Here is a 144,179-nt window from a genome sequence, read left to right on the forward strand (position 1 = left end):
GATTAGCCCTCTACACAATAGCAGCAGAAACTCACCACATGTGACCTGGGAAGCACATGTGACCATCAGCCAGCAAGGCCCCCACCCCCTGGGAGTCTGACAACCAATCAGGATACTCTTTCGGGGCCCCAAGAAATGCAGAGCCAGAGAGAGCATAAAAACCCGAGGATTTACTGTATCTGCCCTTTTTTCTGTTCAGGAACTCAAGCCATGTGATCCTGTCCACCATTAAACCATCTTTCCAAGCAGTCTCCATGTTTCCAGTGTCTGTTTTCCCCACTTGGAGCAGAACCCAGAAGTATGTTTCTTCCAACAATTGGCGACCCAGATGGGACTCCAAGCTAACCTAACCAATGGACCAGGCCCAGGTAAGCCTCCCTTGCTAGCAGCAGACCCATTGAGTCTGTGGGTATGTTTTCCTGGACCTTGGCCATTTGGAACTAGGTTTTAAAGGGGTTTTGAGTTTGAGCTCAAAGGCTGCTTGGAAAGAAGGTGAGTACCTCTAAATTTTAATTTTAAAGTATGGAAAATCATGGGAAATTTGTGTATGCCTGCATGTGTGTGAGTGAAGGCCCTTCTCCCAATCACAGTTGGATCTTGCTTCCTCTGTGCATTTCCTAGCCGCAGAAAGACTAACAGTCTGGAGAGCATGGGGGTTTTGCCAGAGCACAGGACCTTCTGTTAGGGAAGGAGGAAGTATGTGTGTGGGATTCCACCTGGAAAACAGTCTGATTTCACCTCTGAGTGATCTCTAGCCGCACCTCTGCCTACTGCTAGCTCCACCGAGCCATGACCGGTAGGATAGAGAAAGCAAGGGGGGGTTGCCAAATGTGGAACTTTGTGTTTAAAAGGAATGGAAGCCGAGCGAAAGCCAAGCATGTGAAGGGGGGAAATAAATTGTGAAAGGGAAACCCGGTTTTGTCCAGCCCAGACACGGGGCGAGCGTGTGTGTGTGAGAGGAGGTGCCAGTACCACCTGCTGGGGTCAGCAGGTCCTCCCGGATCCCCTTTTTGGATCCGAAAAACTACGGCGATTCCCTAAGAGGAAGGGGCCCATACTTCGTAAGGGAATCGAAGTCCTTCCCAGAGCTTTTTCTCTGAAAACTGATGGCGTGCCACCCGGCTAAGTCGAAGTGATCCTTCTGGAGAAAAGGAAAGGGTCATGGGTAGCGATAGTTCGCGGGTGGCGGGGACCCCTGTGGAAGAAGTGCTCGCGGCCTGGGACGCCAGGCGGGTGCCCATATTGAGGGGCATGGATAAAAGGAAATTAGGAAAATTGTGTCAAAAATGGGCTTTGCTAAGAGATAACACCGGGAAGACAAATTTGGCTAAATAAAGGTACTTAAAAGAAAAGGGAAATATATAAATAGGAATGTTGGGTTTTTGTTTGTTTGTTTTGTTTGTTTGTTTTGTTTGTTTGTTTGTCTCTCTGTCTTCTATGCAACCACGTGGTATGTTTAAGATTTGTGCCTTCCCTAATTTAACTGAGATTTATGCGGGAATGATCAGTGTGTGTGAAATCTCAGAGTTCTGTTTTCTTCTCTTTGTCTTCCTTCTTTTTATGTGTGTGTGTCTAAGTCTTTGGGCGCCCTCGAGGTAATTGTAACTGTAAAATGTATCTGATCTCTAGAGACAAGAATTTTAAATTGTTAGAAAAGAAAAAAAAAAAGGTTGAAGCAATGAAAATGGGGGAGAGAGAGAAAAAAGAAAGAAAGAGCCTTTGCCCTGTGTTTGTCTGGCCAACAAACACAGATTAAAGAGAGCATTTCATTTCATTTCTGTTTTTTTTTCTCCTTCCCTCTCTGTATCTTAAAGTAACAACTCAAGTTTATGAGGAAACGTTTTAAGTTTGTTTACAAGTAAAAAAATCAGTCTTGCATTTACTGTATGTGTTTAAATGGGTTTACCTGTTCATCTCTTTCCTGAAGCATGTGAATCCAGTTTTTTCTTATTTGTTGTGTCTCCATTTTGTTGAAACTGCATTATCTGTTTAGTAACTGCAATACTGTTGTATTGTTTCTTTTCAAACTCTGCCTGCAAGCCATCTAACCCCCCCCCATCTCTAATCCTGTTACAATGCCTTTCCTGTGAAGATTACCCACAAAAAGGGGGAGGAGACCCTGTTCTAATGTCTTTCAGCCCTGCACAAAGGACTCTGCAACCTGTGGAAGCAGAGCACATGGATCCAGATGCTGCCTCCAGAGGAGACCTTCCATCTGATTGAACCAGGAATTGGATTTGAATCCAGCCTCCACTGAAAGTCAGCACAGCAACCAGAGTGGAGCAGACCTTCCCAAACCTGACTGACCAGCCTTACCACCAAGCATGCTACCCAGCAAACATTAAAGAAAAGACCCTGAGATGTATAAGTAAAGACCAAAAGACTCTTTTCAATTCCCAGAAGACAGCTGGAAAGACTATGGGGAGGGTGGAAATTCATTGTAAGGTTTTCTTTCTTGTCTCATTTATATTGTAATCAGTTTATTATAAGAATTGTATTTGGGAGTGATTGCCACAGCAAGTTATGTACACTCTAGATTTCTGTCTGGTGGAGAGGAGAAATATGTCCAAAATGTTTGTATTGTCTGTATTGTAAAAGTAGCTGCATACACATGCACACACAGAGAGACACACTATTCAGAATTAGATTGAAACTATTCCCTTCCCTTACCTCCACACAAAGCTTCTCCTAGGTTGATTTTTGCTCTGTAGCACTAAAAGCCCAAGTAGTCATATCTCCCTGCTAATTCCATGGGGAAGGGGGCAACCCCCCCTCAGGCAATTCCCTCACTTGAAGAGATAGCAGAAAAGTGATCTCCAAAACCCAAGCCCTGACTGTGACTCACAAATGATGCTGCCCAGTTGCCCAGTAAAGGAAGATATATTGCACTGGTGGTCTCATGAGTAGAAATCCCAGGGCTCATTATGTGTAACACCAAAAAAAAAAAAAGAAAAGAAAAAGGAATGGATATTGTACACTGGCTAACCGCAATTTGGACTCACAAATCCTGGATGCACCACAGTAAGAGCTAGGGCAGGTTCAGTAACCAACCCTTGGAAATGGGCAGCCTGCAATTTAAAGGAAAATCATGGCTGTGAAAAATTTTGGGACATGTGTTTGCTTGAAACCTGACTGGAAGCTCACGGAAAGTAATATCTGAAGTCTGAAATTAATTGGCATGGAAAATTGGATACTGTAAAATTCTTACCAGAAATTTTTTCCTGGCTGCTAGACCTTCATGGTTGAAAGCTTTTGGAAGCCACTGAAGGAATCCTTTTCTGTTGCCTCTATCAATGCCTCCCCTTTACATTAGAAAATTAAAAGCACCCATTAAGCCTCCCTGATATGATCAATTTTAATCTTTTGCCAAGAACTTGTTTCAAAACTCACGTTTTGAAAAAAAAAAGAGTAGGGATTGTAGGAAGTTAGCACCCACCCCTTTCCTGGAAGAGTGAAATATTTTAGAAAATATGAAAAAGGCAGAATATTATATTTTCCTGGATGAGAAATATGAGAAGCATATTTTACAGACAAAGCAGCTCCCACCTTCCTGCCCCCCACCCTTTGTCAATGGGCCATTAAGGCCTGGGCCAGTCTATTCTACATAACAAAGATCTGCCTCCTTCAGGCAGAGCCATAGTAGGAATTGCCAAAGATGGGATTAGCCCTCTACACAATAGCAGCAGAAACTCACCACATGTGACCTGGGAAGCACATGTGACCATCAGCCAGCAAGGCCCCCACCCCCTGGGAGTCTGACAACCAATCAGGATACTCTTTCGGGGCCCCAAGAAATGCAGAGCCAGAGAGAGCATAAAAACCCGAGGATTTACTGTATCTGCCCTTTTTTCTGTTCAGGAACTCAAGCCATGTGATCCTGTCCACCATTAAACCATCTTTCCAAGCAGTCTCCATGTTTCCAGTGTCTGTTTTCCCCACTTGGAGCAGAACCCAGAAGTATGTTTCTTCCAACAGTGAGATAGAATCAAGATCACAAGAAGTGTTACTACCGCTTTATAATGCTTTGGTAACACCACACTTGGAATACTGCATCCAGTTTTGGTTACCACAATATAAAAAAGATGCAAACTTGGCCACCCATAGCCAGCCCCCATTTATCTAATGCCATCTACTCTAAGATGCAAAAAAAAAAACAAAAAAAAAAAAAACCCACCTACAGAAAAAATGTAATAAATCATTTTTTCCTTGCTGGCAGTGTGAGATGCCCAGAACAGAAATATATTAATGCAGGAAGAGTATCAGTTTGCCCAAATGTGTCTACATTTACTTCAGATATTACCCACTGTAGCTGGTATAACTATCTTTAAACTTTTGCGTTTTCCTTTAATAAGGTAAAATCTAAACATCCAGTTTATAGGCATCGTATATGATGATCATTGTGAACACATTGGGAAATTATACATGAGATACTGAGAAGAAGTTCACCTCCTTCTAATGAAACTTTGGTTGCTGAAGTGTCTTAAGCTGGGCAGGAACCGATGAGATAATTAGTCATGTCCGTAGCCATGAAGGGTTTTAGTAAAATATAAATGTAACAATAAAGGAACACCTATTCTGTGTTTCTGCTTGGGTTCTTTCTGGAAAATTAGAATTTTATCTATAAATTGAGTTATACACCTACACTTTGCGGGAATTGGTATCGATTTAGATTTATTTATAATTTCACACTTAAAGACTTGGGGAAAGTAGGTAAGGACTGGAGTGGATTGTAAGGCAAACACATCTCTATATGTGCGCATGTGTGAGTGTTGATTATTGTGCTGGGAAATATTCTGTTCTGTAAACAGAATAAATAAAGGAGGATTTTTAAAAAATATTTTAGTAAAACCTGTGTCATAACAGATTCATCTTATTCCCAGGGAATCTGAGAAAGTCTATAATAATTTGTAAACATTTTAATTTACTCTGGGTAAATTTACTCTGGGTAAATGTTTACCTTCATTCTGAGTCTCCATGAAGCTCCACTTGTGATCCATTTTGTCAAACGTCTGACATCATTTCAGTAATTACATCACAAAGAACAGAATTTTAAGGGTCACATAAATACGGTGGCAATGCAGAGTATGAGGTTGAGTGATGGGTAAATCTGGCCTCAAAACAGAGAGGTCCTGGAAGTCACCCAGTTCTTTTAAAAAAATATCTAAACAAAATTTTCAAACGCCTTCTATTTCTGAAGAAAGTCTTAGCTTTCCATATAATATTTTTCCATAAATATTTTCCATATAAAACAATATCTTAAAAGATCTCTAATAGTTTCCAGTTATCCAACTAAGCTAAATCCTTGTCAATGGGGCTCCTAACATATTCATTCTACCATAGGTAGAATACAACCGCACATGTAGATTATGCCTATGGAGACCTCTTCCATGCATAGTAAGGAATGAGCAAATCTTACCACAGTATTTTGATTTGTTCAGTTTTTTATTTTTGATATAAAGTTTGTTCTTGCCTCCTCTTTAGCTAGAACTATTCATTCATTCAATCAATTGCTTGTTGATTGTTTGTGATCAGTAGACATCCTTTTGCCATGACTGTCTCTCAGTAGTTGCTTCTACAAGTTCTTGTATGCCCAATGCTTGTGTAATCAATGATAATATCCAGCCACCTTATCTTATGTCAGCCTCTTTTTCAATTGCCTTTGAATTTTCGAAGCATCAGGGTTTTCCCCAGTGATTCCAGTGGCTCTTGCCTTTGCATTAAATGCCCAAAATGTTTAAGCTTTAGCTTCATTGTTAGTGGTTCTGGTGAGCTGTCCATTCTTCTTGAGATTTTTTTCAACTGGATTTTAGCAATATTGACTGACTTTGTTTAATGGGCCACCAGATTCCAGGGATTTAGCACTTTAGTTCTGGATGGGGCAATTTAGGGGTCCTTCTGGATTTGTGTGACCTCTGTTTGAAGAATAGAATAGAAGAATAGAATAGAATAACAGAGTTGGAAGGGACCTTGGAGGTCTCCTAGTCCAACCCCCTGCTTAGGCAGGAAATCCTACACCACTTCAGACAAATGGTTATCCAATCTTTTCTTTAAAACGTCCAGGTGGTAATAGGTGGAAGCCATGGCCAGAAAGGCCTTTGTACCACTTAGTGTTATGTGCTAGTTGCATCTATCCTCTGGTCCCAGTTACTCATGCCTTGGTCACCTCCCAAATGGATTAATGCAATATGTGTCATGGTTCCGACGGCTGCCCTAATTAAAGCATAAGCCTCGAGCCAAGCTTCAACAGAAATCCAGTTATTTATTAGGAGCTTCATGTTGGCAAGTTCCCAAGTGAAGTCAGCTCTAACCCCACATAATTTATGACCCAGTCATGACCCTGTTTCCCCCTCCCCCCAGGATGTGTCATCAATCATATTCGCCAACAGAGCAATTTCGTGGGTTGTAGAGACCACTCCCCTCCGGCCACTGTGGGTAACCCTAGGAGACAACCTTGAGAGAGATAAGTCTGGAATGTGCATCTGTCTTTGGTTGTTGTGCTGTTTCATCGGTTCTCTATCCCCCTTGCCTATAGCAACCCGAGAGCAGGCCAGGGATGCTTTGTGAATTGACATTATGCTTTACACGAGACTTCCTTTGAAGAACATCCAGAAGCTACCACTGATACAGAATGTAGCAGTATGAGCAGGCATTTGTACTTCTTGATCTTATAATTTCTGAGCCTAGGAAGTTTTTTATCACTTCACCTTCTTTTCCACCTATTTGCATTGAACTGTTGACGTATAATCTTAGTTTTAAGGAGGGAGACAATGAGCAGCACATTGGCATTTTTATTCTCTTTTTTCAACCACAACAAAAGATTATTTTCTCTTCCCTGCTTCTAGCAACCAAATTGATAGGTCAGCATATTTGAAGTAGTTGATTATTCTCCCAGAAATTTTAATTCCAATTTATGTTTCTCCAAGCTCAGCAGTATTTGTCATATATTCTGCATTTATCTTCACTTTTCAGAATTTCTGGCTCTAGGTGAACAATCAAACTTTTGTATAAATTATCAGTATGAGGCTTTCTTTTCTATAATTCTTGTTTCTGTAGTTTTCCTCAATAATTTTTCCCTTTCTCTTTGATAGTTATCTTTCTTGTTTTTCATTACTTATCTAGAAATTACATCTTGTCTCTTTTTTAGAATTCAATACTGGATTTGGCAAATGTTTTTCTCTGTTGCCTTTGGCTTCCTTCTGTTCTTCAATCCTTCTGGATGTGTCAGCAAGGCCATTTTTGCTTTTAGTGTTTCAGGACATTTTTAGCTGCTTTATCTTCAACTACATCACACATTTCAATCCTTTAGGCACACTATTGATCAAATCTAATCCTTTAAATCTATATTTTACCTCATAATCATATGAAATTTAGCTGAAGGCGCATATTTTTAGTCTGATGGGTTTACATCTGCTTTCTTTATTTTAAGTTGTAATTCATCTGTCATCATCGGGTGAGGTATTATCACTATCCTGGTAGTACCTAATTACACACCCCTGTCCCTGGTGAATTAAGAGATGCCATAAGCATCTTATCCTGATGTTTAGAGGCTGTGAACAACAGACTTTAGCTTAATCTTGGCAAGATGGAGTGGTTTTGAGTTTGAGGAACTGCCGATTCTGGGATTAATGCCATTCCTGGTGCTGGATGGGGTTGCATTGTTCCATAGAGAACTGTGTGAAATCTGGGTTTCTCTTGGACTCATGGCTCCTGCCTGAAGAGCAGGTGACAATTGTGGTTAGGAGGGCCTTTGCACAGCTTTGTGTTGTGTACCAGTTGTGGTCATTCCTGGATCAGCAGGCTCTGCTCACAGTCACTTATGCCCTAGTTAGCTCCAGATTGGCCTACTGCAATGCACTCTATATAGGTTTGCCCTTGAAGAGCATCTGGAAGCTTCAGCTGGTGCAGAATGTGGTCACCTGGTAATATCATGCTACCTCTAGCATGACAAGTGTCTCATCTCTGCTCTGTAAGCTACATTGACTGACAATTTGCTTCCAATTCAAGGTGCTAGTTTTTAGCCTTTAAAGCCCTACATGGCCTAGGACCAAGTTATCTAAAAGATCTCCTTTCCCCAATTACATCTGCCCATCCATCAATTAGCTAAATTTGCTTTCTAAGACTGTCTGATCCACTTGATGACTGGCACAGTTCGCTTGACAACCATGGCAAGAAGGGTCATGAGATTGGGCATGACTCGCTTGACAACCGATTTACTTGGCAGTGGACATTCTGCTCACGGTTGTGGTCATCAGTCGAGGACTATCTACATAGTTGCCCAACTAACACAAAATGACTCCTAGCGTCCTACACCATTAAAAACGCAGTTTAAAAATTCCCAATTTAACTCTGCCCCACTTTTACTACCACGCTCTGTTTGCATTTTTAAAAAATTCTGGGAATTGAGTTATGTCAGTTAACTTCCCCAGTTATCACTAGATGCTTTTCAAGAGGGATTTGCAAGTGAAATACTTTGGGCCCTCAAGGGGAAAATCCCACACAAATATTTAGCATCTGTTTATCCTGGTGTGAATGGCAGCTACATTAAACCTAAGATATTTTGCTGAATCATTCCTAGTTCTTCCTCTTTCTTCCTCCTCGTCTTGTCTTTCCTTGGAATGCCATTCCCTTTCAGGCAGGGATCTGCCTCTTTTTTATTGTGAAACTATTTTGCTATGTACACACAGAGAGGCGCTGACTGAATAACTTCTAACAAACCCCAACAACTGAATGTCAAATCATTTTAGGAGCAGTGGGAAAATGCTGAGATTTTGATCCCAAAGAACCGTTTCTCATCCTCTCCATGATCCTTCTTGGTCACAGCCTTTTGGGCCTTGCTTACACACCATATAAAACGTGCTGCCCTATGGCTGATCCATAGTCTGGCTGAATTGCCTAACTCTTTCTTCAGCATCTCTCCAGGAACAGAGTAGGGGGAGAATCCAAACAGATTTGAGATCTTTGAGGCTGCCCATGGATGGGGTCATAAGAACAGTAGAAGAGAAGTTCAGGATTGAATGTGGGTTCTTGGTGCTCTCTGAGATGGGTTGCTTTCTTAGAGACATTTCATGACCCAACTAGGTAACATCATCAGTGCTAGAAGGAAGATGGGAAGGAGGAGGAGTGGGAGGAGGACTGTGAGATCCTTAGTGCTCTGTGAGTGTGGTTGTTTTCTTGCAGACATTTCATTACCATACAAGGTAACATTGACAGTGGGGGGGAGGAGGAGGGACTGTGGTATCCTTGGTGCTCTCTGAGGTTATTTTTTTTTTCTTGCAGGCATTTCCATGTTACCAACTAGGTAACATTATCAGTACTAGAAGGGGTTTGTGGAGAGGAGGAGGAGGAAGAGGAGGAGGACTGAGGAGTTCTTGGTGCTCTCTAAGCTTGATGGTTTTCTTGCAGATGTTTCATTACCCAAATAGACAACATCATCAGTGTTAGAAGGGAGGAGGGCTTGCAGAGAGGAGGAGGAACAGAAGGGGAGGAGGAAGAGGAGGATTGTGGGGTCCTTGGTGCTCTCTGAGCTTGCTTGTTTTCTTGCAGATATTTCATTACAGGCAGTCCTTTACTTGTGACCACAATTGAGTTCAACATTTCTTTTGCTAAGCAAGACAGTTGGGTGAGTTTTGCTCCATTTTACAACCTTTCTTGCCGGAGTTGTTCAGTGAATCACTGCAGTTGTTGGGTTGGTAGCATGGTTGTTGAATGGATCTGGCTTCCCCATTGACTTTGCTTCTCAGAGGGTCTCAAAGGCTGATCACATGAGCTGACATTGCAATTATAAATACATGCCAATTGTCAAGCATCTGAATGTTGATCATGTGACCACAGGGATGCTGCAATACACATAAATGTGATAAACAATCACATTTTCAGCGCTGTTGTAGCTTCAAATGGTCCCTAACCGAAGGACTATTTGGCAGGTCCCAGGAGGTGGGCATTCCCTGCTGTAGCTCGTGCTATATGGGATTTTCTCTTTCCCTCACCCCTGGAGTGAGGCTCATTCCACCCGTTTCTGTTCTGGAAGTCTCTCAAGAACCGGCTTTGTCATCAGGTCTGTGACTCCCAGGCGGGTGGTGACATGTAAGATGGCTCCACTATTGCAGTTAACATTCACCCTCACCTGTGGTTTATTTTCTTTATTTTAACCATTGTTTTTCTTTTAATATAAAATATAAAATTAATATAAAATATTTTAATATATTTATTGCTCTACTTTATTGTTGTATGCTGCCCAGAGTGACTTTTTCTGAGATGGGTGGCCATATAAATTTGGTAAATGAATAAATGTTAGATGAAACAAATCTGACTTGCAGTCAGCATCAGGGACCTGGTTTTGCTGACTAAATAAAACTTCTTCACCTTTGCTTACAGAATTTACAGTGACTTTGATTTCAGTACTGTCAAATTGTAATGTATTTTAGATTGTTGGAGAAGAGTTTTTGATATAAAAGCTTCTTTTTCTCAGAAAACTATTAGGTCTGTCTACTCCTTCATTTTATACATTGTGATCATTTCCCCCCATTATTGCCGGTACTATTTTACTTCCAACTTTAGTGTTCCAGTTTCCTATAATCAGCATGACATTATTTTAAAGTGTTGGTCTAAAAGGTATTGCAAATTGTTGCGGAACTGTTCAGTTTCCCCAGAGTCCGTGATCAGAGCATAGAATTGGATCACCAAAGTATTGATTATCTTGTCTTGGAGTTGAATTGAAATAATTGAGCACTGATTTTGACACCCTTTTATTAATAAGGATAGTTACCCCATTTCTTCCACAATTGTATTGGCTGTAGTAGATCTCATACTGTGAAGTGACCTAGTTCAGGGATTTCCAGAATGTCAGCATTCAATCTTGACATTTTTGCTCTGTCACCAACTTTGCTCATGTTGGTTTATGTTCACATTCTGTGAATCAATGGAGTATATATACTTCCTGCCTCAAACTTTCCTTTTGCCTCTGGCCGTATTGGCAGCTGGACATTCTTTCAGTTTAAACCCACCACATCATAAGCAGCAATGCTACTCATACTTGCTCTTTACCTTCTCCGATTGTTAGCAATTTTTCCTAATGTCGTGGAGGGTAGGATCAATCTACAGGGTCATACTGATGTTATCCTTGTTAAGAAAGTTCATTTTGTTTTCTTGGCAAACTACTGGGTTGGATTACCATTGCCTTCTCCTGAGGATTATATTTCGTCAACTATAATGTCCCTGTCAAGACTGACTTCTGATTTCCAATGGTATAGATCACAGCTTCAGTGTGCTGTACCCAAGGTAACAATCCATGAAGGGATCTGGAACAGAGCAATGTTACTATTCTACTCCTGCATGAAACATTCCTTTGTGATATTTTCTGTTTAGTCAATTAATTCATCTGACAAGTTTTTAATATTATGATTTGTTACAGTCAGCCTGAAGTCACAAACTATCTGAAGTCAGCCAGATGTTTAGACTGGAGTTGGCATTTTTATTCACCTTTTGAGTCCTTCCCAAGGTCTTGGCATAAGCAGATATTGTTGTTTGATAGTGTCAAAGGTACAGTTGTAGGATGGAAGCTTTTCCAAATAAAGCTGCCTTTTGCAGTTGACTCAAATTGTCCAGTTCAACTTCTGTCCAGTTAATAATGCCAGCAGTATATCTTACCACAGTTATGGCCCATGTATTGATGGCTTTGACATATTTCGACAGTTCAGTTTTATCTTTATCAATTTTCTCACTCCTTGGATATATTCTTTACTAATCACATTTCTAATCTGTCCATGCTTGATGTAAAATGACAGATATTACTGCTTGTGATTTTATGCAGCTTTATTACTACCGTAGCACATTTATCTAAATCTAATTATATTGCTATATCTGTGCAAAAAATTCTTACAGGGTTTGTCACTGACTGAATTTTGATTTCTCATTTTCCATAAAGTTTCCAATAATCAATATAAAGCAAATATGAGATTTTATTAGCTTTTTTTGCTGTTTGATAATCAAGATTTGTTTACTTCGAAATCACTGAAAGTGGGATCATGGCAATGACAAATAATAAGAGTGATCATGAGGCATCCTGCAAGATGCTTTTCCCATTATGAGTATTATTTTTAATTTGTTATAGATGTTCATTTCAGGAGATTCTCAGGTGAAAATGAAGGTTCAGCCCTAGATGACTTGTCTTCAGATGTAGGAATTTTTAATTCCCAAAACGGTCATATTTGCAAACTGATTTATATTTATATAACATGCCATATATTTGTATTTACAAGGAAAGGGGAAATTAAATCCAATTGTTTTTGTCATCTGATCCCACCAGAGAAAATTCTCTTTGAGGTCTACTAGATAATACCTGATTTATTATAAAATGTTATATAATACTCAAGGAATATAACTGATATGGAAATAGCTCTATCATTAAGAAAAATATCTCCTCCTTTTTTTCTGGGTTTTTACCATAATTCGTAATGATACTTTCTAATATATCAGAGAGCACGTAATTATTATAAAACGGTGGATGGCCCAATAAAGGCCTTTTCTTTTTGGGCTTTCTGGTTTGAATATTTTTCTTATGGCCCCTTATAAAGCTAGAATTTCTAATTTGTTAAACTCAGAACATTGTTTCATAATATAAAACATGTTTAATTCTTTGGTAGAATAAAAAGTGATATATAAACATTTAAATAAGCAAATAAATGTTGTAATCTATAATGCAATCACACTGTATGTATATGTATGCTTTCTATTTATTTTATTTATTTATTAAACTTGTACAGCTTCCCATCTCAAACACATGACTCTGGGTGGCTAACAAAAAATAAAAATAAGATTTAAAAAATTAAAGAAATGAATAACAAATATAGGATTCGGGGACTGGAGACTAAAATATATAAAGAAAGGTTGCTGGAATTGGGTATGTCAGGTTTAATGAAAAGGTGACATGATAGCAGTGTTTCAATATCTCAGGGGTTGTCACAAAGAAGAGGGAGTCAAGCTATTCTCCAAAGCACCTGAAGGCAAGACAAGAAGCAATGGATGGAAACTAACCAAGGAGAGAAGCAATCTAGAACTAAGAAGAAATTTCCTGACAGAACAATTAACCAGTAGAACAACTTGCCTCCAGAAGTTGTGAATGCTCCAACACTGGAAGTTTTAAAGAAAAGATTGGACAACCATTTGTCTGAAATGATGTAAGGTTTCCTGCCTGAGCAGGGGGTTGGACTAGAAGTCCTCCAAGGTCCCTCCCAACTCTTGTTATTCTATTCTAACCTAAGCAAGATACAGACTAAATTGCACAACTGAGGTCCCAGACTCAGCAACAAAGCCAAGTTTTAAGGTCTTCCAGAAAACCAGGAGGTTGTGGGGTGAGCCAAATTTCTGAAGAATGGTGGTCCAGAGGCAAATATTACAACAGCAAAGGCTGTCCTGTGGAGAGCCACCAGACAACACTCCCCAGTAGACAGGAGGTGGACCATGTACCTCTATGCATGTCTTCATGCATATATAAATATAATATTTATATTATAAATATTATTTATATTAATATTTATATTTATATATGGAAGAGGCCTCATCCTGCAGTCGATAGACACTGGCTAAGATGAAGGTGGTGGTGATGATGATGATGATGCATGTATCTCCATTATATATTATTTAAACCAATCCACCCCCTTTTATAGCAGCAAGATATTTATATCAATTAACTGTCCCCCAAATTCGAAGGGCATTAACCTTAGTGCGCTGCAATGCACTTCCCACAGTAGTTTTGGAGGGCTGATACAAAAAATACCATATGAGCTGCCCGTGTGGGCAAGGGGCCATTGAAACTACAGCTCACATCCTCTATACTGCATCTTCTATTAGGTCTCACAGACTCAATTTATAACACCTCACCTAATAAAATGTCCAGGAAATACTGATCTTTTTTATGTGCAACTACTGCTATCAGATTAGTATGGAGTAGTTTCTCTGAATGTGGCCAAATTTTGCTATGCTGCATGTAAAATTAGGCAGACTTTAACTGCCCACTGTTAATCTACCACCAATTGCAATATATTATTGTGTCTTTTATTTTTATTATTTACTATAATTATTGCTTTTAATGGTTTAACTTGCTGGCCTGTGACTGTAATAAAAGTTGATTGATTGAATTTCCATTTATTTATTTATTTAAAAGCAAAAGCTTGGGTTGATAACATCACCTATTTTCTGTCTCTATTTATAGTCCCTTATTTCATTGTCCATGATTACATTACAAAATATTATTTTACAAACCATTAAGTTTCATTCAAGCACTTTAAAGCATAGAACTGTTGATTAAATTTTATTATGAACACAATGAAGCTCTGAATCACTGACATAGTCCCCCTGGGATACTGTAAGAAGGACATCATAGTAGTAGTGATGATCTGCTTTAGCAGCTCAGGCTTAACTCATTGTTATTTGCTTATTATGGTTTACATTTTGATCCTTAATGAAATTTGTGATATATCATCTCTTTACAGACCAGTAGAAAAGCTCTATGTGGTCCTCAACCAGAGGTGCTCCAGATGTGCTCCATGGTATCATATTGACTGGGAATTATAATTCCAAAATATTGAGAGGACTAAATTGGGAAAGGCTATGATATATATATTGATGTACCGGTATATACTAGAGCAGTGGTCCCCAACCTTTTTATCGCCGCGGACCAATCAGCCTTTGATAATTTTACCGTGGCCCGCTGAGCGCGCGCAGGGGTGGGGGCTTTGGGCCACACGTGCGTACCTGCGCGGGGCTCTCTTCCCTGGAGCCTTTGCGCACGGCCCAGGAGCTTTTGCGCACGGCCCAGGAGCTTTTGCGCACGGCCCAGGAGCTTTTGCGCACGGCCCAGGAGCCTTTGCGCTGCAGCGTTCATGTCCCCCGGCCGCTGCGCGGCCCGGTGCCAGGTACTCCACGGCCCGGCACCGGTCCGCGGACCGGGGGTTGGGGACCACTGTACTAGAGTGTATCAACATCTATAGATGGACCTTTATCTGCTTGTTGTTCTTTTTTCCAAGAGCAAGCAACCTAAGTTTGAATATACTTAGAAAGGTGTACTTTGTGAAAAGATAAAGATACATACCTCCTGAACTAATATTTGCATATGTGTTTCTTTAGACATTTTCTCTCAAAGTTTAAAAAAAAAAGGATAATGTAAAATTGAGATCTTCTGAATCAATCCCTGAAATCAATCATCCTGGGCTGATAGAATAGTGACCTGGCTTTTCTTTATATAATTAATGTTTTCTTTTTGTAATAACTTCATATATTAATCAGATCTGTTGTTTCTTGTCAGGAGCTACGGTGGCGCAGTGGTTAGAATACAGTATTGCAGGCTGTCTCTGCCTACTGCCAGTTCGATCCTGATCAGCTCAAGATTGACTCAGCCTTCCATCCTTCCAAAGTCGGACCCAGATTGTTGGGCAATAGGCTGACTCTTTAAACCGCTTAGAGAGGGCTGTAAAGCATTGTAGAGCGGTATATAAGTTTAAGTGCTATTGCTATTTTGTACCAAAGCTGTGCACTATTTCAGGCCTGATCTGCTGAGAGTGATTTTTCTTCTTATATAAAAGTAATGCCCTCCTGGGGTGCCATATCTTCCTGATATTCCCAATTAAAGATCTGAAAACCCTGCTGCCTGTGCAAATATTACATCTGTGGATGACATATTGTGAAAACCAGCTGTTGACTATTATAACCCTATTGTGAGTATAGCAGGTAGAATCAGAAGAGATTCTTACCCAAGCATCACTGGCCTCTAAGTTAAGTGCCCATATTTGGTTATTGAAAGATGGCACTAAGAAATGCAGTTTCTGCAAATTACAGCCTTGTTTTTAATTGTTTTAAAAACCCATAGGATAATTCATAGGGTAAAAATTAAATTACACAAGAACTTGTTATATTCCTACTCATCTCTCTCTGCTTCTCTAAAGAGACACTATGTCAGAATGTATTTTTTGTTCCTTGCAAAGGTTCAGATGTAGAGCTCTTGTTAACTTAAACAAATGTGTTCGCTCATTCACATTCTTGGTTTTCCAAACAATGAAGATATATAACTTGCCAAAGATAAATCATAAAAGATTGCATTCTTAGGAGTTCATTACAGAAGGCAATTTACAACTTCAAGCTTATTGAAAACTCATAGGCATTTTTTTACTCTAGTACTGCATAAAATATTTCTTTCTCCATATATGGTGGTAATAATATAATTAAATTTGTAGATTATGATCTACAAATGATTAATACAAAATTCAAGGAACAAGGAAGTATTCAAAGTTCTCCTGAATAGAGACAGATAAGTGAAATGTAATTTGAATGTGATATAATAATTGAAATATTTAAGGGACTTTTCTCCCTCTTCCCATAACTTTCTAAATTCATTATGTGGTTGGGGCTGGAGTAGTCAGCTCCAATGTAGCTAGATAATTAACATCCACTCAGAATGTTCTCAGCATTGAGACAGAGGAGACAGAGAAAAAGAAATTAAGCAGAATCAAAAGTATCCAAAGCATAGAATAAGCACTCCATCTCTAAAATATAATCTCTTGATATATTCTACTATTTATTTGTTTTTGTTTTTCTCCTATTACATTTGGAAGCCCATGATATGGATCAACATATATATGACAATGAACTAGAGGAGACATTTTCACCTCGCCATGACAGCAAAAGTGGATGAAGAAAACCAATGTAGTATTTATTATTAAGAATTTTCCCCCCATATTTCAAGATTTGGGAACCAACACTATTATTCTGGGAAGAATTTGAGGAGGTTACTAATCCAAGATGAGAGAACTAGAATTTCCCAACATAAAACAATACAAAACATTGGCTTAATACTTCAGAATGCTAGAAGAAATAATACAAACATATGCATTTTGTTATTTAAAAAACCAGTTTATTGTTTTCATACAAAATTACACAAACTAATAAACCCTGGCAAGATAGAGAGAATAATTTCTAGTTTTAATAATACAAATATAATAAAAATTTAAAATAATGAACAATATTTATCAGGTTATCATTCCTCCCCAGCCTAATCATTTCTAATATAAAATACATATTGGTCACCACACCTACTGCTAATAATAGCTTATGTATGCTTATATTAATATTTCAAAAGTCAGTAGTCATATTTTACACTTACTAATCATTTTCAATGAATCAGACAATTAATGATTATAAAAATCCAATAGCACTAGTAAAAATGATAATATTGTTATTATGACCCACATAAAATAATGTAAAGACATATGTGTCAAATAGGATAAAAATCAATGAAAGTCAATATTTTTCAAATGGGGATTTTGCACTGAAGTGTCTCCTGGTTTTTGGGCTGGGCTGTGACTGAGGAGAACACTATGTTATGAAAGATAAAGTTAAACCTAAGTGTGTCTATCTTCCTTTTTATTCACAAAATTATCCTGAAAAAATAGTGAATGCTGGTTCAGGGATCCCATTCTCTGATGAAATGGATAGAGTTATCCTATAATAACTCTATGGACATCATGGAAATTATGTCTCTGAAGGATCACACCAGTGATTTGAAAAAACATTTTTTTTTTCAAAAACTTTGAAAACAAAAACCAAAATAAATTTCTTTTAGGAATACATTTAAATACTATATTAACTTGGATATTAACCTTAATGTCCCCCATCATGCTAGAATTCTTGAATAATCTCTATGGTTTAGATTCCCAAAATTACACGTGACAAATTGGGGACGATGGTAGATTATAGAAGACAGAAGAATTTGTTAATTGTATATTATGCCGTGCTTCCTCAAATATAGCATAACAACTGTGCTGATTATAGTTTCTATATCTCAACCAAGAATCCCTCTATCTGTCTATCATCTGTATAAAAAAAAACTAACACATTTTTATTTCATTCATATGAGCAATAGCATCTAATTTATACAGCCAAATGAAATATGAATCTTGTTTTGCACAGCACTTTTGAGAATTTTGAAAAGAACAACTGAGAGAAGAATTAATAAATATGTTTTTAATGCATTGTGTCACACTTAATTGCAGACATCTGGCAAATGGAAGATGTATTAAGGAGCTGCACAAAGATGCCTAAAGAATTTGAATAAGAACTGATTGCTCTGAAGACGCAGACTCATTTAAGGATTGGGACTTAGTTATTTGTTGGGTTTTGAACTCTCTTCCAAAATGATTTTTTTTTTTTAAAAAAAAAGGGTTCAAAATGCATATTTTGAGAAAACATGCATTTAAATATCATATTAGTACACATTTTAAAAGAAGACGACATTAGTGCATGAAATGGATGAGTGAAAATAAGCAAAAGTGACAGCACGTGAAAAGGTACAGATTTCTCCCTACCAAACTAGGTTGCAGTGCTACTAGACAGTAGCTTTCATATTATCAGGTACTCAAAGCATATAGTTAGACTTTTGCTTCTGCTTGCTTGATCCTTACAGCTCCCTTCTATCACAGCTACTACGAACAGACAGCCTTTCATCCTGATTTTAACTGAGCTTAGCTGAAAATAATGATTGCTGCTGCCTCTAGCGAATGAGTTAGTAATACATTTAAAGATGATGTGACTTGCTTCCCATATAAAGTATTTGTGTTTTCTATGTGTTTCCCTCTTAATGTTGTTTAATATTATTCTAAATATACCTTCTGGTTTATACAGTTTTTTGGCACTGGCCTAGAAATTGTGATGAAGAACAGTATTTGATTCTTGCATTTTTTAAAATCTAGGAGCTGCCGAGGCAGTTTATAAATAAAAAATAGAATACAAGTGAGAGAATGGCATAATATGCAACATTATATATTAGGTTCCAAGCAGGGTCCAGCTTTTTACTCTTTGAAGGAAAATGTAAGATGAAAAACGAAGCCAGAGATAATCCTTCCTCAAGGGCTTTTTCAGAACCAGGGCACTGTAGCTGAAATGCTAGGATTTCTACTCAGGAGCTTCATATCTCAAGGTAAGGGGCTAAAGAGCAGAACCTTAGCTGTTGAACATAACCCATGACAAAAAATGTTTTAGATGAAGTCTTGAACTGAGTTCAAGTCTCCACTCAAGTGCAACATGCATTGGGTGACCCTGAGCTAGTCAGCAGCATAGGACATTGGATCACTATGGAGCTGAAGAGGACAGAAGAAGAGTTTTACTATCCAGAAAAAAAAGATTGGGTGAGATGGTGTGAGTGGGAGAGAGAATGACACCAATTTAGGTAAACTCTTAACTGCAAACTAGGAAATAATTTAAATTAGGAAATGGACAAAATAGGGCATATACAGTATATTAAGCTCATATTCTAATCTACATATGGATATGTACAGATTTACAGGTGCTCAGAGTTGACTTAGCTGAAGTTTTAAGGATAGGAAAAGGATGTCTTCTCTGACCATTTAAAAAGCAAATGACTGGGCTGGGAGGAACCCACAAAGTAATGGGGTGCAGTTAATTATGTTTGTCAAGTGATGCTAGGAAAACATCGTTTTTGCTACTTACCTTATTATGGTTCCTAGTAAAAAGGGAAAAAATGATAGAAAACTCAGTACATTTAATTGCTCATGGCTATTCTATAAGCACTGATAGAGATTATTCCCACGTAAATGTTTAGGCTGCAAAGCAATTCTTTCAGGGACCTTACGCTATACCAATCACAACAGCTATCAAAATTGAAGCTGCAAAACAGGCCCATTCAAGTCAAGCTGTTTAAGAGTCCAAATTGTAGACCTTAACCTGATTGTGAGCAAATTACTTGGAGGGCCTCTTTTACCCATATCAATAAGGTCCTTTTCACTTGTTTGTCTTTAAGGAATAGTTAGGGATGAAAGAGAAAGGTTTTTTTTTCCGCAAAGCATCACTGCATCTTTCTGCAGGCCTTCAGAAAAAAACTGTGAAGATCAATTTTTTTTCTCAATTTTGTTTTGAGTTATATTTTACTAGATAATTTCTGTCTGCATTTTAGCAATTCCTTGAGCTGAGATTTTTTTACTTGTTATTTCTTGCTTTTATTATTTTATCAGATTTTACTTCCCCTTACAGTCATTTTATTCATAAACATGGCCTAAAATAGTTGAAATAAATTACATTAAAATGATAAAAATATATACCAGTTTAAGCCCTATTGAATAAAGTGGAATTTTTCCACCTGAGAAGGCATGAGAACCCTGTGATTACAGTATACTAAGGTCCCAGGTATTTATTGCTAATTGAAAATATGTCATAACAAAGAACTGTCTGTCCCATATTCATGCATACATAATTGTTTCCTCCTCATTTTTATTTCCAGAGGGCTCTAATATTTCAACTCACTACCCTAAGGAAGAAAGACTGATTTATGGTGAAATATAGCAAACCGCTATTAAGTCCTAAATCTATAAAAAGAGAAGTTAAACATGGATGTTAAAATTATTTTATCACATCCTGTCTATTGCCATAATTATGTCATATAAATTATATTATAAGCTATGCAGAGATCTGGAATCGAAGGGAAATGTGATTTAGAGCATAACTAGGATGCATGAAACCTCTGTCAAGGACACCTTAAAGCAACTTTGATTTTTTTCCTGGGCTTGCTCAGCTACCCTCTGCAATTCCCTCCCAATCTTGAGCATCCTGACTGTTCTTTATTAAGATCACTTGACCAGAATTCTGTAGATCCAGAAAGTAGAGAAATAACGAATGTATAAAATTTTTCTTTTACTGCATTTTTTATTGCAATATTTGGCTCCTAAGGTTTTAGTTATTACAGGACATGGTCTGTGTGCTGAAATCCGTTAGTAATAATATTCAGCACTGTTGTGCTATCCAGCACTCTGTGTGATAATACACATGTAAATGGTGGTATTTGCCAGCTGCTATGGTTGGAGGCACAATAGGATCTTGTTCAAGGAATGCCCTTCCAGAATTGTTCCTCTAGTGGCAATTCTGTCACACCATGCTAATGATGATAGAATGACCCACAGAGATTCAATAGATTCAAATGTGTTGCTCTTCAGGAATCCAGACTGTCAAAAATTATGGTGGATTGCATTGTTTTGAGTTATGGTCTTTGCAACTAAAACCAGGCACCAAGAACGTAACCAGTGGTTAAAAATGTGTTGAGAAAATAGTTTGAAAACAATAATATTCAAGGTTGTGTCATGAATATGTAAGTGTGGGTTAACCAAAAATATATGGGGGTCTTTAGTTGCTTGGATCCAGACAAAGTTAATCACATTTTAAACTCACTGAAATCAATAGAACTTAAATTAATACTGACTACCTATCCCACTTTGAACTAGCCTGAATCTAGCCTTCTATTCATGAGGGTGGATAGTAGTACAGTTGGTTCCTAAGCCGCACTCTGCTTTCTCACCCGTGCTCTCATTAGACTGAAGTCTACCTTTGAGCTGTCCCCACATTTATTCAAATAACTATGATAAATTCAATTTCCACAGTTCAAACAACTATCGTACAACTGCATATTATCAGGAGAGATACCTGTAGACCTCCTATTGAGTTTGATCAAGATTGGCAAGAAACCAGGAGAAGCCTGAACCAATTTTTCAGATTGTATAAAGAAAAATCCTTTTCTCATTCTACAGTATTTCAATTATCAAGACTTGATAATTATCAAGAGAAAGGCAGAGGGAGTGGGGGGCACTTGGGAATCACGGCAGAGGCTGGTAGTAGCTGCTTACTTAATGAACCCTTCTGGAGACCACTAGCGTTGTTTCTTTTGAATAATGTTTCATATTCCTCCGCTCCTGTATTAGCTGGCATTCAGAAGAACATTTTGCTGCCCTACATGCCCAGACTGAGGAACCCTTTCTAGATCTGGAGTTGGGCATGATCTCTTCAGCCACACAAGCCTCATTTTTCTGTTCTGAAATCAAAAACATAGCTAAACAGTCCAGACTAAAGAAGGCTCATGATCCAAATTATATGATTTATGAAACTGTAACACTAAATTCTCACAGTGGACTCACTGGAGAAGAACCTAATGCTGGGAAAGATTGAGGGCAAAAGAAGAAGGGGACAACAGAGAATGAGGTGGCTGGATGGAGTCACTGAAGCAGTAGGGGTGAGCTTAAATGGACTCCAGAGGAGGTAAAGGACAGGAAGGCCTGGAGGAACATTGCCCATGGGATCGTGATGGGTCAGACACGACTTCTCAACTAACAACAAACAGTAAATTGAACCGGTGGGCACTTGTATTACCATCCTCATTTATAGCCATCAATAATTCTACATCAAACTACCAAAGGATTGGGACTTGGCTCTCATAACTCCCATAGCAAAAGGGATGACACTGCCAAGTTCTGCTCTCTCAGTCCATTCAGCCAAGTCAATAAAATGTATATTAAAAATCTGGAAGTTGAATTGCTAGATTGCATTGAATCTGAGTATATCTTGAGAGACAAACAGGAGAAAGTTGAAGCATGCACAATTACATTATAGAACATTGTTCTATAATGCTGCAACATCTATTTAAAAATATTCCTTTAGACATGTTTATTCCTATTCGCAGTTTTCACCGACTTTTCATTTGCATTAAATTAAATTTCTAGGACAAACTTCTATGGTGCAACATAATTGATAAGCTTCTGCTTCTTCTACAAATATTTAAATACATGAAAATATGAGTAAAAGTAGATATAATGCTCAAGGACATCTAACCAAAGAAATACTAATGTTACGGTCTACATGTTTGCTTCAGAATTATTTAATTTAAATATAAATTTACATTCACTAGGCCAGCATAAACAGCTTAAATTTCCACCCCCTAAACTAATCCAACAGCATATCAATTCATTCTTATAGTTGACAATGTAGTTCCTTTGTGCTTGACTTCTATTGGCCTTAAGAAGAGCTTTGCATGCTGTTTTATTTCACTGCAGTATCAAGGACATAGTCATAGATATTCTAAGATTCTCATATTTTCCAAACTTCTCAAGCTATAGAACTGGCAAATATTTAGGAAAGGTTCTGGAATCCAAAACGCCCACTGGGAATATGTGCTCCAAAGGGCACAGAGCTCAGCCTCAACTATACAAAGGTAATTCCTTCTGCTTTGAAATTATATTATTTGCAGCTAAGACTCATGCCCAGTTATTGTACAGGCAGAATTAGGATATTCATATCCTGAGATGGCAATATTAGAGAAAATCCAATCTAAATTCCTGAAAATATTTTCCTGCTCTCTCATTGAGTCCTAGCTATGGTGCTTCAGTGACAAGCAGGGATCACAAAGGTCAAATCTGGATTATTTCCGGTTGACATTATTACACAACACAGATGGATTGGCCCCATAGAAGATAATTTTGATTCCTCTTGGAAAAAAGCCATTTCTAGGAAATTACATTTTTATGGCTTTTCCTGGGATACTCTTTTGTCATTGGAGTTAGAACAGGCCAGTGTAAATTTGAAACAAAGCATTCTAGATGTAGAACACCAGTTGGATTACGGGTGTATTAAATAAATAAATAAATAAATAAATAAATAAATAAATAAATAAATAAATAAATAAATAAATAAATAAAGTTATTTCTATACCGCCCTTCTCCCGAAGGACTCAGGGCGGTGTACAGCCTATTAAAAACACAAAGACAAACATCAGTTAAAAATAATTAAAATTATTACATAATTTCGGCTCAGATTTAAAACCCCAAAAATTTAAAACACCCAATTTAAAAATAATTACATTGATAGCCCGGCTTGGCGGAACAGCAGGGTCTTGAGGGCACAGCGAAATACATGAAAGTCGGAGATCTTACGCATTTCCAGGGGCAGTTCATTCCACAGGGCAGGGGCTTCCACAGAGAAGGCCCTCCCCCTGGGTGTCGCCAGCTGACATAACTTGGCTGATGGAACCCTGAGGAGACCCTCTCTGTGGGAGCGAACTGGCCAGTGGGAGGTTGTTGGTGGCAGAAGTCGGTCTCGAAGGTACCCGGGTCCTATACCATGGAGCACTTTAAAGGTGGTAACCAACACCTTGAATCACACCCAGAAGACCACTGGGAGCCAGTGCAGCTCGCGCAGGAGGGGGGTCACGTGGGCACAATGGGTTGCGCCCATAACCACTTGCGCAGCCGCATTCTGGACCAACTCATTAACAAATTCCCAAATTTTAGATCAACCAGTTTCCAAACAGGATCACTGTTTTAAAAGTTAGAGGACCCTTATCCTTTGACCATTTTGATGCTTTCCCACAGTTGGAGGAGAAGTGTAGGAAAGTCCTCCATGCTAAATGACATTGTCTCTTCAATGAAGTCGTAGAAACTACAGTACAGCTCAGTTCTAGAGTGACTCTTGTTTGCAGCTGATTACCCTTCTTTCTACATTCTGAGGGCAGTCCGATTTGCTTTATTTTTATTTATTTATTTTATTTTTATTTACTTGAATCCCAGCTTTATTATTTTCACAAACAACCCAAGGCAGCAAACATATCCAATGCATCTTCTTCCTCTTGTTTTCCCTACAACAACAACAACCCTGTGAGGTGGGTTGGGGTAACTGGTGCAAAGTCATCTAGCTTTCATGGCTAAAATGGGACTAGAACTCACAGTCTCCTGCTTTCTAGCCTGATGTTTTAACCACTAGATCAAACCGGCTCTCTTTTTTATTATATTTTATTTTACATTACTTATTAGACAAAAGGACAATTTTGGGCACATAACTATTTCTAAACTTGTTAAATATGTAAAATCTGCCCTGGCCTGAGTAAATGCTATTTCCACTTTGCTATTGTTTCTTTTTACTTTATGACCATAATAAAATGTATTCACCACCCAAATACAGTCCTGTGTTTTGCGTAGGCCAGCATGGACAGAGCCACATGAGTTTTCCAGTGTCTCGGTACTCAGATATGTGTAACATCTTAATGTCCAGAAAGCCTTAACCAGAAATTATCCTTCAAGTAACACTATCTCCTTATATACACTTTCATAATCCTTGAGAGTTTTATTTTTTTCCAGGATAAAGAATTACTAAAAATAAAAATATTTTGGCTTGAATTTAGGTTGAGGATAGCTGCTGTAAAATATGGAAGTATATCTTGTTTGGATTTGAAGTGAAGACTCCAATTCCTGAATATGCATCTGTGTATGGTAGTCATCATATCTTGTGTTAATTCTTTACTGCAATCTGTTATATGCAGGCTGAGAATGATAGGAGACCACTCAATATTTAGAAATATTTAGAGACCACCAGATTATGAAAGCAGTAGTTGTGGATAGTGCCTCTGTGCCAGACATCTTTATTATACAGATCATGCCTGAAATGAATACAGGTATTCTCCCTTGAGGGTGGAGACAGCAGCCAGACGTGGGTTGTGCTCATTGGTCAGAGGTTGGACTGAGCCTGCAAAATCTTCTTAAATCCTTCCCCTGTTGCTAAGGCACCCAGTTTTTTGCTCAGTCATCAGACTGGACAGTTGTGTGGAAAGTATTCTCTTTCTCCTTATTGAGTTAGGGTATATTTCAATCTGATTGATTCTCTGTGTTTTGACTTTGGCTTCCCTTCTGACTATTCTCTAGACTGTTAAAAATTTTTCAGTGATCCTGAATTCCAGCACCTCTTGTGAGCGTCTGAATTATTTCCTTCTCTCAGCTGAGATCAACATCCACTAAGAGGGTTAGTAAAAATTCTGGTGGAGCTTTCAGCTCCCCTTTTGGGGTGTAAGGGCTTCTGCTTACCCTATTATCATTAATTAACTGCATTTATCTAGCCTTTATTGTCTGTGGAGCCTCGCGCCCCCTCCTTCCCTTTGGCTTTGACAGTCCTTTGTCTGCTCTAATTATTGTGGAGATTGTTTCTCGCTCCCCTAATTTAGCCGCTTGTCGGCTCTCACTATTCCTCCTCGCTGTCTGAATTTCGAAGCCCCTGCATACCACGGGGTCTTCTGAGGGCTCTAGAGTTGCGGCGGCTGCCTAATTAGCTCAGCTGTTTGGCGCGGCTATTTGAAGCGGAGCGGCGCGCTCCCCGCCTTTGCCGCTTGTCGGCTTTAGTTCAAAGGGGCTGTTTTTTTCCTACCTCCTTAGCTGCCCCTCTGCCGTTTTGGGCTTGTCTTCGCAGGCGTCTCTTCCAGCAACTTGGAGCAGGGCAAATTGCCCTCTGAAGAGCCTCGCGCTCTAACTGTCGTTCTCCGGGCGCCATTTTGTGGCAGGAGAACTTGAGCCTTTACTGGTTTTTTTGGCTGGGCCGCCATTTTGAGAGGAGGGTGGAGTTTGCAGGCCTCCTCAGCCTCTCCTTAGCAATAGCACCCTCTGGGCTTTGGGCCTTCCTTTGGACTTTTGGGCTAGATCTGTGGACATTACTGCCCTTTCGAGTCCTTATTGCTAACCTGGTAATTTGCCTGTGCACAGTGGGATTTTAATTCCCCCTAATTGGCTTATCTAGTAGTTGGTTATTTCTTTCCTTAGTCATGCCTAAGGCCCAATCCAAATCCAGACATGGCCGCAGGGCCACAATCCGCGAACAATCGGAGGCCTCCTTGCGTGAAAGTCAGGTTCAGGCACCAGACAACGGGGTGCGAGCCCCTACTTCCACTAGGCGACCCTCGCTGCCTTCCAAGGGCTTTAAGGCCCATGGGAAAACTCCCATTGAGGTGTCAAAAAGGCAAGGTATTAATGAAGCCCCATTAGGTGGGTCAGCCAGAGGGCTTTCTGAAGACTTGAGACGAGAAATTTCGTTGACTCCGGATCAAAGATCCTTGCAGGACTTTCCAATGTCCGTAGATTCAGCAGAAGTTTGGGGATCAGCCCCCTTGGCGGGGGTCCATTCTGAGGTGGGGTCTAGCGCCCCCTTTTCCCCAATGACCCACCCTCCTGTTACTTCTGCTCCGGTCCGAGCCTCTGCGGAGGCCGGCCCGGCTCCAGGTCCACCTCCGGTGAATTGGCAGCCGGAAGACATCCAACGAATGATTTCCGTGGCTGTACACCAGTCTTTGTCCACCCATTTCAATCCGACTCTGGGACCTGCTCCCACTCGTCCGGTCCCTTTAGAACAGGCGGAATCTATGACTGTATTTGATATGGAGGATGCCATTTCTCTGGCGGGCTCTGACTCTCCATCTGTTTCCGGGGTCAGTGATCACTCTAAAGAGGTGAACATGGAACCCCAGGAGCCAGAACTCTCGGAGGATGAGGGATTGCCCCCTGATCAGCCAGCATTCACGGGCCTTTTTCCCCAGTCTCTTTTTAAATCATTGCTGTTTAAGGCGGTAAATACAGCTCAACTGGGTCCCTCTTCGATTCCAGACCCTCCTCCACCTGCTGGTTCTTTGAATCCCCTGTTTGCCGAGCAACCTAGGGCAGTGACAGCCATTCCTACGCCCCCGCTTTTCCTGGAGGTCATCCAGAAGCAGTGGTCTGCGCCCTCCTCGGTCCCAGTGCTAACTTCAACGGACAAAAGGAACTTCATTGTTTCTTCGGACCTGGAATCGTTGCTTCAGGTTCCCTCAGTTGACGCTCCTGTTGCAGCTTTGCTATCTTCTTCTGCCATTCCTGGTAATCCAGAGGAAGGCCTTCGCCCTGAGGAGCGTAGAGCAGAACAGGTCCTTCAGAGGGCCCACCTAGGTGCGGCTTGGGCCATTAAATCTGCATCCACCGCATCATTTTTTAATCGGACAACTATCCTGTGGCTTAAACAATTACAGGAAAAGATGTCCTCTGAGGACCCCAGATTGAAACAGGACTTGAATAAAATCATTGCTGCGGTACAGTTTTCTGCAGATGCCACCTTGCACGCCACTCGATTTGCAGCAAAGTCTCTGGCCTCTTCCATTGCGGCCCGCCGTTTAGTGTGGCTTCGCCATTGGCAAGCTGATGTGAGGCATAAATGGCGCCTGACTTCAGTGCCTTTTTCAGGATCAAAACTGTTTGGCGAGCACCTGGACAAGTTTCTCGTAGAGACCAAAGATAAAAGAAAAGTCTTGCCAGCTGTGTTCCGAAGGGGGGAACCTCGGGTTTTTCCTTACCCTCCTCGTCCTCAATTCCGTCCGTCGGAGGGGGGAATGGGTCCCCACAGAAACACGGGTAATTTCTATCCGGGGTCTTTAAATTTTAGGCAGAGGAATTTTCAGGAGAGACCAGCTAGGGGGAAGAACTTTGGTCCCCGGCGGCCCTTTCGAGGGGGAGGGGGTCGTTCCATCCGTCGCCGGCGTTAGTAGTACAGGGGATCCTCCCATTGGCGGACGATTGGGCCTTTTCGCCAAGGTTTGGGAGGGTACTACTTCAGATTGCTGGGTCCTGGCCTCCATTTCATCTGGACTGGCCATTGAATTTATTTCCATCCCTCCTATGTCTTTCGTCCAATGTCCTCTTTCTCACTTGGTCGATCGTCGAGCCCGCATGGACTCGGCTGTCAATCATTTATTGGCCATTAAGGCTATTCAGCGAGTGCCTCACGACCAGGTGGGACAGGGGTTCTATTCTAGGGTCTTTTTAGTCCCTAAGTCATCGGGGGGGTGGAGACCTATTCTGGACCTTAAACGTTTGAACCGTTTTGTGGTCTATAGAAGGTTCAAAATGCAATCTTTGTCTTCCATTCTGGCCGGCGTACGGAGGGGCGATCTCCTCTGTTCAATAGACCTCACGGAGGCTTACCTCCATATCCCCATTCGCCCTTCTCATAGGCGTTTCCTTCGCTTTTACTATGCTGGGGTTCACTACCAGTACAGGGCATTACCCTTCGGGCTTTCCTCCGCACCCCGTAGTTTCACCAAAATTTTGGCGGCCTTAGCGGCCCATCTCAGGCTTCAAGCCGTTCGTCTCCAGTGCTATCTGGACGATATCCTTATTATGTCATCTTCTCCTCAGCGAGCCATGTCGGATCTTCATCTTACGATTCAGACACTGGCATCACATGGCTTCTCAGTTAACTTAGAGAAGAGCCACCTAACACCCTCTACTAGGATCCTCCATTTGGGGGCTATTATTGATTCATCACAAGGTAGAGTTTTCCTTTCTCCAGACAGACAGGTGGCCTTGAAATCCATGGTAGCTAAGCTCCTGGGGGGGAAGAGGGTTTCCCCTCTGTTTCTTTCCAGACTACTAGGGAAGATGGTCTCGGCCATCTCCATTGTTCCATGGGCCAGATTACATCTTAGAGACCTTCAATGGTTCCTTTTACCTTTTCAGAAAGCGGGCAAGGGATCCTCCTTGATCAAAGTGACAGTTCCACCGGGAGTGCGGTCATCCCTTCGCTGGTGGACATCTCCTGCGCTCTCCAAGGGCTGTCTGTTCCTAGAACCCCAGCGGGTAACGGTGACCTCCGACGCCAGCAAATCCGGCTGGGGGGCTCACTGCGGGACTCACTTCGCACAAGGGACCTGGTCCCCTGTGGAAAGGGCCCGCAGCATCAATTGGTTAGAACTGAGGGCAATTTACCTGGCTCTTCGGGCCTTTCAACATCTGCTGTCCGGCGAACACGTGCTGATTTTGACCGACAACACCTCGGCCAAGGCGCACGTCAATCGCCAGGGCGGTACCAGGTCAATCTTGTTGATGCGGGAAGCAAAGAGACTAGGTCTTTGGGCAGAGAGGCATCTGGCCTCCTTGAAAGCGGACCATATATCAGGGGTCTCCAACGTGACAGCGGACTGGCTGAGTCGCCAGCACTTGGACCACGGAGAATGGAGCCTTCACCCGCTCCTATTCCGGAGGATAGCAGCTCTTTTTGGGAGCCCGCAGATAGACCTCTTTGCTTCACCTCAGAACAACCAGTTGCCTCGTTTCTTCTCCCGCTTCCCTTCCCATCAAGCGGAAGCTGTGGATGCCTTGCGCTCCCCTTGGCCGCAAGGTCTACTGTACGCCTTCCCTCCAATTCCCCTCATACCAAGGGTGATTCGGAAACTAATGCTGGAGCAGGCGGAGATCATTCTGGTGGCCCCTCATTGGCCGAGGAGGCCATGGTTTGCAGACCTCATGCATCTGTCAGTGTCTCCTCCTTGGAAGATTCCGTGTTCCCCGGATTGTCTCAGCCAAGGCACGATTGTACATCCGGAGCCTCAGTGGCTTCAGCTGACCGCTTGGCGGTTGAGTGGGCAGCTATGCAGCGGGACCACATCCCCTCTGACGTGATCCATACCATCCAGGCCTCCAGGCGAGCATCGACAGAACGGATTTATTCAGCTACTTGGAGAGCTTTTTCCTCGTGGTGTTCATCCCAGGGTTTTTCTCCACTTCAAGCTTCCGTCTTGCAAGTTCTTCGATTCCTTCAGTCGGGATTGGACAAAGGTCTGTCTCCTAATACCCTTAGGAGACAGGTTGCTGCAATCTCTTCCATCCTAACGTATAATTCCATACATTCATTGTCTCAACGACCTCTGATTAGGCGTTTCCTCCGAGGTGCAACTAATCTCTGCCCACCTGTTCTACATCGGTACCCCTCGTGGGATCTTCCTCTCGTGCTGGACTCCCTTATGGGGTCACCATACGAGCCTCTTGATTCGGTCAGCTTGCGTTTACTGTCTGGCAAGGTGGCCTTTTTGGTTGCTATTACGTCGGCGCGTCGAATTTCAGAACTAGCAGCATTGTCCATTAGAAATGATTTGTGTGTTTTTCATGAAGATCGAGTGGTCCTTAGATTGGACCCGACATTTGTGACTAAGATTAACTCTCCATTTCATCGTTTGCAGGAACTAGTCTTACCAGATTTCTATCCTTCTCCTTCCGGTCCGGTGGAGAGCCGTTTACACATGTTGGATGTCCGCCGGGCTCTGATCCTCTATCTCCGGAGGACAGCTGATATTCGGCGGACAGAGTCGCTGTTTGTTTCCTTTCTGCCATCTTCCTTAGGTCAAAGAGTAACTTCCTCCACGGTGGGGCGGTGGATCCGTTCGACGATTACAACAGCGTACGAACTCCGGTCGTTACCTCCTCCTGCTTCTGTCACAGCCCATTCTACCAGAAGTGCTGCGACCACGGCGGCTTGGACCTCGAAGGCTTCCTTGGATGAGATCTGCAGGGCGGCAACTTGGACGTCTCCTTCGCCCTTTATTAGACATTACTAGTTAGATAAGTTTGCCTCGGCGGAGGCGGATTTTGGGAGGCGTGTGTTTCAAGGTGTTGTTACTCGGGAAGGGTGTTCTGCCCAGACTGTTCCCGCCCGTGAATTGGGACAGTGATCTTTGGTATGTCCCACGTCTGGCTGCTGTCTCCACCCTCAAGGGAGAAGGGGCGTTGGTCCTACCTGATACGCCCCTTCTCGTTGAGTGGAGACAGCAGCCAGCCCCACCCTAGTCCTTTCAGTCTGGTCATTCATGTTATTGTCTTCTTGCATGGTTGTTTGCTGTTGTTTATGGTTTCTTTTTCTTTCCACACACCGAGTCTGTTTCCTTCTCCTTCGACAAAAAACTGGGTGCCTTAGCAACAGGGGAAGGATTTAAGAAGATTTTGCAGGCTCAGTCCAACCTCTGACCAATGAGCACAACCCACGTCTGGCTGCTGTCTCCACTCAACGAGAAGGGGCGTATCAGGTAGGACCAACGCCCCGTCCTAGAATTACCAACATTCTTGGGACTGGAAAAATTGTTGTTAAGTGGTGCAGTCATTAAGCAAGGCATCATATGACCGGACCCAATTTTACAATCTTTTTTGCTGCGATCAATAAGCAAGAGAACACATGATTGTGATTTGCAACCTTCCCTGTTGGCTTCCCCCTTGACTTTGCTTGCCAGAAGCCAGCTGAGAAAGGCGCAAATCCACAGTCATGTGAACCCAGGATACTGCATCTGTTTTAAAGGCAAGTTGGTTGCCATGTGCACGGATTGTAGTCAGGTAACCATGGGTATGCTGCAACAGTTGTAAGTGTGAGGGCTCGTTGTAAGTCACTTTTTTAAAGCACTGTCAGAACTTCAAACTATTGCTAAACAAATGGCTATAAGTTGAGGATTTATAACCTATATTGTAATCACCAACATATAAAATATTTTTGCTTGTACAATTGCACAAAAAACTGCAACATTTATTAAGAAGTAATTGATGGCATTTTAAAAAATATAATTGAGTTGATGATATAGATTTGATGATATATTAATTTTGAAGTTCTGTTGCAAAATTTAGTTTCTTTTAATAAAACTCAATTGAGTTCACATACATAATATTCTTAAGCATTCATATCAACAATATTGATTGTAACAGCTCTTCTAGCGGGTCATTTCCAATGATTTGATCATCTCATCACATGAGATGATCATGTGGTAATAGACAAAGAGATGAAATTCACTCTATTTAACTACCGTATTCTTTGGAGTATAAGGTGCACCTTTTCCCCCCTAAAAGGGGGTGAAAATTTAGGTGCATCTTATACACTGAATGTCGCCCCGCCCACCCACTGGCCCCCACCCTTTGGCCTCTGCCTTGCAGCAGTTACCTCCTTGCAAGCAAATAGCAAGAAAAAACAGCTCCTTTCAGCTTCAGCACAGGCTAATTAACACAAGTTGATTGGATCGGCCTCCTGACTCAGCTGATTTGCTCTCAGCTGTGTTGCGCAGGGCTCTGCTGCTTGCTGCAAAGAGGTAAATTGTTGGAGATTTTTTTCCCCTTGTGCTAATCAAGCTATGCTGAAAACGAAAATGAAAGTAAAGCAGGCTGTTTGCTGTTTGCTGTTTGCTGCAAGGAGGCAAAATTGCTCAGAGGCAGAGGGAGATTTCTTTTTCTTCTTTTCCTCACCAAAAAAGGTAGGTGTGTCTTATACTCCGGTGCGTCTTATACTCCGAAAAATATGGTAGGTTTTTTTCTAAGATGTCTACTAAAAGCACATATTCTGAAGGAATAAACACGATGTCCAATCCCTGCCCTATAAGTGTAATGCATCACTTGGTAGAAAACAGTGTATGGTGCTAGCATCCACTTTATTCGCTATGCACTTGGAATATATTTGCAAATGTAATTATCTCTGCATAGTCTGTTGTATGGCTACAACAAATTTATAGTATTTTGAAAATAATGTAAGTTTAGAAGAAGCCTGTTACTTCTTCATTTACTGACGTTCAATAACAGTGCGGTTTTCATGTCAGTTTTATGATAGAAACTATTAATGCCTATGATTTTCCAAACGTGAACTATTGCAGGTTCTGTGGCAACAGTGCATATTTGCGCAAAATGATTCATAGATAAATACAACTAGAGCTACTGAAGACTGCGAGTCAATTAGTGTATACAAAACTAAGGCTGGGTAGACCACCAGACAGATCCTGTAAACATCTTAGGGTCCATATAAATGTAGAAGGAATCAACTATTTTTTAGATTCTTTTTCACACAGAGGGTGAAAAGAAATACATGTTTTGTTAATACACTCAGTTTCTTTTATGTATTTGCTAAAGTAGAATACTAAATCACATTCAAGTAGAACTTTCATATTGTCACCTCAAAAACGCATCTCCAGGTTTTTGGTATATTTAGTCATTATTTTTAAATCTTGGTTAAAATTAGCTTAATTTATATTGGTTTCACAACAGAGCTAATTTTAAACAGACTGAATGATAAGATTGAGAAATGAGAAATCACCTTAATATCTTTAGGAAGTGCCTTGAGTTCTTGGGTTTCAAACAAAGATGGAACATTTCTTCTCTCTCTTTTCCATGTCCCCTTACAGGAAAGACTTACCATATTTTTCAGTGTATAAGATGCACTTCCCCCCCTCCAAAAGTGGGTGGAAATGTCTGTGCATCTTATAGAGTGAATGTTGTCAAAGCCCCACCTACCTGCCAGCCCCTACCCTTTGGCCTCTGTCTCCCATCAATTCGCCTCCTTGCAGCAAATAGCAAGGTCAGCTTCAGCACAGCCTGATTTAGCAGAAGCAGCTGATTGGCAGTTGGATCGGCCTCCCAGAATACCACTTATCAGCTGTTCCAGGCTGCAGAGATTGCCACCGCCATTGCTGCTGCCACCTATTACTGCCTCAGCGCATCCTGTTTTTGGCCTCCCTGCGCCCCATTTTCGGCCTCCCTGCATCTTGTTTTTGGCCCGTTCCAGGCGGCAATCCCGCCTGGATTGGAACAGAACTAAAATGGGATGCATGGAGGCCAAAAACGGGGTGCGCAGAGGCGGTGATAGGTGGCAGCAGTGATGGGTGGTGGCGGGTAGTGATGGGTGGCGGTGATCCCCACAGCCTAGAATAGCTGATAGGCAGTATTCCGGGAAGCAGATCCAACTGTCAATCAGCTGCTCATCCTAAATCAGGCTGTGCTGAAGCTGACCAGGCTGTTTGCTGTAAGGAGGCAAATTGCTGGGAGGCAGAGCCAGATTTTTTTTTCTTGTTTTCCTCCCCAAAAGCTAGGTGTGTCTTATAGTCCAGAGCATCTTATTCTTATAGTCTGAAAAATACGGTAATTTGTTCTGAAACACTAGCCCATTATTGAAACTCTGTCCCCCTTAAGTTTCTTAAATTTCTAGTTGCCTGATGTATATTTGTAAATAGCATTCATGTACATAACTTAGCTGACATAGCTGAACATGAATATACTGAGAAACACCTATTATTGCATGCACTCAAGAGGTCTATTTCATTTGCTCAGACATGTTTGATGGCCCAGTCAATAATTGTGGTTCATTCCAAGTATCTCTGACCTCAAGGCCAGACTAGGTGTAGCAGCAAACATATCACTTTAAATTGTACAAACATTGGCAAATGATATGAATGTTTAAGAAAAAAGTCAAAATCAGGACAGTAAGATACAAAGAAAGGAAATTAACCCTTTCCTTCCCTGTTACTGCTTCAATACAATTTTTCTTCAAGTTCCAAAATGCTAATTTTATTGAGAAAGCAAATTCAGGGAATTCTTTAATGAATATATGGTGTTTTAAGTTTGGGTACATCACAGAAACCTTATTTTTTTTATACCCTGAACTTAGCATGACAAAACATTAACAATAGTTCTACTGAAGATCTGAAGGTTTAATGTTTCTCCTAACATGACTATAAGGTCAGATGGAACACTGATTTAGCAATTTATAATACTTGAAATACTACAAAAAATTTTCAGATACAAATCAACCGAACCCTCCACTAAATTAAATTTTCAATTTGAATATGAATATATTCATATATATATTGTGTCTGGGGATTGTCATGTGTGTTGGGCTTGATCTCTGGGTGTTATGTGAATTTCGTTGTATGGGTATACTGTGTATATACGTACAATGACAATAAACTTTATAAATAAAAAAAATATCATTGCAGATGAGTGTCAACATAGTCTTGTCCTTGTAATACAGTTTTATAAGAATCTTATGATGCGCAGTAGTTATACTTGGACTTAAAGGACACATTATGGAATGAAAAACAGACATGAGCAGTTTGACATAAGTCTATGAACATCATTTTTGGAAATCGTAGCTGACCATTCTCCTATAGTATGTATCCCATAAACCATGACATTTATACCCCTACAGCATATATTAAACTATAGTTTGGAGGAAAAACAAAACCATTGATAATATTAAAAAGTCTGTTGGCAATATAAAACAAGGCATCACTTTAAAAAATACTATGATAATTGTTTATTAGCAAATGCAAAAACATGCAAAAAGCATTGTTACAGTTATTATGTGACTATAAATGGCTCAAAATACATAACTTACAGTCATCTGCAATCTATGCACATGCAACATTGAACAACTGACATCTATTCTACCACATGTACATTTGTCTAGCTTTTAGACAGTCACATATTTTAAGCCATTGAATGGGAAAACACAATAGGGTTTTTGTGGATGCATGGATTCATATTTAAGAATGCATGACTGAGCCAACTGAAAAGTTCCATCCAGCAGAGTTGTACAGTATCATAATATATGTAAGCAATATATAAGAGACTTTGTTGTGAGGCCTACATTGTTGGAAATGGAAGCTCTTGAAATGTGTTGCTTTGTTTGCACACACACCCATTCAAGTCTTTCATATCTATCCTGTCTACAGCATTTATGTGGCCAGTCATTCATTCATAATGTTCTTCCTCTTTTTGGCCCTCTTCTAAGTGGAAGATAGATGGACCACTTGAGTTTCCAGTTTCTGAAGCTACTTTCCTAATTTTACAGCGACCTCAATGTATCTTTTGCGTTCACTTGTATTAGCAATGTGGGATAATTGCCAAGGGACTTGATGCATATTGGAAATTGTTCTGCCATATCCCTGATCCATGTTCCCGGCAGATGGAGCCCTTCTAGACACACATCGCACACCTTTGCTTTAATTCCTCATCCTAGGGAATCACAAACTTCTTCAACTCTTTCCTTCAGCTGCATGCACCTGCTCTTCCCCAATGCTAAATAAGTGTAGATTAGTTTTTATTGTTGTTCATTTCAGCTGACATCCTTCCCATTCAGGGGTAGAGTATTATCAATCTTTCATCTTGTTAAAATTAGTATTAATCTCCAAACCACATTTCTCTTCGAAATATCTGAAACTACACAGGACGGTGATGTCACATTCAAAGGTCATTCAATGTAAGGAATCAGATCAAGTGACCTGTGTTTTTCATATTCTTGATGAATTTTTCAGTGCATCTCTAAAAATGAAGTCTGCTGCTCAAATGTGAGTATAATTCTGCCATACACTTTGAGAATTTTAAATGTGGAAGGTGTATCTGCCTTTTAGCCTCCTAGTTGTGGGCAATCAACAATGTATATTGGAAGTAGAGGCATACTTGCAAGGAAACAGTTCTTACAGAAAGGATTTTAAGTCATCACAAATAAATCAGCAAACAATTGCTAGTTGAATGGCAATATATCATATTAAGAATGCCTGCAACAGAATCTCCTCTTATTGTAATATCAATTATTCTTGTTTGAAATCTTCTAACCAAGCTCATTGTGTGATGGAAGAAATATATGACCTGAAAGAGCAATTTCAATTTCTTGCATGGGTGAGGGTTTCATGCTTTGTTTTGTTGATGTGCATGCCATTTCTGAATTTAATATAATCTGCCATTTTTCATGAAATCTAAGAATCTTAATGATGCCATTGGATCTTCTTCCTTTTCTCATGCTCCTTCAGCAACTATGACTTGTCAAAACATTTTTTGGACAGCTGCACTCCTTTTAATCCAATTTCATATCAGGAAGAACGGCACTGAAAAGTCCTTGACTTTACTATATATGGTAACATCAAAACATCTTCCTTTAATCTTTCAGTAACAGTTTGGGTTGTTTTTAATTGCTGCATTTTCCTCATGCACCACCAACATATCAATATCGCATGTTGATGAAAAATTGAAGAATGTTCTGCACTGTTTGAAGGAAATATTCCAACTGTTTTCTAGCAGCAAGAATTTCTGTATCAATTGAAGATCAGGAAATGTATTTTAACGGGCATGTCTTTGTGATTTCTTTTCACAGTTATTCAAGCATTCTTGGAAGTCATGTTTTAGTTCACAGACTATAAAACGATTACATCAAACTGTGGCTAATACTGTGTAGAACTGCTTTCCTTCATTGAATACCTAATTGTATGGAGAACATGTTTGTCCCTGACCAAAATGTAGCCATTTGTTTGGTTTCTCCAGCTAGGATTAGCATTCTAACAGGTACTGTAATCTATAGATCCACTGTTAAATATGACAAAAGCTTCTTAATTCCCCCCCATAGGAATGTCTTTTTATACAGTGCAGCAGAACCTTGATTGCTTTAAAAGTTACTTGTCACAAGACTTAAGCCATCTCATTTTTCTGGATGATTTAAAATAACATTTTTAAAAGGCAAAAATCACACAACAGAAAGAAATACAGACTAGGGTACGACAAAAGAGATCAGGCATAAAATTATATACGGAACATAAGATGCAGTACAACATATATTATTGGAACACTAGTATGTAGATTGACTGTCCAAAGTCTAATTCATGATGATACAATCAGCAATTCAGCCTCTTGTCCCTTGATGCAATGCAGATTCTGTACAGTTAACTTTGAGGCAAAGCAAATCTTCCTCTGTTTAATGTATGCTGATCAATTAGAACAGGTTTTAGGCTAACCAAATATCTTGAGTATATGTCATGTTGATTCTCATGCTCAACTATGGGCCTGATTTGAAGAATCATATATCTTACAAGAATTCCATCTTGGAAAGCCAAAGGCTTAATGATGTGATTGTATATGAGTTACACATATTTGTAATCCTATAGAGTGCATCATAAACTCATTTGTGAATTTGCTGGGGAAAAATACTAGTAATTCTTTATTTTATATTTATTTTCTAAGTATTGTTTAATTTCAAGATGTAAACAGATAAACCTTTGGGAATGTTATCATTTGTTTCATGATACAGTTAGTCCTCAACTTATGACCACAATGGAGCCCAACATTTTTGTTGTTAAGTGAGAAATTTGTTAAGTGAGTTTTGCTCCATTTTACAACTTTTCTTGCCACATTTATTAAATGAATCCCTGCAGTTGTTAAATTAGTAACACGGTTGTTAAGTGAATCTGGCTTCCCCATTGACTTTGCTTGTCAGAAGTTCACAAAAGGGATCACATGATTCTTGTGACACTGCAATGGTCATCAATATGAGTCAGTTATCAAGCATCCAAATGTAAATCATGTGACCATGGGGATGCTACAACAGTCTTAAGTGTGAAAAATGGTCATAAGTCCCTTTTTACAGTGCCATTGTAACTTTGAACGGTCACTAAATGAACTGTTGTAAGTCAAGGACTACCTGTATACAAAAACCTATATTGTAGCATGACCCACATTTTATGGATGTGGTATGTGTTCATGAGGGTGATGTAATAAAAGGGTGTCTGGCAGCCATTTTGAAAAATGTCTTCTAGAAGAATGCCAATCTGCTCATACTATCTTTTTTTACATTCCAACTATATCTTCTATATGACCAAATACAAATTGTCATCAGTAATGGAATATTATAAGGACAAAATTCTTATGGCAGGTAATGCATTCATGGGGATTTAAATCCAGGTACATGTTTAGTTCCCCCAAACACATTAAAGAGAAGAACAATTACTTTGTAACACAGCATATACTTTCTATATAGAATATATCAGATTAAAATCTTTAATATTTCTAGGTTTGTCTTAAAGATGTCTGCTTGGATTGGCACAGCTACAAAAATATGAAATAATTCAAATGGTTTGACCTTGATTCACTATGGCATTACATGTTATTGGAGAATATGGCTTTAGGTTAAATAATTAGCAAATCAGAATCTCTTTACAGCATTAATACCTTGAAACAGTTCACTAAGTACAAGAAAGAAACACGAAGCATGGAAGAAGGGCCAGCATTGAGCTCTGTGGAAGTCTCTTCCCACCTGACTTCGGAATGGGCGAATGGACATTACAGAGGGGGTTGTCATTTTCAGTGGGAGGATTATGAGCACCTCCCATATTCACTTTATCCACCCTTTCCTTTGTATGGTATTGCTTACAGTTTACTCATCTCTAGTCATTTACATGCCACTTGGGGAAGGTGAGAAGAACTAAGGTGAGGAGGAAGGTGAGGCGGCAAAGAGTTTTCTCTCTCTGTTTCCATCTAACGATTGTCCAGATATTTGCAGCCCAGATATAGTAGCCATAGCTCTGTATAAATCCATAAATCTTCAATGCACAGCCAAGTGGTACAGTATAGACGATTAGAGTCTGTTAAATGAATCGGCTTCTTTTGAAAAGAATTAGTAATTTTAATCCCTCCCCACATTCCCCTTGACATTGGTTGTCAACAATGATAATAATATACAAAATATATTTTTCAGGAAGACATTGCTCATTTATGCAAGGCAACAATGCATGAAGCAAGCCCTTTCCAAAATGCATTTGGGAGAGAAATACGTGGCTTAATTCAGGGTAAAATTTCACCCAATCTATGTTTTTTGGTTCATTCTTTTTCCATTCCTTCTCTTGCACTTGTAGTTCTAAGCAGAGACTTTACTCGTAGAACAGGTAGTATCATTTTGCTATGGTTTAATTCTAAAGTCATGCAGTAAGAGACACATTTACTGCTTTCATCTATAATTCTCAACAGCCACAAAGCTTTGTTTTATCACAGCTATTCTATCAGATATTTAATAGCAATGCTTTATAAAGAACAATTTCTCAAGCAGCCTCATCTCTTGCGTTTGCTCTCTCTCACTAAAACATGTATGTTTTCTCTATTTCTTACGGCAAAAGACGTAGTCAACTTATCCGTTTGCCAAAGGAGATTTGAAATACTTATCATCTGGAACATATTTCAAAGGAAAATCTTGCATTACATCACATTGAGCTGCCTCAATGGTGCTTACATTGCTATGTATTCCAACGTGATCCAGGCACAAAATGATTCCCATGCATCTATGGAATGCGATCTATCATTATAGCTGACACGTTGGCCTGATTAGTATGCTGTGCCTAATGTTGGTACAGAGTATGTGTAGGAAGCAAAAGGACAGCACTGCAGTAATTATAGGTAGCACTGCAGTGTTTCAGCCCTGGGATGCTTGACAGAATTCAAGGAGAGTCTGCTGTGACTCTCATTACTTGTAGTTCTGAGGGGCACTCTATTCATAAAGGAGAGCATAGTCAAATGCCACCTTTCTAGAAGCTAACTTTCTTTATATAATTTCTTTCGCATACTGTACAGAATTTATATTTTAGGAGGGGATATATTGGCTATCAGAAGTAATAAAACAATTTTCATCTGTGACTTGCAGACAGATAAAGATATATATAAAATAAGGAAGTACTTGGCTTCAGATGGAATGAATATCTACTTCCAATTGCATAGGTTTTATTTGGGCCAACTTTTAAAATATATGATTGCTATTATGGCCATACCTATGTTTTCCTGTAACTGTTTCTTTTCTTCCTGTTTTGAAACTATGTGGCCTTCTAAAATCAGTAACTTAGGACAATCTTAATAATTTCATTTGTAAGAAACCTTTTTTTTTTTTTTTTTTTTGCTAAAACTGCCAATAAGCATTCCCCTCAGTGAAGTCATAGGATTAAAAGGAGAAACTTTTTGGAGGAATTTTTACCCCCTCTCTCATTTCTTTTCTTTTTTTTTTTTAATGGTTATTACTTTAACAACACATTCACCTCCATGGATCATATATGCTCCTTCCTTGGGCTTCCTTTGTCTTGCTTCGCAGGGGCCAGCACAAGCAGTGGAGATCTTTACTTTCCTTGTAGCTCCGTGTAACATTTTTTCAGTACTAAAAAACCCACATATTTTTATTTGACTTTCAGACTGCTGTCACATGGTCAGGATTTTCTTGAATTTCAATACATTCAATTTCTTCTCGCTCCTTTCGTTTGGCTCGTTTCTTTTTCTTGTGGTGTTTTTTGGACGGTGGGAAGAATGTTAGGAAGACAGGTAAAATAACAAAACAGTGCAGAAGTATGCAACTGCCAGTGAGCAGCAAGCATTTGAACAGTGTGAAGGTCAAGTTTGAAGGCACAAAAAGGAGGGGGACCAACCCAATAAGAAAAGATGTAACATTTTGCAAAATTGCTGTTCCATGTTCTTGGAGTGAACTTTTTATACACTGAGTTCTGGTATGCTCAGTTGCTAGTACAAATGTGTAAAGCAGGGGTGCACAGTGATCTATGGAAAAATTCAAAGTATAAATAAGGCACAATATAGAAATGCAATCCATGTCTACATTCCATAAAGTCATTAAGCCCAGGACACCCAATTCTATTGAGGTGACAGTGAGAATTAACCAAAAATTCCCCAGAGGGTGAATAACAAGGAAGAATGTAAGTAACAAGACCAGCAAGATGCCAAAACTTGAGATCAAGACAGGCATAATTACTGAGAGACTGTACTGGTCCATGAAGACAAAAGTAGGGTTAAAGACAATGAACTTGATGCTTTGTTTCAGGGACAATGGTCTGAGTTTCTCCAATAATTCTATAATATCGCTTTGTGTTTTTTCACTAGTCCTAGCTACAAGATACATACGGGAAGCAATAATGTTATTTCCATTCGCAGACTTGGAGAAAATGATATCATTTTTAAAGTGTTGAAACTCAGACTTTCTTAAAAAGGAGTTTTGGAGGATGCTAAGGAAGTCACTTTTATTGGTTGCAGTGATATTCCCAGCTCTCAGATACTGGTAATATTGTTGAAGCCAGGAGAGTGTGTTGAAGCCTTCAGTCAGTTTCTTTAGGTCATCTTGGACAGTGCCATTCCAGTACTCAAGAGGTTCATAGATATAAAATCCTATCACTGGGCTATAATTGCTGAAGTATTTCTGTTGAATAACAGCATAGGACACACTTGGAGAATCACTAGAAAGCAAATTGATAATATTGACCCCATCACTGATTTGCAGGCAGCCCATAAAGGAGAAAGAAGCATAAATGAGATACAGTATCACTACAAATGGCTTAACATAGATATTAGTAATCCATTCATTGTAATGCTCCCTTACAAAATGCTGGATAAAGTGATTCTGGTACGGGTCAGTTTCATGATGAGAAGGCTGCTGGTGCCCATCACTCATCATGGTTTGGAACCAAACGGGTTTCCTTTCCAGATATTCTGCAGAGGGGATTTTACAGCAGAAGATACTGTGGTAACGATTCTGCTCCAGCTGCCCAGCAAACACCAGGCAGGAGCCAAAGAAAGAGAAGATGTAGAAGTAGTTCAACAGGATGGAGATGCACATGTTCTGGCAGAAGACTTTCACAGCCTCAATGTTGGTGAAAGGACTGGCACCCATGCCAAAGGCTATGAAGTACAAGGAGCTTGTCATGGTGTAGGAAACCATTACATCCGAATAGGCGTCTGCAACCCTGTCTTTAAATGGTAAATTTTCTCTGGTTCGACGCCATCCCGACAGAAGCTCAAATACTCCTTTGGTTCCATGACCTAAACAAGGACAATGAGGAAATATGTTAATTTATTTTCACTGAATATCACATTTTCTTTTTTAATTCTATTTAACAGAGTAACTGAGTTGGAAGGGACCTCGGAGGTCTTCTAATCCAACCCCTTGTACCATTTCAAATATATAAATATTCAATTTATAATGTAACTTTTAACTTTTTATTAATCTTTAAAGTTGTTAAGTTTAACAATTTATAACTGATTACTGTATAGAGTAAATTAAACATGCAGTCTAGATAGCAATTAGTTATATTTAATCCACTGTTAATCCCCTCCCCCATACACACATCTCATTTTATTGTCAAAAGTTTGGTCAACAGAAACTAAAAATCAATACTTTAGCTGCCAACGTAAGACAATATTGATGTCCTTATCCTCTTATTAGCGCTTTGTGGTCCAGTCCTTTAAGCAGGATTCCACAAAGGTCCATGGTCCCTGTTGCTTCCTCCCATCAGATGAAAATCTCTATCTTCTCTTTGAGGCAAATGAATGAGGTGATAAACTAGGGGTGTGGAACTGTAGCCTTTCTGATAGTGCCAAATCTCAGCTCCCAGAAGCCTTCACTTCCAGTCAGCCAAACTGGCTGGGGCTGGCAAGAGCTAGTATTCAGCAACTTCCCAAGAGCTCCCAGTCCCTTGGAATACAAAAGTCTATGGTTTGTAAAGTTGTTTGTGAAATTGATGGAGTTTAAAGAATTTGGACATGCAGGAATCTACTTGTCAGAGTTCTGGCACCTCTAATAGTCATGCCAGGAAGGATTTTATGCAATTGTTCTTCATGAGGCTGGGTCTGTTGAAAATAGATCATCACTATATCTTCCCACCTGAGCAAACAGTGGGAGGAACAAGGCAAAAAGGATAACAAACTTTGTATGGCTTGTCCTCTTTTTCTGTCTATGTTAGGAAAACACAACTTGTTAGCAACAGGAGGAGATGTAAATCAGTGAATGCAAAAAATATAAGAAACTTTAATTCTCCTTCAGTATCTTATGTATGAAGCTTGACCAATCATGCAAGCACTCTAACTAATATTTCTTAGCATAACAGTGTTGTACAATTATTTTCAATGAACCACAAGCATATGTACTTGTGCAGTGATGGCTAATCTTTTCGGCACCAAGTGCCGAAACTGGAGTGAGGGTGCACACACGCGCTGGAGTGCTGGAACCTGGAAGAGAGCAGCTGGCCAGTGCGCATGCGCACGGCAGCCAGCTGCTCTCTTCCGGGTTCCGTCATGCGCATGTGTGCCAGAAACCAGAAGAGAGCAGCTGGCCAGTGTGCATGTGTGCAACGGAACCCAGAAGAGCAGCTGGCGACAGCGCACATGCCCACAGAGAGGGTTCTGCGTGCCATAGGTTCTCCACCATGGCACTAGTGTAAGGAAGGGCACTGCTCATTTTAAATCAACAGTAGCTTTCCCATTGATTTCAATGGAAGCTAAACAAAATAGGTAGCACTACAACATAGTTCTGTCTTCCTAGTTGTTAGTTTGTTGTTTGTTAAATGGAGTATTAGTTGTTCTTTGGGAAGTAGATTAATTAAGTTTAGAATTTTTAAAACCAGGTTATTAGGCACAGCTGGATGGGGCAAAGAAAACCAGCTGGAAAGTAAAATGAGCTTATTTTGATTGTCCAAGAAAAAAATAAAAATAAATTATTTAAATAAGTGCAAGGTTAATTAGTCAGAAAAGCAACAGATTTCTTGGTTTAGAAAACATAATTCCAATTAAGTATCATTCATCACAAACTTGTTAAAAGGCTTGGGCAAGGTTAGTAAAACTCAGTATGCTGAAACTTCATTGCTGCATTGCAACACTTCAAAAATTAAACTGAAGATACTGAAGATTAAGCACAACAGCCAACTTTCATTCAAGGATTCTCAAACTTAAGTATAAAAACAGATGCCTAACTTCCTGAAGATATTATTGTGGACATGATGAAAGTGTCTTAGGATTGTTTCTCTCATACACTAGTTGTAATATAAACATCACAGTACATACATAATTCATTTAAATATACACATATCAGACATGAAATAGTAAATGCTACCATGGAATAAATTTCTACAAATGCTACATCAGGACTATACAGCAATAGCTTCCTTAATAGAAACAGACAAAATATTTCATTAATTAATTAATTATATTTATATACCGCCCTTCTCCCGAAGGACTCAGGGCAGTGAACAGCCAAAAGCAAATACATGAATATAAAAATTAAAAAACAATTTAAAACCAGATTAAATACTTTGGCCCATAATTTAAAACATCCCATTAAAATCCAATTTAAAATTTAAAACCGTTTCATCTTTGAAATCCAATCCTAACAAAGAAATTTGGATTGATGTTTTAGCCTATCCATAAAAAAATAACTAACGGTGGGTAAGATAGGACTAATATGCAGAAATGTTAAGAAGAGTGTATATTTTGTCAGAATGACTTTACTTAGTAAAAATGTTAACATTAATACTCAGCAACTAACTCAGCTGCAATTTATATCACAGTGGGTTTCTTGTATGTCATTATTCCCATTATTATCCCTGAATCATGCTGACAGGCTACTCTATCAGTAGCCCAACATTTTAGAATATTCTTTAATCAAGTTGAAAAAAAGCAAGGATGTTTGCCCCCCCCCCCCCATTCCCTATATATTGTTGATAGGAAAACAGCAGGGGTACTTAAAAGTAAAAAGAAGAAATGCCCATTCTTTCTCTAAAAGGGGGTGGGGTGGGAATCACTCATCCCTGGCCCTGACATCCAGACCACAGTGTTTCATAAGGGTAGATCAAGTAGACTGCCTGGCTTCTTTGGAGATGTCCTGAAGAGGAAGGTCTCTAAATCAGGCAGTGGCTTTAATAGAGTGCCCTTTAATGTAAATTGGAACTGAGAAGGTAGCGAGCTTAACTGGTAACACCAAAAACATTCACAGACCAATGGGAGAAACAGAGCCCACATTGTTTCCCACAGTGACAAACGTATAACTGATCCGACCTGAGAAAAGGCATATTCCTTTTATAAGTCAACAGTGCAGAATGGATTTCAGTAGCAGGTTAGGTTAGAAAGAAATACTGCCAGAACAATGGCTTGAGGTCTACTGAAGATAGAAACAAACTAGGGAACAAGGGACGTATTATTTTTAAACCAGAACTGATAAAGTGGATCCATCAATGAATACAATGATTATGGGCTGCTTAGTGGACAGATGTAGCTGACACAAAGTACAAAGTCTTTCAAATGAGAAGATCAAGAGTAAAATTAGCCATACTGTAGATTCAAACAGTTTAGCACATAGCTGGGAAAGCACTCCCAAAAGGCTCCAAGGAGGAACCAAACTGCAGAGGACAATATATGATTTTTTAGAGTTAGGCTATACCACTTTGTAAAACTACCCCTCCCACTCAATACAAACATGTCATCCTAATTTAACTCCTACATCACTTTAGCTTTTCTATGCATTTAATCAAGTGAAATGTAATTCACTAAAGCTAATGCTTTTTAATATATTTGTTAGCAAGAAAAAATGCTTACACCGTCTATATCACTCTGGTGAGCCAAGAGTACCTGAAACACCATGTAGAATCTAGTCTATAGTCTTAGACTATTAGATTCTTTAGTATCAGATGGCTGAAGGAAGCTAAATATCTCCTGGAATAGTTTTGCATGCTCTACAATCTGTTTTTTCATGGAGAATCTGAATAATGCAATCAAATATATGGCGATTATATAACAGAATATTTTGATTTTCTAGTAATGAATCTTCCAGATGAAACAGGACACGTACTTGCCACCTAAATCTTTCCATGGACCTCCCTGCCATAAACGTCAACCCAGATTAATAGCCCAATTTAAGAGCTAGATCTCATTCCTACTATAAGCCTTTCACTGCTTTTTGGAAGTACTTTTGACTCTAATTTTGACTCTAAGAGAGATTTTCCCACCCATCTCCTCCCGCTTATGACTGAAACATATAACCTTGTTGCTGGTATCCTTACGATTTATATTGACTGTTTCCTAATATGATTCAATTGCTTATTTGTACCTTATGATTCTTGGTGAATGTATCTTTTCTTTTATGTACACCGGGAGCATATACACTAAAGACAAATTCCTTATGTGTCCAATCACACTTGGCCAATAAAGAATTCTATTCTATTCTATTCTATTCTATTCTATTCTATTCTATTCTATTCTATTCTATTCTATTCTATTCTATTCTATTCTATTCTATTCTATTCTATTCTTCAATAACCAGCTTTTCTGACTCTATCATGGGTCAAATTACCATGGGTCAATCTCCACATGGAAACTTCTTATCTAGGATTACTAAATTTTTAAAGTCCTCAACTTACAACCACAATTGGGACCAAATTTCTTTTGCTATGTCAGGTGGTTGTTAAGTGAGTTGCATCAAATTTTATGAACTTTCTTGCTATGGTTGTCAAGCAATCACTGCTGTTTTTGAGTTAAATGAGGTCATTAGGTGAATCTAGCTTCCCTCATTGACTTTGCTTGAAAGCCAGCTGGAAAGGTTGCAAATGACCCTGAAACACTGCAACTTAAATACATGCTGATTACCAAGCATTAAATTTTAATCATGTGACTGGGGATACTGCAACGGTCATAAGGACCAGTTGTAAGGCACTTTTTTCAGTGCCATTGCAATTTCAAACAGTAACTAAATGAAAGGTAACTAAAGTCAAGGACTACCTGTCCTGGAATAGGATACTTTGCTCTCCCTTTTATTTGTTATGAAATCAATCACCTATTCATGACTTCTGGAAGAGAGAATTCCTCAGCATAAGATGTAAAAAGTAGATGTGCTGCAGTCAGCTTTCCTACTACCAGAACAGAGAGTTCTATAGAGAATCCATTCTTATGACATTTACAGTCCTATCAATCTCCAGCCAACTCTGTCTTCACTTTCTACAGTACAGATGTGGGTAGAGAGCAGGAGCTGATGATATATAAAGCCAAGGACTTCAGTTCCAAAATAGGAACTGGTTATATTTGGAAATCAGGCCAAAGATTCTGGTGTAAGGACAGGCATCATCTCACACTGGACTTACCGTGCTTCCTGAGAGCCAACCAAGCATTTGGATTTGAGTCAAGTTTGAAATGGATTAGTATCAAAGCTTTACATAAACGTGAAGTGAGAAATCTCAGATCTCTGGTAGTCATGTAAGGACCTGGTTTTAAGAGAGCATAAAGATGAAAGGAGAAGCAATTCCACTAAATCTGTGGCATGAAATTCTGGCAATGGGTTAGCATCTTGACCTTCTCTGAAGCAAGATCTTTCTCCCAGAACTATGCCATGATATTTTATTACAACAAAAGGCTCCAAGAGAAACAAGAAGAGAAAAATATATCAAGTTACTAACTTAATTATAGAAAAAAAAGTAGATATAATAATAGTGAGGAAACCAAAAATGGATAACCACAAATAATACTTTTTGTGAAATTATTATCATGGCAGAGAAAAAGCAACTGAAAGATTGTTTATAAACTGCTACAAAATTCTAGAATACTGGTATTCTACAGAGACTGTATAAAACCATTTAAAATTTGGTTTAATAAAGTATAAATGCATTTCTCGTGTGCAAGGCTTCATTGTTGCCATTCATAATGTTTTCCATTGTTTTATAGCTTAATTTAAAATGGGTATTAGCTATAATTTTTTAAACTAATAAACATCAAGTAATATGAGAATTATATACTGTTCCATCCTATGTGTTATAAAGTGCTGAATTGAGTAACAGATTAACAGCAATAGCTTTAGTTAGACTTACATCCTTGTTTTACATGAAAAGATATCAATATTTCAATTTTATCTTTTGATTAACACCACTCCATCTTATTCAAGGTTATCAGTGTTTGCCTAAGAGAAAGATCTTCATTTTTAGTTCAAAATCGGTTTGTAGACTCTCTATTCATGAAGTCCTCTTTAATTAGGTTGTATATTTGAAATAAATATGTAGCAAAATGAAGGAAATAAAAAGGTACTTTAATTTCATCACCAACAAAATTATTCAGGCTTGTTTAGTAATATGCACTGCTGAACACTTTCTTTGGAAAAACTAATTTTATGGAAAGACTTCACAAATGTATCATGTTTTCCCAAAAATAAGACCTTGTCTTATATTTTTTTGAACCCTGAGATAAGCGCTTGGCCTTATTGCCATGCGCTCAAAAGCCCGATTGGGCTTATTATCAGGGGATGTCTTATTTTGGGGAAAACAGGGTAGGTTTAACAAAAACCAAGTGAAGCTATAATAATATTTCTGAAAACAATTTCTTAATGCAATGTAACTTCTTCTCAATCTGTTTGGCAACTTCCTAGTCCTGCAAAGAAGGATGAATTTGTCAGTTTCATTAAAAAAAACTTTTCTCATTTATTCTAATATCATTCTAAGTATCATCAGAAAAATGAACTGATTTGTCTACCTTCTGCACTAGCAAAGTCAACAGCTACCTCAGCAGAAAGACTAGTGTGGCTGCCATGAGCTTCTACAGAGGATGAGACTGTCATAAAAAAAGAAATGGAAAATCCAATTCATCATCACCAACATGGTTGAATACAAAGAAACTCCATCAGATTTTTTAAAATATAAAGCTCAAGCCTGGATGAATATGTCTGTCAGTATCTCTTATTCCCACTTTAAAAAAGATCACTGGTTATTTCTATTTTGAAGATATTTATGAATTTCAGTAAAGTTTATCAAAAACAAAGGGAATAAAAATTTCACCTATCCCCTATACTTTTCCTGGAAATTGCAGCAAAACTGTCATAGGAAATGCACCATGAATCCATTCCCACGGATTTCCAAACTGTATATTATCTATGTCGTATTTATTTATTTACAGGACTTTTAAGGCTGCCTGTCCCAGTGGCTCTAGGCAGCTCACAACAATCCATAAAAATATAATTAAAAACAAAAGTAACCTTCCCCCCAGGTGCCAGATCAATTGTCCTCACATTTCCATTCCCCCCCCCATCCCTGCCTGATGCTTGGGGGGAAAACCAGGTGTTCACAGCCCTCTGGATGAGGCTGCTGGGGACAAGAACAAGTGAATACTGAAATATTTTAAAAAGCCTGTGGAAAGGGCATTGTTTGCAATACAGTAACAGGGTATGATATGTATGCTGGAATAGTAGAGGTATTGTTCCAATTTGGAATTATGTACACATTTTTATTTGGGCATTTTACAATTAGATTTCAAGCTATTTTTTTCTCATTTAATTAACTCACATAGTCTACTAGTAGTATACAAAATGAATAAATAGAAATAGGAAGTTAATAGCCTAGCACAGAGGTCCAGAGTTGACTGAGTCTTCACTGTTAAAATGCTGCTTACTTTATTCTTAGTTGATTACAGGGAAGTATAATTTAGGATAAAGCTCTTCGTTAATTTGGTCTAGATCAATTTTCTGAGTGAAATGGTAGACTATGCATAAATTCCTATTTTGAAGTTATCATGCCCTACTCTATTCTGTCAGCCTCACTCTGTGTGTGTGGGGAGGGGGGAGGGGGAGACCCTTCCAAAATTATGATCTCCTCAACACAAATACATATTGTAAATTATAGACAGATCAAATGATAGGATTCTTGCTTGATAGGTCTGTTGATCTCTTGGCTGTTCAATATTTCAGTTTAAAGAGAAAAAGAATAGATGTCCATTCTCTTATGCAGAGAAAGCCAAAGGGGCCATGAAGAATAGTATCCAGAGGAGGATGGGTCACTGGTATCTATGAGAGGGCTCAAAAAAGGCAAGGCAGTATCACAGCAGCAAAATTGAAATAGAGTTTTGACTATGCTACTGCAATCACCATCTTGTCTTTTCTGACACCCCCACCAGGACCTCTCATGGACACTGGTGGAGGGAGTGTTTTGCACAGACTGATTGGCCTAATGGAGTTGGGAAGATCACCATTTCTAATTGTGTCATCTCCAGGCTTGTCCTGGGTACTCTAGATTGTCTACATGGGAAGTTTTCTGTTAGGAGAAGAAAAACACTACTTTCAAACTGGAACAACTGAGGACTATCTAAGGGATGAGGACACGTCCCACAAAAATGCTTAGCGTATTGCCTTTATGTTTGCAATAAGCAGGACACAAAGCCAAGCCCTTAGTATCACCTTGAGGTGGCTCAGATTCAGATGAGGCTCTGCCAAACCTTCTAAGCCTTCTGTTGTTTGCAGCTTTTTTTCCCCCTGAATCATCATTTTTCCAGCACAGCTAACCATATTGCTTCTTGTACCATCCAAATGTACAAGTTAAGCAAATGTTTGCTTAAGAAGCAAATTAAGTCATGACCTAATTTATTTTGACCTATTCATTTTGGACAGCCTAATCTTAACCTGATTTACTTGATTAGACATGACTCAGATCAACCCAAATGGCTCAACCTGATTTATTTGTGTGACCTGATTTACTTCACTGGGATCTGTCCAATATAGGTTTCATCTTTCGCTGAAGGATCTTAAGTTCCAATTATTGCATAATTGAATATTTATAGAGAATTATCATCATCACCAGCCGTTTAAACATTGCTACTTCAACTATGACAAAATGTGTACCATCCATTAAATACCTCTCAGATTGCTATATAAGATATAAAAAACCCATGATGCATTAGAAATCACAGGTAGTCCTGGACTTATGGCCATTCATTTAATGACCAAAGTTATGACAGCATTGGAAAAAATTATGGTTGATTCTTGACCATTGTAGCATCTCTGGTCACACGATCAAAATTTGGATGCTTCGAAGTTGGCATGTATTATGTGATAGTTATTTGCAATCTTTGCAAGGGGCTTCTGACAAGCAAAGTCAATGGAGGAAGCTGGATTCACTTAATGACTGCAGCAAAAAGGTCATAAAATCAGATCCAATTGATTTAATTACTGCATTGGTTAACAGTGGAAACTCTGATCCAGGTTGTAGTCATAAGTCAAGGACTAACTGTAGGTTAAAACTTTAAAGCATCGAAAGTATAATTCTGTAGTAAATGATTCAGCTGAATGTAAGTGTTAAGAATGTTTTGAATTTTAAATAAGTAGGCCCAAATACCAGGAGTGATATCTATTCATCCCCAAAGGCTAAGACTTGAGGATGAATCGTAGCAATACTCTTTGGCAGACTACTTCTTACATACGCCATGATGGATTGAGGTTGTATCTACATACAAATGGCATGCAGAAAACTCTATGTCAGCAGAAAGCAAATCATTAATCAGGTGGGTCAGAGTAAAGTGGCTTATTATAAGTATGCGGAAACCCTGAGCACACCAGGCCACTTCCTACCAGGATCAAATATATGCTGCATACCTTCTACCAGCTCCAAAGGACTTGGTACAGTACGAGTGGAAAAGACTTCTTTGCAGGTGATCAGAAATTAAGCCTTTCGGTGTTGGGACTAGGAAAAAAAGCTTAACATTTTAGTTTCGACAGTTTGGAGATCAGTATTTCTTCCTTTTCCAGAACTGTGAGGAATAAAGCTCTCCCTTTCTCAGAGTAAAGACAGACAGACCTTATTTCAAACATGTAGCAAATCAGACATTTTGCTATTTCAATATTATGGGTTGAAAATATAACACTGAAAGTGGGAAATTATCTGCATAGGTCAGCAGAGATGTTGAATCTAAGCAGTGTGTGTGTGTGTGTGTGTGTGTGTGTGTGTGTGTGCATGTAGGTGTCTATCAAAATGTGCTAGCAGTGTTTGTGCCTCCTTTGGATTGCAGCTCTTCCTATTGCTCACTCATAATTTCTTATATCCCAGTTTTTGGTCCAAAATTGCTTCCTTCCTTCACCTAAAGCATGTGGATTTAGTTAAAAAGCAAATGTCAGATGTGCTAAATAACCCAGGTAGGCAAGCACTTTGGGTCTAAGAGAACAGCTACTGTGTAGGAGAATGGAAATCAGGGATGATAGAGAGGGAGATAGAGCTGGATTCTTTCACTAATCTTGTAAGTGGTGTTTCTCATTAAAAGTACAGCAATAGCCTGCAATTGTTTCAACAGTTTACCAGGCTTCTGGAGATAAGACATTAAAACCTTGAAAAGAAAGAACCAGAAGATAGATCTGGACCTTCCAACAGATCTCAAACCGAACCACAGGAGACTGGAAAATTCATAGTTTGCAGTAGCTTAACAAAAGGAAAAAGTAAATTCCCATCTCATCTTAATTTTGACTGCTGAAATGAAGAAACCTTAAAACATGTAGAACTTTAAAGGATCTTGAACTCTTCCACTTCTTTCTCCAAATAAATTCTTAGATTCAAGGTTCTTTAATTGCTGGTCTGTCTTATGCACCATTGTTGGATTTCAATATTCTAGTAAACGCAAAGACTGTACATGTCTGATCTTGCAGTTTTGGTTCTGGAATTCTGATACAACACACTGCTTTAAGGGGAAAAGGGAGGGAGTTGGGAATATGTTCCCTTGTCCATCCTCTAAACTGGGAACTTTACTTTGGAAGCTACATGTCTACTTACAGAGCCCAAATGAAGCCAACAGAAATATTTATAGGCTATAATCCCCATTTCAGGAAAACTTTGTAAGGCCTTGCTGTTCAAAGTTGGCTAGATCTTGCCCAAATAATGAGATGCTTTGAAATGCATCCCTTTCTTAATGATACTCTGTGCTAAAATACATCGCAGTCTCATTTATTGAAATTGGATCTTTAAAAATGTTTTGGTTCCTGCTGTATTTATCTTTAAGATGCAGTGAAGCAGAATTGATGTTTTCAGTTACAAATTGATGTCATAGCAAAATGACTAATTTAAAAGGTTAGCTTTTAGCACAGGAACATTAAATGAGATGCAGTAAAATCACATCCAGCAAAAGTACACATCCTTAGTGAAAAAAATCTCTGGGGAAATCTGGAAATCTGCCATAGAACATTGGAATGGTTTTAGTTTAGCTAACCAAGCAGACATTAAGAATCAGAGCAAACTCAAGCAAATAGTATATTTAGGAGAAATGCAACTGATAAACCCATTGGACTTTAAAAATTCCACATTATTTAGTGGTATCGTAAAGTTTGAGGCTATAGTATTACATACTCAAAGAGAAAGTGAATTTTTGACCTGGATTCTGCTCCTTACTCCTTAAATCCCATAGTAACCACCTCTGAATCCAGTTTTGGTATCCATCCCCTCAGACTTGGTATGAACTGTATGCCTTTAAGAAAAATATTTCAGATAATTTGCAACTTTATTAGAAGACTGGCTCAGAAGTGATGTAATTAAAAAGTTGCTCTGTGAGGGAAACCATTTACTAAGATCATCATTATTTGCTAGTTGATGGTGTGCAATTTCAATTCCTAAACTAGGACATCTTGTTTGTAAGATGAAATAACTTCATAAAAAATTATCCATTGTTTAGTTTTAAAAAAATAAAAGTATTGTTCTTCCATTTTGAAAAAAATGCTCATAGTTTTCTGCAGCTTTTTAATATATTGCATGTTTCTATTTTGAATGCTCAGTTTGCACTGAGAAAATACTGCAGCTGATATATGTTCATAAAAGCTGAACTGCCCACGATTTTTTCATGATAGGAAAATCTGTTCTGGATCAATCATAGGAAACCCACATAAATACTCATAGAGGCATTGTGAAATGTCTGCATACTGTGTATTTGTGCACAGATATAGATAAAACCTAAAGCAACCTTCAACTTCTTCTATGTCACAAGTGTGTTTTTACATCTGCTGCAGTCATGGGAACAGCTGGCCTTTGCAGGTGCCATGACTATTGCCAGTTGGGAAATGTTTTTCAAAACTGAATAATTAAAATTTCTATATGAGAATCATCCTGGCAATGAATCACACTAAACTGGATGTTTCTCAACATGAAATCATACACAGGGATGGGATGGTAATGATGCTCAAAAAAACATGTTGCTAAGGATGTGCTTGGTTATATAATTAAAAAAAAAAAGAATAATATATGTTAGAAATAATGAATATGCTACAACAATACATGCACTTTCTTAAGATGCATCTGATACACATGCTGGATAACTGGCATCAGATGTATTACATAATGAAATAAAACATTATATATATTTTAAAACTTACGTGAATAAATATTAAATAAAATAAATTAGGAGTAGATATAAAATCAAATCAAGGAACAGAATCAGTATATTCCATTTAGACAAACAGAGCCTGTGGAACAATGGGAAGATTTATGTAATACTGAAAAAAAGATGTGAAAAAATATTCCCAAAATTCAAAGAGGGAAACCTCCAAGTTGCTTTCAGAAAAAGGTATCTCAATAGCAAGAGACAGATGGAGGATGAAAGGCTTGGGCAAGAAAAAGATGTATGGCAACTTAATTTAGATCTTCAGGGCCAAACAAGAAAGGATGAGGAAAGAGATCTCAATCAACTGTGTCAACAAGAATGGAAATAATAGGGAAACATGTTTTAAGAAGTTCAGTGAAAACATAGGGGACTGCTCAAGACTGATCATAAAAAGGATCCAAAAGAGGCAAATGATATGTAAGAAAAATAAACTGTGCAAAGGCTTGCAGGGTAGCAGATACATATCTAGGAAGGAAATATGGTCAGGAACTGACTTGATTGATAAGGTACAAGAGACAAAACACCAGCTGTTCAATAGGAAGGCTCAAGTCAGGTGCAGATGAAATAACCACTGAATTGTTCAAAGGTTCAAAGACAAAGCTCTTAAAGTGTTTTTTATTAACAAATATGGAACAAGACTGTGTGGTTTCAAGACTGGAAAAGATCAGTTAATGAAGCTGTATTAGAAAAAGAGAGATGAAAAGGAAAGTGCAAACTACTAAACCAATTGTTCTAATTCCTAGCATAAGCCGTAAGTTTAAGATCAAGTCTTTCAAAAAAGAATAAATCCAAACTTGATAAGATACGTATCACTAAAGCCCAATACATTTCGGAAAAAAGAAGGGGGCATAAAATAGGATAGCTAATGTGTGTCTATCTATGTGTGTGTGTGTGTTTATATTAAATTTATATAGCCACCCATCTCACTACTGTGACTCTGGGAAACTTACAAAGTTAGAAATCCTCAAAAACAATACACCACCCACAAACAAAATCATTTGAATCATTAAAAACAATTAAACAATTAAAAACCTGCAGAAGTACCATTCATTTTACTAAAAGCACAACCATTTAGTAGGGTCTACCAACAATACCAGATCCCCTGACCACAGGGCAAAGCCAAGTCTTCAGGCTCTTCTAGAAGGCCAACAAGGTCATTTATTTATTTATTATTTATTTATTTACTTTGTCGCATTTCTATGCCGCCCAACTCCCAAGGGACTCTGGGGGGCTTACAACAAAGAATAAAACAATGCAAACAATCCCATAAAAATGTTAAAAAGAAAAACATTAAAACATTAAAAACTTTAAAAACGTTAAAACACATGCACTCCTATTCGTGGCCGGGTCTTGCAAGATCATTATAATGAGATCAACGGCCCCAGGCCTGCCGGAAGAGCCAGGTCTTCACTGCTTTGCGGAAGGCCAATAGGGTGGGGGCGGTCCGAATCTCAGGAGGTAATTGGTTCCAGAGAGCCAGGGCAGCCACAGAGAAGGCCATCCCCCACGGGCCCGCCAGCCAACATTGTTTAGCTGACGGGACCCAGAGGAGACTGACTCTGTGGGATCTTACCAGTCACTGGGAGCTATGTGGTAGAAGGCGGTCTCAAAGATAGCCTGGCCCTGAGCCATATAGGGCTTTAAAGGTAATGACCAATACCTTGAATGGCACCCGGAGACCAATAGGGAGCCAGTGCAGCTCGTGGAGAATTGGTGTAATGTGGGTGTATCTAGGCGCACCCACTATAACTCGCGCGGCTGCATTCTGGACCAACTGTAGCCTCCGAACACTTTTCAAGGGTAGCCCCATTTTAACATTCTTAAAATGAATGTAATTTCCAATGTACCTAACAGTTTGTGTGGAATCCCTATATGCATTGTGTGTGTGTGTGTGTGTGTGTGTGTGTGTGCATGCATGTGTGTGTCCATGCATGTGTGTGTTGACTTGCAGGTCAAACCAGTTAAAGAGCCTGTAGTACAGTGGACTAAAGCACTGTTATTAACAGATTAACATCTGCTGCTTGCAATTACTGCAAATTCAAATCTCACCGGGCTCAAGGTTGACTCAGCCTTCCATCCTTTCAAAGGTAGGTGAAATGAGGACCCAGATTGTGGGGGCAATAAAATGACTTTGTATATAAATATACAAAAGTATGAAGGCTATTGCTTAACACATTGTAAGCCGCCCTGAGTCTCCAGAGAAGGGCGGCATATAAATTAAAGCAAAAAAAAAAAAAAAACCAGATAGGAAACACAGAATCAAAGGACCAGAAGGCATTTTGGAGGTTTTCTAGTCCTATCCCCTGCCCAAAGCCAGATGAGCTAATTCTATTTTATTGTAAAAATACACTGACAAAATTTTGCAAGTCTGACCAAACATTTCTCCAACTGTCTCTTTTGCAACCCAAGAAACTAGGGAGGATCTCTTCTGAGCCTCCTGTTCCAACCCCTATACAACTGTGGGTTGTGCTATCTCTTATTTGACTATTCCCTTGGTAGCATCTCTTAGTCCAGTCTTCTAAGGTCCAAATATAATAGATGTGATGGATTGTGAGAGAATAAATTTGGAAGACAAGATGAAGAGCCGCAGCCTAGACAATGGTCTAAGAACAAAATCTGAGCCCAAACCAGAAAAATACATTGAGAAAGTATCTCAGAACTGACCCTCCCTGGTTCTCCAGAACATAAAGGTAAGGGAGGGAAAAAGCTCTTTCAGATTTGCAAGATGCTGTCACTGAACCCTACAACACAGGTTGTATTAGTATTAGTTTCCCATCTGGACTGACTCTAAAAGGTCTGGCAGTTGATGTTGTGGGATGATTCTGAACTCAAAATTTATTTTAAAAATACTTTTGTAGAAGATCTGAATGGAGGTTAAGATATTTGCATTAGATCAACTAGTGGATAAAAATTATGAATTTTTATCATTTTCTGTGTTCTTTGTCATCTGCCACCCACTGACAATATTTATAATTACAACATTAATTGACATCTCAATTTGGACTTTTATGCTTTCGGCCTCAGAGACATCTAATTTATTAGAAGGGATCATTACCTCCTTTCAGATCAAAAGATCACAATTGGTCTTTATAAAGATCTGATGTCAATAAATCATTAAAGCCGACATGCAACTTAAGATAAAGGTTGAATCAAATAAAGAACTAGAAACCCCCATGATGGATTAAGGCTTATAATGAAATAAAACAAAACAACCCAAATTTATTGGACTCCACTGAGTTTGTACAGGAAAAAAAGTAATTTTTTGTTGGAGATGCAACCTGCTAAATTCTTCATTAAAATATGTGTTTTTGCAATGTCCTAAAGTTGTTACATTTTGGGAAGAAGTAAGTTACAAAGTTTAATATTTAATATTTTCTAGTGCAACACATTCTTTTGAACCACTTGTATATTACGTGGAAATTGACAGCTGGACCATGGAAACCAATTCTTCAGCATTACAAGAGAATTTATGGCCCAACTAACCAGCAGATTGAAGACCTGGTATTTTATGTATCTTATAACTGAATTGAATAAAGTTCTAAATTTGGCATGGATAATAAAAAGGGTTATTTTTTTATTGAAACTGTTATTTAAAAATTTCAAATTACACACACCTATATTTGTATGAGATGTAAATAATTATGTAAATTATTTATCTTGCATTTCTCCCCCTCTTTTCTCTTTCAAAATATTTTTGAACACCCAATACAGATTATGCTAGAATGTGGAATCTATTAAAGCTAATGGGTCTGCTACAACATCAGAATATTTTTCGGAAGAATCTTTACAATAAGGGAAAAGCTAATGTTATAACTGAGTGTCAGCCCTGGGGCCCATCTTTTTCTTTGGATCTTCAGGGCTGACATACTTAGTGCTGGGGGAAACTGGGAGAGGGGATTGCATGGAGTTGTAGAGATATCTAGTCATAATAAGATTCTTTTCTCTGGAAGTCAAGGACATTCAGCCTGCACCTGGAGTGGCGTGACTGGGAGGCATCTCCCATTGGGAGGGTGCATTGATTGGACCATGTGATGGACATGTGGGTGCAGGGGATGGGACTTGGTCTTTCTTATAGGTGGGAAAAACCTGGGAGCTTTCAGATTCGGGTTTTCCCAGATGTGCCAATATGACATCTCTAATAAAATGGAACTTTGAGGAACTTCTAGCCTCAGAGTCTTTTTTCATTGGGGTGTTACTTGGAACCCTGACACTGAGGTTGGAGAAGCAAATTGATTCTACATGGGAAGGAGACTGAAGCTAGGATGAATATTTCCCCTACAATTTTTTTTACCTTATGTACATTTTAAGAATGGCAGGTTTGGAAGATATAATAATTGGAATCAAAACAGGAAGTAACAAGATTAATAATAGGCAATGTTTAGATAGCATCAGTTTATTGGAAGTAAATTTTGGGTGTGTTACTTGGAACCCTGACATTAACCCGAATCTCCTTTTAAAACCTCAAACAGCTCCCCAACCTCCAGGGCACTGTCCGGGGTCCTGAGCCCCGAACGCTGACCCGATACTGGGCGGCGTGAAGACTCAGGGAGGATGGAGGAGAGAATGGTGACTACTGAGGGAACTACCAGGAACTACGTGGACTGTCGGTGGTTCGATAGTCCACGTTGAAACCATCTACTCCCCTTCCGAATCTGTGGTGGAGGCTACCAAAGTGGAATGCTTACAAGGTGCCTGGCCCAAAGAGCCGGCCCCTTGGCAACCCGCTCAACTGTATCACTCTCTATGGGGCAAGGCTGTGGGAGCCACACCATCCCAGGAGTTGCTGACTGAGGCGATGCTGTGGGAGCCTCAGATGGGGCCGAGCAGAATGGAGCAGACCCAAGCTCTCAAATGAAGAGCACAGAGACCGGCAGATCTCAGCGAATCTCGGGAGTGGGGCTTTCCGTTGCCGATGCAAATCCAGTTGCTGGCAGGTTCGACCAGCTCAGCATGGGCAGCATCACACAACCTCCTATTACCGGCCCACCCAGCTGGGCTCTGGCTCATCCTATATTCACCTTCCAGGGCCAGGGGACTGCAGCAGCACCAAGTGGAGCATTGGCCTCATTTCACTTGGCGTGAAGCAGATCGCACCTTAGCCTTCCCCGTCGGGCCCAGTCTACCAGGATGACAGCTCCTGCTGGAGTTGGAACAGTGCTGCAGCAAGGCCCGTTAGACCAGTCCAGCCAAGCGCTATGAGGACAACCATTGAGACCACCGAGACCCAACACTTTATTGGAAGTAAATAAGATGTCCTCAATGTAAAAAGTACTAAATATTAAACAGGATAAAGATAATATCAACCAACTAATATGCATGTTCAAGAACTAATGGTGGAAGACAGTTTTTTTTCTCTTGAGCTCAAGAATAAAAAGAGTTGAGCAATTTGTTGAACAAGTAAAGAAATTACTTTTGAGAAAAAGCAATAAAATCATGAAAAATAAAAATACTTCAATAACAAAGAGCTAAATAATTAAAGCAATGGTTTCCCCTGTGGTGATGTGTGTGCCTATGAAAGCTGAACACCAAAAATGAAAGAAATAAAATATTTTTGTAGTATACATCTGAGGTGTTACTAAAAGTACCCCGAACTGCAAGAGCTAATCATTTGGCTCTGGATAAAATAAAGAGTACTATATTTCATAACATAAGGATTAGCAAACACAAACGCACATAGTTGGGCATATCATGTGAGCAGATAATGGATCAGGAAAAAGCATTATGCCCGGCAATTTTGGGAGAGATAGAAAAATTGAGAAACAAAAAATATGGTAGATGAAAGCATCAATAAAAATAATGGACTATCCTTACTAGATGGAGCTCAGGATGGGAAGTATCTGTCCATATAGTCAGTAATTGTTCAGCCCAACCTGATGGCATCTAACTCATTACATAAGTAGTGATCATATCTATGAAGCTGCAGAATGCAAGGAATCACAATAGATTTGTTACTACAAGGTTTGGAATTAACAGATGTATTTCTACCTTCAAGACACACACTTAAAACCTTGAAAGTTTATGACTTATACCTTCCAAAAAGTCCATCAAAGTACACTTTATACATAAATCTATGTATGTTCCTCAGAGGCACCACTTTAGATTCATAGGTCTCTTCCAGAATATAGTCAAGGTTAAATTGCAAGGAAAATATATGTTTTAATAGAATTTATTTTTAATACCGTATTTCACCAAAAATAAGATCCTGTCTTATATTTTTTTGAACCCTGAAATAAGTGCTTGGCCTTATTGCCATGTGCTCAAAAGCCTGATTGGGCTTATTATCGGAGGATGTCTTATTTTGAATAAAACAGGGTAGTGTTTAGAAAATGGTGAAATCTCAGAAATACTTACACACTTTCTTGATATGGTATCTCTAACTGATTACCAATAACCCTCATTATCATTATTAGTGGCAAAACTAATTTAACCATTATTGACAACATATTCTTAAATTGTATCAATTTCTAAATGGGACTTTGCAACACCATTGACTGAAATAAGTTTATTTTAGTTGACAGTATTTAATAGTTCAGTGATGAGTATTTTAACCACTAGGTTTTTATCTCATTAGAAGACAGTAGAGTTAGAATATCATTCATATTGGGGAAGGCAATTATCGAGGGCCTACCTCGATGATGGATTTTGGAATCCCGAGAGGTGGCATGCCGCAAAGAGGGGGCTGAGGGGCTTTTTAAAATTGTCTTTGTGTAAATTTTTAAGGGGTTTGGGGAGGGGGTGGGGAGGGAGGGTGATAGGTCAGTCTTGGCACAGGGGCACGAACTGGGAGGTGTGGAGCCGGGTGTGGAGGGGCTTAGTGTAAATAAGGGGTGGGGGGGTTGTGTGGGTTTGGGGGAGAACCCACAGGGGGATGGCCAGTCCGGCTGTTAATGGTGCCATAGGGGGTACGGACTCTGGGGGAAAGGGGACTGTTAGAATGCCCTCTATTGAGGGCTTCTCCATCAATACGCTGAGTGGGAGGGGCAGGTATGGCGGTAGCAGGGTGCCGTATCATGTGGTGGGGGCACGCGCTCGCTATCTCCGAGCGATTGCGTGCCCCAGTCCCCTTAGCTCTTCCCGTTCCTCAGGCTGCTTAGAGTCTCAGGGCCCGAGTCTCCGGCTGATGTTGTGTAATGCCAGGTCCGTAGTAAATAAAGCCCTCCTCATTTGTGATCTTATTCAGGAGGGGGGAGCGGACCTGGCAGGTATTACGGAGACCTGGTTGGGCCATGAGGGGGGGTTTCCCCTTGTGGAGATGTGCCCATCAGGCTTCCGTGCATTTCATCAGCCGAGAGCTCAAGGCAGGGGTGGGGGGGGTGGCGGTCATTATAAGAGAGGGTCTTGATCCGAGGGAGACCACTGTGCCTCAGATAGCCGGATGTGAGTCCCTTTTTGTGAAGTGGGGTCGTGGGGTGCAGATGGGTCTGTTGATCAGGTACCTGGCTCCCTGCCACGTGGCGACGACCCTGCCCGAACTCCTCAATGTTATAGCTGAGGTGGCGGCTGATACCCCCAGACTTGTGGTCATGGGGGATTTCAACCTGCCATCCATCGGTGAAACTTCTGAAGTAGCTCGGGAGTTCATGGCTTCCATGACGGCCATGGACCTGACCCAAGTAATTCACGGCCCTACTCACATGGGGGGACACACTCTGGACTTAGTTTTTGTCTCTGGTCAGTGGTTGAGTGGCCTTGATATAGGGGATATAGATACTGAACCCTTGTCATGGTCTGACCACTCGCTCCTTCGACTTGACTTTCTGACCGCCGCACCCCGTCGCAGGGAGGCAGAGCCGACCAGGTGGTTCCGCCCCAGGCGCCTGATGGATCCTGATAGGTTCCAGATGGAACTATTTCCTGAAACTCTAGCTCACGACTTGGCTGATGACCTGGTGGCCGCCTGGGATAGTGCGGCTGCCGGGGCTTTGGACCGGGTCGTGCCTTTGCGGCCTCTGACCCAGCACCGAACTCACTTAGCTCCTTGGTTCTCCGAGGAGCTGAGGGAGATGAAGCGCCGGAAAAGACACCTAGAGAGCGGTTGGAGGGCCAGCTGTTCCGAATCCGACTTGACACTGGTAAGGTCTCATATTAAGACCTACCTAGTGGCGATAAAAGCGGCAAAATCTAGCTATTTTGCCGCTCTTATCGCATCATCAGATAACTGCCCAGCCGCCCTGTTCAGGATGACCCGCTCCCTTCTCCATCTGGGAGCGTGGGAGGACCCCTTGCAGGGCCGAGCTGAGGACTTTGTACAGTATCTGGATGATAAAATAACTCAGATTCAGGAAGACTTGGCCACTGACTGGGTTAGTTCAGACGAGATGACTGAGGCAGGCCTTGAGAGTGTTATCTGGGAGGAGTTCGATCCTGTGGCTCCCGAGGACATGGACAGGATCTTGGGATGGCTGAACGCCACCACATGTTTATTGGACCCGTGTCCCTCCTGGTTGGTGCTGGCTTCCCGGGAGGTTACACGAGGCTGGCTCCAGGGAATTATCAATGCTTCTTTGAGTGAGGGTGTCCTGCTGGCCGCCTTGAAAGAGGCAGTGGTGAGGCCTCTCCTCAAGAAGCCATCCCTGGATCCAGCTGTTTTGGCTAACTATCGTCCAGTCTCCAACCTTTGCTTTATTGCGAAGGTTGTTGAGAATGTGGTGGCGCGACAGCTTCCCCAGTACCTGGATGAAGCTGTCTATTTGGATCTGCTCCAGTCCGGCTTCAGACCTGGGTACAGCACGGAAACGGCATTGGTCGCGTTGGTGGATGATCTCTGGAGGGCTCGGGATAGGGGTTACTCCTCTATCCTGGTCCTGTTAGACCTCTCAGCGGCTTTTGATACCATCGACCATGGTATCATGTTGCACTGGCTGGAGGGACTGGGAGTGGGGGGCACTGTTTTGCAGTGGTTCTCCTCTTATCTCTCCGACCGGTCGCAATCCGTGTTGACAGGGGGGCAGCGGTCGACCCTGAGGCACCTTGTTTGTGGAGTGCCACAAGGGTCGGTCCTCTCGCCCCTCCTGTTCAACATTTATGTGAAGCCACTGGGTGAGATCATCCATGGTTTTGGGGTGGAGTTCCATCAGTACGCTGATGATACTCAGCTGTACATCTCCACCCCAGACCATCCCAACGATGCCTTGGAAGTGATGTCCCAGTGCCTGGAGGCTGTGCGGGTCTGGATGGGGAGAAACAGGCTTCGACGCAACCCTTCCAAGACCGAGTGGCTGTGGCTGCCGGCGTCCCGGTATAGCCAGCTGACGCCATCGCTGGTTATTGGGGGCGAATCACTGGCCCCCACGGAAGGGGCCCGCAACTTGGGCGTCCTCCTGGATGCACGGCTGTCTTTAGAAGGGCATATGACGGCCGTGGCCAGGGGGGCTTTTTATCAGGTTTGCCTGATATGCCAGTTGCGCCCCTTTCTGGATCGGGACTCCCTACGCACAGTCACTCAAGCACTCGTCACCTCTCATCTGGACTATTGTAATGCTCTCTACATGGGGCTCCCCTTGGGGTACACCCAGAGGCTCCAGCTGGTGCAGAATGCAGCTGCGCGGGGGATTATGGGAGCGATGGGGCGCTCCCATGTGACTCCTCTCCTGCGCGAGCTGCATTGGCTTCCGGTGGACTTCCGGGTGCGCTTCAAGGTGTTGGTGATCACTTTTAAAGCGCTCCATGGCTTAGGGACAGGATACTTACGGGACCGCCTTCTGCCACCAATAGCCTCCCACTGGCCAGTTCGCTCCCACAGAGAGGGCCTCCTCAGGGTGCCGTCGGCTAGACAATGCCAGCTGGCGACCCCCAGGAGGAGAGCCTTCTCTGTGGTGGCACCTACCCTTTGGAACAATCTACCCCCAGAGATACGAGTGATCTCCGACCTCCGGACTTTTCGTCGGGCCCTAAAAACTCATCTCTTTCAGTTAGCCGGTCTCTCTTGTTTTTATGATTTTATGGTTGATTTTAAATTTTGATATGGATTTTAAATTGATAAATTTTAAACTATGGGCCAAATTTAATTATTTTAAATCTATTTTTAATCGTACTTTATGTATAAATGTTTTATTTTGGCTGTTCACCGCCCTGAGTCCGAAAGGAGAAGGGCAGTATAGAAATTTGAATAATAAATAAATAAATAAGGCACTGATGGTCTCAGTAGGAGTGAAAATGGTGAGAGCTGCTTGCAAAATGAAGACAAATGCCTAGAAGGAAGAGTCCTAGTCTTGAGAATGTTCACTATTATAAGTATCCCTGCTTGAATGCTCAACAATGTCCTAGTTGGGTTGCCTTGACAGACATACCACAACATTTGCAATGGTCTGTAAAAGAGAGCAGTCTGGAGGAACACATAAGGAATAGCCTGCATTATTCAGAAAATTCTGAATGTATTCTTTATCCTTTAAGGAATAGCCTGCATTATTCAGAAAATTCTGAAGGTAAATAGGAACAGACTTTAGATATGCTACTGACATTGAGTCACAAATTACAGGCCACTATCATTGTAAAATGACAACTGAATCAAAATGGTCTATTCGCTTGCAAAAGGTAAGGGAAATTCCAATTACTAAAATTAAGTAATTGTATTGTAAATATATAAACTAAATATATATATCAACAGAAAACATTATGTGCAACGCATGCAATTGCATATTCATAGTCCAGGACCGAGACATGGGTAATTTTTCACAAACGAAAAAGAGAAATAGACTGACGGCAATTATCAAAAACAGATAAATTTATGAAAACAAAAAACAACAGCAATTTGTGATTCAGAGGGATTGTTACTTTCTTTGTTTTTTGAGGAACAGTCTACAATTCACAGCACCATTAAACAAAATAATGACTTTGCTAGAATTGTAATAGTAAGTGGAAATTGTACTTTCACTACAATTTCACTAAAGCTACATTCTATTAATGTAGCTTTAAAATAAAGTGGAATTAGCTTCTCTGGCCATGTATCCTGTATCTGGTAAGGTAAGGCTGACATCTATCTTGCAAGACTCAAAGTATAGTTCTCTCACCATCTCCTTTACAGCCGGATAATTTAGGGAGGGTCCCTCCCCTTCCCCCTCCCCCTCCCCCTCCCCCTCCCCCTCCCCCTCCCCCTCCCAAGCCTCTAGATCTGACCATTAGGAAGCTGTGGGCTCTGCTGTCCCTGATCTGACTGTTCCCTAGGCGGCATCTCTTTTTTTCAGTCTGCCAAGGTCATTCCCAAATACCATTACAGGAATTAAGCATTTTTGCTGATGGGCAATTCATCTGACATAATGTATTGTTTCCAGGTAACAGTAAATGAAACATGACCTTGTCTCCCAAGGACGATTCAGAACTTCAAAATCCAAAGAAATGCAAATGAAGAAAATGTTGGAAGTATGATAGTAATTTCCTATCAAATTACAAGCTTCTGCCCTGTTTGGCTGTTTCCTATATTTCCTGTCAAGGTTTTCTTTAGCATTTTTCCTCCATTTTACATTTTTTCTAAATCCTTGACTTTTGCTGACTCTCTCAATGGCTTTTATTTAATAATACTCTTTAAAAAAAAAAAACTCTTCAGAAACTAAAGAACAAGAAATAATCTCTTCCATTTAATGTAGCAAAAGTCATTCATTCAATAATTGCAATTTGTTGTACTTATCTCTTAATCTTTATGTGAGTATTCTTTATTCTCTGTATTAATAATCAGTAGCAGCTATAATGTAATCTAAGGTCCTAACACAAAAGCATATGACTGAAAGAAACAACCAGTCTTGCAAACTAATACTTTTCTTCATAAACTGTATTAGATATATTTTATTATGAAGTAGAAATATTCTCTATTATTTGTGCATAATTCTATGCCTCAATTTTTTTCTCTTAAACTGTTACATAATAATATGAAACAATCCAAGATCATTTTCTGCCAACCTCAAAATGTGTAACAGTAGCAAAAATGATTAGCCCATCAGTGCTCACCCTCTAGTTGTCTAATACAAGAATACAAAAATGTTATTCAATTAGTGTCCTGTTCCTTGAACCGTGTGTAGTAAAGACACTGAAGGATGACATGTTTTGGTATTCTCATGTTAATAAATTGGAGGATGAGCAATGACTGTCTCATAGTTGCATGTATTTGATCACTGGCAAAAAAAGAAAAAGCTCAGCAGTTATGTTATGAAGGAAACATTCCTATCTGCCAAAATGCTATTTTTCTGTGTTGCATCTAAAAGCCCCCAGTGTGATATAGTCTGCCAGCAAGTTTATAATCTAGTACTTTTCCCAGTATTTCTATCCATAGTTTCATGCCGCTATGGTGGCTGGAGGAGAAACCTAAGTTCAAAACCCATCTACCCCTAAAAACCCTATATAGGCGGACTGTAAAAGCAAGAGGCTAAATCTCTATGGGAGAAGAAGAGCAATAACCACAGATGCTGGGAAAGTAGAGGAGGCAAGTGTTCCCACTATTAAAAAACTAAGCTTCCCACAAAGTTTGTAGAGCCACAGCAATTCAAAAGAAAAGATCACCTTTACTACAGTTTCAGATACAGCAGAGCTGTCAAAAATAAATTGACCCAGAGCTCCAAAACAATTGACATTGTGACATCAGACAGCTCCTGAGCTTATCCAAAGTGACATTGAGCAGATGTGGCCTGAGGTATTTAAATGTCCCTGTAGAAGCAAGAGCTTGATACTGAAATGCAGATGTTCAATGTGTGCTATAGAGCACCACGTGAAGAGGGCAGTCATCACTGTGTTCTTAAAGTGTATCGTCTCTAATGGTTTAGACCAGCTGGGACTGAATGTAATGTCTACCTCTGAAACAGAAGTGGCAGCTCTCCCAAAGTTTAGGGTGGGGTGGGCGTCACAATTCACCCCCCCCAATCAACTGAATTGAATAAAAAGCATTCTGTCATCAAAAGGACTGATGTCATAGGAAAGGTGGGGTTGTGTTTCAAAGCCTTTTTCTCAGAGATTTGGAGAAGGGTCAGAAATATGAACTGAAGGCAAACTACTTTCTTTTCAATCCTTAAAAAGCCTCCTCCCATGGCCTTAAATTACATTAATTTAATATCCATAAAATTTAATTGTCAATAAAATAATCTGATTTTACTGGTGTAATTTCAGAGGTGAGATAGATCCCACCCCATTCTATTTTCATCCTTTAAGGGGGGGGGATAAAAAAATTGTGCCACTAAAACCAAGTCATTTTGCCAACAAACTTCACTGGCATATTCTGGCAGCATTGGGAACTGTTAATTGGGTGCTTGGACACAGGGGTGGGCTTCAAAAAATTTACAAGAGGTTCTCTGCCTGGTTGCTGGGTGGGCATGGCCATGATGGGCGTGGCCTAGTTGGCCTCCTGCACCATGGCAGGGGGGCATTTTTGGCCTCTCCAAGCTCCAGAGGCTTTCCTCGAGCCATTGGGAGGGCAAAAAACGGCCTCTCCAGACTCCAGAGGCCCTCTGGAGGCCAGAAACGAGCGCATTTCCAGCCTTCCTGAACTTCCGGTAGACCCGTTTTTCACCCTTCCCAAGCCTCCGTGCACACCCTTGCATCCAAAATGGGCTGCTTGGGGAGTCCTGGGAGGGGGAGGGCTGGGTGGGTGGGGCCAGCCAAGAATGGGATTTGGGGGTTCTCCGAACTGCACAGAATCTTAACTAGAGGTTCTCCTGAACCCCTGCGAACTCCCAGCAGCCCACCCCTGCTTGGACATCTGCTGTGGACCACAGATCGGTGAATTACCCAATAAAGATAGGGCAGGGGAAAATAATAACCCTATGTTAAGAGCTAAAGCTACATTTTTTGCCCAGCATCAAATATCAAATTTATGTGAAAGCAATGATAGATATATGGTGACAAAACATTACCTATGTTTTGGTTTGTGCATCATCTGTTTTCTGGTATATAACCAAAATATATACAGTGTATTGAGAAAGTATTCAGACCCACTTCACTTTTGTGAATTTTGTTATGCTGCAGCCTGATTCTACAGTTGTTGAAATTCATTTTTTTCTTATTAATCTACACTCAGTACCCGATAATGACAAAGTTAAAAATGTCTGTAAATTTATTAAAAAGAAAAAACTGAAACATATTGGCATAAGTATTTAGACCCTTTGCAACAACACTTGAAATTTAGCTCAGGTGTTGTGATCTGCCAGCAGCCTGCGGAGGATGTGCGGACTTTGGAGTCTCCAGAGGCTGACAGTAGAGAGGCAGAGGAACAGGAGGAGCCTGTTCCTAGTGCACGCATGAGAAGAACTGCCAGAAGGCAGGAGCAGCTAAAGCAGAGACGACAACTCGGAAGTAGGGCCAAGAGATGATTGGCCCCTCCCATATGGCTTAAAAGGTCAGCAACGGCTCTTGGCCTCTTTGCCAGAAAACAACCGTTGAGAGAATTGCTTCTTGTTTGGCTGTAGTTATTTCTTCTGTTCCTGAACTGTTGCCAAGAAAAGCCTTTGGCAGTTTGCTTAATTATCCCAAGGTCAGAGATAAACTAAAGACTGGTGTTTTAAGGTTTTTGCTTTCATTTAATTTAGAACACACTGAGAATAAGTTAATTCTCAGCTGTTTTAATAAAATCTATTTGTTTTTTTGGAACTGTTTTGCATTTAATATCAACTACGTGGACCTGGGTCACAACATCAGGTTGATTGTTGCTGACGTATTTCTATACCTTGATTGGAGTCGATCTGTTGTAAATTAAATTGATTGGACATGATTTGAAAAGGCACACACCTCTCTATAGAAGGCCTCACAGCTGACAATTCATACTGTAGGCAGAGCAAAAGCCATGAGGTCAAAGGAATTGCGTGCAGAGTTCAGAGACAGGATTATTGCAAGGTACAGATCGGAGGAAGGCTACAATAAAATTTCTGCTGAACTCCTAAGAGCCCAGTGGCCTCCATAATTCTCAAATGGAAGAAGTCTGGCACAGCCAAGACTTTTCCAAGAGCTGGTCACCCGGTCAAACTGAACAATTGGGGGAGAAATGCCTTAGTGAGAGAGATGACCAAAAACCCAATGGTCACTCCAATTAAGCTCCAGAGATCCTGTGTGGAGATGGGACAGAGTTCCAGAAGGACCACCATCACTGCAGCCCTCCACTGATCTGAGCTTTATGGCAGAGTGGTTAAACAGAAGCCTCTCTTCAGTGCAAAACACATGAAAGTCTACTTGGAGTTTGCGAAAAAGCACCTGAAGGACACTCAAGAGTGAGGAATAGGATTATTTGGTCTGATGATGCCAAGATTGAACTGTTTGGCCTCAATTCTAAATGTTATGTATGGAGGAACCGCTCATCACTTGCTCAATATGATCCCAACAGTGAAGCATGATGGTGGCAGCATCATGCTGTGGGGGTGTTTTTTGGCAGCAGGGACTGGGAGACTGGTCAAGGTTGAGAGAAAGATGAATGGAGCAAAGTACTGGGATATCCTCAATGAAAACCTGTTCTACAGTGCTCCGGACCTCAGACTGGGCCAAAGTGTCACTTTTCAACATGACAAAGATCCTAAGCACACAGCCAAAACAATACAGGAGTGGCTTAGGGACAACAAGGTGCTGGTGATTACCTATAAAGCCCTACATGGCTTAGGCTCGGGGTATTTGGTGGATCACTTGCGGCCAGCAACAGCTCCCCATCGCCCCATGCACTCACAGAGAGGGCCTACTTGGGCTCCCGTCGACCAAACAATGTCAGCTGAGGCCCCTAGGGATCGAGCCTTCTCTGTGGGCTCACCTACCCTCTGGAATCAGCTCCCCTTGGAGCTCTGGATAGCCCCTACCTTCACTCCTTCTGCCATGACCTTAAAACACGGCTGTTTCGCCAAGCTGGCCTGGACTGAATGGGGTTTTAATGGGAATTTTAGTTTTTATTGTTGAATTTTAATTGGACTTGTTTATTGCTGTGAGCCGCCCTGAGTCCTTGTGGAGAAAGGGCGGCATATAAGTCCAATAATAAATAAATAAATAAATAAATAAATAAATAAATAAAATAACTCTGTGAATGTCTTTAGAGCAGGGGTCACCAACTTTTCGGACCTCAGTGTTTTGCCCCAGCTACAGACCCCAAAGAACGCAGCACACACAAAGTCCGTACAAACCTAAGTTTACTAATTTAAATCAGTCTTTTCTGAACAAAGGCTGTTAATTTAACTTCATTAACAGCTGACAAGAATCCAAAGAATAATAACTCAATTCTGAGGCACAATATTTCAGATAACTGTAATCTTACTGTGGTTGGCAGAATGCCCAGAAGCAATTTACAGAAAAACTGATAAGAGAGAAACAAGAGCTGAATCAAACGTTTTCTGGAATCAAGATGCAAAGGAATGTGAACGAAGTTGTTTCCTGCAAATTGCATCAGTTGTCGTCCTTCCTTAAATAGGCTAGAGGAGTGGCCAATTAGCCCTTACTCTCGAGAAGACCTCCTCCTAAGGAGCCACTCCTGCCTTTTCGCAGCTCTGCGCGCTCGTGCATCGAGAAGAGGCTCCTCCTCTTCTTCCTCTTCACTTATAGGAGCTTCTGGAGGTTCTGAAGTCCCTGGCTGAATCCCCGCCTCTGGCACCACATCTTCTCCAGCCTCCTCACTGTCTGACTCGAGTGCCAACTGCACAGGCTGCTGGCGCAGCACCACACCAGCCTCCTCGCTGTTGGAATCAGCTACTAACTGCACAGGCCGCTGACGGGCCACAACACTCAGGGACCACTAAATTCATAATTTTAAATCCCACAGACCACTAATATGATCTGCCTAATGACCGGCTGGGTTGGAGTGGCTAGGTGGCCAACTCAATGTCACTCACGTCAAGGGGCACCCCTCTTCTTGCCCCTCCCCTCCCAGCCACTCCTCGCCTCTCCGCCTGGGCTCCTAAGGGCCCCAACAGGAAGCAGTTGTTGGAGTTAAGCAGCCACCATGAGAAAGAGTTGGCAAAACAGCTGGCTCAGTTCAAATTGGATCTGACCAAGAAGGAGGCTCAGCAGAAGCACCTCACTGAGGACTTCAAGTGAGCATAGGCTTTCAAGCAGAGGGCAGACCTGCGGGAGTGCAAGGCCAGGTACTGGCACCTGGAGGCTCAGCGGGCTGAGATGGTCAGCCAGTTCCAGGCCATGATGCAGTCCCACTGGAACAAGGCCCTCCAGCTCTTTGCCACCAGCAGCGCTTCCCTTCAGCCTTCAGCCTTCGCCCAAAGCCTTGCACCAGGCTGAAGCAGACCCCAAGTTGGAATTTCTTCCTCCCTCCAACCCACACAAAAAGACCCCGAAGGGGGAGATTCTCTGCAGCAATCCCGGCATGGGCAACTGCAAGGAGCTTGTTATGTATGTATCTATTTTGTGCGGGAAATTCAAATGTCCTGTGAATTGTGATTGGTTAACGGTTGCCCCTGAAAAGTATATAAAGAGGGCTGTTGCCTATGTTCCTTTGCTGAAGTCTCACCCTGAATTAAAGAGCTGTTGTCACTAGCTTGCTTGTGCCTCTCGTTATTCCCACGCTACAACATTTGCGACGAAGGTGGGATTGAGGCCACAAGAAGCAAATCAAAAAGAGCTCTGAGTTTCAGCCAGGGTGACCAGCGAACACGGAGACACGGCAATGTCTGCCTACATTCCGCCAAAACCCTTCGACCCGACCCGAGAGAAGTGGGGATCGTATCTAACTAGGTTCAAGTGTTCCCTGGAAGCAAGCGAGATGCAAGGGCTCTCCGCGAACTGAAAAAGAGCCCTATTCTTAAGCCACTGCGGGCCAGATGTCTTTGAGATGGCCGAATCCCTCTGCAAGCCAACCCCAGTCCAGACGGTCCCCTGGGACATCCTTCAAGCAAACCTGAGAGCCCACTACGCTCCAGTTCCTTCGAAATTTGTGCAGCGCTATGAGCTCCGGCAACGTGTACAAAGAGAAGGAGAACCGGTCAGCGCATATGTGGCCGCACTTCGAAAAGTAGCAACGTATTGCGACTACCGAGATCTTGACGATGCGCTACTCGAGCAATTGATTTGTGGTGTTAGAGACACTCGTTTACAGAGGCGCCTTCTGGCGAAACCAGATCTAATGTTAGCCGGCACGCTCGACGAAACCAGAGCACACGAAGCATCCACGAAGGCTTCTGAAGCGCTACAATGGCCACTACCAAGCAAAGACAGTCCAAAAACAGCCCCCGTTCACAGAGAGGAGGCGCGAACCAGCACAGAGGAAGAGTCGGATGAGGACGTCTTCCACACGGAAAAGAAAAAGAGTGAGCAAAGCCGCCACCACAAGAACTGTCCTAGCTGTGGCGGGGATCACGAGAGACAATCCTGCAAATACAGAGACGCCATTTGCAGGCGTTGTGAGAAGAAAGGCCACCTAGCACAAGTTTGTAGAGTTCAATTTCCGCGTAGTCGCAAGCCACGTGACTACCGTGACCAACCAGAACCGGCACGTTCAAAACAGCCAACCAAAGATGACGGCGTGAGGAAACGGCGCGAGATTCAAAAGCGGGAGACCTACAGCACGAGAATCAGCCAAGCCAGCTCAACCGACGATGAGAAAGTCTACACAAAAGTAGAAATCGAAGGGAGACCATGCGAAATGGAAATTGACACCCGGTCTACCCTGTCCATTATGTCCTGGACTACACTCAAAGCGCTCCTGCCAAAGATTCAGAAAACCCAGCTGTCATGACAAAGAGTTCGCTTCCTCGACTACCAAGGAAACCGAGTTCCTGTGGAAGGCGTGGGCACGTTCCGGGTCACCTACGGCAAGTTCCAGAAAGAGCTTCCCCTGACCATCGTCAGCAAGCCGCTACCAAGTCTCCTGGGCATGGCGTGGTTCCGAGCCCTCGCATGGGCTTCACGGGCGTCCACAGCATCGGCGGGCCATCGCTCAAAGAAAATCTCCTTCACAAATTTCGGGATGTTTTTGAGGAGACTCTAGGCAAGTACGTGGGGACCCCTATCTCTTTTAATTTAGACCCCAACATGGCCCAAATCAGACTAAAATCAAGACGGGTTCCATTTGCTTTAAAGCCCAAAATTGACGCAGAGCTCGACAAGCTAATCAAACAAGGGGTGTTAGTTCCCGTAGATCACGCTAAGTGGGAAACCCCAATAGTCACGCCAGTTAAATCGGACGGGTCAATTAGAATCTGCGCTGATTATAAATGTACGATCAACAAGGCGTTGCAGCAGAGCGCCTATCCCGTTCCGATCGTCCACCATCTACTACATTCTCTGGGGCCTGGCAAGCTATTCGCCAAATTAGACCTTGCGCAGGCGTACCAGCAGCTGCCAGTAGATGAAGCTACGGCAGAATCACAGACCATAGTAACTCACAGAGGTGCGTTTAAATGCACTAGACTACAGTTTGGGGTAAGCATCGCCCCAGGGCTCTTCCAGAGCACCATGGAGTGCCTTCTACAAGGCCTCCCAGGAGTCGTCCCTTATTTCGACGATGTCCTCATTAGTGGCCAGGACGAAACACAGCTGGGGAATAGGGTTAGACAAGTCCTAACCAGATTCAGAGAAGTGGGACTTAAACTTAAAAAGTCCAAATGCAAAATAGCGGTTCCCTCCGTGGAATTTTTGGGCTACCGAATCGACAGCACAGGCATTCACCCCACGGAAAGCAAAGTCAGGGCCATTCAGAACGCACCCACCCCCAAATCGAAGCCCGAACTGCAGGCTTTCTTGGGACTTCTTAATTTCTACACTATGTTTTTAAAAGACAAAGCCACTATTGCGGAGCCACTGCACAGGCTCCTAGGAAAAAACGTTCCCTGGGTGTGGGGCAAAGCAGAAGCGGCTGCATTTAGAGCAGTTAAAAAACTTTTGTCCAAGGATAGCTTCCTCATACAATACAACTCAGAACTGTCTCTAGTACTTGTTTGCGACCCGTCCCCCTTTGGCGTGGGTGCTGTGTTGAGCCATAGACTACCGAATGGGTTAGAGGTGTCCATTGCCTATTACTCTTGCACTTTATCTAGTGCTGAAAGAAATTACAGCCAGCTGGACAGGGAGGCGTTAGCTGCTGTAGCTGGGGTCAAAAAATTTCACGAGTATTTGTTTGGCCAGACCTTTGAACTTATCACGGACCACCAGCCTCTTTTGGGACTTTTGGCTGGCGACAAGCCGACCCCGGCTGCTCTCTCCCCCCGGATGACCAGATGGTCCATTTTCCTGGCTGCCTATTCATACAGACTGCTCCACCAACCGGGCCAAAATCTGGGCCATGCTGACGCCCTCAGCCGATGCCCCTTGCCCGAGTTGTTAGAGAACCCGACTCCAGAAGCCCCTGTATTACTCATTGACGTTGTGTCCCTGGGCCCTATTTCTTCTAGCGAAGTGGCGAAGGCTTCTGCCAGGGACTCTGTGTTGTGCACTGTAATGGGCTGGGTAATGCGGGGTTGGCCTACCAAGGTGGACAGTGGGGATTTTCAATTGTTTTTCAACAAAAAAATGAACTGTTTATGTTGGGGGGTTGCTTATTGTGGGGAGACAGGGTTGTCATTCCTTCTCGGTTAAGGCATAGAGTTTTGGAAATGCTGCACGAGGGACACCCTGGTATTGTTCACATGAAAGGCCTAGCTCGAAGCTATGTGTGGTGGCCACATCTCGACCAAGACGTCACTGAGTGGGTGAGGAAGTGCAGGCCCTGCCAGGAGTCCCGCCCAGATCGCCCTATAGCTCCCGTTAGAGAATGGGGAAAAACCAAAAGGACCATGGGGGAGGATTCATATTGATTTCGCAGGCCCATTCCACGGCCAGAACTTCCTTATTATTGTAGATGCCTTTTCTAAATGGCTAGAGATTGCCTTGATGCCCTCGACAACTTCTGAGGCTGTAATTAAAGTCCTCAGGAAACTTTTTGCAACTCATGGGTTGCCAGACACCCTGGTATCGGATAATGGGCCCCAATTCACTGCGACCCAATTCGAAGGCTACCTGGCCGAGTTAGGCATACAACACGCATTATCTGCTCCTTTTCATCCGGCTTCGAATGGCCTTGCAGAGAAATTTGTAAGAACGGCCAAGGAAGCACTATCCCAGCTCTATGCAGGTGACTGGCAAGCTAGGATAGACCAATTCTTAGCAATACAACATGCAACCCCGTGCCCTACCTCAGGGCACAGCCCAGCCGAGCTATTAATGGGCCGAAAGCTCAGGTGCATTCTCGATCGCTTACACCCCAACTACTCCTCTGATAATTACAAGTGGGAAGGGGGAGGATTAAGACAATTCCAAATCGGAACCCTGGTATTCGCCAGAAACTATGCCAACAGGCCACTGTGGGTTGAGGGAACTATCGTAGGAATCACTGGTCCAAAATCATACACGGTAGATGTAGGGTATGGTAAAATTTGGAGAAGACACATAGACCAATTGCGTAGACGTTTACAGCACGAAAACCCCAACACGGTAAATCCTAACTTCCAAAGTTTTCCTGACACAGCTACCTCAAGCCCGAGTAAGCCGGAATACTTATCTGGCAAGCCAGAGTTCCAGCACCACCCCAGTGAGTCGACACTCCCAGCCGGAGATAACCACGCCTCTGGAGAAATCCAGGAGGTTCCATTGGCGGAGCCAGGAGAGACGGGAGGTCCCTCTGACCGGCTCGACACCTCTCCAGCAACTGAACTGCGCAGGTCAACCAGAATAAAGACACGCCCTGGTCACCTGCATGATTTTGTATGTAAATATGTAAATAGATAGGATAAGTGCCTTCTGGGAGTGGAGGGGTGTTATGTATGTATCTATTTTGTGCGGGAAATTCAAATGTCCTGTGAATTGTGATTGGTTAACGGTTGCCCCTGAAAAGTATATAAAGAGGGCTGTTGCCTATGTTCCTTTGCTGAAGTCTCACCCTGAATTAAAGAGCTGTTGTCACTAGCTTGCTTGTGCCTCTCGTTATTCCCGTGCTACAACAGAGCTGGTGTGGGCCAAGGTGGGATTGCTGCTTCTTCCCCGTCTTTCCAGGTGCAAGGGATTTCTTATGACTGGGCCCTGAGCTCCCTTGCAGTTTATTCTGCTGCTGGAGGATGGGCTGGCTCAGGGAAATTGTGATAAGATTTTATTACCTATTTATTAATTAGGCTTGATGAACTGCTGATCCATTAAACAGATATCTGGACCATATTTTAACAGTTTACAAGAAAAAAAATAGTTGCCTTTGTTGAAAATCATAATGAAATTACTGTATACTGTACTATATCCTCTTCATTCCCTTGATGCATTTCTTGTCAAGGATGACCTGCTTCCACACTGCTTTTAAAAGCCAAAGCATCCTTCCCAAAATGGATGCATTTTCAGTGCTTAATGATTAATTAATACCTTTCCAGATTCCTTTCCATCAAGGTGGTGTGTAAACCTACTAAACAAAAAAAAAAAAAAAAAAAAGCGTGGTCATTTGTGAGAAAGAAGCCTGCTATTATTTTTCAATGTGTTTAGCCAAAATGTCATTGCAATAACTGACAACTTGTGCTACCTATAAAAAAAATGAGGGGTCCTTGGTGCTCTCTGAGCTTGCTTGTTTCCTAGTCTGAGTAATGAAACATCTGCAAGAAAAAAAAAAAGCTCAGAGAGCACCAAGGACCCCTCAAATCAACCCTGAGCTACAAATATTCTCCTTTAGTAGTATAAAAAGAATCAATGGAGATGGTTATTTGTTGGCGGAAGAGACTTCCTGTTTCTTTTTTTTTTATATATATACTTTATTGAGTTTTCCAAAACAAAAAAGAAAATATACAATCTATCTCTCCTTTCGGAGGTGCAGTGTTTATACAATATTGTGAAACAAAAGTTAAAAAAAGACTTCATCCTTAACTATACATTGTTTTATACAATACAACTATAATACATGTGCCAAGTCAAATCCTAAGGTCATGTTTTCGTCTTATTGTTCAACCAGTGGTACCAAATACCCCATACATCATAATATTTTGAGTTGTCCTCGTTTTTTAACTCACTTGTCAGTTTCGCCATTTCTGCGCACTCTAGGATCTTATTTATTAGAGTTTCTTCTGAGGGCATAAGTTTGTTTTTCCAGCATTTTGCGAAAGCTAATCTAGCCGCAGTTATAATCTGGATTATCAGTTGGGTTTTATTGTTGTTGAAGCCTTCTTCGGTTATGCCTAGGAGGAAGAGCTCTGGGGCTAAGTCTACCTCCTGTGCCGTTATTTCACAGAGCCAATGTCGGATTTTGGACCAGAACTTTTTAGTCTCAGGGCAGGTCCACCATAGGTGGTAGAAGGTACCGACAGATTTTCCACATTTCCAACATGTGGGGGAGAGATTTGGAAACATCTTGGCTAGCCTCGCTGGGGCTAGATACCACCTGTGTAACAATTTGTAATGATTTTCCCTAAACGTTGTCGATTTAGTTATTTTGTAGTTTCTATTCCAAGCTATCTCCCAATCATTGAAATTTAGTCTATGTCCTAAATTTTTTTCCCAGATGTTCAGTTGATTTCTTGCTATGGACTCTGCCCTATCTTCATCTAATAGAAAGTTATAGATTTTTGATAACATTTTCTTATCTGTTCCCCAAATAATTTTGTCAAAGTTCCCAAATTTCGCTGCTATACCAAATTTGTCTCTGTCTTTTTGGAATCTTGAGTTAATCTGAAAATAGTTCCACCAATCCAAGTTTAGGCCCTGATCTCTCAATAGGTCCAGTGATTTAAGTTTCCCTTCTTCATCGAGGATATCCTTGTATGTACCCCATTTGTACTCATCTCTCCTGTTTGGTGCCGCCAACGCTTCCATGATGGAAAGCCAGTTGGGTACTTTCGTATAGATCTTCTGTCTAATTTCGACCCACGTATGAATAAGGGTCTCCCTAATTTTATGTTTATGAAAATAAGATTTTTTCTTATTCTTTATATCCCAAAGGTAGGAGTGCCATCCTTCTAGAAGGTCATGTCCTTCCAGGGTCAGGGTTCTCCTATCTTGTAACTTGATCCACTCCTTAGTCCAGATTATTTTTGCCGCCTTTTGATATAGTTCCCAGTCAGGGAGCCCAAAACCTCCCAAATTCCTTTTCCCTTGGAGTATCTTAAGAGAAATCCGCGATTTCTTGCCCTCCCACAGAAAATTCCTGATATGTTTGTTCAAGTCCAAAAAGAATTTTTTATCTAAAGATAACGGAATGTTTTGGAATAGGAACAAAATTTTTGGTAGGATATTCATTTTAATCGCTGCAATTTTGCCAATCAGAGACAATTTGAGCTTTTTCCATCTTTCAAGATCTTGGTGTGTTTTCTGCAGAAGGGGGATGTAGTTATCATCTTTTAATGAGGAGAATCTCGCGGTGATCCATATTCCCAAGTATTTTATTTTCCTAACTGTCTGGAGGCCTAATAATTCTTCCAATTCTTCTTTTTGAAGGTCTGTCATGTTTTTCACTAATAATTTAGTTTTATCCTTATTGAGTTTAAGGCCGGCCACCTCTCCATATTCCTGTATTTCCTGCATTAATTTTCCACCGGATTCTAATGGGTCTTCCATTATGAGGGCTACATCATCAGCAAAAGCTTGGGTTTTGAATATTTCGTTCCTAATCTTTAATCCTTTGATATCATTGTTAGCTCTTATTTTTCTAAGTAGCACCTCTAGCGCCAAAATATATAATAAGGGGGACAGGGGGCATCCCTGCCTCACTCCTTTTTGAATCTGGAACAATTGGGTTCTGTCTCCATTCACTAGTATATTTGCCCTCTGGTTTTTATAGATATTCTCAATCATCTTCCTAAAGTTAGTACCGAATCCCATTAAGTCAATTTGATTTATCATAAACGTCCAATTCAAGTTGTCGAATGCCTTTTGGGCATCGACAAACATTAAGGCCAGCTGTTTTTCAGGATGTTGTTCGTAGTATTCAAGGGTGTTTAAAACTATTCTCAGATTGTCTCTAATCTGTCTCCCTGGGAGAAAGCCATTTTGATCCTTGTGTATCCACCGATTTAAAATTTTTTTGAACCTTTCCGCAATTATATTCATGAACAGTTTATAATCTGCGTTCAACAATGAGATAGGTCTGTAGTTGGATATCTGTTTCGGGTCGGCACCCTCTTTCAAAATAAGCGTCAAATACGCTTCCCTCCACGAATCTGGAATTGTGATACCCGCCAGAGCCTCATTCAGTATTTCTAGTAACTCTAGTTTTAGGGCATCATCAAATTTTTGGTATAATTCCCCGGGAAGACCATCTGGGCCTGGAGTTTTATTCTTCTTTATTTTAGAAAGGGCCGTTTTTAATTCCTCTATAGTAATCTTTTCATTTAACCTTTCCTTTTCTTCTTCAGGGATTAACGGTAGATTAGCTTCCAACAAGTACTGTTCTACCTTGTTTGACGCAATTCCTTCACTTTTATATAAGCCTTCGTAAAACTTTCTTATACTCTCCAATTTATCTTCTTCCTTCGTCAGCAAATTACCCTGGGAATCTTCTAATACTAATATTTGATTTTTTTCCTTCTCTTTTTTTAATTTATATGCCAGCCATCTCCCTGATTTGTTAGCGTTCTCAAAACAATAATGCTTGGTTCTTTTTATTTTTTGCGCCATTTCCTCTTGGTCCAATAAATTCAATCTATGTCTCGTCATCGACCACTGTTGTTTGATCGCCTCATCTCCCGGGCATTGCTGGAGTTTATCTTCAGCTTGCGATAACTTATTAGTGAGCTCTTCTCTAATCTTTCTTTTTTCCTTGTTTTTGAAGGCGGCATATGAGATGGCCACCCCTCTCACATATGCCTTCATAGTGTCCCAGACAATTTCTTTGGCTGTCTCTCGATTTCCATTTTCTATGAAGAAGCGTTTGACTTCTTCATTCAATTTCAGTATAAACTCTTCTTCATATAGCAGCTTAGTCCTTAGGCTCCATCTCTGTTGAATTTTCTTTGTATCGTGGTGCCAGCTAATTTCAAGGAACTTATGGTCTGCCCAAGCATTTATGCACATGTTGACCTTTTTAATTTCTAGGCCCAGTTTTCTGGTAGCCCAGACCATATCTATTCTAGACCAAGAGTTTTGTGGCATTGAATAGAAGGTAAATTGTCTGTCATGGGGGTGTAGGATACGCCACATATCGACTAGGTTTATCTCGTCCACTAAATCAAAAAAGGACTTTGGTAAGGGAGATCTTTTATTCTTTTTAGTTATATCACATTTGTAATCATATTTTGGATCTATTATTCCATTAAAGTCCCCTAACATACATATTTCGTAATTTGCCCAATTTGCCAGCTGTTCATGTAATTTCCGGTAAAATTTCCCTTGTTTTTTATTCGGGGCATAAACCCCAACCAGTAACACCTTAGAATTACCCCTCATTATTTCTACTATAAGTATTCTCCCTTTTTCATCTTTATATTTACATTCTGCCTCTATTCCTTTCTTAACATAGATAGCCACCCCCCTTTTTCTTTTCTCAGCTAATGAAAAGAATACTTTACCAAATTTAATAAAATTTAAGTAGTTGGCTTCTTCTTTTTTTATGTGAACCTCTTGGATACAAATTATGTCGGGGTTTTGTTTCGCCAATTTCGACAATACTATCCTCCTTTTTTTGTAATCATTTAAACCGTTCACATTTAACGATAAGATCTTAGTATCATTCATTCCTGTAACTGTTCTCTAATCTCTGGTTCTTATTTACCTTTTAAAGTAACTGCTCTCACTGGTCTAGTTTTTTTCCCCCTTTCTTCTGTGTCTTCCTTTTTCTTCTCCTCTTCTATGTCTTCTGTTGTGATTTGTTCTTGAGATGTCTCTTCTTCCGTATTTACTAATTCGTTTTCCTCCTTACTAATTTGTTCCTCTTCACCTCCCCTTAATTGCTCTAGGAAGTCTTGGGCATCGCTTACACAATCGATTTTGATTTTCCTCCCTTGCCAGGATATAAGCATTCCTTCTGGCAAAAGCCACCTAAATATTATACTTCTCCTATTTAGTTGGTTTGTCAGAAATCTATAGTTTTTCCTCCTCTCCCTCACTCTCCTTGGAATTTGTTTTAAGATGTTCACTTCTTTTCCCCCAAAGATAATTTTTTCCTCCCTGGCAATATTATACAAAATGTCTCTCACTTTTTTCCTAGCGAACCGAACATGGACTTCTCTAGGGAGCCTATTCCTTCTCACGTAATTTGTTTGGACTCTGTAGATTTCGTCGATCTCTCGAATTATTTCTTGCTTATCCTGTTGGAGAGTCACTGCAATCAACTCAGCCATCTTATCTCCTAAGTCCTCTTCTTTGTCTTCCACTATGTTTTGGAATCGCAAGTAAAATGAGGCCTTGTCCATCTCGAGTTGAATTAGGGCATCTTCCGTTTCTTTATTCTGCGCCAACAGGGTTTGATCAACCATGTCCAGTTTCTTCTCGTTTTTTTCTATTCTTTGTTCCGCTTTTTGAATTCTGTTCTCGTTACTAGCGATCGAGATTTGAATCTCATTCATTTTGGCATCAAGTCCATGTATATCCAGTTTCAATTCAGAATGGCTATTCAAAAGTTTTTCTTGCATCGCAAGCATGGTTTCTTGTATTGTTAACAGAGACGATTGTACCGTCTGCAGTGTTGGAGTTGCTGGGGGTTTGTCTGTTTTCTGTAGACCTTCTACTAATTTCTGGGTGGCTGGAGATGACATTGCTAATGTGGGGATAGATGGCACTTTTTTATTGGTTTTTGCGATTGTTGATGTCAAGCTTGCCATTTCTTTCAAAAGTGCTTTTTGATCTCTAATTATATTTTCTATCTTTCTCCAAATAATCATCCAATGGCGCTTGCCACCTTTTACTCCGGGGCACTATCTTAAGTCCCAACCTCCTTAATTAATTCCCACTAATCTCTTAATGTGTTTCAGGTAGAACTTGATTTAAAGATTACTATGATACGATAATTCTACGTTACAGCTAACCACAATATATAAAAGTAGGGTTCTTATAAGGCTAAGTACAGTCTTAATATAATTTGTTAATATAAATGAATTAATAAGTTAATAAGTTGAGCAGTTAATAAATTACGTTAATAGATTAATTAATAATTAATTAATAAAATTTATCAATTCTCTCAATAATTCTTATATATCTAAGTTTAGCCCTTAATATGGAATACAATATTACTAAAAAGTGAATATCAATGAAATAACTATTACCAATAGGAATAAATATTTAAGATTAAATAGATTCAGTAGATAAAATAAATATACCTAGATAAATATATATAAAATATCAATATTATATCAAATCAATTCAATAAATACAAGTCTATATCCTAATATAAAGTTTTATCCAATAACTATTAAATAAGGTCAATACTTAATTAATCAATTTTATGAGTTCAATATTTCTTAACACTAAGAAAATCTACTTGATAGATAGTCTACTTGATAGTATAGTGTAAATTTTTTTTTGGTAATTTTAAAAGTACTTATCAGGGGAAGAATCAAAGTTCTGAGTATTAAAGTCCCAGATACTCGAAAGAGCAGGAAGGAAAATAAATAATAAGTATATCTATGATGTAAAACGGTGATCGCCCAGCTTTAAGTCTTCGCCTCTCAGCTCTGTTAAGTTCCGGCACTTCTCAGTGGTAAACACTCACGACTAGAGCGTCTCCTTGTCAGTCCTCCGCTGTTTCAGTCTTCCACTTCGATGGACGCACTTCCTGTTTCTCCAACACTCTCTAGAGCTCTCAAAGGCAGGTCGCAAATTTCTCCTTCTTCTTATTCACTTTGATCGCCAAACAAAACCCAACCGCCCCAATAGACTTTCCCTTTGCTTTCCCTTTCTCACCGCACCATCTGGAGCTCTTTGAAAAGACAATCTGCTCCCTCTGTGACTCTCGTCAGCTCGTCGGGTTGTCGGGTCTCTGTAGTTGCAATCCGCTTTACCCTCTCCGTCGCCGCCTCACATAGGATCAAAACGCTCCTCTCCCGACAGCACCGACCTCCTCTTTCGGCGCTAAATCACTCCAGGGTATGGGAATAAGGTTTTAGAGCTAACACCGCACCTCCGATCTCCTTCTTAACTCCCCGTCACTTGCTGGCTATTGCAGCTTCAGGCCGGCCATTAGCGGCCAGCTCACCACGTTGGATTGACAGAGCCGCCGGGTCCAGCGAGAAGTGGTTGCGCCCCACTTTCCCACTCGCCTGGCTTCCCCTCTTGTCCGCAGGGCTCTCCGGGTCCTGCGCCCCCCAAGGGGTCCCCAAAACGTGATGAAAAGAGGTGAAGAGGAGCAACGAGCACTCACTCCACACCCTGTCGCTGCAAGTCACCAACCGGAAGTCCCGGGCCCTGAGCTCCCTTGCAGTTTATTCTGCTGCTGGAGGATGGGCTGGCTCAGGGAAATTGTGATAAGATTTTATTACCTATTTATTAATTAGGCTTGATGAACTGCTGATCCATTAAACAGATATCTGGACCATATTTTAACAGTTTACAAGAAAAAAAATAGTTGCCTTTGTTGAAAATCATAATGAAATTACTGTATACTGTACTATATCCTCTTCATTCCCTTGATGCATTTCTTGTCAAGGATGACCTGCTTCCACACTGCTTTTAAAAGCCAAAGCATCCTTCCCAAAATGGATGCATTTTCAGTGCTTAATGATTAATTAATACCTTTCCAGATTCCTTTCCATCAAGGTGGTGTGTAAACCTACTAAACAAAAAAAAAAAGCGTGGTCATTTGTGAGAAAGAAGCCTGCTATTATTTTTCAATGTGTTTAGCCAAAATGTCATTGCAATAACTGACAACTTGTGCTACCTATAAAAAAAATGAGGGGTCCTTGGTGCTCTCTGAGCTTGCTTGTTTCCTAGTCTGAGTAATGAAACATCTGCAAGAAAAAAAAAAAGCTCAGAGAGCACCAAGGACCCCTCAAATCAACCCTGAGCTACAAATATTCTCCTTTAGTAGTATAAAAAGAATCAATGGAGATGGTTATTTGTTGGCGGAAGAGACTTCCTGTTTCATTTTGAACCCAAGGTTTGATCCAGGACCACGAAACAGTGGTCTTCAACACAGTGGTCTTCTAACCCTTCAACACAGAGAAATCTAGAAGTTTAGCTGTGAAGAACTGCCCCTAACACTAGGTAGCAGCAACAACAGGACTACAGGTAGTCTTCAACTTACCACCACAATTGAGTTCAAAATTTCTGTTGCTAAGTGAGACAGTTCTTAAGTGAATTTTGCCCCATTTTATGACCTTTCTTGCCACAGTTGTTAAGTGAATCATTGCAGTTGTTTAGTTAGTAACACGGTTGTTAAGTGAATCTGGCTTCCCATTGACTTTGCTTGTCAGACGCTTGCAAAAAGTGATCACATGACCCCAGGACACTGCAACCATTATAAATATGAACCAGCTGCCAAGCATTCAAATTTGATCATGTGACCATAGGAATGCTGTAATGGTCGTAAGCGTGAAAACAGTCACTTTTTTAATAAGTCACTTTTTTTCAGTGAACTTGTAACACTAAACAAATTTTGTAAAGCATTTTAATGGTTGTATAGCATTTTAAAAAGCAAAATAAAAATATTTTGTTTACTGATTTGATAAGCATTTAAAATTAACCTGCCAACTGAAGTAAAGTCATGTCCACCATTATACCCTCATTAGGCAGAGAGATTGCATGCTGTTCTGTGCTGTTGCCTATAGAGATTCTCAGTCACCCAGGTCATGGTTGTCCCAAAAGTGGTGGTTTTTTCCCCCCAAAAGGCAAGTGGACATTGCTTTTTGCTTGAAGATGTTTTGCTTTTCATCCAAGAAGCTTCTTGGAAGCAAAACGTCTTCAAGGAAAAAAAGAAAGTCCAGTTGCATTTTTGTGGGGGGGAGCACTTTTTTTTGGGAGTTCTGTGCTGTTATACAGTCTAAATAATATTAGTTATTGGGAATGCACTTGGGAGGATGGGAGGAAATGTAGCACTCAGATTAGTATATGAAGATATGCAGCAAGTTCATTGTTTTGAGATACAAGGAAATAGATGCAAAATACAGGGGCTCAAAGCACTTGCCTGCCTTTCCTACAGAACATCTTTTCTCCAGAAGCAATCAACTAGACTGCAGATCCCAGCATCTTTTCTGGAGCATGAAGCTATTGCTATTGTTTTTTCAGTCAGACAGACTTGTTTGGACTAAGGATCCTATTACACTCAGTGGAAATTAATGTTCTGCTGAGGAGCTGAAAACACTTCTACATGTTCTCCTACTCTCCTAAATTGCATAAACCCTTTGGAACTAGCATAAAAGAGAGAGAAGGAGGAAGAGATGAAAGAGGTTTTTATAAGCCTTAATTATTCAGGGCATTCTTTTTCTAGATCTGCTGTAGCTCATGCATAACCTCAGTTTAGACATGCACAAGTTGATTGTTTTGTGCACTAACCTAAAAGCGAGGTAAGTGACATTTTGGCTCATCTAGAAAAAATAAAAATAAAAAAGACAGCATTTTTAAAAATGCTATAGATAATTATATTATCACTATGAATGATATTACCTAACATCATGTTTCATGGAGGATATTTTTTAATTTCATTAACAGCAGAACAGAAATATAAAATTCTTCACTTTTGCTGCCACTTCTATATGGAAACAGGCTGAATTCCAAGGCATGAAATGTCAGTTTTAGAAAGACATCCTTTTTTCCCCCTGCAAACAACGGTGAGAAACAGAGAAACGCAATGGAACTGGGCTGGGGCGATGGCACGTGTGCCACGGGTTCGCCATCATGGACCTATTGTTTAAGACAACACTAATTAGCAATTAAGATTTGACAGAGAGCTTGAGCGATTGTTTTAAATGCTTGGGTTTTTTATTTTAATTATGCATCACTGTTTTATAAATTGCCAAACAAAATACGGCCTTAAAAAACAAATGTTTAAAAGGAGTAAACAATAAATTAATATACTTTGTTTTTCTGGAATGGGAGCCATTATTTCCATGATGAAAGAACTGATCACAATTCACCTAGTATTGCTAGCATTTGAAAGTATTCAGAATTCAGTTAGGCACTGTCCTATTAAGGATGATATATAGATCACACCAGCTTATCTCTGCCATGAAGCATGGTCCTTTCAACCTTAATGAGCTGATGCTTGATGTGGTATGCATTGCTATATTTCAGATACAAGGAGTGACGGTTTTCTTAAATTAAACCATCTTACAGTTCCTTAAATATAGAAAGCTGGATGTATTCATATCTCTGAATATCCTAAATAATGAAAAAAATTATATATGCACAGCAAAGAGCTTTTAACTACTGTAGCAAGAATATAGCAATTTTGACTGCTGTGCAAATTTATCTTACAATAATTCAGAAATATTTGCCCTGTAGTTTTATTTCATTTGTTTGTTTGTGTGTGAGTGAGTGAGTGTTTATGTTAGTGCTGAATTGTGGCAATTGACTAGTTCTGCAATTTTCTTAGCAAGATTTTTGGAGGTCTTTGCCCTTGCCTAATTCCTCGGGGAAAGAGAAAGTGACAAGCTGGAGGTCGCCCAGCTGGCTTTCATGCCTAAGGCAGAATTAGAACTCATAGTCTCCTGGTCTCTAAGCCAGCACCTTCACCAGTTCACCAAACTGGCTCTCCTTCTTTCTCTAGTTACATGGAAATTCTGTTAACAATTTTGAAGAGAAAGATACCTGTCTCAAAATTAAAATAAGAGTATTCGGATTTTCGTCCCCATTGGCAATAGATTCCAACACATTTCTAAAAAGGGGAAATAGTCTTCTTTGCTCATGGTGATCTATAAAGGTGCCATTTATAATTACATGAGAAGGACCTGAAAATCAAATGGAAAGTGTATTCCTATCGAAAATAGAATAGAACACTTAAAGGCCAAATACATTTCATCTCTACAGAATAAGATCAGTTATTTCAATCTAAAGGCAGACTGACAGAAATCTAATCCTTTGGTCATAGCTGCAGTTTTGATCTGCTGATCATGTCAGTCCATTCATTTAAACTTGCCCAAACACATGTTATTTGCTTCAAATGAAGGATGGTTTCATGATATTTGTTATTTAATTGAAATAAATGGCATCATAATAACTTATTGGAAACATCCTGGCAATTACCTCAAGTTCAGAAAGCTAGAGATTATGGATAATGTATCATGTCCCAGTTGAAAAAAAATCCTGGGAAATATCTGATGTTTAATTATGTTGAGAATATTTAATAAAAGCAAAATCTCATTATGGCCAAAGGATCAGCTTGTGTGTGTGTGTGTGTGTGAGAGAGAGAGAGAGGGGGGGGAGGGAAGGACAGGGGGAGAGAGAGAGAGAACAGTTCCACAGTTGTACAGTAGTCCTAAATGTAATTTATTTGGAGTGCTTTGTACAGGTAGCCTTCAACTTACGACCACAATTGAGCCCCAAATTTCTGTTGCTAAGTGAGACAGTTCTTCAATGAGTTTTGCTCCATTTTATGACCTTTCTTGTGAAAGGAATCACTGCAGTTGTTAAATTAGTAACACAGTTGTTAAGTCCCCCATTGACTTAGCTTGTCAGAAGGTCGCAAAAGGTGATCACATTACCCCGGGATACTGCGACTGTCATAAATATGAGTCAATTGCCAAGGGCCTCAATTTTGATCATGTGACTATGGGAATGCTGCAATAGTGTGAAAAACGGTCATAAATCACTTCTTTCAGTGCTGTTGTAACTTTGAATGGTCACTAAACGAACTGTTGTTAGACTACCTGTACTTAATGAGTAAACACACATATGATCACATTGCAAAAGCTTAAGTCACACTTCATACAAGGAGACTTTATATCACTAAACATGCATGTGGTCAGAATGTTAACTTCCTTTGCAAATTATACTCTTTTTGTCCCAATTTTGGACACTTTACCTTCTAGAATTGTCTTAATCTTCTCCCTGCCCTCTTCCTTGATGTTGATTGAACTTTTTTCAAAACCAGTTCAGCAATGCTCCAATTTTTAAAAAAACATTTTTTCTTCATTTTATAACTGAGATCAATAAAAGCTCTGCCTCTTGGTTGAGATTTGATTCCAATCATTTTACCCTCTCAGGTTCCCCCCCCACTTTTTTTTTAAAAAAAGAGATGGAACAACTGCTTACAGTTTAAAAGCTGCAGGTAAATCAGTCGAGAGATACCTGTACTTATACAACATAGGAGCCATTTACAATTTTGTCATTCAGCATCACTAATCTTATTATTAAAAAGATAAATAATTACCCATTGCGAAGAAAGGGATTCCCAACAGAGTCGAGTTATATTTTCCATCAGTAATGAAAAATATCCCTGCGGCAGTAACACTGGACATGCAGATTGTGAGTACTCCCAAGAGCCCAAGAAATGGCTTGCTGCGAAGGCAATCTTTCATGGAGCTGGAGAGGATGGCCACCAACAGAACAAGCATGAGGCTCACTAAGATCTTGCCCTTGGCTAGGAAGCTGGTCTTGTGAAAGTCCCTCCACAAACTAAAGGAGGCCAGAGAATGCAATTGTAGATCCTTGTGATGGAGCTGCAGCTTGTGTATCAGTTTGCAGAATTCATTCTCCCACTTCTCACCAATGAGGTCCTGAGCTGCAGAATGGTAAGTCTGGAGGTAGTAAGTGATTTGGACAGCTCTGGCTGATTTGACCCTTTGGTCCTTGCTGTTCGGCAGTTCCATGACTCCACCAAGCTGATGGCCAATAAAGCTGCTTCTCCCATCCTGAGGAGAAAAACCAAGGGACATATACGTTAGAATGAAGCTTTGTCTTAAGGTACAAATAACAGCACTTCTGAATTTCTCCTACAAAGAGCTTTCTAGAAGCTATCCTGCTTTTCTGTGATGATCAAAATTATAAACAATTTGAATTAAAGTTTGAAGACCATAAAGACAAAGGAGAGGGGCCTTTGGGGGAGACGGAAACCTCAGGGAGGACCATGGTCAACTGGAGGAAATGCAAGGATGGCAAGACAGCCCAATTCAATCAGCAATGTGTTGTGTATATTAATTTAACAACTACATGTTCTTGCAAACTAGCAGGGAGAACCAACAAAGCTATAACATTCACAAATTTTGCTGCCTCCTCCTTTTCTTTATAAAAATACTATATCAATAAGAAGAAGGGCAATAGACCAGCCTGACGAACAAATGAACAGCAGAAATGAAAGGATTTGAATTTGTTTTTACTTCCATTTATATTTTGGGTTATTTCACATCCAAACAGTGAATGAGAATGCATTTGTTTGCTTTTCAATCACATTAAAAATTAATGTTAATTCCATAAGAACAAACAGATTTAAAGAAAAGTGCAAACAAAGTTGGAATCAATTATGATCCTTTATGCATGAGGCAACATTCACAATAGTTATTTCGTTAACAGAAATTATGGACAGAGAGCATGACCAATTACTATCAATCCATCAATAATCATTTGAAATCATAACAGAAAAAATTATATCCAAATTAAATATTTCTCACCTCATCAGGGAGATCGGTGGCATATAAATTTAATCAATAAACTGATCTGGAATGATTACCACCAGTCGTTCTATGGTCAAGTTCATTAGGTTATTATTGATTATGTCTTGACCTGAATGGTAATACAGTGAAATAATTCTTTTTGTAACCCTAATAATCCCATGATTTACATATAGATCTTGAAGCAAAGCTTCAGCCCTACATGCAATTATTTGGAAGGAAGCCATATGGAATTCAATGGGACATACTTGTGTAAAATAGATAGTGGTTTCACTCCAAATGTGTGCATAGGCTTCTCTATTAAGATGAAGTTGCCACACTAAATCTCCTTGTTGTAATTGTACTTGGTCAAAGTTAAATAAGACATTCAAATATTGCTAAATCAGAGCTCTTATTTTCAGATTTGGAAAGTAATTGTAATGTGGAATGTCACTATGACAAACAGGTACAAAATATTACACTTGCTGTTGGCAAAACCACCAATTTTAAATCAGAATAGTGAAATTTCCTAATTTAAGGAATTCATATCTTTTTAAAACCAAACTAATTAAACTGTTTTTCTAATAAACAACTCACAGAGAAGTCATGCACAGTGTTGACTTTTGGATTTTTTTAAGAATACAAAACAATGCAACAACCTTCTTTGAGAACTACTTTGCTGAGTTACATTATGCTTTATCTGTTCCACCATGCTGTTTATAACAATAGGCAAGTACCATTAGCATCTGTGACTCTACAAGGCATGAAACTATCATTTGATTCTGCTGCCATTCTCCTGTATTTGGATAGGCAAGTTGTCAGCCCTTCAAGGCAGGCAACAGAAAAGTGGGAAGGGAGAGGCAATTGTTCCTCACAAAATTTTCATGCATATAGTTGTCCACACAGAGAAATCCATGGAGATACTGCCAAATACAGTATTGCAATTATTAGCCATTGATCTCAGATACTTTTTGGAAAACATAAACTTGGCCTCATACTTAAGTAGAAACCCTATGCCTGAAAAGTTAGTCAACAACTTCTTTCTGCACAATTACATGGTATTTATAGGAAGGAACATATAAATTCATTTTTGGATTCACTTCCAGTTCCTGTGGATTGGTCAACATATGACTCATGTGTGATCCTTTCAACTATGAAAGGAAGCTGAAGTTTTAGATAGACAATATACACCCATTCCGTTCACGATCCTGTCATCCAATCTATCCCTTCCAAACACTAATGTAATATGCTAATACTACAATAGTGAAAACTACCTTCCATTCCTAGTAGATGCTGAGTATCCAAGGAATGCAAAAAATATAGATTGTAAATCACATGTCTATCAGTAAGTCAGCCAGTTTGCTTGCCTTCCTTTGTTTCACACAACTGCTGACTGGATATTTTCATAACAGCTAATACGCCACTGATTGTTTAGCCGTAAATTGATAACAAATAGCAATGGTATCATTATATAATCTCATGTCAATTCTAAAATAATCCAGGAAGGGTTATACTGCATTCAGTAATGAAACAAGAAGAAACAATTCATGATAGCACTGATAATATCCGTTAATCACTTTAAAGTGTGATATTTGTTAGAAATTAATTTCTAAATGTGCTACTGAGTCAATGAGGATGAACTTGGCAATTCACCAGCAGAAAGGAGGGGCAACCTTCAGGCAAGGAAGAACTGTCTATCACATCTTCATGAAGCCGATGAAAATGCACAAATTCAGAAATGGAAGCTTTAGATGTTTTAGTGCCAAACATCTAATTTTGAGGACGCAACACTGGAAGAAAATTTATGATGTCTCAACTATATTGAACCTGCTTTCTCTTATGTTTGCTTCTGAAAAACTGGAGCATGCTTTAGCATCTGAAAATGCTTAGCACTTCCTTCTTGTTAGAAGCCAGTCTGAACATAGGCCTCCTCATCTCTTGAAGTGTTTGGAAGAGAAATTGCAATATATTTGGCCCACATTTAAGTCATAGTGGAGCCACTGATATGCTCACTTCCAAATAGAAGGAACCAATTTATGCTCTCCTGACTTCTGCTTCAAAGCTTTACCTTGTGATGTTTTCTTTCTTTCTTTATTCATTGCCACTTGAGCATACCCCTTGAACTATTCAGTCCCAGGATGCCCTTTGACTTTTTTATCTCTTCTATAGTGAGGGAATGTTTTCCCCCCATGTTTTTTTTTTTTTACAAACATATCAATCTGTAAACAGTGTGGAACCTGAGTGTCATACATTTTAGTACAAATAAGATAATATTCACCATATTTACTACATTTGACAAGCTTATATAGTTCTGGTAATAGTACATATATTTATGTTGAGTTATAATTTTTCATTATTTAGTTATTCAATATTTCAATATGTTACTTTTATGTCAATCACCATATTATTCAAGCATACTTAATAATATCATCGTTCAAGTTCTGATTTCCCCTCTTGTTATGCCATTATTATATTTAAAAATATCCCCTTTCTATCCATCGTCTCTTGCCGCTTTAAAGCTTTAATTGTTCATTTCTTAGCTTGTCTCCCATATTTCTCTCTTGGATCTTTATCTGCTTCCACATCTTGACCAATCATTTTAAACATTTCTCCCTTCTCTGCCCTTTTCCATTGTCTAATTTTCAAAATATCTACTTTTGCCCCTATTTCTGTTCCAAAAAAGTCTTCCTGCAACTCTAGTTCCTTTTTTTATTCCCTTAAAACATTCTCCCCTCGGCTTATTTCATCAGTCATTATTGTTTCTGTTGTTATCTCCTTCTTGTCATCTTGTTTTATTTGTTGGTTTATCTGTTCTATTTTTTCATCTACTCTTTCAATTGGCTCCTCCTCTTCCCAGGCGCCTTGGTCACTCCTTGTCCTTTGTATCATGTTTTCCAGCTCTCCATCTATGCTCTGCATTTTATTCATAATCTCCTTGTAGCTTCTTGTCAAAGTATCCTTAATACTTTGCCTCTGCCTCTTGGTTGAGATTTGGTTCCAATCATTTTACCCTCTCAGGTTTTTTTCCCCTCCCGCCCGCTCACATTTGCAAACTGGTAGGGAAGGTAAGTGAATCCCACCTCTGCAACAGATTCATAGGCTCTCTTACCCACTCCCACTGATAGTAACTCAGAGGTTCAGGAACTAAGCAGAGGCATTTAATGAAGATGTAAAACCAGAGGGGTAAACTTCCCAGATCTGAGAGGCTACCCAAAAGGCATATAAGTGCTAATGGGACAGCAAGCTCTGCAGTTCTAATTTGATGGACCTCAGCAATGCACTTATAAACCTGTTTATTGCATTATTTCTCTTTGAACGGTGCTAAAAAAAAGCTGCTGGTAAATATTCTATATGATTGTGTGTTGGACTTTGGATTTCCTCTGACCTCATCATTTGTTTCTCCCTTGAATATGTTGCTTGATTGATAGTTGACTAGTCTTGATCCCTGCTGGCCTGTTGGATGGATGACTCTGGTCTATCTTCAAAGACACTCCAGAAGGACCTTTTCAAAGGCTATTTCATTCCATCTAGCTGTGATAGAGCCTGAGCGTGCTTTTACCTCTGACCTCTGGTTGATTTATAGATTACTAATTTGCTTCCTAGCAGCCACCTGTGCTGGCACAGAAAACTCAGTAATCTGGACTGCAGGATATGTTTTCTATTCCTGAAGTCATTATGGTACTTCTGATGGAGCTTGAGGGCACCAGTTGGCTTGGTGGCCCAGCTCAGAATAGGGGCCTGATGATGTGGGGAGGTGGGAAGCAGGCATGCATTGTGATGCTCCCTACAGAGTTTGCACCCATGAACTGTTACTATTTTAGGCTCTCTCTCCTTCTAAATTTATTTGGGGTTATTGTTAAAATTGATTTAATATTATTTCAAACATGTTTACTGAATGATAATAATCTCAAATGTGGTACAAGAATGATGTAAATATCCTCGCTTGTGTGGAGCTAGAACTGCTAGGTATAAACTTTTAATAATCCCGTAAAGCAGAAAACAGAAGCCATAATGTTCAGTTTTACCTCCTAGCTGGGCAATTACCATCCCAAAAGCTGTGTATGGCCACACATTCAAGGATTACTGAGGTTTGTAGTGGAACCTAAAATTTGCACGATAATCTTGTTATTTTCCTCAGTTTGTGATCAGTACTATTTTTGTTTTATCACTTAGGGTAGGAGTCAAATATTCTCTAAATCAGATAATTTCTCAGTTATGTAAATGAAAACTGAGAAATAAATCTTGGAGTAGAACCACTTTCCCCAGTTTGATGTTTACCAGATATGGTGGCCAAATTATGCTGGTGTTGCAGTGCTAATATTCACGGGGAGTCTAGGTGGACAAAGGCTGGAACTGACTGTTGTAATCCTTGTTATCAGTTTTAATGCAATAATATTTCTTAGGGTCTCCATAAAATTCCACTGATACCACCAAAACATACTATTTTAGATACATATTTCCATTAAACATCATCACACAGCACAGTTGCAGGAGAATCTGGGATTGTTGCTTGGGCAGCTAAACCATTGCTCAAAGCAGTGTGAATGGAAGGAGAAGAAATGTAAACCTTTCATACGTTTAGTACTCAAAGATACCATTGAAAACCACACTCAGATAGATACATACACACACACACACAAACATGGACAAAACCTCAAAAAGCTCTCCTTGTTTGAAAGGATCAGTAATCCTAAAAAACTGAGTGGGATTATATTTTGTACACCTTTGTTTTGGAGCTGTAGAAATCATGAATTGCAGAGCAATTGTGATTATGGTAATAGTGCTGCAAAGCTCTTGCTGTTGATCATATCCCTTGAACGAAATGCTTGCCCAGACACATGTAACATTTGTAATGGACCAATTTGCTGAGCAAAAGCTTTAGACTTGGCAAAAGCATGGCACTGCATTCCCAGTATTTCTTCTACAGAAAACAACTACTAAGCATAGATTTATTTTAAAATAGAATCCAGAAAAATTCTAATAAGCTATGGGATCACCCCACCAACAGAAAGACAATATGACTTTTAGAATATTTTACTAGGAAAACATCTCATGACATACCCTAGTTTACTTTGGAGAAGTTCTACTCTCTTCTTAAACTGGAACCAAGGGTAAGTTTTATTCCATATTCAAATCCCTCCAAAGTAGCAACAAAAATGCCTACTTATGGTATTTATTCCCTGTCTACGTGTATATATAAAACACTTTTCAGACACATCCTAGCCCCTGAAATGACCTTGGAAAGAAGAAAAAATATGCAAGCTGAAACTCATATGCTATGTATTTTTCTATTCTGCCCAAAACAGAAGGCTCTGGGTGAATTACAAATCAGTAATATATAGAAGGCCACAGGGGGAAAAAAAAAGGCTGAATGCAAATAGATAGCTGCTACATCAAATGCAATCACTTTTGTAATATATTCCTGCAGCTAGGTGGGTAGGGGAGAATGTTGCCTGGACTTGCTTAGGCTTACATATATTTCTTCCTGTCAGTAAAGTATTTCTTTGAGTTACAGAATAAACCCTACCAGAATGCAAAGATTGATGTGTGTGAGGTGTGTGTGTGTGTGTGTGTGTGTGTGTGTGTGTGTGTGTGTGTAGAAATATAGCCCAGATGAGTTAAAAGAACTTTCCATCACAGTTCTATAGCTATTAGATGGCAGAAGTTCAGAAGACTGGCCCAGAAATTAGCATGTTTTCCACATTTAAGAAGCATGATGTGAATAATCTGACAGAAGAAGAGAGAGCCCTTTGATAAGTTATTTAGAAGATCAGTAGTGTTTTTTTAAAGAGGAAAGCTGACAAAATAGCGAATTAATGGTTAACTACCGAAGCTTATCCCGCAAGCAGAAGAAACAGAGATGGGAAAGGATAAATAATGTTCAAGTAGCAAGGGGGAAAGATGAAAGAGAAAGAGATGGAAGAAATTAGCTCTTTCTTTTCATATACTGTTTCAGAATGTAGGAAAGAAATGACAGATTCCTCATTTCCTTTTTAATTCTAAAGCAGGCTTTTAAAAAATGAAAGTGAGAGGGAAAAACAACCTTATTGACCTGAGGAAGACTTTCCTGGAATTAGACTGTCTTAGTATGCCAGACTCTGCTAGCCTGTTTGTTCCAGAAGGACTTCTCCTGCAGTCTCCTAGAGTTTACTTGTTCTGAGTTGCAACAGGACTGCAGGCATCTGGCTGGCCATTTCTGACTTAAATTAGGTACTGTTTGCTAGTAGTGCTGCTTCTGGAATCATATTTCTTTCTGCACCCCCTCCAACCGCCATCACTCCTGGATTATAAGGTGAGGGACAATTGAAGTTACAATCTCATAACATCTGGATAGCCACAAAAGACTCATTTGTACTTTCCAACTATGTCCTAGGACCTAAGCCAATCATAACTTCTGATTAATAATATTGCAAAGAGTCAAGGGGGCCATGAAAGGATGAGCTTTAGGAGCGCCAAACAACAATCCCTACAGGAAAGAAGGGCATCTAGAAAAACATTAAGGTGCTACTCATAAGGACATTCAAAACCTCATGGATCTTCATAGCCAATTAATAGGCTCTGATTAAATTGAAACAGGTGTTCAATTGAGTGTTTAATGATGTCAGTGTATCACACACTTGAGTATAGTAGTTCACAGCCCATTTCAAGAGGAGGAATTTCAATTGTATTTTGTTTTGCTTAATCTCTTCAGAAAAAAGTGAGCCAAGGTCCTTTTGGGTGGACACAGAACGGTGGAGTACTCCTTTCCAGCAGCAGTAGAGACAACCAGAACCGAAATTAGAGTTTGCTAAGGAAAATGTTCTTTTTCTCCTGGCCATTGCTTGCTATGCTGTTCCAGCTCAGCTCAGATAAAAGAACAAACTGCAGTGTAGTCAGTGCCCTCTTTCCCTCCTGCCCCCCCTCCCCCCCCCACACACTGTACCTGAATTGTCCTCCACAGCTTTCAAATGCTCTCTTGTCTCCAAGTAGAAAGTCAGCAAACTCACTTCTGTTGTGACGTGAGCAGAACCATAACCAGAGTTTCCCCGTGTATGCCCATAGCTGCTTAGTAATGGGAACCCTTTACACGCTGGGGTGCCTCCTGCAACAGTTGCACTACCTGGAGCTGCCTTAGAAGGGAAGACACTACGGCTTTAAAATGTGGGAATGTTCTTAGCCTCTGAGTGAAAAACTCAGCATGAATAGCCAGACACCCTATCACAAATGCATGTGCCATGTAGAAAATCCCAGATATATTAAGCAAGTAATAGGAAAAATTATTTGGTTTGGGTAAGTGGTTGAGGCACTAGGCTAGAAGCCAGAAGGCTGTGAGTTCTAGTCCCACCTTAGGCATGAAGCCATCTGGGTGACCTTATGGCCCTCACTTTCTTTCAGCTCTGAGAAGGAGGCAAGGGCAAACCATTTCCAAGAAAACTACTGGGACCTGTCTGGGCAGTCATCAGGAGTCAAGAATGGCTCAAAGGAACAAAAGGAAAAATTAAATGTCTCAGAAAGATTATAATGTGTTAGATCCCCTAATAGCTCCTACAGACAATGCTAGATGGTGGATGTGTATTCAGGACATGATCTTGTGAAAAGGCTTCCTAAGTTTAAAGCAGAGACAGAAATACTAGGGTTATACAGTATAAGACACATTGGTGTGAACTGAAGTCATGGCTAATTATTTTCAATTAGATTTAAAATTTAAGAGGTTCAAAAGTATAACTGCATAATAAAATGGTGAAAAAAGTAAGGTTCTGCATTTAGACAAGAAAACCAAATGCACAGGTATAGTATAGGTGGTACCTGGCTCAATAGTAGTAAATGTGAAAGGGATCTTGGATCTTGGAGTCCTAGTGGACAATCATTTAAATATAAGATAGCAGTGGGCTACAGCTGTGAAAAAAAGCCAACAAAGTCCTGGGCTGCATAAACAGAGGGATCCAATGAAGTGTTAATACCACTTTATAATGCCTTGATAAGGCCACACTTGGAATAGTGCATCCAGCTTTAGTCGCCACAATGTAAAAAAGACTCTAGAAAGAGTGCAGAGAAGAGCAACAAAAATGATTACGGGACTGGAGGCTAAAACATATAAAAACGGTTGCTGGAATTGGGTATGTCTCATTTAATGAAAAGAAGGACTGGGGTGACTTGATAGCAATGTTCCAATATCAGGGGTTGCCACAAAAAAGAGGGAGTCAAGCTATTCTCCAAAGCACCTGGGGGCAGGACAAGAAGCAATGGGTGGAAACTAATTAAGGAGAGAAGCAACCTAGAACTAAGAAGAAATTTCCTGACAGTTAGAACAATTAATCAGTGGAACAACTTGCCTCCAGAAGTTGTGATTGCTCCAACACTAGAAGTTTTAAAGAAGAGATTGGACAACCATTTGTCTGAAATGGTATAGAGTTTCCTGCCGAGCAAAGGGTTGGACTAGAAGACCTCCAAGGTCCCTTCCATTATTCTAGTTATTCTATTCTATTATAAAAAAATAAGCAGAATATAGTGGTGTCTGCAGTCAGTTGACTTTAGTTGTGAGAAAGTGATAAATGTGACAGTTTAATTAGATTTACTCTTGTATTTTTATTGTTTTTTTCCCCTGGAAATGTATAAGTCCTTGAGACAGAATTATCAGGTAGGAGCTACAGTATATCATCAGCTGCAAGATATTACCCACTTTAATAGCCTTGATTACTGTATAATACATTGGTTATAGTGGGTTATATATTCTCTGCATGACAATAAGATTGGATTAAAAAACTCTCTTCAGCATTTTGGAGATGATAATAGAGTACTGGCTCTGTTTCACTAGATCTTGAAGAGCACTGAACCAATACAGTCCAAATTCAAATGGGCTTGCTGAATAAGTGATATGTAGTCTGAGTCCCAGGATCACAGGAAAACCCAAAAAGTCTTGGATGTCACTCTTGGAATTCTTAAAAAAAAAAAAACATGATTGAATTATACAATTTAAAGCAGCAGGAATTCCAAAAATACATATATAAAACAGCACACAGTGATATGAAGTGTAATTAGTTTATAGTCAAACATAGCATGTAAATAAAATGTAATCAAATTTAGATTTTGCCCCGCCATAGCGGAGTCCTCAGAATGGCAAATATTGTGTTTCTCTGGACTAAAGCAGGGTCCCCAATCTTTTTTGGGTGTAGGCCCAGGAGAGAGTGTTGAAAAGATGTTTTTTCTTCTTTCTTCATATATATACCAGTTCTTGACTTCAAAAATCTGGACAATCTCTAGATGATAACAGAGAAGTAGTTTAAACTAATTTTCAGTTTCCATTTAGGGGTCCTCAAGAGTTTTGCCCACATATCTGGTGGCTCTACATACAATACCTTCCATAGGAAGCGTGGACAAATGCAAAGAGTCCATTTACCAAGAGCAATGTTCCCAAGGAACTAAGTTTCAAGGGCCAAATCATAATGTGTAGTAAAATATCTATTTCACAGGAAAGCTCACAAGGTGAGGCTCAAAAAAAAACAGTTACGCTTAATGCAGTTCCTGTATCCAAAGTGAAAGATAGCTTTTCATCCCACTTTTCCACTAAGGCACTAAATTAGGATGCACACTTCATCTTTGGTTTTTAAGTTTGTGCCGCTACAGCTTATAATATTCATGGTCTACATCATAATAATTCATTAAGTGTACTGATATTATATGTTGCCATTATTATTTATGTCTACACTCCACGTCCATGTCTCAGTTCCAACTTTGATGCATTTATAAAAGTGTTTGGGAAAATGACAGGATATTCGGTTAGGAATAGAAATAGAATCATAGGGCTGGAAGGGTTCCTGGAGGTATTCTAGTCCAACCAGTGGTGGGTTTCAAAATTTTTTACTACCAGTTCTGTGGGTGTGGCTTGGTGGGTGTGGCATGGCTTGGTGGGCATGGCTTGGCGGGCATGGCAAGGGAAGGCTACTGTAAAATCTCCATTCCTTCCCCACTCCAGGGGAAGGATACTGTAAAATCTCCATTCCCTTCCCACTCCAGGGGAAGGTTACTGCAAAATCCCCATTTCCTCCCAATCAGCTGGGACTCAGGAGGCAGAGAATAGATGGAGATGGAGCCAGTCAGAGGTGGTATTTACCGGTTCTCCGAACAACTCAAAATTTCCGCTACCAATTCTCCAGAACTGGTCAGAACCTGCTGAAACCCACCTCTGAGTCCAACCCCTACCTATGGCAGGAGACCTTATAACTTCCTGGACAAATGGTTGTCCAATCATCTCTTGAAAACTTCCAGCAATGGAGAACCCATAACTCCAGGAGGCAAACTGTTACCTTGGTTAATTGTTAATTAACGTAAATAATGATTTAGTTAATTGTTAATTAACTGGTCCAAGTTTGAATTTCTGTCAATTTTTTTATAAAAAGCTAGCGGTCAAAAGACACAATGAAAACTTTTTAATTTCAAATACATGGACAGACTTAACCATAATTTTAACTGGGAAACAGTGAGTATCCTAGACCAAGCCAAATCCAAAAAAATGCTAGAGAATTCCTGAAAGCCTGGCATTCAAACAAATCAGCCATCAACAGGCACATAGAGATGAACAATGTCTACATACAATTCAAAAGGGACAATCAAAATGACATGAAGGAAACAAAGAACCAAAAGACCTTCTCACCAGCAATTGCCACCCAGATGAGCAGAAATTAATACCAATATTAGACCAACAATCAAGCAATAAACAATACTCCAATAAAGGAGCTTCCAATTCAGACAAACAGTAAACAACAAGAACCCTTGAGAACACTCCCACCATCACTGACAGGGCAAGCCATTAATATATAAAGTGACAGAGCAAACCCTAATTCTTTCTAGTGGTGATGATGTTACCTAGTTTGGTAATGAAAGGTCTGCAAGAAAACAACCAAGCTCAGAGAGCAGCAAAGACCTCACAGTTCAACTATAAATATTCTCTTCTATAGGTACCTCCATTAATTTATGAAATAATTATTAGTTCCTTATAGTGAATATTTAAGAATACTTCCTTAGGTCTTAATCAATGCTAGTCTTTAAATTTTATCTTTTGGTGCAAGATTAATGTTCTGAAAATGAATGTATTTCCTAGAACACTATATACCAGTGTTGGCGAACCTTTTCGGCACCAAGTGCTGAAACAGGAGCGCACGTGTGCACGTGGGGGAGTGCCAGAAACCGGAAAAGCAGCTTCCTGGCGAGCATGTGTGCATCGGGAAGCTGAGCTTCTGGTTTCCGGCATGTACATGCACCCTGTTTCTGGCACACATACGTGTGCGAAGAGCAGCTGGCCGGTGCGCGTATGCATGCCGGAACCTGGAAGAGCAATGAGCGACGGCTGGCATGCCCGGAGAGATGGCTCTGCATGCTACTTCCGGCCATAGGTTTGCCATCACGGCTATATACCTTGCATAGAATTCCCATATAAATACCTACAAAATAAATTTATAAAATGTATATTTCTTCTTATTACAGGGATTTTCAAATTGAAAGATGCTTTAATTTTTTTAATAACAACTCTCTATTTAAAAGGTATAATAATTTTCCAAAGCTAGACAACATCATTTGGCATACTGCTACTAATTTTGGACAATTTCCCACCTGGGCCCCTCTTCAATTTTTAATGTTCATATAGAACATCTTTAGTTGGGCTGACATGGGATCAACAATCCAATGGTTCCACTTGCTATTACATCAGTTTGAAAACTGTAATACATTATTTACAAGAAAGGGTATTTTGATTCTTTTTCTATTGGATAATCCGAGCTTCAGAATATTTTTTTTAATGGATAAAACGGTCACTAAATGAATGGTTGGAGTCAAGGACTACCTTTCATGTTTCAATGGAATAAAGAATGAGAGATTCCTATTTTGCCCAAAGAATGGTTAATATCAAAAATTATTGATTATATTTTATTCAACAAATTTTGAATAACCTTTGAACTTACTGGATTCCACTGTGTTTACATAGAAAATATTTGAGCCTATCATTATACAGAATTTTTAGAGATGCAATAAGTTTAATGCTTCACTGAAATATGTGTTTCTCCAGTGCTTTATAATTGGACTATCTAAAAGAAAGTTATTATAGGCATTAATTCAACTTTGAAATAAGGTACAATATTTTAGGATGTCCATTTTATTTTAAATTATATCCCCATTGTATGGGAACTGACACCTGAACAAAGAAAGTGGATCCTTCATGCATATTTATAGCTAAAAGATTTATTTTTCAGCATTATAAAAATAGATTTATGGCCCTAAATACCTAAATACTGGTCTGCAGAGTTGGTGTTATTACCATGTTTTGAATAAATTATTTATAGACATAAATTAGCAGTAGAAGATTATAATGAAATATATGACTGCCATTAAAATGCATGAGTAGACCTGTATGGAAAAAAGCTTACTTTTGCCCTTTTTCATAATTTTGCTTATTGTTTACTGATATTTTTATTGTAATGTGGTTTGGTTTGTCAATGTCAGCCAGTTTATTGCAGTCTTAGGCTAGTAAAGTATGTCAATGAGTGATCTGTGAGCACCCATAAATATAAGATTTCAATGAATAATATTTCATACAAAATTAAAATACATCTATAAAATAACCTGGCAAGACCAGGATCAATGTCTAAGTTATGTGATAACATTCCATAAATTCCATAAAATGTGATATCATCTGAAATTAGAAAAATTTAATATTATATCTAAAGTTACATAAAATTGGATCATATTTAAAATGACATAAAATACATCTATATGGAAGGACCCCTGTCAGGGTCCAGCAGATCTTACATATTGCTTCACAAAACCTAGTCTTGTACAATGTAATGAATGACAGTTCTGTAGTTTTGTTTTATGCATTCAATTAATAAAAGTGTTTTTAAAGAAAAGGAATACCTATACAAATATGCTGGGCTATCTGGACAGTCACAAGGGGGCAGCCAGTGGTTTGCAGCGATATCTTATAGCAGTGATGGCAAAACTTTTTGGCACCGGGTGCCCAAACCAGGCGCATGCATGTGCGTTGGAGCGCCAGAAACCCAAAGACAACCTAGCCAGCGTACATGCACGCACCGGAAATCCAAGGACCAGATGGCCAGTGCGCGCATGTGCACCGGCCAGCTGGTTTTTGGGTTTCCAGCGCTCTAGCATGCATGAAGACCACCTGGTAAGCGCGCATGTGCACGCCAGAAACCAGGAGAGCAGCTGGCAATGGTGCAGGTGCCCACAGAGAGGGCTTTGTGTGCCACCTCTGGCACACGTGCCATAGGTTCGCCATCACAGTCTTATAGCCTAGAAAACACTATAGCCCACAAACAAACCAGATAACGAATACACCCACCTATGTTTTTAGAAAGCAGGTAAGAAAGCATACAAGTAATAATAAACAAATCAGGCAAGTAAGCTCATAAAGAGTATCACAGTTCCCTAGATGTTTTCTAATACCTGCTCCAGAGGCAGGGGCCACATCTTTCTGACTACGTAAGGATATTTCCCAATAAAGCACTGCATGGCAATCACCAAACATCAGTTTTTAAACGGCTTTTGGCACTTGTGTCAAGCTCAGTGGCATGCTCAAAAATAAATGTCATATTTAGAGCCCACTGCTTTGCAACAGTACAGCTTTCCATTTGAATAATGTTTAAAATTAACGAACTTTAAATGTGTTAAGTTTCTTTTCTTGGTGTAGCAGAGTTTGCCAAGCAGCATAGGAAGTGTCCGTGGGCACAGATTCTACAATGTATGTTTTAAATTGTCCCATTTAAACAAGTTTACAGGACACTGGAAAGAAAGAGAAGTAATTTAAAAATTACTGTGGAACTTACTGTCCTCATCATGAGATAATAGTATTTAATAAATATTGGAATATCTGCCTTGGATCCCATAAAAGTCATTTCATTGTGGTAAGGTGTCCCAATTTTGAAGACTGGTAAAATCAAGCAATATCTTTTGCAATAAGCTGGCTTTTAATTTCTTTTCCTTTTGAAAATTCCAGCTTCTGATATATGTGCTAAGTTAGATGTGATAAAATTGTCCCAGAAAAACTGAAGAAAAAATATCAAACAAGTTCATTTGTTACAGATTCATGCTGCAATATGTCAGTTCAATGATCAAGGAAAAAACACTCTGGAACCCATGAAGGAGAATTAAACGATTCTTGAAATGACATTTGAGAATCGGAGTTAAAGCTGAACATGCCAGCTCCATCACAAACAGTGGCAGTTCTGCTATATTGGCCAGATGTGGGAAACCTGCAGCTCACAGGCTACATTTTGAGGCCCGCAGAATTGGATAGCAAGCCCACCCAAAATAAGGTTTACGTACATGGAAACCTCAGCCTACCATTTCAGTGACATCATGGGCTTTGACTATTTGGCTGCCCCCAACAGAAACATAGACTATGAGCTCCAGCCATCCCTAAAATTGCCTCCACCAGCTGAATAACAGTGCTGGAAATAGACCTTCCTAAATGTATTTCTTTGGAAAGCCCATTTTAAATAGGGTTGCCCAGAAGTTTGAGGGAACTAGCTAAGTTTCCGTGATCTTCTTCCTCTTCCCAAATTTACTGAAATTGCTCAATACTAGTTCCATGAAAGACAGAGTAGCAATGGAGTCTTCCCAGTGCAGACGCCAGAGCATTTGATGCTAAACAGAAGTGCTTTAGATGTTAATCACAAGTAACAGCAAGAACAAAGAATCTTCTATCTAGAGAGGTGTCCCTGTCAGATCTTAGCAGAAAAACTACAGAATCCTGTATTACCTCAAAGGCCAGTTAATCCATTTCGTATGAGTTTTCTTATTTAAAAAAAAAAGCAATATGCTTTTTCAAAAAACAAAACAAAAACCTCAAAGCACCAACTGAGCTGTTTGCAAGAGAAAAATAGTGAATAAAAATTAAAAGGTAATGTTGCTTTGCAAATGACTAGATATATCCCTAAAGAGCTATCCCTATGAGGTATCATAGACATTCTTGCACAGAATATAATCCTCTGTTTCTAAACATAACAGAGCCTAAGTGATGAGATATGCATTATGTCACAATGCAAGTACATTCATAGATGTGTTGTGATTTACAAAGAAGAAGTGCTATAAAACATGGATGTATACTTCATCACTTACCCTTCTCCCCAGCCCCCTTCCTGCAGATGCCAATGGCACTGCACGATAAGTTAACAACATAATATATGAAGAAGTTCTGGTCAGTGTTTTAATCCATGAACAACCTTATTAAATCTTCAAACAAATTTCAGCTCATCACCTTCAAACATCTGGTACTGGCAATGCTTTCACTTTTTAAAGCCTTTGAATCAAAGGTGGCTTCTTTATTCAACATTACAATGAAAAAATAAAACACTACAATAATACAAACTAAAAAAAAAGAAAAAAATGAAAAGTATAGAAAATAAAAAATAGAAAGCAAAATGATAAGGAAACAAATAATATAGTAAAGAAAAAATATAAATAAATATATAAAATGATTTTTCCCCTTCATCACAACAAATAATGTATAAGCAATGTAACTTATCACCTTCTTTTAGGTGATGAACGAATGAATCTTTTCCCCATTTCTCGTATCCTATCTATAAACAAATCCTTAAAACCTTGTAGTCCTAGTCAGTAGAAATCCATTAAGAATTACCACAGATAACAACATAGCTATTTTAACCTTGAACAAATAAACCAGCTTTAGATTCCTTCCTTTTATTTTTAGCAATCTAGATCTATAATCTCTTCAATTAATGTCCTAGAACTTGATTTTTTAAATTTTACATCCCTTTTAATTAATGATCTAATTATTAAGACATCCACTGATATTATTTAGATATCCAGTGTAACATCTTTTCCCATATCATTCTTGTACCTATCATTTTTAAATCCACTTTTAAATCAGTTTCAATCTTGTCTAGTAAAGCTTGTTTCACTTCCATAACATCTTTTAAACAGCCTATGTATAGTGGTAGACCCTCTTAAAATTAACTTCTGGGCCTATTATTCACAGATACCCCTCAATATGTCCAATAAAATATTTTACTCCATGTATTAGTAAATCAAAATTAAGACTTCTTCTTTCCATTATAATCTTTAATGCCTTCTGATTCCCTCTAAGACCCAATATTCAAAGTGCAACAGCATTTTCCCATAGGAAGGATTCTTATAATTAATATCACAATCTCATTTCAAATCCATCAGTACCCTTAGCCCATTTGTAACTTTTCAAATCAATATTCTCATCAACCTTTTGCTGTATATTCAAAAAAAAAATTCCCTTAAATTTATATTTAAATTTTCTTGTGCAAATGATTGAAGAAAAGTCACCTGATATTGTAAAAATAATGTCATTCCAAAGGTTATTAATGGCTGAAGGACAGTTAGAAATAGATGAACCCTGTGTCTATAAAGGCACTGACTGTGGTTTGGGCAAGGATGGTGTTCCCTCATATCCTAGAGCTCTCAACCCACTGGAAATCACTGTTGCAGTCTCCTCATAAGGAGCAACTATCTGGAGTCCTCTCCATGTCCAGAGAGGAATCCTGAACTGGTCCACTTGCTGATTCTTCATTCTGTTCTACTTGTTGGCTCCGCTCTTGATGGAGCTGTCTTGGAAGTACTGAATCAAAAGTGACTTCTGAGTGTCTTCATTTCTGCCAACTTGAATGCTATGAACAAGGAGCAAAATTTCCAACTTGCTCCAAGTTGTACAACACAAATATTTTTCCTACTACTCTACCACAGGCTATTTGAAAGATGAGAGTGAAATCTTGTTCCTGAAGTTAACTGGAAAAATGGTTAAATGATGCACCACTGGAGGAAGGGAGGGAAGGAAGGAAAGGAGGGAAGGAGAAAAGCAGGAAAAATAATTAAAAATATGCAGGATTGAGCACTCCCATATAGGCTAGATCTAAAAAAAAAAAGATTACTTACTTACTTACTTACTTAATTTATGATTGATTGATAGATAGATAGATAGATAGAATTTAGAGACTGCCTGGACCTAGATAACTGTGGACAGCTCAGACAAAAAGGAAGAAACAATCAAATAGAAAAACAAATCATACACCTCCAGAAGGAAAAAAAAAACACACACCATACACATCAAGCAAAAGAAACCTTCAGGGTTCACAACCATCCTACTCCAGTTACTGTTGTTACTGTTGTTACTACATCCTGTTACTGGAGTGGTAATCGTACAGATCTCAGGGTGGAGGGAATTATTATTCCAGAGGCCCACAACTGAAAGAATCAGGGCAGTAAGAAAAGATTTTTTAGCTGCTTGTTGTATCTGCATGCATGTGCATTTTGACTCTTTGAAATATATATATTTGAATGCATATAAATATATACATAAATATATGCACACATATCTGCACACATCAAAGTATCTATGTCGAAGAAGACCCACCCAAGGGAAGGAAAGAGATTTTCTAGAAACATGGAAGGGCACAGTAGACTGCAATCTGAACAAAATCTTTTGCAATCTGTTACTAAAGCATTTCATTCCAGGTAGAACTTTCTTAAACCAATTTAGATTAAAAACAGCTTGAACAAAGACAAGAGCATCTTACAAACTACAGTAAATATGAAGACGTCTTTTTATTCCCAATAACAAATTGCTAATATTTTGACCCAGAGTTTTGATTTTTGTCTCAACTTGATATAACTTGTCTCAACTTTATTTAACAAATCAGGGGACCATACTTTTTCTTATTCTGATCATCTTTTCCTCCAAATTCATTTTTACTCTACCTTATTATTTATGTAAAATTCCTGAAAAGAATAATCAGATGTTCTGGCACACATTTATCAGCATTAATATATTCTGAATCCTGGCATGATCTGTACCAGTGTTTCTCATCCTTGGCAGCTCGAAGGCATGTGGACTCCTGGAATTCTTCAGCCAACTCCCATTGTGGGAGTTCAGGTTTCTTGCCAAGGTTGCGAAGCACTGATCTACACAATCAAAGTCTAGCAAAGGTAAACTGACTGCTTATGTTCTTTGGCTCTTTCCCTTGGCCATCTTGCATGAAGTATCTGATTTGATAAGTCCTGATAGAATCACCTTTGCTGGTAAGGTCAAAGGAGAAGGTGGAAGCAAACGGCACAGTGCGAACTTAGGTAGGGTTCCCCAGGTACATGGAAGACCAACAGACTAGAAGATAGAACTCCAAATTCAGAAGAGAAGAAATCAACAGTAAACCACCCATTTTCTCCAGGGGTGGGCTCTACTTACCTTTACTACCAGTTTGTAATGGGGCCGCACGCGCGCTCTTCTGCGCATGCGCAGAAGCATTTTGATGACATCAGGGTCGGTGGGCAGAGCCTCCACCAGTTTTACTACCAGTTCTATAGAACCAGTGCGAACCGGGGGCAACCCACCACTGGTTTTCTCACCCAGAGAGGTATATATCAACATGGCTATGTTTGGACAACTGTATCCACACTAAGCATTATAATGGGCCTATATGTGATTAAAAGGAAGGAGAGGCCTTTCCCCTAGCGTTATGTACCTATCTGAAACTGCCCTCGCTCCAGGGGTGAAATTCACCCAGTTCTATCTGACTCGGGCGAACTGGTAGTGGCGGCAGTGGAAGGCTCCGCCCATCAGCGCCGACATCATGACGTTGCTTTTTTGCAACATTTTAAGCCTCTGTGCATGCACAGAAGGCTTTGTGCATGTGCAGATGATAGCACGTGTGAGCGGAGCAAGCGCACACACAGGGCGCACACATTGGCGAACCAATACGGAAGGTAGGTGAATTTCATCCCTGCCTCGCTCCAGGATTTGCATTGAGTATTGATGTTCAGAGAGAAATCGAAATAGATATTCCTGTCTTTAAATTGAAGTGTTTGGCAAGATCCTCTTAGAAAAACAAACTGCAAATGAAAATACTGGAATAATTGAGTTTGGGTCCGTTATGTTTTCATAACAAAATGAAAATCTAGCAAAAAGACTAAGAGATTGCTTGCATTGGGGCAGGGTGATTTATGCTTTCCCTTTGGACTGTTTGACAGCTAGTTTTGCCCTACCAGTAGAAATTGGCAAGGTTTATTTTTCATTTGAAGATGAGAAAGCTGTTAATCAGTTTCTTTATTGCAGCATTACCTAGGAGTCTTCTCCAAGTACATTTCCCACAAGAATACTGGAGTATCCTGTTAAGTTGTCATATAATGTCTTCCCTTCTGTTCTTAGTCAGCTTTCACCATTGTGAATGTAACATTGGATTGTAATAAAGGATTCCTATAAGCTTTCTCAATCACATCCATTGTAGATGTGAACATCCATTTTCCTCACTGTTGCTCTTTTGCAAATACACATACAGACCCTTCCCCCCTCCCCCTCCCTCAAATGATTAGGTTTGGGAAGAAAGCCTCAAGAACCTGATCAAAACTGTTGGTTCTTCACTGTTCATGGACTTATTTGCAATAGGATCCTTGTCAGTTAACAAAATTGAAATATCCCCATCCACTCAACTCACTCAGTGATCCTGCTCTTTAGCAGCTCTTTAGCCTTTGCCAGATAGGAGTTAGTAGATCCAGACTCTGAGTTGGCAGAGAAGAAAGAAACAGGCTATTTTGCACGACCAGGTTTGTGAGACCATGCAAGGCATTAAATGATCAGTTACTGGTTTTATGTCAATATTATTGTGATTTTTATTGAATATCCTGCCTCAGGCACCAATCTCTCTTAGCCCATATCTAATGTCATCCTATTTTATCTATATATCTAACTTCTGAGACAATTTAGTGAAAATGACCTCATGGCTGAAAGAAGAATATAACTAAGGATTTTCTGGCCCAGATTTCTGGATTTTCTAGTCCTTCAACTATATTTTTTTATTTTATTTATTTTATTTCGGATTTATATACCGCACCTTCTCCCAAGGGACTCAGGGCGGTGTACAGCCAGATAAAAACATACAATACAAACATTAAAAACAATTAAAAGAATATATATTAATTTGGCCCCAGTTTAAAATGACAAACCAATTAAAAATTAAAAATTTAAAAATATGTTAAGCCAGCCTGGCTTGATGAAAAAAGAAAGTTTTAAGGGCACGGCGGAAGGCACCGAGGTCTTGGATTCTCCTTATCTCTGGGGGCAGCTGGTTCCATAGGGTAGGTGCCCCCACAGAGAAGGCCCTCCCCCTGGGGGTCACCAGCCTACATTGTTTGGCTGATGGCACCCCAGGGAGGCCCTCTCTGTGGGAGCGAACGGGTCGATGGTCGGTAGCAGCAGGCGGTCTCGAAGATAATTAGGTCCTATGCCATGGAGCGCTTTAAAGATGGTAACCAACAACTTGAAGCGCACCCGGAAGACCACTGGGAGCCACTCCACTGGTATATATACCCTACTGATTCTTAATCTCATATCATGCTTCATGTGGCTTGCAAGAATTTGGGAGGAAGAAAATGCTTCCTATTTCAGCTTGTTGCATTAATATTCTGAACTACCTGCACACATGATAACATCAGAAGCAATAAACTTGATTTGTTTTATAATCTTCTTTGCAAATTGGCTTTTCATGAGGCACAAAAAAGGCAGAGGCCTTTATAGGCATGGATATTTAGTTTCTAGAGCCCTTTCATGATTACATTTGAGGAAACTGATATCAAAAGCAATAGAAAATACCTCCATATTAAAGCTACTATAGTTTCTTTATCCTGTGGTTGTCCATAAATAAAACATTGGTTCTGGTGGCTCCAAAGATCAGATTGGTCTTGATTCTGTGGGTCTTCACAAAAATTTAGGAGATTAGTTCTGGGCTCAAGCCTGAGGCCTCACATATGTGAAGAAATCTGTTTCCTGGTTGTACTAATCAATATTTTTATAATTTCTCTTGCTGCTTTGGGCCTTATGTTTTTGTATATGTATATGTGTTTTTGCTTGCTTTAGTTTGCTAAAGTTTGGCAGCAGTTAGTTTGGATAGATGGATAGATAGATAGATAGATAGATAGATAGATAGATAGATAGGGAGGGAGGGAGGGAGGGAGGCAGGCAGGCAGGCAGGCAGGCAGGCAGGCATCTTTAGGAAGACCTGGTCATCAGATTTGACTAAATTTCTGTAAGGAGCATTTTACATTGCTGTGAGATTTAGTGAGTCTGTGTTTCTTTAGTCATTCACTCTTTTCCAATATGGCAGTGATTAGATTGTTGGACTAAGCCATTCACATAAGGTAGATCCAATGTTTTGGCCCAAAGCACTTTACAGAATGCTAATATGATAAAAATAGGTGTCTTTTAAGGAAGTTCCTCAGTTTGAGAAGCAAGCTAAAATCAAAAAGCAGTACTGTACATAAATAAATAAATATAAAATCTGTAATGTTTAAATAGAAGGAAAATATTGATTACTTGTACAGTGTATATAGTTCTAACTTTTTATTTTAAAACTAGCTGTCTCTTGACTAAACTCTGATTAATCCAGGCATTCTGATTTTGGGATGCCAATCTTTCTTCTGGAAGAAATAGGAAACAAAGTTTAATTCCCACACCTCATAGAATGATGAAATCAAGTTCTGAGAAAATGTATCTGGAATTCTGAAGGCACTACCAGCATCTCAGGGAAAAAAAAGAGACAAAATACAGTCATCTAGGTTCAAGAATTGCAGAGCTGTGCATCAAATTCATCTCTGTTTTCAGCAGGGAGCACGATATATCTATTAGACTGGATATACTGAAGAAGACCCAGTGGCATCTGAAAGGGAATACATATTCAAAAGAGGCAGGACTTGATTGCAAGCTGCTTAGACTGCCATCTTGATGTTTTTTACATCTCTCTCCATGAATGTCATTGGAGAAGATTTGTACAACTTATCTACAGTTTCAGAAATTTTATTTTAATGTAGACAACATTTCAAAAAGAATCCTGAGGTAAAATCTCATTCAAGTTTAACAGACTACAAAACTTTATAGATTTTAGATAGATAGGCACACAGGCTCCAGAAAAAACTAAGGACAGTTAGATATATTAATGTTAATATCATTGTTTATACCTAGGAGCTTCTTCTGGGTAGTAGGATAAAGACAAACACATGTTGCATTTTCTGAGGAATGTATTCATTTTTCTAAAACAATAATTAAACATAAATGGAAGTGTCAAACTATTTTCTAGGGGCATTTATACCCATTGCAATGGGTATAAAATTCTGATGTCCACAATGATCCCTACTCAGGTGGGTGGAATTATTCAATCCATTTTTCATGTTTATGCTCTTAATTATGGAAAGATTTCCTTTTTATTAATAAACTATTTACTTAATCCTACATTCTTGCAAGATGCCACCAATTTTCTTGCCATCATCAACTTTTTTTTATTTTTTTATTTTCTATTTTTTTTTCTGTCTTTGTATCTGCTGTCTTGTCCTTTCCTTTCCTTTCCTTTCCTTTCCTTTCCTTTCCTTTCCTTTCCTTTCCTTTTTCTTCCCTTTCCCTTTCCTCCCCTTCCCTCCCGTCCCCTCCCCTTCCCTCACAAAAAGTTCTGAATAGATACTATACTAGCTTATTGTGGTACTGTATTAATTTAATTTAATTAATTTAATTAATTCAATTTATATGTCGCCCCTCTCCGAAGACTCAGGGCGGCTCACAATACATTTAAAAAAATCATTATAAAAAGCATTTAAAAATTAAAAAACATTAAAAACATTAAAAACTCATTCACGCCATTCATGGCCGGATCTCACCAGATCACAAGAGCGAGATCAACGGCCCCAGCCCTGCCAGAAAAGCCAGGTCTTCACTGCTTTTCAGAAGGCCAATAGGGTGGGGATGGTCTGGACCTCAGGAGTTTCTGACTTACAGATTGTGTGAATTCAGACACAATGTTATAATTATAAAGATAACTAAATCCCAAGCACTCTTAAGCTTTATAATTACAAAACTGTGTCTGAATTCACACAATATGTAAATCCGAAGCAAATAAATCATGGCTTAGTATGTGATGTAAACTCTTCCAACAGTGATTTTATCAAAACATGGTTAAACTATTTATTTTGTTTATTTGATTTCTACAGCCGCCCATCTCAACAAATGACTCTAGCTAAGTATGATGTACAAATTGAGTCTCTGAGCACAGATGCAACTCTTGCAGAATTGGAGTAAAATGTTTCCACCTAGTGGTTGTGTTTCAGCTGAAACCAAGCTTTCAATCACTCTTCAAAGATATATAACATAGAAAACTTATATGATAACATCACTACAGATACTGTTATGAATAATGTAACTCTATTTAATATACTTTTGAGAGACAATTGCTATGTAGTTATAACTATATATAAGTATTATAGCAGTAATCCTAAATGCCATCAATTGGTCAGGACATTTCTGTTCAGGAAAGGCCACAGCTGCATATCAGCTCCATTTCAAAAAGACCACCTAAGCTTCTGATAACATCATTTTCCAGAAGCACGTCCAAAGTATGAATCCAATCATTTAGGAGTCTATAACCCCCATATATAAACAATCTCCCTACCCAAATAAACCAATTAATGAGAGCAGGGAATAAGTAATCTTCAGGTGCTTTGGACAAGAAGGTAGGACAAGAAGTAACAGATATGGTAGAAATTTATCAAGAAGAGACCCAACAGAGAATTAAGGAGAAATTTCCTGACAGTGAGAACAATCAATCAGTGGAATGGTTGCCTTCAGAAGTTGTGGGTGCTCCCTCACTGGAGGCTTTTAAGAAAAGATTGAACAACCATTTGATTAAAATGATATAGTATGTCATGCTTGAGCAAGGGGTTGGACTAGAAGACCTCCAAAATCCCTTCCAACTCTGTTATTCTGTTACTTATTGGGTATAGATCCAAAACTGATCAAAACACAAAACATAACATAACTTCTGGAATCAGGTCATTAAGTCGAAACAACCACTGGAACATCATGCTTATTTTTCTCAATTTAAAGAATCTAGTGAGACAGATATCTTGATTTTAGAATCTACAACATGATGCCCCGAAGTGCCAATGGTTCTTGGGGCTCAGAAGGTTCTTCATCCTGCCTAATTTTTAAAAAATCTGTTTAATTTTAAGATGGGAAGTTGGCATGCTGCATGACATACAGCAACTCTCCAGTATAATTTTTATTTCCAAGAATGCATCTAAGTCCGTGATGGCGAACCTATGGCACTTGATGTGCGTCATCACCAGCTGCTTTTCTAGTTGCATGCACACCGGCCAGCTAATCTTCGTGCATGCCGGAGCCCCGGAAACCCGAAGAACAGCTGGCCAGTGTGCATGCGTGTGCTTGCCACCTGGTCTTTGGGTTTCTGGTACTCCGGCACACGCGAAGTCCAGCTGGTGCATTGGAAACCCATAGACCAGGTGGCCTGCTCACACATGTGGACCGGCCAGCTGGTCTCAGAGTTTCCGGGGCGCTGGTGCACGCATGCACGCACACGCGTACCGGTTTGGGCACTCAGTGCCGAAAAGGTTCGCCATCACTGTTCTAGGTGCCATGCAGCAGTCCATGTTTTTAAAAGAATACCCGCGTACCTAGAAAAAAAAGAAAGAGAGCCTATCATTGTTCAGCCATTACTCAATTCCAAGTAGGGATAATTGCATGTTACTATTGTTTATTCCAATCCCCAAGTAAAGTCTTATTTCTAGTTACACAATCCCTTTTCCAGTCACTCGGTATTCCCATCTCTCATAACGAATAATGTACTTCTGCTTAACTGGATATTTCTAGCTATTACAAGGATAATGATGTGTGTGGTGTGATAATCTAAATAATTCAAAGTATCTTGTCCACATTTATGGGTTTTATTTGCAATCCTAATGGTTTCATTTCAAAGATTGTTAATCTTTCTACTTCATGTCAAAGATTCATTATTTAATGCTCCACATGTTTTGCAAACATTTAATGTGCTTCTGAAAGCTCTTAAACTTCTTCCTATTTGCCAAACTGACATGGATGATTCTCTAAGGATCCAATGGTGACTGAAGTATTGATTTGCTATCATTACTATAGATTAGACACCAAGGCATTTCTGTGAGGCCACATTTCACCAAATGTCACCATTCTTCAGTGACAGAGTTTGCTGGAAGAATAAGGTGTCTCTGCGTTATCCAGCCAGAATGCATGCTTATGATCCCGTGGGTTAATTGCTCAAGTAATGTCTGTAATCCAAACTCCTAGACTTCATCAGGTGCCACCAACATCAGTCAAACTTTCACCAAAGCCCTCAAAAATCTTTACACTCCCTCACCATTTTCTTCTCACCCAATCAAGAATGAAAAGTGTGATCTGCCTTATAGCTGATGAAATACTGGAACAGTTCTATGGTTCAGATTCAAATGCAAAAAGTAGCCAGCTTTGTCCTGACCATTTTATAACTATGGTCTGCCAAAAAAAAAAAAAAAAATCCCCAAGGATAAAAAAAAGTAACTGCAGTAGTTATCTATTAGTTTTTGAAGTTAACATTCTTCTGCTTAGCAAAGATGAGTGAGTAATTAGTAGTTAGAAACAAGCATATTATGTTCTAGAACCCTCAGTTTTAGCATAAAGAGCAAAATCCATTTCATATGTTAATTGTTCCTCTCAAAGGAACTAATTTACGTGAAATAAAATGCACAAATATTGCCATAACAGTGTGACACTTTGCTACCCTTTAAAATACGTATCCATTTCCTGAGTGAACTTTATTTCCTACCATAAGACAATTTTCTACTTGGAAAAAATAGTAAATGAAATGGCATTGTCCAGACAAGGTCAATACTGAGAACTCCCAAGGGCAATAATGGAGAGAGTTACACTGCACAATCCTATATGTGTTACTTGGAAGTAAATCAGAATGAGTTTAATGAAGTTTATATCCGAGAAAAATATGAATAAGAACATCTATGACCAAATAGCATCATTAATATCAATGAAATAAAACCAGCTTTCATTGGACTATGCCCAGCAAATGTCCAGAGACATATCGGATCTTCAACTAGTGGATTAAGAACTGTGCTAGTCTAAGAGAGGACTGCCATAAAACACACAAGAAAACAAAGTTTGAGCTGCAGATAAAGCTAAATCTGTAATAGCATAAAGTTATATTATTGTAAGTTTTTTTGATACAATCAATGATTGTGCTATTACCTAAATTATTTGTAAATTAGAACACATCCTATCAATACTGAAGATAATTAAAAGTTTGCATTCTTTGCTAGTATTCAAGGTAAGGCCACAATACTACCTCACTAATATTGATGATAAGGCATCTAACAATAGTCAACGTTTTGGGTTATACCCAAATTCTATTTGCTGCGCAAAGTATCGGCCTTTGAAATGTCTTTCAGGAAGCATCCACTCCAGAGAAATTCTATTGTGCCAGGAGGAAACAGCCATTTAAAAAATATTTTAAAAAATAACATAGACTAACTTGCTAACTGGACAGAAATAATTCCACCCCTCTTCATTTTGCTTTCCTCCAACTAGGCTGCACTGGCGGCTCAATCCAAGTTTCAACTCCATTGTAAGACTCCTAATTTTCACCCTGGACTGGCTGCTCAGCCTTGAGCAGGAAGCTCCTAGAATCACTGCAATTAGCTCATTATAGGGTTGGTTTATTATCCAGCATCTGTCAAAAGAATCCCTTCTGGTCTAAGTTAAAGATGCTCTCATGCCAAAGGCAGTTTTTGCTGGGAGCAAGAGGTTGCATTTTTCTACACAACTTCTGCACTCCAAGCCCAGGCTGCTGCTCTTGCTTGTACTGATGACTTCTGAACTGCTCCATTTCCCTCTTCCAGCCCCCTTCCTCTCCCACAGAATCCCCAGTTAAAATCATGCCCTTGCTATCTCTTATTGTTTAAACAACAACAACAACAACAGATACAACATCAATGCTTCTCTTTGCTGCTGAGGACAAGAAATGAAGTGCTGTTTCTTTAATCGGCAAAAGCATGCAATTAAGAGCATACCTTTAATTTAGTGTTGGGATAGCTCACTTGCACCCTGGCAGTTGTCTTATTGGAGAGGGCAGCCTGCCTCAGATCCTCTAGCACTGAAATTATATCATCCAGCACGCATTTCTTATCCTGATTTCTCAACACACACAGATGGGAAAAAGTATAATTATAGCCTTTGTGGTTCACCTTCATTTCCAGCACGGTTCGGTGGATCTGCAGCAGCCCTTCAGCCTGGTGCAAAATATTGCCCCCGGGCTTGGCGAGGAGGATCACCCGGCCATACCTCCCCGGGGTGTGCAAGTCCGAATAGAGATGGCTTTTGGAGCGGTCGAGGGGGAAAAGGCTGTTGGCCAAGCTCCTCTCGATCTTGGCCAAGCTGTGACTCGGGGCCACTAGGAGCTCCAGGTCCATTTCAGGCTGGAAGCGGTTGAGGACGCTGAAGCCGAAGATGATGGTCAGGACTGCGGGCACGGTGAGGAAGAAGACAGGATGCCGACTGACGAATAAGCCCAGTTGGTGGCAGAACGACCGGAGCCCTCTGTGGATCACCTGCCGCAGCATCCTCCTCCTCCTCCCGAGCCAGCTTGCGGATGCTCCCGGCCGTCTTCTTCGAAAGCACGGGGGACATCGGGAGCTAAGTGGCCTGACGAGCCCCGCTGCCTGCCTCGGACTTTCGCGCTCACTCGCTCTCTCGCTCGCTCGCCCGCTGGCTCTTCCTTCCTCTCCCTCTACTACCCGCTTAAAACACTGCAGCAAGTTGCAGCAAGATGACCAAATATTGATCAATTGGGGGGGGGGGTGCGCGCGTGCGGGGCTACGGGGTGAAGGGGGGGCAGAGGAGGGGGTTCCCTCGGGCTTCCCTCTCCCCCCCTCCCCTTCTCAGCCTTTCAGCCCCGCTTCACTCGCGATCCTCCGGAGGCAGCTCCGGGCTGCTGCGGCGGCGCCAAGGCCCCCTTGTCCTCACCCCTCGCGCCTTCCTGGCGCTCTCGTGCAAAGCCCTCCGAAGCGAGGTGGGCGGCGGCATTTCAGGAGTGTCGCGGAGCTCTCGGCTGCTTTGAAGTTTAAGCGCCGGGCGAGCCGGCGAGGCTCCTGGAAGGAGGAGGAGGAGGAGGAGGCTGCGCCTGACCCAGCCTTCCCCTTAAAAAGGCGGCGCGGGAACCCCCTGCCTACCTGAGGGTAGCCCGGCCTCTTTGGCTGTCGGGCGGACGGGAAGCAACCGAGCAGGAAGGCGAGAACGGGAAAGAAAGATGAGGCTGCGGCGTAACTCAGCCGGCTCATTGTCTCTCGCGCCCGCCCTTCTTCTGGCGGGAGCGATGCAGCGCCCGAGAGCTGCGGCTCCGGCTTCGGCAAGGCGCCGCCTTCGCCTTCGCCTCCCTTTCTGTCCTGCTTCCCCGCCAGGATCGGGCCTGTGGCTAGCCGAACGGGTGTCCCTTCCAGCCGCGCCTTTTGGCCCCGGAAAGAGGTTTAGGCGACGGAGCCGGGGAAGAGAAGAGAGGAAATGGTGAGAAGGTTCAACCGCTCTCGCCTAAGCTTCGGGCTTGACTACTGTAAGGAGCTGAGGGTGGGACTGCCCTTGATCCTGTGCTGAAGCGCTCTTGCTTCTTGCCTTCAGGCGCCAAGTACGTGGCCGACGATCTTCCAGGAGAACTGGCTGCCCAGAGGCTTCCGGGTTCAAGGCGGAGCGCTCCTTACGGACTCAGCCAAGAGCCTCCTGTCTCACCTGCCCACCTCATGCCAGCTGCTGGTCCATCAAAAGATCTGCTCGGGAATCCATCTTTGAAGGCTTTTCAGCAGCTTTGCACCAATACCCTGAGGCGGACATTACACACACACACACACACACACACCCCAAACACCATGCACAAAATCAGACACTAGAGTGCAAAATACACCTTTTTTTTCTGGGACTACAGTCTTTCTTTCTTTCTTTCTTTCTTTCTTTCTTTCTTTCTTTCTTTCTTTCTTTCTTTCTTTCTTTCTTTCTTTCTTTCTCTGCCATTCTATTCTTTGGCTGTTTCAATTTGGAACATTTTCCCATAATTTTTTTACTGTAGGCTATTTCAAGAATTTCAAGACAGCTAATAAAGGACTTTTTATAACAGTAGCATCGTGAGTTGGTCAGAATAAGGTACACTCACACACTCCTACCATCATATCATGTCTAGACCAAAAACCTGTCACACTGTTTACCAAGACATTTAAATTTCACAAGGTTAATAGCTTTTAAAAATAGTTTATAAACCAAATGGCTATAAGTATATCAGAGATTCTCATCTGCCAGATGTCTGTGTTCCTATCTAGTTTCAACCCCCTTCCTCTAGTTTTGATACGGGCTTTCCTTTGGACAAGAAATATCTTCAGAGTAACCCACCACTGTCCATTGCCCTCCCAGAGTCACAGATGTTAGAGTGGATGTTTGAGAAAAAGAGAATTCTCAAACAAATTCTAGTTTAAATGTATGTATTTAAATTCCTAACTTTTAAAACCTGATATTATTGGATTTAAATATTTAGAAAAGCAATAATTTAAATTACAATATTTATCAAACTTGAGCAGCATACCATAAAATTATAAATATAGCACCATTAAAATAAAAAAAACTACAGATTAAAAAACTGTACACCAGAGTATGATCGATATGGCAGGGAATCTCCTCTATCACTCTACCAGCCATCTCCAGCATGGAGCACCCATATTGGGTCCCCAAGCCAACCAGCAGAACCAAGTTTTGCATTAAAATTACATTAAAAGATACATTGGCCAAGATATTCCCACAAGCTTTAGGGAGTAGGTAAGCCGAGCTTGGTTTATACAAGACAATCATATCTTGATTGCAAAAATCTGGATTTTTTAATCTGGATTAGATGGCAATAAAGATATAGAAAATATTGCTTCCATTAAATAGCAGTCTGAAATTTTGTAATCCAGATATGGTAGCCATAGGACAGCCTCTTAATCTAAAATAGCTATCATTAGCAACAATAGATAAAGGCATAACATTGGTTTCTGCATCAAATTCAGTTGCCAAATCTTTTCCTATACAGGTAATATTACAAAAATTTAACAACAGCTATGCATTAGAGCCATTGAGCCATTGGGAGTTGAGCAGCCTGTACATTGTACATAATATAAAATAACTAAATATGTGAGCTTTTTTAGCCATGATCTATGCTTTACGTGGCAAAGGCATATCAAATTATGAAAGAATTAAAACAAATAGTACGTGAAAAGGGACTATATTCAGAAACCTCCAGGAAACTATTTTAACACTGTGATTGAATATCTTAAAGGTAATTTTTTGAGACTAACAAATACAATGAAACTGAAGTGTAATTAACATCCATTAGTTTTACTGCTTACCATTTTTTCAGTTTACAAGTAGTACTGCGTATAGGAGCATTCTATGTATTTATCAGATTTTTATCCTGCTATTATTACGTTATAAGTAACTCAAGGTGGTGAACACAATACTCCTTCCTCCTCCTATTTTCCCCAAATCAGCAGCCCTATGAGGTGAGCTGAGGCAGAGTGACTGGCCCAACATCACTTCTCCAGCTTTCATGCCTATGGTGGGACTAGAACTCACAGTCTCATGATTTCTAGGCCAGCAGCTTCACTACACCAAACTGGCTCTCCATATTTCTTATTTTTGGGGTCCCAATCTCAATTGTGGTGACTTGCTGTGGCCATCACTTTCAAGTCAACATGCAAACTATCTGTCAAACTTCGTATTTAGTTTGATCTTCGGAATTTATTAGTTACACAAAGCACACATAACCCTGTGAAGAATTACCCGGGATGGTAGAACATGTGTTTGCAGAGATACACAAAGTAACCAGCATGGAAATTGTACTGGTTCTATTTAATCCAAAATTATTAATGTGATTAATTATTACAATTATAAGTGAGCAACTGTAGTATCAAATCCTTAGGAAGTAGCAACTTCCTAAGTCACCATGACGCAGCTAGAAAATCTGCTGTTTATAGCATGTTAGTGCTGTGAGATGAATTGCATCGGAATGCCAAATGTACTTTCTTCCTTTCATTTCCACAGATAACAAGCTTAGTAGGAAGATAATTAGCTATTTTTATTTTTCACATTTGGAAATGGAGGCTGGGAAATCAGGCAGTATGCTCTGTCATTGAGTACCAACTGAGAAAGGATTTCAAACAGGATTTGAGACTGAGTTTACAAATGAAATGTTCATTACTTGATTATAATAATCAATGACAATTTATTAACAACAATAAATGCATTGGTGAAACAGTCAATAGAGATCACAACATCAGTGTGCTGAAGTATACATAGTTTCAAGATGGAAGATCTAGACCAATATGCCTGGGCAGAAAACTAAGAGAATCTTGTAGTTTCTTATTTAAAAACCTATCATTATAATATCCACCTAACACAAAATCACTGAATAGAATGCAAGCTTTCAAGAGTTTTTCAGAACTTTTTATTTGGCAAGATGATAGGGCTTAATGGTACAAGTCCATATTCAGATTCAATTGCAACTCCTTTTTAAAAATATTTTATTGCTGTTTATTTCAATTATTATGCTTTGTTGCATAGTCAGCCAGATGTTCAGACTGAATTTAGCATTTTAACATACCTATCGGTAGATGCAGTGGTGGGTTGCTCCCAGTTCACACCGGTTTGCAAGAACCGGTAGTAAAAATTTGTAGTAGTTCTGAGAACCGGTAATAACATTGGCTGGCCACGCCCCCGAACTGGTCCCCGGCCTGGTCGCCGCTCACTTACCCCACCCACCTCATCAGAGGCTTTATTTTTTTAACTTTTAAAAGCATTTTTTCTACAAGCTCTTCTGCTATAAAAATACTTTTAAAAGTTAAAAAAAAAAAGCCTCTGATGATCCCGCGGCTCGGCTGAAGAGGTTGTAGAAAAAATGCTTTGAAAAGCCTCTGACGATCCCAGCTGAGTTGCCTGATCGGCAGAGGCTTTTCAAAGCATTGTTTTCTGCAACCTCTTCAGCCGAAGAGGTGGTTAAAAAAATGCTTTGAAAAACCTCTGACGATCCCAGCTGAGTTGCCTGATCAGCAGAGGCTTTTCAAAGCATTTTTTTTTGCAACCTCTTAAGGTTGTACAAAAAATGCTTTTAAAAGTAAAAAAATAAAAAGTTGGCCACGCCGACCCGGTCACATAACCCCCCCCCCAAGCCATGCCTACAAAATAAGCCACGCCCACAGAACTGGTAGTAAAAAATTTTAGAACCCACCCCTGGATAGATGGTATTAATTGATGGTATTAAATATATCATCAGAGGATGGAAGCTGTTCAAAGTTAAGTTTCTTATTTGTAATTGACTGATGGTAATGCCGAAGATGTTTAAGTGATGCTTCAGTTGTTTTGGGGTTGCATCCAAGGTTACTGTTGGTACTATCTTTGCTTTCTTTTGCCATCATCATGCTACTTCTATTTGCAGGTCTTTATATTTTGTTATCTTCTCCAGTTCTTTCTCTTCTGTTCTGTCTCTAGGTACTGTCACATCCACTATAAAAAATATTGTCTTTCTTATAAACAATTATTAGGTCAAAGGTGTTATGCAATTATTATTATTATTATTATAATGATTCCAATTTTTCAATTCTGAATAAAATGAATTCTATGTTTAGTAGCTTTATAAACTTTTTTTAATTTAATTAACAGTAAAGAAATGTATTGATATAAGGCTACCAATCTCAAATAAGGTACTTTTGATGGCTAACAAGGTGAAAAAATAATTATACAACAAGATAACAATAAAAGAAACACATAAAAAACATAAAACCAAAAAAAAAAATGGCCACCAAAGACAATCACAAATACATTCAACTCATGAGATCCTGACTTCATGAGTTGAATGTATTTGTGAACAGTCAGATGGCTTTTCACTTTGGACCAAGTGTCAGGAATAATAATCAAGCTCACACACATGAGGGATGTTTAGCAAAGTTAGGGTAGAGGTCATGTGAGTAGATGGTTCATACCTATTTTCTGTCATTGTGATCAGTGTTTTGCTTCCTGGAACACACATTCAAAGTAGGATGGGGGTGGGGATGAGGACCCCTGGGGCCTATCTAGCCAAGCAATAGCTGTTCTTGTTGATCCATTTGGGAACAAACAACACAGCCAGAAAACATATAGAATGGAATTCTTATTGTATATATTGCCTTCTTCCCAGGACTGAGAAACAGTGACTAGCCTAAGGTCACACAGCTGATTTTGTGCCTAAGGTAGCACTAGAACTCATGGTTCCCTAGTCTCTAGCCTGGTGCCTTCCAGCACCTATAATTAACTATTGAATTAAATATTGTGGATATGAACATGAAAGATAAAGGAAATATAAGACGGGGCTATTGTTTACATTTTACATATTTGCAGAATTATTCAAAGGAAAATCATAAAGAATATTATGGCCTTTCCTTAACAACTGTCCTGCATTAGACTACTGTTACCTAGATTGTCACTACTTGTGGGAGTGGCAAACTATATTTTAAAATGAAAAGAAACACTGAAATCCAGATATTAGTATTTTACTCCATTGCTTTCTTCCACTCCAGCTTAAAAGAAAACGTTCCAAAAACACACTTTCAACTCAGTCTTTCTTACCTTTTTGATTAAATAGACTCCCATGAAGATGATCAGAACAGGCAGGCCAAATTTTAAATGGCCACTAGATGGCACCAGAAAGCCATAGAAAAGTAATTCTTCACTGCCCTCTAATGGTTGTTTGGATTTTTGTATCCCATATCTGATAACACTATCTTGAAGCGAATAACACATTCCAACATAATGTTGGCTTTGATTATGAAAAGGATACTGAGGAACACGGAAAGTAATTCTGTACATGAAGCTACATACATATTTGTTTCTGTATTTAGGAGTAAAGTAGATGATTTAAAAATATTAGAGAATGCTGTAAGCATGTGCCACTACTATGCTCAGATCTGCCCATGTGCACTTTTTCTACAGAATAGAATTACTGGTATGAGCCAGTAATTTTTCCCTGACATTTCCAGTAAGTATGGAAATGGTCCCTCTTTTTTCAATTTGCTATCATCAGAACACTCATTAATATGATTCTAATATAAATTTATTGTGGTGAAAGACTCCTAATTGTTGTCAATGTGTTATTAAAACAGCAATTAAAGACATAAAAATCATGGTTTAAGCATGCCTTCCACTGTATTTCACTCAGATATGCTCTTGCTAGCAGTATAAAAACCCTGGATGCAATTCAAACATAGAGATGGTTTCAGGAACAGATAGAAATTGCTATTTCAATACTGTAAAATGAAAATTGGATTCCAGAAACTGACGCTGACAATACACTGATGTGGTTGATAGGTTATTTATATCAGTACTAGGAGCACCACCTCTGCATTTGCATTCCCCATTGCAAAGTCATTAACATGCTTTAGTAGTTATGAACCTCTAAAGCTTCTCCATTTGCTCCCTTCATGGGGCAAATATGAACATGACTCTTTTTTCCCTGCTCTCCTGAATTTCACAGGGATCATGGTGGGGTTCAAATCCAGCTACAGGTGCTGTAGTGGGCCAATATAGCCAGCAGATCATTGGCTTAATTTACAAAGAATTATCAGAAAAAGGTTCAGGGAGACCAAGAAGTCTAATCTACTTTCCTAGTTCTTGGGAGAATAAAAGAGGTAGGAGAGAAGACACACAAACACACACACAAAGCATCTCAAGGTGTTTCTGATAATTATTTATTTTTTAAAACATATTTCTCTGTTGTCACAATCAAAAATAATGTTAGTGACTTAGATATAAAAAGTACAAGGAAGATATCTACATCCGAAAGATAAAAGCAACCAAGAAAACAGTACAAAAGGGAAACCATATAAAATAAAGAAAAAGATAGTAAGACTAGCAATGGTAACACCAAATCAGGGGAAATAAGAGATTAAACATGTAGCAAAGGAAGCAAACAGGGTACGGAATCATTAGTTTCTTTATTATTTGTTTGGAAATCTATGATTCAGAATGGTGATACAGTGCATCATAGGGCAATACGTTTTGAATCAACATATCTCAAAAGGGTTAAGCTTACAGAATGCCTGCAAAATCAAGGATCTGTGACTCCCATGGGACTGGAATTTGGCACAGTTGTATCTGCTTCAGTGCTGCCATGTCACCACACTGCTGCAGCCAGCTGCAGATATGGAATCATTATTTCCAGCACTCCCTGCCAGCTTCCCACAAGCAAAATTAACGGGGAAGCCAGCAGGAAGTTGGAAGTTGCTCCTGCTCCCACTGTTTTTTTGCCTGCCCACAATCATACCGTTTCTCTGTTTATGTAAGTATTGATTTATTATTGACAATGAGCCAGTCTAGTACATTTTAAAATTGGCCAGAAGTTTATAAGGAGGTTGAATTAATTCTTTGCACCTTTATTTGTTTTACTGCAGAAATTATCTGCTTTACTGCACAGATAGTCATGATTCAGCCACGTGATTAAGAATGGATTTATAAAGAACAAAGTCCAATATTTCAGTCAGTGTAGTAACAAAAGCACAATGGCATGTAAGATTTTTGAAGATCAAATGTGAATTTGTGGAATGGGAATACACAGCTTGCCACAAACTTGTTTTTTTTAGTGGGACTAATATAAAAAGAAAATCTGGAACAGAGTCTCATATGGTAGGAGGCAGAATTCAGTGAAGTTTATTATTGGCATTTGAGAAACAATTGGAATTATGCTTCAATTTCTTTTCTTTTCTTTTTTTGTTTAGTGCATCACTTCATTTAGTTAAAAACAAATGGCCCATTTAATAATCTTTGCTGTATGAACAGATAATTTTGTCTAATGTGGAAATGCAATGGAAAAATATGAGTTCCATTTGCTCTTATTTCAAGTTCAGATTTATATAGGTAACTTCTTGTGCATACTTCCAAACTCTGTTCTCCTTAGCTACTTTTCTTTTAATTCAGATAACACCTAGTTCAGCCACCCTTCACCATTTGTTCTCTTGGCTTTTGAGTATCTACAGACATAAAAAAAAAATTAATACAAGGAACTTGATTATGCTGAATTCATTAATATTTTATGTCTAAAATACTAAGCACATGCTAAGCCGTATACATAATATAAATATTTTGGAGCCTTGATGCAGATCATTAAATTATTGAATATTAATATTTATTCTAATCAAACCAATTTAAATAATATTTTCATTCTTATTACATTCTTGCAATCATATACATTAATGTAAGATATTTATTTGCAAGCTATGTCTAGAAATCTGGAATGCAAGATAAATCAGAAGTAGATTTCACAATATATTAAAATGAGATTTTTATGTGTGTGTATGGTGGTGGTTTTGTATTATCTGGAGGTGGGGGCAGGGAGTAACTGTATTTTGAAAACATTTGATCAGCTAAAGAGACCTGACACCTGCTAACAGCATTGAGGTCTCTTGTTTCCTTGTAGATGTGGATATGTATACACTAGGTTGCATGCCTGACTGAATAATACAATGACAGAATTGGAAGGGATCTTGGAGGTCTTCTACTCCAACCTCCAGCTCAAGCAAAAGACCCTATACCATTCCAGACAAGTAGCTGTCCAGTTCCTTCTTAAAAGCCTCCAGTAATGGAGCACCCACAACTTCTGAAGGTAAGCCATTCTAGGTTGCTTCTCTCCTTGATTAGTTTCCATCAATTGTTTCTTGTCTTGCCTTCTGGTGCTTTGGAAAATAGGTTGACCCCCTCTTCTTTGTGGCAGCCCCTCAAATATTAGAACACTACTATCATGTCACCCCAATCCTTCTTTTCACTAGTGTAGACATACCCAATTCCTGCAACCATTCTTCATATGTTTTGGTCTCCAGCCCCCTAATCATCTTTGTTACTCCACACTCTTTCCAGAGTCTCAACATCTTTTTTATAAAATGGTGACCAAAACTGGATGCAGTATTCTAAGTGTGGTCTTATTAAGATTTTATAAAGTGATACTAATACTTCCTATGATCTTGATTCTATCCTTCTGTTTATGCAACCTAGGATTGCATTGGCTTTTTTGACTGCTGCTGCATAGTGCTGGCTCATGTCCACTAGGACTCCAAGATCCCTCTCATAGTTACTGCTATTGGGCCAAGTTTCACCTAATCTGTACCTGTACATTTGTTTTTTCTTGCCTAAATGTAAAACTTTACTTTTCTCTACTTTGAAGTTTGTTAGACAGGGCCCAATGGTTAAGTCTGTTGAGATCCGTCTGGATCTTGTGCTCATCTTCTGGAGTGTTGAATGTTGACTATCCCTGCCAGTTTAGTGTCACTGCATGAGTTTAGTGTCATCTGCATGTTGAAGATGTTGAAGAGTACTGAGTACTGAGTCTAAGACATAATCTTGCGGTACCCCACAGCTTATTTCTCTCTATGTAGATTAAGGCATATATATTGAATGTGGTTTTGTCAGCCAGTTACAAATCTATCTGGCGGTGATGCTACTTATCCCATAATTTTTTTAGTTCACCAAGAAATAGGTTGTGAACTACTTTGTCAAATGCCTTACTAAAATCCAAGTCCACTGCATTTTGCTGGTCCACTAATTTAGTCACTTTGTCAAAGAATGAAATTATTCCTTTGGCATGATCTGTTTTGACAACCCATGTTAACTTCTGGTTATAACTTTGCTTGCTTCTAGGTAGTGGTGGGATTCAGCCGGTTTGGACCGGTTTGTGTGAACCAGTAGTTGTGACCTGCAGGTGGGCCTGCCCACCTGCTCACCCGCCCAAGCACTATGCCGTCCTACTTAGCTGCACTTTTTAAGCTGCGTGCATGCATGCAAGCACACACGTGTGCTCACATTTTTGGTGCTGGGCGAACCGATTGTTAAATTATGTGAAGCCTACCTCTGCTTCTAGGTATTCACAGATCTGTTGCTTAATTATCTTTTCCAGAATTTTCCCAGATATTGATGCCAGGCTGATTGATCTGTACTTTCCTGAATCCGTTTTGTTTCCTATTTTGAAGATGGGAACCACATCAACTCTTTTGCAGTCCTCTGGCAGTTCCCCGGTGCTCCAGGGTCTTTGAAAGATATGGTTCAATGGTTCTGAGATCACATCTGACAGTTCCTTCAGAACTCCGGACTATAATTCATCAGGCCCCAGTGATTTGAACTCATCTTGCCCCGGTCTCCATGGCTCCTCTTGGAGACTAGGTGGCTCAGATACTCAGGATCTGGGCCTTCGGCTGATGTTATGCAATGCCAGGTCCGTGGTTAATAAGGCCCCCCTCATTCACGATCTTATACAAGAGGGAGGAGCGGACCTGGCGGGTATTACGGAGACCTGGTTGGGCCCGGAGGGTGGCGTCCCTCTGGTTGAAATGTGCCCACCAGGCTTCAGAGCATTCCATCAGCCGAGGGCCCAGGGGAGGGGCGGGGGGGTGGCGGTTATTATTAACGAGGATCTGGATCCGAGGGAGACCACTGTGCCTCAGATAGCCGGATGTGAGTCCCTCCTTGTGAGGTGGGGCCGTGGGGTTCAGATGGGCTTGTTGCTTACGTACCTGGCTCCCTGCCGCGTGGCAACAGCCCTTCCTGAGCTACTCGACGTGATAGCCACGGTGGCAGTAGATACACCCAGGCTTTTAGTCATGGGTGATTTCAACTTGCCATCTGTCGGTGAAACGTCTGAGGTGGCTCGGGAGTTCATGGCTTCCATGACGGCCATGGACCTGACCCAGTTAGTTCATGGCCCTACTCACAGGGGAGGTCACACTCTGGATCTGATTTTTGTCTCTGGCCAGTGGTTGAGTGGTCTTGTTATAGGGGATATAGACATGGAACCCTTGTCATGGACTGACCACTCACTCCTTCGCCTAGATCTTCGAACCGCGACCCCTCGCCGCAGGGAGGCGGACCCAATTAGATGGATCCGCCCCAGGCGCCTGATGGATCCTGATAGGTTCCAGACGGAGCTTGGGCCATTTCCTGAGGATCTAGCACATGACTCGGCCGAGGACCTGGTAGCCGCCTGGGATCGGGCGGCTGGTGGGGCCTTGGACCGAGTTGTGCCTTTGCGGCCTCTGACCCGATGCCGATCCCGGGTGGCTCCTTGGTTTACTGAGGAGCTGAGGGAAATGAAGCGCCGGAAAAGACGCCTGGAGAGCGGTTGGAGGGCCAGTCTCGCTGAATCTGATCGAACACTGGTAAGGTCGCATATTAAGGCCTACCTAGTGGCGATAAAGACGGCAAAGTCTAACTACTTTTCCGCCTCTATTGCGTCATCAGGGAATCGTCCGGCCGCCCTGTTTAGGGTGACCCGCGCCCTGCTCCATCTGGGAGTGCGGGAGGATCCCTTAGAAGGCAGGGCAGAGGATTTCGGACAATACCTGTATGACAAAATCGCTCAGATCCGGGGGGATTTGGACTCTGACTGGGTAGATCAGGGCAGGGTGACGAGGAACAGTCTTGAGAATGTTATCTGGGAGGAGTTTGATGCTGTGACTCCCGATGATGTGGACAGGATTTTGGGGAGACTTAGTGCGGCCACATGTTTACTGGACCCGTGTCCCTCCTGGTTGGTACTGGCTTCCCGGGAGGTTACACGAGGCTGGCTCCAGGGCGTTATTAATGCTTCCTTGAGTGAGGGTCACTTCCCCGCTGCCCTGAAAGAGGCGGTGGTGAGGCCTCTCCTCAAGAAGCCGTCCCTGGATCCAGCAATATTGGCTAACTATCGTCCTGTCTCCAACCTTCGCTTCATTGCGAAGGTTGTTGAGAGTGTGGTCGCGCAACAGTTTCCACAATTCCTGGAGGAAACATCCTATCTGGATCCGTTCCAGTCAGGTTTCAGGTCTGGGCACAGCACGGAAACGGCATTGGTCGCGCTGGTTGATGATCTCTGGAGGGCTCGGGACAGGGGTTATTCCTCTGTTCTGGTCCTATTAGATCTCTCAGTGGCTTTTGATACCATCGACCATGGTATCATGCTGCACCGGCTGGAAGAGTTGGGGGTGGGAGGCACCGTGTTACGGTGGTTCTCCTCCTTTCTCTCCGACCGGTCGCAGTTTGTGTTGGCAGGGGGGCAGAGGTCGACCTCGAGGCCTCTCATTTGTGGAGTGCCGCAGGGATCGGTCCTCTCGCCCCTTCTGTTCAACATTTATGTGAAGCCACTGGGCGAGATCATCCGTGGCTTTGGGGTGAGATACCACCAGTACGCTGATGACACCCAGCTGTACATCTCCACCCCAGGCCACCCCAACGATGCCCTTGAAGTGATGTCCCAGTGCCTGGAGGCTGTGCGGATCTGGATGGGGAGGAACAGGCTCAGGCTCAACCCTTCCAAGACTGAGTGGCTGTGGCTCCCGGCATCCCGATATAGTCAGTTGACTCCATCACTGACTATTGGGGGCGAGTCTTTGGCCCCCACTGAAAGGGCTCGCAATCTGGGAGTCCTCCTGGATAGGCAGCTGTCTTTGGAGGAACATCTGACGGCTGTTACCAGGGGGACCTTTTATCAGGTTCGCCTGATTCGCCAGTTGCGGCCCTTTCTTGATCGGGATTCCCTGTGCACAGTCACTCACGCCCTCGTCACCTCTCGCCTTGACTACTGTAACGCTCTCTACATGGGGCTCCCCTTGAAGAGCACCCGGAGGCTCCAGCTGGTCCAGAATGCAGCAGCGCGGGTAGTGATGGGAGCAACATGGCGCTCCCATGTAACACCACTCCTGCGCGAGCTGCACTGGCTCCCGGTGGTCTTCCGGGTGCGCTTCAAGGTGTTGGTTATCACCTTTAAAGCGCTCCATGGCATAGGGCCTAGCTATCTCCGAGACCGCCTGCTGCTACCGATGACCTCCCATCGACCCGTGCGCTCCCACAGAGAGGGCCTCCTCAGGGTGCCATCAGCCAAACAATGTAGGCTGGTGGCCCCCAGGGGGAGGGCTTTCTCTGTGGGGGCTCCCACCCTCTGGAATCAGTTGCCCCCGGAGATAAGAAGAATCCAGGACCTCAATGCCTTCCGTCGTTCCCTGAAAACCTATCTTTTTCAGCAAGCCGGGTTGGCTTAAGAAGAAATTTTTAAAATTTTTAAATCCTTTTAATTAGTCTGCGATTTTTAATTTTTTTGGGCCAAATTTTATATATATTTTTAAATGTTTTAATATTTGTATTCTATGTTTTTTATCTTGGCTGTACACCGCCCTGAGTCCTCAGGGAGAAGGGCGGTATATAAATTCGAAATTAAATTAAATTAAATTAATCTAGAGTGGACAGGTTTTCCCTTACTATTTTCATGCTTATTTTAATTTTTATTCCTAGTCTGTCTTTTACGGTTATGTTTTGGTAGGTTGGGCTGCATTAACTTTTTGTGTGAAGACAAATGCAAAGAGTGAATTAAGCAGCTCTGTTTTCTCTCTACTGCCTGTTACTTCCTTGCCATCTTCTCTCATTAGTGGACTGATTGTTTCCTTGACTTTTCTGTGTTTTTTATATGTTGAAAGAAACTTTTTAAAATTATTTTTGACATTGCAAGTTGCAAGTCTTACTTTATTCTGAGCCTTAGCTTTCCTGATTTCATCTTTGCAAATTCGGGTCTGTTTTATCTCCCAAGAAACCCCAGAGGCACTAAAAATTAAGATAGCCAGAAAAATTATCATTAGTGGAACCTGTGTGATCATATGTTCATAAAATTCAATTTAAGGACACATACATGTTGTCAAGAATATCAAACTACTACATAATGCCTTCATAGAGAGGCTATGATATCCACAGAAAGAAAGAAGAAAATATGAAGATTAACAAAACCTGGCTACTTGCCTTGCACCATACAAACTGTCAGAAGTAAATGCCTTATTCTCTAATGTGTAAATAATGTATATATGGAACATCAGGGGTTAACTTATTCTTTGGACTTTAATGTATTCATAATTTACCACTCCCATTCCTGGCTCCACCCCTTGTATATATAAGGAGCCATCCTCCCCATTTTCCTTGCTTCTATCTTGAATATTCAGCGAATATAGAATGCCTATTATGATTAAAGAGAAATATATTTAAATCTCTAACTTCTATTATCTTTATTGAGTCTGATCCTGAAAATATTGCCACATGCTGGTAGCAGAGGATGGTTAATTGACTCAATAAGTAATTAAAAATGTCCAAGAAAGATAGGCCCAACACCAGGGCCTACAGCAAAGAAATAGAAACTGATCAAGAGATGATCAACGAATCCACTAATGCGATTTCGAGAGAATCCGAAGAATACACCACTGAAGAAGAAGAACTGATGAGTGAAAACAACGACCAGGAAGAAATTGAGATAGAAAATAACGAACTCAGGTCAGAGATATTAAAGATACTAAAAAGCCAAAAGAATGATGAAAGCCTCATCGCGGACCTCCAGGAGATGCTGAGGAACAGCGGAGCAGCGAGAGAGAAAAACGTCATTAAAGAAAAACCCAAAGATCAAAAAACTGTGAGTGAAATGACTACTGAGAAAATAGTTGTAAAAAAGAAAAGATGTGACCTCGCGCGAAATTTTGAATGGCAGCCATCTTGGTTTCAACGAACTTCAAAAGAGAGTGAAGCAGAGCCAATCAAAACGCTCAGTTCAAAATTTCTGGCGCGAAAAACGCTATCAGACGAAGAAAGTGAAAAAGAAGTCTCAAACTCTTCAGATGAACCAAAATCAGAAAGTGAAGACGATTTAACAAAGTCTCAAGTAAAGTCAGCAATGAAAACGCTTTTTGCTGCTTTTGGGCCAAGATTGAAAATTTCCAAGACATCAACGAAGAAGCAAGAAATCAAACCGACAACTCAAGACCTGCACGCTCCCATCCTGACTTCGAAAACGACGACACCCGAGCCCAGAGAGCCATGCCGATTCCGTCCTACACCGCAGACAGAATCGAGTGCCAGCGCACACAAGAGAAAGAGAAGAACCGTCGCCATCACCAAAGCCCCAAAAACCGAGCCAGAGACCGACTCATCTGAAGAGGAGCGGATCGAGAGAGCTGAAATGGAGAGAACCTTCCACAACGGCGCCAAAGAAGAAATGAGCAACGCGCATGTGCAAAACTACGTAGACGGCCCCGAAAGACTTGAACTGGCCAGAGAACCGCGCAGACTCGTTACAAGCATCCCAATGCCGTTCTGTAATTTCCTGCACTTGAGAGACCACGGACTGCCTCAGGTTGTAAGTAATGGACAAAATAATGTGGGGAACTTACCCAGTGACTTCCCAAAACTTAGAGTTGATGGCATTAATTTACAAGAGTGGTACCAACAGCTTCAGGTTATTTTCATGAAAGAAAATTTACTATTCTTTATAACTAGTCCTCCAAGAAGACCTTGGACTTTAAAAATAGATTGTTTACATCATAGAGCATTTTTCATAATAATTTCTAGCGTGTCTCCTGCAATGTATCATAGCATCAAACCAAACCTAACTGTATCAGAAATAATTCAATGCATGTTTAATCTATTTCACAGCGATAGCGTAGCCACAACCACAAGAATGTCTAAGGATTTCTTTTCTTCTAGAGTGAAACCAGGGGTTTCTATAAGTGAGCATTTGATAAATCTAAACAAAATAAGAGCTGAGCTGCAATTGAGGGGGGAAGTGATTTCAGATCAAACAATGAAAAGTGTTATTATCAATTCACTTGATCCATCATGGGATAGCTTTATGTCACACTTAGATACCATTAATTTGGGATATTTATCAATAGAAAGTCTATCTAACAAATTGATAGCAAAAGACAATTCAAGAAAAAATCGTTCCAGTAACCAAACAGAACACAAATCTTTTAGGAAAGTAGTCTTTCAAGATAAATATAATGAGGCCTTTAGATGCCACAATTGTGGATCCAGGGAACACAGTAGAAGAGACTGTCCCAAAGTCCCAAGGGAGAGACATAGGCCAGAATATAGGAGCAAATACAATTACAGACAATCTTCCACAGATAGACACAAATATAGAAGTCCACCAAATTACAGAGAAAGTAGAGGGGGTAGAGAAAATTCAAAAGAGAGAAAATCTGGATCACTAAATGGGCTAAATAAACAAGACAGCACCAGAACACAACAAGATGAGAACAATAATTGGCTTATTGATTCTGGTGCAACAAATCACACCACTAACAACAAAAGTATATTAACTTCATTTACAGAAGATAAGTTTGTGATAAAGGTAGCTAATCAAGAAAAGGTTCAAGTATTAGGCAGAGGAAATGTGACCTTGCCTGGTTTAGGGAAAATAGAGGGGGTATTATTAATCCCAGAAATACCTCACAACATACTGAGTGCTATAAAACTAAGCAGAGAATCTGACATCAATATAGTTTTCTCAAAGGGGAAAGCAACTATAGAAAAGAACAAAACAAATGTAGGTACTGTGATGATAAAAGGGGGTCTACCCTATCTGATAACCAAAGAAAGATGGTTACATAACATTGATTCAAATATGGAAGATTGTATTGAAGCAGATGATGAAAATGTCAGTAACAGTGACAATGATGAATGTAAAATAACTCATGATAACAAAAATACACACAATGAGAAGAAACCAAAAATAGGTAAACCAATTCATGATGAGTGTGCTCACATCTTACATAGGAAGTTAGGACATGCAAGCTTTCCCGTAGTACAAAAAATGACTGAACACGCAGAAGGTGTCAAAATAAAAAATTGTGAAAATTATTTGGAATGCTCAGTATGTAAATCCACCAAACTAAAAACCAGTCCCAGACCAAAAAAATCTAACAGATCAACTAACAATATTTTTGATTTGGTACATATGGACTTAGTTGGTCCATTAACTCCATCAATTACCTATAGAAAACGTTACTTCCTAACAATAGTGGATGATTACAGTCGCTATGGTTTTGTTTACACATTAAAGCACAAGGATGAAACCTTTCAGAAATTTAAGGAATTCTACAAACGCATAGAAACACAGCATAATATCAGAATAAAACAAATTATGACAGATAGGGGATGTGAATTCATGTCTAAAGAATTCTCCCAATGGTTAAAGGATAGAGGGATGCTACATTTCACGTCCAATCCATTTTCTGCATTTCAAAATGGGATTGCAGAGAGAAAGAATTCCACACTACAAACCATGATTAGATGCACATTAGAGGATGCTGGTTTAGGCAAACAATTTTGGTCAGAAGCCTTACATTATTCAAATTACACTCAAAATAGAACATGGTCCAGTATTGTGAATAAGACACCATATGAGGTGATGTACAATAGAAAACCCAAATTAGCACACATGCACATATTTGGAGTTACTGCAGACGTACACATACCTAAACAATTGAGGAGAAAGGGAGAAAACGTATCCAGGAGATTAAGATTCATGGGATACGAAACTGGAACCAAAGGGTACAGATTCATTGATAATAATAACAAATTTATAGTATCCAGAACAGCTGTGTTCCATGAGCAGGCCAATTGGTCTAAATTGCACCTTAATGAAATATTTCCTAATAAAAGCAAAGATAATATATCTTGCGAGGAAGGAACAACAGAAAATCAAAATATTAACAAAAGTAAGAACAAAACCAAAACTTGGACAAATAGTCAGCATAAAATAAAGACAGACACATTAACAAAAAAGGAAGCCAGATATTTGCATGACAACCATAGCAAACCTGAAAGAAATATTAGAAACAATAGAAACCAAATACCAAATAAATACAAAGATTACATAATGCATATGGATGGAGAACAAATAACACCTAATACATATGAGGAAGTATTGAAACTTCCCCGTGAAGAAAGAGAAAAATGGGAACTAGCTATGGAAAAAGAGATGGAAAGTTTACAAGGATTAAATGTATTCACACCTGCGATCGCACCTAAGGATAAAACAATTATAGGTACCAGGTGGATTTATAAAATTAAGAATTTGGAAGGAGGTAATACCTTATACAAGGCCAGACTAGTTGCACAAGGTTATGCACAAAAATATCCAGAAGACTATACTGACACTTACTCACCAACAGTGAGAACAGAGAGTGTCAAAACAGCTCTTGTAGTAGCATCTGCACTCAATCTGGACGTGTTTCAATATGACATACAGACTGCATACTTACACGCAAAATTAGATAAGGAAATATATGTAAGAGCACCACACAGTCAATACACTAATAAGAACGAAATTTGGTTATTAAATAAGAGTCTGTACGGATTGAAGCAATCTGGCAAAAGATGGTACGATTGTTTGGTAAAAGTACTTAAGACCATGGATTTCAACGCCACCACTGCTGATAACTGTTTCTTTGTAAAAAAGAGTAATGATCATATTGAATTTGTATTAATTTATGTGGATGATATTTTATATATTGGAAAGCATAAAGAGAGCAGGGAAATCTTTGTAAATAAGTTAAACGAACATTTCTCATTGAAATCATTAGGTAGAGTGAATAAATACCTTGGTGTACAAATTAACAAAACTAAAAGGGGATTCAAACTTACTCAGAAAGATAAAATCATTGAACTCCTAAACAAATGTAACTTAAATAATGCCAAAACATGTGACACACCTATGCAAACTGATTTTCTTAGAAACACTGATGAATCTTCCCCTGAGTTTAAAGACAACACATTTTACAGATCAGTTATAGGTTCACTCCTTTATATATCTAATTGGACTAGGCCAGATATTGCATTACCTCTCAATTTATTGTCAAGATATGTTAGCAAACCAACCTTGTATCATTGGGAAGCTGTCAAAAGAATTTTAAGATATCTGAAAAGTACATTAGATTTTTGTTTAATATTGGAACCAAATAATGACAAAGAACCAAAAATTACTTGTTATGCTGATGCAGATTGGGCTGGTGATACATCATGCAGAAAGAGTACCTCTGGTTATGTTTTTCTATTGAACGATTGTCCAGTTTACTGGTATACTGGTAAACAAGATCTGGTAGCCACTTCTACCACAGAAGCGGAATATGTTTGCTTGTCTAAAGCTGCAAATAACCTTGTATGGTTCAATGATTTGATCACAGATGTTTGGAAGAAACCTACTTTACCATTTATTATGCATGAAGACAATAAAGCGGCCATTGAAATATCTAGATCCGATGCAATTGGACAAAGGTCCAGGCATATTGATATAAAATTTAAGCACGTGAGACAACTATCTCAAGACGGATTCATCAAAGCAATACATTGTGATACTTCTGAACAATTAGCTGATATATTAACAAAACCCTTACCTTCTAAACAACACAAATATTTAACTTCTAAATTATATGTATTATATTGTCCTGAATCTGAATGTAACTGGTGTTGTATAACGAACCGGCATTTAGAGGGGGATTTGTCAGAAGTAAATGCCTTATTCTCTAATGTGTAAATAATGTATATATGGAACATCAGGGGTTAACTTATTCTTTGGACTTTAATGTATTCATAATTTACCACTCCCATTCCTGGCTCCACCCCTTGTATATATAAGGAGCCATCCTCCCCATTTTCCTTGCTTCTATCTTGAATATTCAGCGAATATAGAATGCCTATTATGATTAAAGAGAAATATATTTAAATCTCTAACTTCTATTATCTTTATTGAGTCTGATCCTGAAAATATTGCCACACAAACATCCTGCTCAAAAGCAAGACCAGCCAGCAATCAGCTCCCAAAATCAACAAATCAGAAATTAGCCTGGGCAAGAACCCAATCGGGATTCAGCTGGTCAGTCTGAACAATCAGGATCCAGCATTAAAAAACAATCAGAAGTCAGCATTCCAAAAATGACCAGTGAGACACTGGCATGAACAAAATAATAACAGAATAACAGAGTTGGAAGGGACCTTGTAGGTCATCTAGACCAACCCCCTGCCCAAGCAGGAGACCCTCCACCAAAAGATCAATCAGGAATTAATGCAACCAAAACAGCCACTAAAGACTGGGCACAAAGAAAGAATCAGTCCTCACCAACCCAAACCAATGGGAAACCATCTTGGGTAAAGACCAGTCAGAACTCTGGACACCTGGCTGTAAAGACAGGAGCCAGGAGTCAGTCCCTCCTCAGCTTCTTTGGTCTGTGCAGCAGTGTACAGTAGCTTGCCTCTGAAGACACCAGTGATAGTTGTTGGCAAAACATCAGGAAATCTGATATCTAGAGCATAGTTACTAAATCCTGAAGCTCAGCACTATTCAACACATACCACCAGAATGCAATTGAAGCATTTGTTCATTTTACCTTGGAAGGCCAATTTTCTAGGTAAAAATAGTAAATACGTCTGTTTGTTTAATAGATAACTTATTGGAGACCATATCTGAGATAAAGACAGTCTGGAAGAGAGCTAGAAACATTTCCATCTCCCAGTCTACCTTGAACTGCTTTGGAGTCCTCTAAGGGTCAGCAGGGAAAGCCAATGCCTCTGCCAAGAGTATTTGACAGCCTACAAGCTGACTAAATACTGAATGGACCAAGTGCAGCAGTATTTCTGCTTGCACTTCTTGGTGTTGGCAGCTGGAGAACAAGTGAGCATGTTGCATTTGCATAGCTAGCTGGCTGCAAAGAGCTTTTCTGCAGAAGACTGATAAAACCAGTGGAAAGTAATCTTTTTTACTGCTACCCATGCTCAACAAATCCATAATCCTTCATATAGCGAGTGATAAGCTCCATGTTTTGGTATATGATTCAGAAGTCATTCATATCTCTAAACCATATTGATCTTTGTACTGTAATACCATATCCAAAAATGAATATTAAACCAAAACAAGGCAATAGTAGAAAACTCCATATCATATAGGTAAATGTCTCCATACCATTGTATATTTGCAACATAATAAAATTCATCACCATTTTTTTTCAAAGGATTCTCTTGGATGTCCAATAAAAATTAAACCTTTTGCTAAATAGTTATCTAAACACTTATCTAAAAATGATACAAAATGATCCTTTAGTTATATAAATAAATAGTTATTTATTTCTTAATACAGAATATCCCAGTTGTTTATTCCAGAATTCTTGGAGATAAGTAATATCCCCCTTAATAATATTCTTTAACTTTTTATTTAAATATGCTAAAGATTTAGAATCATCCAAAATACATTTAGATAAACTTTAGATAGATACGTTTAGATTTTAGATAGATGTATAGATATCATAACAAAGTAATGATCTTAGCACTTAGGATAGGAATAGGAAGTCAAACTATGCATCAAAGGCTCTTCAGAAAATTCCAACTTAAATAATTTTGGGAGCATTTAAGACAGGAGCTAGCCTTGTTCTAAGAAGAGACTAATCTATAGAGCTGGCTGGGGAAAAACAAGACTCCTGGCTTTCATTCTTCCCACTTTACGGAAGTGGAATATAAGCAAGAACATCTCCCAGGTAGAACATACTGATGGGCCAATTCAGATAGTAAATCTAATTCAACTCTACTACATTATGCAAAAAAGTGTATGCTTATTAATTAAGCAATACAGCATCAACAGACAAGATCATTACTTAATTTATGAGTGAGCCAAAGTTATAACTTGACCATTCTGCTGTACCAGTCAGAAGGGATCCATTTAATTCATTCTGTGAACTACAACCTATAGTAAAGCAGCCCAAAAGGAAAGTGCTGCAGAGGAGGCAAGACTAAATACCTGATCTGGATTCAGCAGCAACAATAATGACAATAAATTCCTGGACACAAAGCACTACTGATTCTAAAATATTATGTGTTGTGGGTTTTTAATTTTCTTTGCTACTTGTGGTTTATTGTAATCCCTATATATCAGATTTGAATTGAAATACTGGTCTCAGAGGATAGACAGATTTGCAGATAACAAGCTTATAATACAGCATTTCACTCCCATAATACTTATTTTGTCAGAATTCAAATTGTTATTAATAAGTCAATGTGGTTTAAAGAGTTATCTTGCCTTTTTTCATTTGAAAGTTGACATTTTATCAAAACAGACAGATAAATTACTGTTCATATGTGTTCAGATCATGTTAACCCTGTTCATGGTTCCAATGAGAAATTGCCTATTCTTCATGAAATTTTAATATCCACTTTTCTGGCAGAAAGTGGCTTTCAGTTCTGATCCCTGAATCCTACTGCCAACCTCTATGATTCCTTTTTCTACAAAGAAACCACCAAGGAATTTAATAGCATTAGATTTCAGTTTCATTCAAGATGGATGAATCTTTACAACTAATACGGATAATGAGAGCTCAGGGTATCAAGATTCAGGATGAATGAATCTATGCAGATTGAACATCAATGGAACAGGCTGCCACCTAAGGAAATTATGATTGCTACAGGGCTTCAGATAGAAGGCTTTGATCATCAACTAAAGAGATTCTGCTGGATCCTGCACTCTGCAAAGAATGAGATTAGTTGACCTCTAAGATGCCTTCCCACCATGACTCTGTGATTGCATTTCAGCTCCAGTTTTTAAGGCCTTGTTTCATTTGATCTCTTCCTTTAGAACGTTGGAAATAGAATACATGCTGAAGAAAGACATAAATAAATAATAATAAATAACAATATCTTTTCTCTCAGATTCCAAGTCTGAATTGACCGATGTAAGAACATTCTCTCTTCACCACAGATAGAACCAGCAATATTTGCAAGGGAAGGGAAGTATCTAAAAATTGTGATGACAATGGTAAATCTGCAATCAAAGTCTGGCCCTTTGTATGTGCATATGTGAATGATGCACGTATAAAAAAGGCAGAGATTCAATCACACAATCACAGCCACTATCAATACAGTTTGTGGTTGATTGCAGTACAATTGTTAGCTACATTGATACAGATACATTTATTATCAAAGCACACATGCACATGTAATATATGTCTTAAGACCAGTTATTTTTTTTATGTTAAGACACCTGGATGCCTAATATAAGTGTCTTCTTCCAGAATGCCAGCTGTCCTCCTCATGATAGTCAGAAGAAAGCTTTAGTTTACACTAAAGAGATATGAACTACGTTAGACTTTTACAGAAATAGGAATCATTCCTCAAGGAATATGCCAACCTAATTTAGCAAACTGGATTATACTGTAGGTGACCTTGCACTTAGCACATAATATACTTCTTCCTGTCTATCATGGGATTTAGTAATTTAATTTTTGAAAAGGTCAGCTTTGAACTTTAGCCTATTAATCAAAATGAAGGCAATTCATTGTTGGCTAAGTGAATGTTTCAATTTACTCTTGAGGACACATAGTTCATCCCTTTAAGCTGGTTAACGTTGTCAGTAATAGAAACAATAAAAGCAATACTAGGGCATCGTTAGCAGATTCAGATAATCAGATGAAGAGAATGAAGAGATTGTAACAATCTATGAAGATAAAATAGGATCCTTTCATTTGTAGATCACGTCTAAACAAGTTCCTCCATTAGCTTGCAGGGCCAAGTAATTTAAATTCTTTGATACCAACAATGCATTTTGTATCAACTAATTTAAAAGTTTACTGAAACAATAGAGTCCCATATCACATTTAGGACTAGCATTAGTACCTGTGTTGCCATGGGAAAAGTTCATTTGATTTGATGTATGTGCCTTTGAGAGAGGAATCTTATAAATGTACATTATTGATATCACAGTGAGAAGACTGAAAAAACTTTCAGTAAGAATTGCTTAGTGGTAGTATAATACCCATTATTATCACTTAGGGATGGAAAATAACCATAACTAAATATAATGAAGTTCTCATCATTTGAAGTAAAAACCAAAGCTCTATAAATCTAATATTATACAGGTATGGTTCAGCACTATTTCATTTGGTAGAGAGGGTGCTTTGAAATGGTAAAGGAAAGAGTTCCACCTGAATACCGTTTGTCAAAGGCATTGAGGTAAGCTACTTTGAATGTGGAAGGATGAGGGATAACATTCTTGAAACCATATTATAAAAAAGAATAACTATAGTATAACATTCCATTTATTTTAGAAGATTAAATGAAATGGTGTTGGATAGAAAATATTCAATATTTGGATAAATTATATACTACTAAGTTCTATTAATAATTATGAGAGAAGAGTTATTAAGAACTTATACTAATATTTTGTGATTAAATTAATTAACATCTTTGATGATACAGACATATTATAATCAGAATAGAATAGCACCTTGAAATTGTGGAAAATAAAGGGTCTATGTAGAACAAGGGACTACATAGTTTGAAGAAATCACTGATCATCTTGCAGAAATCAAACATATAATTTTAAAAAACATATACTGATATTTCTTAGAAATAGATAAGCTTAAACTAGGTTTGAAATAGGTCTAGAAGTCAGATTTAGACAAGGAAGTGGATTATGCAATATGATAATCCCTCTAAGGGTCTGGAGAATTTACTTTAAGCAAGAATTATGTTTTAAGATCATACGTTGCTAGCTTTAACCCATATTATTTATAATAGACAGGCAGTTTAATGTAGTGGTTAAGGCATCAGGTAGAAACTGGGAGACTGTGAGTTCCCGTCCCAGTTTACACTTTATGCCCAACGCTAGCTTGGTGATCTTGGACCACCAAGGTCCTAAGCAATGGCAAACTATTTCTGAAATAGTCACCAAGAAAATTGCAGGGACTTGTACACACAGTCTCTGAGAATAAGACTCAACTGTACAGAAGGGGGGAAACCCCTATAAGTAGTTCACATATTACATGGGGTACTAAAGGGTTTATAATAAAAAAAAACCCCAAGTTTCTTTCATTTTTGGTGGGAATGCAGTTTGGTCTCAAAATTTTGAAAGTGGTATTTAATGAAAAACACTAACAAAAACAACCAAATCTTGTACAGGAATTAATGCTTATTAAATGTAGACTTATTACATATATTTGATGACGTTACAAAGCAAGAACATTATGGTTTATTCATTTTAATAATAAAGTCAGTCATTGCCTATAAATGGAAATATCTGGATAATAGATATTATCCAGATATTCACTTAATGAGGTTTGCCTGATTCCTCTGAGATCTCCAGTAAAATTAATGTATTAAAAAAAAGAGAAAATGAAAATTCAAGATTTATTTGTTTTATTTTTTTAATCAGGATTGGCAGGATTTTATGTATTTTATAAATGACAATTGTATTTTATAAATGGGATTTCAATGTATTTTTAAATGACAAAAGTAATATCTATCAGGATTAATTTAGTCAAATCTAAGTCCTGAAAAAATGTAACCATGTATTTTAGCACAGTGTTTCTTAAACATTTTAGAAAAACCATCAAATGATTTGGATTTTTTTAAGGGAGAACACGAGACCATTTCTTTTTATAAAAAGTGGACAGATGGGGAAAGTTAAAGTCAGAGAATATAAACCTGATTTAATAAGACTCTTTATTTTCCCTACATTTGAAACATCTATCATAAAACTTAATGGAATATACTGTAGGAGCATGCATATGGGGCACATTTCACCTCTGTCTGGAATGAGATTTGTTTAAGAAATTCTTATACTGGCATCGTATTCATCATCTTTCAGTATATGATCTTGGTTATCATAAATGCTGAAAATATACTTTTGCATGGATATCCTGAATGAAAAGATAGTAGGAACCACAAAACCCGTTTTTTCTTTAAAAGCTCTTATTTTCTGTGAACTCCAGTAAAAAAAAAAAAAGACATCTTCTTGTCTCTTCTTTTTCCTATTGTTCTTGGGGGAATACTAGTTTCTTTTAAAATATGTGGAACACCAGTATTTTCAAAGTATGAAAGTGGCTGGTAAAATTATGGAGTGGTACTAAAAAAAAAGCTCTCCAGGAACAAAACTGTCATTTAAAAAAAGCTGTCAGAGAACAAAATTGTGATTTTAAAAAAGCTCTCACAGAACAAAATTTTGATTAAAATACTTTGAAGTGGATTTTGAACCAACAATCCTTACATACCAGGCAAAAGAAGTAGATTAGGGCAAGTGATCTAAGCAGGGGTATAATGTTAATTCCTCTGCGAAGTAGCCAGCTAGACCTAGCCTATAAAGCAGTGATGGCGAACCTTTTCGGCACTGAGTGCCCAAACCGGAATACACGTGCATGTGCGCACGTTGGAGTACCGAGAACCTGAAGACCAGCTAGCCGGCGCATGCATGCCTGTTTTTTTGCTGTTTTCAGGGCTGTTTTTGACCGG

General features: G+C 39.8%; 1 protein-coding gene across 2 annotated transcripts; it reads right to left on the reverse strand.

The window, feature by feature from the left end:
• Positions 1 to 41,154: 41,154 nt before the first annotated feature.
• On the reverse strand, positions 41,155 to 117,706 carry PTCHD4 (patched domain containing 4). Of its 2 annotated transcripts, none has more exons than XM_070956727.1 (3): positions 117,293 to 117,706; positions 89,014 to 89,494; positions 41,155 to 42,788 (listed from the first exon to the last, which is right to left on the reverse strand). In XM_070956727.1, the coding sequence occupies exons 1-3, from the start codon at positions 117,665 to 117,667 to the stop codon at positions 41,155 to 41,157; spliced, it is 2,490 nt and encodes an 829-aa protein (XP_070812828.1). In that variant the 5' UTR covers positions 117,668 to 117,706. The 2 variants fall into 2 exon arrangements, with proteins under 2 accessions (XP_070812828.1, XP_070812827.1); XM_070956726.1 differs by having other exon boundaries at positions 117,119 to 117,667.
• Between the last annotated feature and the right edge of the window lie 26,473 nt (positions 117,707 to 144,179).

This window comes from Pituophis catenifer, unplaced genomic scaffold (assembly GCF_029215685.1).
Source record: "Pituophis catenifer annectens isolate HBS135680 unplaced genomic scaffold, rPitCat1.0.hap2 SCAF_1, whole genome shotgun sequence".
Taxonomy (NCBI): domain Eukaryota; kingdom Metazoa; phylum Chordata; class Lepidosauria; order Squamata; family Colubridae; genus Pituophis; species Pituophis catenifer.

What these genes read in the sequence shown, in the direction of transcription:
- PTCHD4 (XM_070956726.1), bottom strand. Translation starts at nt 117,667, where the DNA reads ATGCTGCGGCAGGTGATCCACAGAGGGCTCCGGTCGTTCTGCCACCAA. An exon ending in ATCCCAACACTAAATTAAAG is followed by an intron (nt 89,495 to 117,118) that starts GTATGCTCTTAA and finishes TTTTCTCCTCAG; the next exon opens with GATGGGAGAAGCAGCTTTAT. An exon ending in AATCCCTTTCTTCGCAATGG is followed by an intron (nt 42,789 to 89,013) that starts GTAATTATTTAT and finishes GTCCTTGTTTAG; the next exon opens with GTCATGGAACCAAAGGAGTA.